Raw genomic sequence first — 141,564 nt, 5'->3', positions numbered from 1 at the left:
TGTTTAGGGAAGGATTTCTTGAACATGGGAAAGACAGAGAGAAAGAAGGGAGGAAACACCAACCATGAAGGAAAAGACTGATAAATTTGACTCTCCTTTCTGCTTCATTGGTTTGTCTATTACTGTGCCCAAAGCACGGTAAAGAAAGATGTCCTCAATGAAAAAAATTCTAAAACCACAAATAAGAGAAAACATTCTCGAAGTAAAAAACTGTAAAGGATTAATGTTCAGATTACGTAACGAACTTCAATAAGTTAAAGGCAAACAACCAGCAGAAGAGTGAACAAAGGATATGAACAACAAATACGTAAGAGAGGAAATGCAATTTCCCATGCAAAATTAAAAAGATGCCCAACTTCACTCATAATTGTGAAAACACACACACACACACACACACACACACACACACAGGTCAACAATAAGATACCAGATCACACCAATCAAATGGGCAAAAATTTAAAAGTCTGGCAGTACCAAGTATTATTAGCAAGAATGTGGAGAAATGAAGACTCTTGCACATTGCTGGTGGGAGGGCAAATTAGTGCAAATACTTTGGAGACCAGTTTGGAAATACAGCTTGACAATATACACATCCCAGGACCCAGCAATTCCTCCCCTTGGTATTATGCCCCAGAAACATTTTGAGTCTAGACATAAGGAGACAGCCTGGACGCAGCTCATTGGAGGCTCGTCTACAGTTGCAACAAAATTCAGCAACAATCTGTTTGTCTACCAACAGCAGAGGAAATTAAGACAGTGTGGTGTTTTTGTGCAATGGGCTACTCCTCCTCAGGTAAAAGGAATGAACCTGGGCTACATGTAGCAACATGAACAAATCTTAGGAAAATAATCTTGAATGAAACAATGGAGAGTGATCCCATTCATGTAAATATGTACACAATAGCAGGTTTAACTGTTTATTTAAAAATTAAACATGTACGGGTGCCTGGGTGGCTCAGTGGGTTAAGGCCTCTGCCTTTGGCTCAGGTCATGATCCCAGGGTCCTGGGATCGAGTCCCGCATCGGGCTCTCTGCTCAGCAGGGAGCCTGCTTCCTCCTCTCTCTCTCTCTGCTTGCCTCTCTGCCTACTTGTGATCTCTGTCTGTCAAAGAAATAAATAAAATCTTTAAAAAAAAATTAAACATGTACAAAATAATACTATATTTTTATGGATAGCTACATAGTGAACGTATCAAAATGTGGATGGGCAGGACACACACCAGCTTAGAGTTACCTGTGAGTTAGTGCCAGTGAAGAGAGTAATGAAAAGGAATCAGGATGAGAGCAAAATCAGACAGAAGTAATATGGCAAAATGTTCACAGTTGCTAAATAGGGGTGATGAACAGAAGGATTTTATTATATTATCCCCTATTCTTCCATATGTGTGAAATATTTTATGTTTAACATTTTAATAAATTAATTTCTAAACATCTAAAGGAAGGATTCCGGTTGGCATATCCTGGGTCAGTTGCCCATTTACGAAGCCGTCAACTGGAAGAAAATGGCAGTTCTGGTCATAGCTATACATATGCAGAATTCTGGGGATGCAGTGTCCTTGAGAAGGAAGAGAAGTAGCACAGACAGTACCAAAGGTGTCTACTCTGTGCTGGTCCCCAGGGCATAAGCAGCCAGGATATCTGGGAAATTAGCCAGGAAGCCCATTAGAATCCCCAAGGAGCTTCCTTCAGGAATCAAACCCAAACCTGCTGAGTCAAAATTTTCCAGCCATTCACATTTCAAAAAAAGCCTGCCGGTTGGTTCTGATGGGAAACCCTAGTTAAAGCATAATCATCTAAGGCCTTGGGTTCAAACCACTGTGTGGAATCCCTAGCTCAGGTGAGCAGGACCCAAGCTTATATCCACCTGCCATGTGCCTGGGTAGGGACTCCTTCCCTTTGAGAGACAGCCTGTGGACAAAGGAGAGGACACACATAGTGGGACTAGTTTCTAGGAACGCCCCATTTCCAGACTTCATCCTCCAATAATACCCTTGGCCTTAACCAGCCGCCCTGGTTCTTCTGGAATTTAGCATTAGGAAGCACATCAGGGAGAGAGGAGCTTGAGCTCCCCCTAGAGGCCAAAAGTGTTAATGTTGATGACTCTCCAAAGCTCTTGCGGGGTTAAAAATAACAATAAAAAAACAACTGCTTCCCCGGCACTTACTAAATGCCAGACACTGTGCAGAAGTGGTGTGCCTAAAGTACCTAAACTAGGGGGTGGCAAATTCAGGATTCGAACCCAGGTCTGTCAGACTCCCAGAGCCGTAGCTTGGGAAATCTTGGGTCATTAAAGATCCTCAGTAGTGTGGCCGTAACCAGCCTTCTCTCCTCACACCTGCTTTAGTGACACCCTAGCGTCTACTCTTATCCAAGCACACGGAGCACCACTTGGGGGCGGTGATGCTGTTGGTGCCCTCATGGTTTGTTTGTTTGTTTTTTTAAACATATAATGTATTATTTGTCTCAGGGGTACGGGACTGTGAATCGTCAGGCTTACATACTTCACAGCACTCACCATAGCACATACCCTCCCCAATGTCCATCACCCGGCCACCCCATCCCTATGCCCCATCCCCCAGCAACCCTCTTGTTTCGAGAGATTAAGAGTCTCTTATGGTTTGTCTCCCTCCCGATCCCATCTTGTTTCATTTTTTCCTTCCTTACCCTCCACAACCACCTGCCCTGCCTCTCAAATTCCTTATATCAGAGAGATCATGTGATAATTGTCTTTCTCTGATTGACTTATTTCACTCCACATAATACCCTCTAGTTCCAACCACGTTGCAAATGGCAAGATTTCATTTATTTTGATGGCTGCATAGTATTCCATTGTGTGTATACACCACATCTTCCTTATCCATTCATCTTTTGATGGACATCTGGGCTCTTTCCATAGTTTGGCTATTGTGGACATTGCTGCTATAAACATTGGGGTGCACGTGCCCCTTCGGATCACTACATTCGTATCTTTAGGGTAAATACCCAGTAGTGCGATTGCTGGGTTGTAGGGTAGCTCTATTTTCAACTTCTTGAGGAACCTCCATGCTGTTTTCCAGAGTGGCTGCACCAGCTTGCATTCCCACCATTACAGGAAGGTTCCCCTTCCTCCACATCCTCGCCAACATCTGCCCTCATGTTCTTATTGTTGCCTTCCTGCCTGGTGTCCCCAGAGTATCCCTTCCACCAAAACATCTATGAGGCAAGTCCTAATTGTTCTTCAGGGCTCTGCCGAATGTACAACGCCAATGGTTGCTTACCTGTCTCCCCCACTCGCAGTGCACTCCCCAAAGCAGGCTTCGACTCGCTCATCTCACTACCCCCAGCTGATGAGCAAAGCGAGGGGATGAGTGAATACACGAATGACTGGACGAATAAAAGGTAATGGGGACGACAAGTAAATGGCACTTGGTGGAGGGGGATGCGTGCCTGTAACCATGGTAACGATGATGTTCCTGTGTGATAGTGCTAGAGGTTGGTAACCATGGCAACACAGACAGTGAGGCCTGTTTCGACCGTACTAGCGCTGCCCACTGCCTGTCCATGCCGAGCCTGACCAGATCAGTGGCCAAACAAGATGATGAACGCAAGCAGCAACTGCTGTCCTGACCCCGAGACTCCCCCCACCACCCCAGGGCTGAGTCTCACAGTGGTCCTATCTTTTTTCTGAGTGGTCCAGGAGACTCCTGAAAAACCGTGTTGGGGACCAGTGGGTACAGTCTGCCTGCATGTGTGTATATGAGCGCAGGCAAGAGGCAGCTGGATGGGCAAATGTGTACGGTGTAGTTCGCGCTCAAGCTAGTCTTGTTCTTGCGAGTGCCAGGGGAAGGGTCGCTCCAAGTGTATTAGGGGAAGAGGGACAGCCTCTGTAGGAGTGTGGGGCAGCGCCAGAGACGTGGGCGTGGTGTGTAGGGAGGGAGGGGATCGGTCCGTCGCGAGAGTGGCCGCAGTGCGGTTTTTGGGAGGGGCGACGCGGGTGTGTGTGTGTGTGTGTGTGTCCGCGCTGGGTCGTGGGGGGCGGGGTTCCGGGGCTGCGGGGCGGGGACCCTTGGCCGCACCGCCCGCGCGGCTGGGGGTGGGGGTGCTCCGCCCCATCCATCACCCCGAGAGCAGCGAGCAAGGCGGATATCACGGTGTCACGGGCGACTCGGCTCGCAGATCTTATCCTCTTCATTTCCGCCTGAGCTCAGCCCGCCCGCGCCGGCTCCCCGAAGGCTCCATCCATCATGGGGGAACGCGGGGGGTTGCACGGGCTTGGGGGGGGCTCAGACGGCGCGGTGACGGAGGGGCAGCGGGAACCAGAAGCACCGCCCGACACCTGAGGAAGGACAAGTGGGGGCTGGGAGGGGGGGACTTCGGAGTCCGCTCTTTCACGTGCGGGAGGGGACGCTCTCCGCCCCGGGGCAGACGAAGGGCAGGAGCCAGCCGGCGCCCTAACCTGGGACCCTCGGCAGGTTGTTGGGGTCCGGATCCCTGGGTGCCTGGCCTCTCTCTCCCACGCTGGGAGGGGCCCGAGGGAGGGCCCCAGGCCCGAGGAGGGGGCTGCTGGGCGCCGGGCCCGCACCTGGACCCTGCGGGGCGACCCGGGGCCCGGGCCGCGCGGGCGGGGGCGGGCTCCCCGAAGGGAGGCCTTATTTCATTTCCCCGCGCTGCTGAGGTTTCTGCGCAGTGTCTCTCTCACCTCTTTAAATTTTACGGCGCTTGGCTTGCGGCCGCCGGGCTCCGCCCCGGGGAGGAAGCGGGTGCTGGGTCTGGGAGCCTGCCCCGGCCGAGGGGTGGCCCCAGCAGGCAGGGCGCGGGTCAGGCCCGGGACGCCCAGACTCTGCAAGGGCGCGCGGCCTGCGAGCCCCCCGACCCGTGGTTCCGCGGGACCTTCCGGGAAGGAGGTCTGGGCTGTCCCGGCCCAAAGGGCGGGGTTTGCCTCCGAGCGCCTGGCCCCGCCCCTTTCCCAGACTACGGGGCGCGCCGTTCCTCCCTCCTCCTGCTCGGGGAGTGTTGGGGGGCGGTGTGGTGGGGGGCACTGCTGGAAGAGGGAATAAGAGCAGCAGAGACAGGGGCGCCTGGGTGGCTCAGTGGGTTAAGCCGCTGCCTTCAGCTCAGGTCATGATCTAAGGGTCCTGGGATCGAGTCCCGCATCGGGCTCTCTGCTCAGCAGGGAGCCTGCTTCCCTCTCTCTCTCTCTCTCTGCCTGCCTCTCTGTCTACTTCTCTGGGTCAAATAAACAAATAAAATCTAAAAAAAAAAAAAAAAAAAAAAAAAAAGAGCAGCAGAGACAGACACCAGTCTTGGGGCCCCAGTCGCGTTGCCAAATCCACCCCCCTCGCCTCGGTCAGCTTCCCCAGCGGCGGGGTGGTGCCCTCAAGTCCAGAGGCAGGGTCAAGTACACAAACCTCTGGTCGCTGATGGCCAGGCCCGGCACCTGCTTGGAGATCAAACTGGGGGCTGGAGATGAAGGGAGGAGAGTGAAGAGGCCACTGGTCCCCAAAGGATTCCCTCAGGAGCCTGAGATGACTCCCTACCGGGGTCATTCGGAGGGAGGAGGAGGGAGTGTGGCCTTGCCCAGAGGAGGGTGAGGGAGGAGAGGGAAGCATGAACAGCAGATGACTGTGAACCTGTGAGGGGGTGCGAGGGAGAGAGAAGTGTGAGCAGGATGTGTGAGGACGTGGAGTATCTGTGGATCCCATTAAGTGGGGGAGACACTGCCCACAGAAACAGCCAATTCGGGTAGAGCCAGGATTTGCCCATAGTTCTGTCTGACTCCAGAGCCGCCTTTCTCAGACCTGCAGTCATCACCTTGACTTCTAGACAACTCACTCCTTATTAACAGATGCCCCGTGTGCACCACCAAGCAGCCACCCACACAACTGTGACAAGTACATAACCAGAAGGAAACAAGGCACAAAACAGAAATTTGGCCCCACTGGCCTGGGAGATGTGCCCATTGGCCCAGCAGTGGGAGACACCAGCTCCCCAGAAAGCCCCTTGCCAGGGCTGGGGGACACCAGGACTGCTGCAGTTCAAAGCAGGGGTGTGTGGGGAAGACGGTGGGAGCAGAACAGCAGCTGGAGCTCCCCACCTGGTGGCTAAAGTCTGCTGGAAGCCTCCAGGCTGAAGAAGGCTCTGAAACATTTTTTTTTTTCCTCCATTGACCTGGAGAGGAAATGTCCTGGATATCACACTCTAGGGAGCTCAACCACCGGCATCTTTATGAGGAAAATTGGTCACCTCCACATGACCCAGCCAAGGCCCGCTATGGCCGCCCCTCCCTTGTTCCCACCCCTGCTCCTGTGTTCCCTTCGTCTCCTGGTTAATGCTCCCATCTTTTTCACGCTCCTCACGTACAATCTCTCACCACATCCTGTTGATTTACCCTTCTAAACATCTCTCAGATCTGTCCCCTTCCCCCTCATCCCTGCAGTCTCGTCCTCAGCTCCTATCCATCCTTCATACTGTGATGACAGTTGGGCCCTGTCATAGCCTCATAAAACTCTTTAAGGGCCGCCGGTTGCTCCCGGGATAAAGCCAGAGTCCACAGCATCTCGCTCAAGGTCTTCAGGCTCTGGCCGTCCCCCCTCTGTGGCCGCCTTCCCTGTTTTCCTCGCTGGCTTCCCCAAAGTCACTTTGCTCTTGCGTGATTCTGAAACCATTGCGCGTGATTTCCTCTGCCCGCCATGTGTCCTTTCCTCCTTTCTCTCCAGGGGTGGCTTCTCATCACCGTTTGAGGCCCGGCTCAAATGCATCCTTCTGCTCAGGTACGTGTTCTTGGAAAGAAGCCCTTTCCTGTACTCTTGTGACCGCTGTGCTCCCTTGTCCCCTGGTTATGATGGGCTGTTAAGGCTTGTCTGGCCCTTGCACTAGACCACTAGACAGATGGCTCACTGAGGGCAGGAGTCCTCGTTTATCACAGGGGCCCGAGTGTCTGGCTGAGGGGTGTGTGAGGGGACTGCTGTTGAATGAGAACGGGGAACCTGGTATTGTTTGGGACCCCAGCCTGTTTCTAGACTTGCTTGGGCTTGGGGCTCTGCGGCCCTCATAACTGGGGTGTGGGCTGGTGAGTGGCTTGTTTGAACATTACTGCTCCACACAAATTATCTGAGCCCCCCTCACACTGCCCCTCAAGGCTGCAGAAGATCTACCTGTAATGAGGTCTCAAGATTCAGAAACCGTTCACTTGCTGCCTGTGGCTTTCGCATCTCCTAGGATGACCGGTTGTCATGGCAACCTGAGTGCAGGAAGTGCCTGCTGGCTCCCTTCCCAGGGTGGGAGCAGCAGGCTGAGTGCCCCATTACAAAGGCCCTGGGTGAGCCAGGCCGAGATGGTGCTGGATGGCTGGGGCCCACCCACTCTGAGCCAGACAGGGTCTCTTCATTCTTTCCCAAGCAGAAGCTTGGGAGCTCATCCCAGAGTGTTGGCTTGGGCTGCACCTCCTGCTCCAGGGTGACAACCCTGTAAATACATTTCTTTTCCTTTGGAGAACCGGCAAACCTGTGGTCAAATCAAATACTCACGCTTGGGGTCTGGAGTCAGAGAGGATGGCTTCTAGCCTTGACTCTGCCACTGGATGGCTGTGTAGTCTTGAGCAAGACATTCAATGTTCTGAGCCTCAGTTTCCTCATCTATAAAATGGGGATAATAGTAGCATCCTGGGATTTCCACTTTTGGCGAGATGGTGAACTAGTGCTCTGAAAGGCCCTCCCACTAAAATTCAACTAGATTCCGCACGAATTATTAAAACAAAACAAAATGAATAAACTAGCCTTTTTAATGCATTGCTGGGTTTGTTAGGAAGTAAGGAAAATCTCCACACAACATCTTCTGCCAGGAAAAACACAAGGCGGAACTGAAACTAAAGCATTAGAGTGGTAAATAACAGGTTAATGGGAAAATTATACTGAATGTTGAAATAAGTGCCATGATAGGCAAATTAAGTCACGGGCAGAGGCGAGGTGAGAAAACTCAGCATGAGACTCGTACACTGAGCCAGGGTCCCTTACAGGTGGTTGAAGTAGCTCCAGGTTAATAACAGCCCCAGGCTGAAATAAGTGCATCTCAGGAGGAAGGCACCTTCAACTTAGGCCCCCAGGATTCTCTCGGATTCAAATCAACAAAACATGGGGCACCTGGGTGGCTCAGTCAGTTAAGCATCTGACATGTGGTTTCTTCTTGGGTTATGATCTCAGGGTCTTGAGATCAAGCCCCACCTCTGGCTCTGTGCTGACCACAGAGCCTGCTTAAGATTCTCTCTTTGTCTCCCTCTACCCCTCCCCACTGTCGCCACACCCCTCCCTGCTCGCGTGCATGCTCTCTCTCTCTCTCTCTCTCACAAATAAATTAAGTTAATTAACAAGCATGAGCTCGCAATCAGCGATTATCAAACTACAAGGAAACAAGCCACTATGAGTGAGAGTCAGCAATATTATAAACCCTATAGTTAGATACCTTTCCTAAATACTTTGGCTATTATTTATTTGTTTTTAAAGCTCACAACTTCCTGAATATAAACAGGGCAGAATTTTAAGCTATGTCTTTTAATTTTTATTACTTATTTATTTATCTGACAGAGAGAGAGAGAGAGCACAAGCAGGGGGAGTGGCAGAGGGAGAGGGAGAAGCAGGCTCCCATGCGGGACTCAGTCCCAGGACTCTGGGATCATGATCTGAGCCGAAGGCAGACACTTAACCAATTGAGCCATCCAGGAGCCCCTACTTTGGCTATTAGAATTACTAAATATAGAATATAAAACAATTGTGTATAAAATATTCAAGGAAATTCAAGATGGAATGCAGAACAATTACTGACCTAAGATTTGAGTACTCATATCTTGAAAACGAGAACAAAACAAAACCTGAGGAAATCCACCACTGTTAGACTTTCAGTAAAGGAAAGTAAAAGAAAATGATCTCAAAAGAAAGAAGGAATGGGGAGCACCTGGCTGGCTCAGTCAGAAGACTTTGTAACTCTTGATCTCAGGGTCATGAGTTCAAACCCCACACTGGATGTAGAGATTACTTAAATAAATAAATTAATTAAAAAAAAGAAATTGTGAGTAAAGAAGTAGTAAACATGTGGGTGAATCTAAATAAAAAATGAATAAAATCATATCAGCAGTAATAATGTCCCCTTTGTGGACAGAAAAAGGGCAAATCTCAAATACTGGACATCAGTTGTATACAGTTTGGAGAAGTAATTGGAATTAATGTGGTTGAAGGTCCTTGAATTATTTGGGTGGGATAAGATAATTATTAACTGTAGACTTTTTTAAGTTTGAAAGATGTAATTTTAAGGGCAATTATTGAAAGAATAGAAAAGGAGAATGCATTTACCAACTGTAGAGGAAACGAAATGGAAGAAAGGGGGAAAATCCTCAATTTTTAAAAAAGTAAGAAAGGAGAAATGAGAACCATGGAAAAGATGATGGGTCAAAAAAAGCACAAATTTAGATGGCAGATACAAGTCCAAATTTATCACTAATCTTTAAAAAATGCAAATGTGCTAAATTCTCTAGTTAAAAGACTAGAAATTATCAGAAATATTTTTTATTTTTTAAAGTTTATGTATTTATTTATTTTAAAGTAATCTCTACACTCAACATGGAGCTCAGACTCATGACCTCCAGATCAACAACATGCTCTTCTCACAGAGCCAGCCGGGCACCCCCACATTGAATATTTTTTAAAACCAGCCATGTGTGGTCTACAAGACCCACTCCTAAAACATAAGGACACTGAAAGGCTGAAAGTAAAAGTATTCATAATGATATAGCAGAAAAATACCAACCAAAGGAAAGTTGGAGTGGCTTTATTAGTATCAAAAAAATAGAGATTAAATTAAATATTATTGTAAGAGATAAAGATAATAAAGGTTTTAGTGCATCTGGATGATAAAACAATTGAATGAATAAAACAGCCTCAACATATACAAAGCCAGAATGGAAGAACTACAGAGAAAAATTGATAAATCTGTGATTATTATGAAAGATTTCAACAAATCTCTTGCAATTATTGGTATGTCAAGTAATGAAAAACAGTAAGATATACAGGAACTTTAAATAATTATTAATTAGTGTTTTTAAAAAGATTTTATTTATTTATTTAACAGACCGAGACCACAAGTAGGCAGAGAGGCAGGCAGAGAGAGGGGGAAGCAGGCTCCCTGCTGAGCAGAGAGCCCAATATGGGGCTCGATCCTAGGACCCCGAGATCATGACCTGAGCCAAAGGCAGAGGCTTTAACCCACTGAGCCACCCAGGCACCCCAATATAGAGGATTTAAACAATTAACAAACCTGAGCAAGTTTGACTCACCATCTTTTCCATGGCTCTCATTTCTCCTTTCTTACTTTTTAAAAAATTGAGGGTTTTCTCCCTTTCTTCCATTTCCTTTCCTCTACAACTGGTAAATGTATACTCCTTTTCTATTCTTTTAGTAATTGCCCTTAAAATTATATGTTTCAAACTTAAGTACAAAAGTTAATAATTATCTTATTCCATCACCCCCCAAATAATTCAAGTAGCTGTAGATAAAGTCCTAAATCCAACAATTAGAGAATACTTATGTTTTCATGCACACATGGAAAATTTATAAAAAGTGATCATATTAGAATATAATGTAATTCTCAACAAATTATAATAACTGGTATCCTACAAATCATGTTTCCATAACCTACAATGCAAGTAGGTTAAAAGTCAATGATAAAATGATGAGTGAAAAAAATTTCCATATGTTGGTAAATTAGAAAAAAAAAATCACACTGGATATATATGTATTTTAGATTTTATTTATTAATTTGATGGGCAGAGATCACAAGTAGGCAGAGAGGCAGGCACAGAGAGAGGGGGAAGCAGGCTCCCTGCTGAGCAGAGAGCCTGATGTGGGACTTGATTCCAGGACCCTGAGACCAGAACCTGAGCCAAAGGCAGAAGCTTAACCCACTGAGCCACCTAGGCGCCCCAAATATCTTTTTTTAAAAAGATTTTATTTATTTATTTGACAGGGAGAGACACAGGGAGAGAGGGAACACAAGCAGGGGGAGTGGGAGAGGGAGAAGCAGGCTTCCCACTGAGCAGGGAGCCTGCTTGGATGTGGGGCTTGATCCCAGGACCCTGGGATCATGACCTGAGCTGAGGCAGATGCTTAACGACTGAGGCACCCAGGTGCCCCCACACTGGAAATTTTTAAAGTACTTAGAACTGAATGAAAAAATTACATATCAAAACATGTGGCATGCAGAAAAAGTGCTAGTTTGAGGGAAATGTAGAGTCCAAAATACTTATGTTAGAATAAAAAAGGGTTGACATTGAGGTAAGCATCCATCTCACAAAATTAGGAAAACAAGAACAGAATTTGGTGAAAGTGAAGGATACCATAAATTAATAAATTGGAAAAATAAAGATACATAGAAGCAACAAGGACCAAATTGGTTCTTTGAAAGACTCATAACACAGATAAATATTGGCAAAATGTAAGAAGTAAAAAGACACTGGCATAAATCAATCATATTAAGACTGAGAAAGGAAATACTGCTTACAGAAGAGCAGAAATTAAAAAGATAAAAATGAGGGGCACCTGGTTGGCTCAGTCAGAAGAGCATGTGATTCTTGATCTCAGCGTCGTGAGTTTGAGTCCCAGGTGGGGTATGGAGATTGCATAAATGAAGGTTTTTAAAAAAAGATAAAAAAGAGAATGTCCTATTAGTAATAAATTATTAATTTGTCCTTTAGTAATAAATTTTAAAACAGGCAAAGTACACAAATTCCTTGAAACACAGGACTAATCAAAAACGACTCAAGAAGAAATAAAAACCTGGAATAATCCCATAACTACCATACATAATTGAATATACAGCTGAAATAGTTCCACGTAGAAAATATCAAGCCCAAATGATTCCAAACATCCAAAGAACAGATATTATAATTTTATACAAACTCACCCAGAGGACAGAAAAGAGGAAGCCCTCCTCATCTCACTTTGAGAAACCCGTCTAACTTTAATACCCAAATCAGGACAATTTGATGTGTCTACATTCAAAAATCAAGAAAGAATAGGAGGAGCCTAAGGGGCACCTGGGTGGCTCAGTTGGTTAAGCAGCTGCCTTCAGCTCAGGTCATGGTCTCAGGGTCCTGGGACCGAGTCCCGCATCGGGTTCCCTACCCAGTGGGGAGACTGCTTCTGCCTGTCGCTCCTCCTGCTGTGCTCTCTCTCTCTGTGTCAAATAATAAATAAAATCTTAACAACAACAAAAAAGAATAGGAGAAAACTGAATCCAACAAAATATTTAAAATCATGACCAAACTGGCTTTATACCATGAATGCAAGGGTGGTTTAACATGACTATATATATGAATATAATACCGGTATCATTAATATATTTTATAATACCATATATAATAATTATATATCTATATCTTATATTACCTATCAGAGTATTATATATTGTTATTAGGAAGAGATGAAACATCATTTCCAGATACTTTTATTTACATTAAAAAACCAAAATAAGGGGCTTCTGGGTGGCTCAGTCAGTTAGGCATCTGCCTTCAGGTCAGGTCATGATCTCAGGGTCCTGGGATCGAGCCCAGCTGCCAGCTGGACACTCATTGAGGTTCCCTGCTCTGCGGGGAGTCTGCTTCTCCCCCTCCTTCTTTTTTTTTTTTTAAGATTTTTATTTATTTATTTGACAGACAGAAATCACAAGTAGGCAGAGAGAGAGATTGGAGGAAGCAGGCTCCCCGCCGAGCAGAGAGCCCAATGCGGGGCTCCATCCCAGGACCCTGAGATCACGGCCTGAGCCAAAGGCAGAGGCTTTAACCCACTGAACCACCCAGGTGCCCCCTCCCCCTCCTTCTGATTGCTGTTCTCCCTGCTTGTACTCTCTCTCCCTTTCTCTCTCTGTCAAATAAATAAAATCTTTGAAAACACAAAACAGAACAAAAACCAAAATAATATACTGAGAGATTATTAGAATTAATAAGAGCTTATCAAGATGGCAAGATATAGGATAATATTTAAAACGAAATTGCCTTCTCTATGCTTGCTTATAAAACGATTCAGAAAAAGACAATATTTAGGTAATTGACAGAAAGTAAGGACTTTAAAACTTAAGCTAATAAAAGGCGTCTATGACCTGATACGCAGAAAGTCCTACAACTGTGTTGAAAGATATTAAAGAAGACCTAAATAAACAGGGAGGTTGGTCCTGTTCAAGGAGGGAAAGACTCATTATCCATATTTTATCAATTCTCCCTATATTAATCTATAGGATTATAATTCTAGTCAAAATCCAATGAGAGTTTGAAAAGTACTTTGCAAGCTGATTCTAAAATCTATGTGCAATAACAAAAGGCCAAGAAAGACTCCTACAATCCCGAAGAGGAAATGGTGGTAAAACATGTCCTAAATGCAATGCAGACTAACACAAAGTATTCGTCCTTAAGATAGCGCAGTCCTGATAAGATTAGCCCAACAGAACAATGTGACAGTAATAAACGCTCACACACACGAAAACCTGACATACAATAGACCCAGCTCTTCAGACCACTGGGAAAGGATTAACTAATCAAGGCATGTGCCTGAATAATTGGTTACCCATAAGAGAAAGTATGAAATTGGACCTTTATCCCACCTGTACCCAAAATAAATTTTTAAAAGATTTTTTATTTTTAAAATTTTTTTCTTAAAGCTTTTATTTATGTATTTGAGAGAGATTGAGAGTGAGCGAGAGAGAGCTTAAGAGTGATCGAGAGAGCGAGAAAGAAGGAGCAGGGGGAGAGGGAGAAGCAGACCCGCCACTGAGCAGGGGGCTGGATGCGGGACTCGATCCCAGGACTCTGGGCATGACCTGAGCCAAAGGCAGCTGCTTAATGGCTGAGCCGCCCAGAAACCCTCTCCAAAATAAATTCTTAATGGATTAAAAATTCTAAATGTGAAAATGAGAAGTTCAAAATTTAAGACGAAATACATAAGAAAATATTTTTATGACTTGGGTAGGGAAGGATTTTGTAAATAAGACAAAAAAAAAGTCAAACCATAAAACATATAATAAATTAGTCTACATTAAAATGAAGAACTTGTATTTCACAGACTGGAAGAAATTACTTATAACACATATAATTAACAAAGGATTTGTATCCAGAACATATTAAAAAAAAAAAACAAAACAACTTAACAATCCTAAAAGTAAATGAGAAAAAGACAAAAAAAAAAAAAAAAAAAAAAAAAAGAAACATGAGCAAAAGACACAATAAATAAGCATTTCCCAAAAGAGGATTCACCATTGGAAAATATACATATGGAAAGATGGTCCATCTCATTACCAGTAAGGGAGTAAGTAAGTAGCAAATTCAAGTCCCGTGGGGCGGGTCAAAATTGGTAAGTGCTGTCAAGGGTAGAGAGTAACAGGAACTCTAGTTCACGGCTGGTAGGAATGTGAATAGTAAATTCTCTTTGGAAAACACCGGCTTCGTCTTGTAAAGCTGACTCTGCGCATATCCCACCAACCCAGCCGTGCCCCTACCAGCTTATGTTCTGGAAAGACTGTGTGGCATGTGAGCATTAAGAGCCCTGTGGCTGGACACTCACTGCAGTGTTGTTCATTCTGGTGAAAAGCTGACAAAACCCAAATAAGCAAAATGGAAGGATATATAATTTGGGGGATTAGAATTTTTTAAAATATTTATTTATTTATTTATTTGAGAGAGAGAGAGAGAGAGAGAGGGATCCAGCGTGAACGGGGTGGGGCAGGGAGGGGAGAGGCTGAGAGATTCCTCAAGCTGACCCCCTGCTGAGTGCAGGGTGGGGGGATTCCACCCCCTGGGGGCTGGATCCCAGGACCCCAAGATCTTGATCTGAGCTGAAATCAAAAGTCCGATGTTCAACCAACTGAGCTGCCTGGGCACACCTAGGATTTTTTTTTTTTTTAAAGATTTTATTTAATTTTTTGACAGAGAGAGATCACAAGTAGGCAGAGGCAGGCAGAGAGAGAGAATGAGGGAAGCAGGCTCTCCGCTGAGCAGAGAGCCCGATGCGGGACTCGATCACAGGACCCTGAGATCATGACCTGAGCCGAAGGCAGTGGCTTAACCCACTGAGCCACCCAGGCGCCCCTAGGATTTTTTTTTTAAGTAAAGCAGTAATAAACACAAAATACAAAATAGTGGTTATCTTCAGGAGTGAGGTGGGGGAGGGGCATGGGGTAGAATACAGAGGAAGATTCAGGGGTTTTGGTAATGTTCTAGTTCTTATCTTGGGTCACGTTCATAGGCGTTCATCTTGTGCTGCATAACTTTTATCAGTCATACCTTTGCGGGTGTATGTATCAAATGGAACGTAATGAAAATAAAAACGAGTCCCACTTACATGCTTTTTTTAAAAACAAGAAATGGGGCACCTGGGTAGCTCAGTCGGTTAAGCATCTGTCTTTGGCTCAAGTCATGATCCCGGGGTCCTGGGATCGAGCCCCACATGGGGCTCCCTGCTCAGCGGGGAGCCTGCTTCTCCCTCTCTCTCTTCTGCTCCCCCTGCTTGTGCTCTCCCGCTGTCTCCGTCAAATAAATAAATAAAAATCTTTAAAATAATAAATAAATTAAAATTTAAAAAAAGAAAACAAGAAATAACCAAAAAGGAAAGACAGGAAATAAAGTGCTGGACAAAGATAAAGATAATAGGGCAAAGGCAAACAAAACAGGATATGGGAGTAGCAACCTTGCCATCCAAGTAGAATTCAAGTCTAAAAGCAGTACATGGGACAAAGAGGAACTTTATTTAATGAAGGAAGACACGTTCCCTGAGGAGGCTAGAACAATCATAAACCCTCCGTACCCAAAAGCACAGCAGCCACCTGTAATAAAGCAAAAACTCCAGGAGAAACACAATCACTTGCCCAACTCCTCCTCCCCAACGGTGCTCGGACAATCCTCCCCACGAGGGTGCTGCTGGCTGGGCCGTCTCCTGAGCACTGCTCTGGCTTTAGGGGGTCACCACTGGGACCCACCTTCTCCGGTGACTTGGAAAGGGCTCAGAGGGTACGGCCAGGCTCCCAGGGGTCCCAGTCTGGCCTTGTCCAGTCTCCCAGCAGCAGCCTCTGCACCTGCTCCTAGATCAGCCTCCCTGAGCTCATCCTTTCCTGTGCGCTCTTTCTCAACGTTCTGGGTTTCTAATCTACTGATTTCTTCTAGGTGGGGGGTGGGGGAGGGGATGTGATAGAGGTGAGGGGGGGCTTTAATGTGGGAAAATGAACCCATTCTCCTCCGCCCTGTTTCCCATGTTTTCATCAGTGCCTACTGGCTGTGTGAACTTGGCAAGCCGCTAACCACCCTGAACTCTGCCTTCCCCTCCAGACAGCGCCAGGCAATGATGGGAGGGGCGCAGGTGGTGCCTGCCATAGGGCTGGGCTGGCCCGGGAGAGGGAGGGTGGGGCTTTCTGGCCCTCAGTCACGCTTTCTCTCTGCTTCTCTTCTTCTGAGAAGCCGACTTGCTGGTCCATGCCTGGGAGGCAGCTTAGGATAGACCGCACCCCTCCGCCTAGCCTTTGAAGCCTGGCTCCTCCCCAGGGGAAGAGGCCAGCCTCGGTCGGTCCCTCGGGCCATTCCAACTCCCTCCTTGGCCTGGAGCCTAGTCTGGTGAAGCCGGCTCCACCCCTCAGAAGGGCAGAGTTGCAAAAAATTGGGAGATTTTCCCGTCTGTCCCAACCTTCCTTCTGGGCAGAGCTGCTTGTTTATACTGGTAACTGGCTCCCTCGGGATCTGCTACTCACTGAACAAGCTCCTTGACCCCTCAGAGCCTCAGTGTTCTCACCTGTAGAATGGGGATGATAATAACAACACCTCGAGTGACAAGGAAATGAGGTCATGCCTACAGGCGCTGGCCCGGCGTAAGGCCCAGCTATTTATTTAACCGTCCTGGTCTAGGTATTGGCCAGGCATTTTACAAACCAAAAGATCCTTTGCAGGGAGCTGACCCCTTCTGGAGCTGCTGCTCCCCTTTGTTTCACAGAGCATGACTGTGGTTTTCTGCCCTTGTCCCTAGCGCTCTGTTGCTGGACATTTTGGGGGTGGATCTAACCTGATGAGTCTAACCTCATTAGCAGCTCAGCGCCAGTCATTTGGTTTTCCAGGTGAGCTCTGTGGCTGACAGTGTGCTCCACCACCCTGCCCAAGTTCCATGTGTGGAGGAGCCCGAGGGGACCCGCACCCGGCAGGTGCTCACGGCCACAAGAGCCCTGATGGCAGGAACGGCTCTCACTGCGACCGTCTGTGTATTTTATGCCAACAACGATCGGTTTCATTCGTTCTCAGGAACCTCGGACAATGTCCAGTTGAACGGAATCTGCAGAAAAAAAAAATGCCCCCAAAACAATGTCTCCTCTTAAATGTCAAAATCAGTGCACACGTTAGGGAGAGTTCTCACGAACTCTATTTGTATAAACCAAGTGGGACAATGTGCAAAACTGGGCGTGGAGGAGGTCCAGGGGTCCTTCTTGTGTCCTGTTGCGAATCATCTTAGCCCTTTGAGCACTGACTTTCACGCCAAAAACTTGGAAAACTTGGAAACGTGACCTCCTTGATTTGCCCAAGGACCCTGTGAGATGGTATGGGTTTTAGTTGGGACTCTTTGGTGGCAGGTGACAGAGATGTCGCTCTAACTAGTTCGAGCAGTAAAGCGCTCTATTAACCATTTATTTGTTAACCCCTTAATGCCTCCGTAACAGAAGCCTTGGTAGGTCTTGCTCTGTCCAGCTTCCCTTTTACCTTGTCTATGAACTGGCCACGATCTCTAGGGCTCCCCCAAGTGGTACGAAGCAGAGCTGCCAGCGTCCCTGTAACTTGGGATCCAAGAAGGTGCCCCAAGATCATGGCTGGTCCAGTCACAGGTAGTGGAGTACTCTGGCCTGGAGGCCTAGGCCACAAGACTCAGGCCGACCAGCAGGGACAAGCTCGCACTGCCCATGCCACGATGCAAGCTCTGGCACGGCCCCTGAGGTCATGGGAAGGCCAGGAGCCTGTCAGCCTCAGAGCACGGGGAAAGCAAGCTGGTGTCTCAGGGAACACAGCTCCCAGAAGCTTCCCTGGCCTGAAATAGTTGCCATTGTCAGTGCCAAGGACAGCCCCGAACACTCCCTCCAGGGCTCTTGGGCTCCTCCTGGCTCAATGTTCTGGACTGAGAGTCAGCTTCCTGGGTAGGCAGAAATGAGGGGCACCCACAAATAATCTTAGCCCCATTGTTTGAATGCCTGGGTTTGGCTGAACCCTGTGACTGGCTCACTTGCTCGTGTGGCCCTCATGATGGACCTGGGCTCACCCCTCAGTTTATAAAGCAACCAAGGCTTGGGATGGTTAAGTGACTTGCCCAAGGTCACATGGCCCATGAAGAGCAGAGTTGGGATTGGAGCTTGATACTACTGTGCTGTTTACCCCTGAAGCCGGAAGAGGGCAGAGCACCTCCACACCCCAGAGCCCTAGTGACTGAAATGATCAAAATGAAACACTAGCTCCTAATCAGCCTTCCAACTATGATTCGAATCCCCTGTTCTGGAAACACCCATAGGGTCCGGAGCTCTATGGGGGTAGACCTGGATCTTGCCCAGTGAGGGAGCACCCCTCATGTCCCTGGGGAAGCTGAGGCTGCCCTGAGTCCTGGGCAGGGCCTGAGCCCCCTCTGCTTCTGTGAGGAGGAGAGGAAGAGAAGGGACGGTCTGTGCATATGGGGGGCGGGGAGGGGAGCTCTGAAGTTCTACACTCAACCCTGTGATTCTCCTGCAGGGTTCAGGGAGGGCTGATTCCCTGGGACCTAGGGCACTGACAGTAAATAGTCTTTCTCTGACTTTTAGCCTCCTGAGCCTTTGTTTCCTTATCCATAAAATGGGGGTAGTGACAGTACCTGCCCCACGGGTCAGTGCGAGGAGTCGGTGAGATGGGCACAGCACAGCTGGGAGTGGCTAAAGCACTCAGGAAGATGTTGCTATTTTTACCCCTTTCCACCTCCCCTTGTTTTCCTCCTCCTGTGTCTTTGTCGCTGCCCCAGCTCTAGTTCAAATCCCAGATCTGCTATTTCGTAGCTGTGTGGCTTCAGGCAGGTTACTTGACATCTCTGAGCTCATGTTGCTGTTCTGTAAGATGGGAACGCTCCCACCTGCTTCTTAGGGTTGTGATGAGGAATCCACGGCATCATCCCTGTAAAGCTCCCACACAGGACCTGGCACATAGGAGCCTCCGACAGGGAGGATTTCTTCCTTCTTTATTTTCTGGCCTTAATGTGAAGCCATCCCCACATCACCACCCTGCCCAGCCGCGGCTTCGGCTCTCACCTGCCTGACTCCCGACCGCCACCTCGTGGCCTGACAGGTGACTGCACGTTCAGAAGTGAAATTCAAACTAGCTTCTGGTTTCCCAGATTTAAAAGCAAAAGACCTACAGTTTCCTTCTCTTGCAGAAAGGTCCTAGGTGTTCTGTCCCAGAGGAAAGATGCACAAGGGGCTGCCTACCACTGGGCCCATTCCAACTAGCTTCTGTGCTAAGAACTTTCTGTGCATCACGTTGTTACTGATTGGGCTCTGGTTTGGATCAGAGTTTTCCAAAGGAACAAATAAAGGTTCCTGGAGTCACCGTGGCCACATCAAGGGTTCCAAGGCATCGACATGTGCATTGGCTTTATCTGTAGGGTGGGTACAGGGGTTTTTGTTTATTACTTCTCTTTAGGCCACAAATTGATACATTGCATATACTCTTCTGTGTTATTCAAAATCTCATCGTGTGTTGACTTTATTCTCAGCTAAAGCAGAGAACGGTTTGTGTCGGGTGTTCTTCCAACGCCAAGGGCTCAAGTGACTGCCCTCAGCATGTCCAGCACCAGGGATCTCGGCTCCTACAATCTCAGGCTTCAGGATCCTGAATTCAACCCGAGTGTGCCCCACCTCCCTGGTGCCCTGCCACTCCCGCCTCTGAGTGCTTGCTCTGGCTGTTCCCTCCCCTGGGAGGTTTTCCCTAAATTTTCAGCTACAGCGGACCAGCACCCCACCACCACCCTTCCTGCGCCCGCCCATCCCCACTTGATGCCTCTCTCATAGCTCCTGCTTTTTCTCTGCCCAGGCGGACATGCGTCCCGGGAGACCTGCCAGGCGAGAGATGAAGATCAAAAGGAAGGAGCAATCAGGGGGTAGCCCCCTTCTCCCGTCAAGCCCCAGGGGTTGCTCTGAAGTCAAAGCCGTAAATAGAATCCCTGTGTCTGTCTGACAGTGCCCGGGATCAAGATCTGCATGGTATGGGGGTCCCAGGACACTAGAGGCAAAGAGGGCATCTGAAGCACCCTCCGAATGCCTGCTGGACCACCCACCTAACTGCCCATCTGTCCTGGAGGGTGCTCGTTCCGTGTAGCAGCGCTCATCCCTCACCTTCTCCAGTCCGGGGCTCACAGCCCGGCAGGATTCTCGAGGAAATCTGGGGCCAGGGAGCCGTGGGGAATTCCGGAGGCAGGACTGCACAGGGGCTCAGACACCTTGAGGACAAGGTTTTAGGGTGGGTTCACAATCACGTTCTTCTCCCGAGACCACCCCCTTCTCAAGGACCCCTCCCACCCCAGGTTCCTGGGAGAAATCACCCCGGAGCTCGTTGCTTCGCTCTAAGCCTTGGTTTTCTCATCTGTGCAGTGGGATGAGAGTGGTTCTGGGTTGTGAAGATCAGTGGGCTGAAGTCTGTGACTGGCAATGGTGGCAATGGCTGGTGTTTATGCTGTTTGAATCTGTCCCCAGAAAGGGGGGCCTAGGGGAGACCTCCTTCCATGCCGTCTTTCTCCCCAGGGACCCGGCCTGTGTTTCCCCCACCTCCAGTGCCTTCACCTTCTGGGCTGGGGGGAGAAGACAGGAGACAGGGGAGCCCTGGATGAGCACAGCCCCTCCTCTCCACCCCCCACACATTTTTTAGTGACAGGATTTTAAACGGTTGCTGTAGGCAAGAGAGTTGGCAGCCCACTGCTGGAGGTGGGGGGGTGGAGCTTGGAGGCCCCTCTTTCAGGAGCCTGGGCCTGGGGCTTGGACATGAAGACCCAGTTGAGTCCTGTCTCTGTGCTGTGCAGCTGGGGTGAGTGACTTAATTTCTCTGGGCCTCCGTGAGGCCACTCTGAAGGTAGGAGAGTCTCCTTGATCCCTGGGTCCCTGAGCTTGACCTTGGAGGACCAGATCATAGGGCCAGAGAGGGTGGGCTAGAGGGGACAGCTGGGGTGCTGGCGAGGCCATGGATTTGCCACCAAACCTGATTTTTGAACCTTGGTTCTGCTGCCCCTTGTTACCCTTATCATATCGAGCCGGTCACTACCTCCTTCTGAGCCTTGGGTTCCCTTCTGAAAAATGAGACCTTAGTACTTGCTGCTTGGGGTGTTGTGGGGTGCAGAGGAAGAAATGAGCAGGAGTGCCTCAACTTGTCTAGACTTCAGGAAACCTCCTGGGCAAGAATCACCCAGAGGCTGCAGAAGAGGGTGCGGGGTGGCGCATGACCCCTAGGGGGCGCTGGAGCCCGGGAGAGCGGCTGGAGGTGGCTTCCAGGTAACCCCCGCCACAGGAGTGGGGACAGGAGGCTGAGAAGGAACAACCAGAGAGGTTGGGGAAAGGGTGGAACATTAAAACATCCGATCTGTGGACGTGAGTCCCTGCCCCCAGTCTCATTGCTTCTCCCCCACCCCCAAACTGAGCTCTTCTAGTTTAGGAGTGTAGCAGGATTTTGCCTGCCCCTGAGATTTTGCACAAGACTGAAGCACTACCAGACACTCTTTCCCACCTAGTCTTCTCCGTGCTAGCTAACTTCTGATCTCGGCTTAATATGTAGCCTCTTCCAGGAAGCCTTCCATGATGCTTCACCCCTCCAGGTGAGGTTGGGTACCCCTGCCACAAGGCCTCTCTGAACCTCAGCTGAGCTTATACCACAGTCTATGTCCTTGAGGCACAGACCACTGAGCCCTGGTTCTCAACCTGGTAGCTGTCACTTAAAGGTCCCCTCATGCTGGTTGGTTGAATGAAAGAATGTGTTGGGAAACAGGAGAGAGTGGGATGGGATGGATGCATCTGTCTTAAGCATGGAGGTGGTTCGGGGTTGGGATGGACCAAGGATACGGTGGTGAGGATTATGGGATGGGACAAGGAATGGGCTGGGATGAGAACGGGGACCCCGAGCCCTCTCTCCTCCTTGACCTGCTGTCCCTGGCACCCATGGAGAAGCCCCCCCATGCCTCACGCAGGACTGGCTCCCGCCGGGTCCCTCCCGCCCCCCCAAGGAGAGGCAGCACAGACGTGTACAGGTTGATTTATTTACAAATATACTGATGTCTCATCTTTTGTTGGTGTTTCCATTTTCTGCTTTTGTGGGAAGAGGCAGAAGGTGAGCGTGGAGGGCAGGGTGGGGGGAGTGATGTGGTAGACGCTAATAAATAATTTAACAATGACAAGTTATTAAATAAAATGTGTCTGGGGATGGCGGGTGGGCAGTGAGAGTCTGTACAAGGAAAACAGAGGAATGGCCGATGGCCGGTCCCCACGCCCAGCTGGGCTGGGCTCCCGTGGGGCCCTCAGTCGGGGTCGGGGGGTGGGCACCGGCAGACAGGCTCGTGGCAAACTGCACCTTCCAAGGGCCAAATGGTGGAGGGTCCTTCCTGCTCCCCCAGCCCTCAGGCCTCGTGTGCCCGGGAGTGTGAGTAGGTACGTGAGCCTCCGTGTGCGTCCGGGGTGAGTGTGTGTCTGTGCGTGTGTGTGTGGACCCTCTTCCCCGCAGGGTAGAGTGAGCCCCAGAGCTGCAGGTTCTCCCAGACCTCAGGGGGTGCCCAGAGCTCAGGCCAAGCAGGGGTCAGCCGGTTTGCCCTCCCTAGGAGTGGAGAGAGGGATGCAGGCTCCACAGGGGTGGGTGAGGCAGCCTCACTGCTGGGGGGGCAGCTGAGCCCCCTAAAGGAGAAGAGGCCTCCCCCCAGCCCTGCGACAGGGGCCTGACCTCGCGTGCGCCCTGCTCGCCCAGAGACAGTGGACTCCTCTCCTCCCCGTCCTGGGAATCCTCCCCACATGCCCAGCCCGCTTGCCCTGACCTCTTCCCCTACAGGCTCTGCCTGCCCTACAGTGGGACCTTTGGGACCATAGGGTCCCTTTGTCTGTGCGGCCCCCCAAGAGGCTCCGTGGAGCAGGCAGATGAGGCTCTGGCTGGGGGCAGGACCCCACCTTCTTGTCCCTCCTCTGCCTTATCTGCTGTGTCACTTGGGGCAGAGTCCCTCCCCCTGCCCACCTCACACTTTCTGCCTCTTCCTCTGGGCCAGAACTTGACCTCCCTCTTCCCTTGGGCTTCCCATCCCAGCCACCACGAGTGATGACGGTCAGGGTGGGGAGTGCTCCTGGCTGCTCACCGCGCCCCTGTCAAGGCTGCACTTCCTCCCACATGCGGTGGGAAGAGCCTGCTTATCCCACCTCGCCCCAGACTCCAGCGAGCGGGCTTGCCTCTGCAGGCTTCTGCGGGGTGACCCTGACCGCCGGCCACCTTTCTCTGAGCCTCGGGTTCCTCATCTGAGAAATGGGTCCCCACTAACATTTGGACAGAGCTGGGTCAGAGTGTGAATGTCTCTCCTTCTAGAAGAAAGCCCCTCAAGGATGAGCCCTATATCTTGTTCATCTGTGTCTCCACGGCCCATCCGGGGCTGGGCAGGGTGGACAGCGGATGTTTGGGGGAGCCTGAGGGAACAGAGGACAGTGAGCCACAGCACACGGCAGTCACCTGACCATGGCTGATGGGGCGTCTCTGGCCCACGGGACACTCTGAAGTCTCTTCGGCTTTGACCATCCGTGGGACGTGAGTGTGGGCGTCTATGAACCAGCGCCCCGCAAGGAGCAGTGCACAGCGAGGGCAGAGCCTGGGCTGGACTTGGGAGGTTGTGAGGCCCCAGATGGGCTGGCAAGACAGATGATGCCCCCCGACCTCGAGGCCATTCACCAGACCAAGAAGATGAGGGGGTGGCATGGTGCCCCTTCTCCCTCTCCTCTCCCAGGCCGGGCTTTCCAAGCTGGGATAAAGGGAGTGGACCAGATGCCCATTTCTGAGCTTCCTTTTGACTGTAAGAGTCTGGTAGAGAAGGACCAGGGCCCCTGGGGGCTGGGGGGGGGTGCTGCCCCGGGCCTGCCCCAAGCACCCCCAGCATGATTTGGACCATGTGAGCACAAGAGGAGGAAGGGGAGCATCTCTCAAGAAACCAGTGTGGCTGCCTAAGGGACCACTGATGGCCCAGGACAAGAGAGGGTACAGCGCCCAGGTGGGCTAAGGTTGCAGAAAACCAAGAACAGCGGCCGAGATCCCTGCGGGAGTTCATGTGGTACAAGGAGGCAGGGCCAGGCTGAGCTGCCTCGCCTGGCTGACAGCCCTGGGGAAGAGCACAGGACACTTTGGAGCAACCTCGGGCTCCCCACTGGACAGAGGAGCCAAAGCACGGAGCAGGCTGGCGAGCGTGGAGAATCCCAGAGGGGGCCGGGCGGAGGGGCCCAAAGGCGGAGAGAGACGCCCACGGTCCTCTTCGCTCAGAGGCTGGGCCAGGCAGATCCCAGGGTGGCAGCCTAGGGCTTGGTGTCAGAATTACAGGAGGGGCTCTGAGCACCTGGCGGAGGACACAGCGGCCACCAGAGGCCAGAGAGGAGTCACCGAGAACAGGACCCCTCAGCCTGACCTCACTCCCTCTTTTGGCAGGGTCATTGCTGAGTGGATCTGGGCTGGGAGCTGAGGCAGCCCGTCTGGCTTCCCACGGGGCATCTGACAAAACGGGGCTGGATGTGCCCTGGGACGCGTCCTCCAAGGAGGACTGGTTCACGGGCCCACACCGGACGGGAGAGGCGCAGGCAGTTCGTGTGCCTCGGGTGAGAAGCGCAGGGCTGGCTCCTGACATGACAGGGACAGCAAGCCAGTGTCACAGAGCTGGGGGTGCAGAGAAACTCCACAGGCCAGACTGAATTAAGGAAGAAGAAATGCGGCAAATAAAAAAGCCAAGGTCCTTTGCAGGATCTAAACAGTAAGTGCCATTCCCCCACATACACACCGGAGGGCCCTGTGGCCCCTCAGTCGTGTGTGTGAGGGTCGGGGATCCAGTTACAGAAGGGCAGGGTGAGTTTCCAGGTAATGTGGTCTCATTTTGGGCCACATTAACAGAGGCAGGGCGCCTAAAGCGGGGGAGGTAGCTGGCTGATACCATGGGGAGACTGGGTTACATCTGTTCCACGTTTAGATTGAAAGCTGGAGCCCAGCTGAGGGTACAGTTTTAGGAGAGAGAGCCGGAGAGACTGGAAGAGCCTGGCTTTGAGAAGTGAAGACTTGGGGCTCAAAGAGGCAGAGGCCAAATCAGCAGAGAAGGGCAGCTGGCCTGGGGCGGGATGAAGCAGCGGGCTCCCCACCGCGGGAGGTACTCCAGAGGCAGAGGGAGCCAAGCTTCGGACAGATGTTGGGCCAAGTGGGTGATTCGGGAGATCCCTTTCCGCCTAGAGGCTCTGCCACTTGTCCCACCTGCTTCTGGGGGCCCTGTCTCTGCCCTGCCTGCTCAGGCAGCCCCCATGTAGGCTGAGGCTAGGGTACACCCGCATCCACATGTTTCAAGACCCAAACTCCCCCCTCCCTCCCGTCCCCTCCTTCCTTCTCCCCTATTGCTGTAAGAAGATGGGGTCCCTGCCCTGGTCTGGCCTCTTTCCCCTTCCTGACGTGGCAGGGCTGGCCCCCAGAGCGCCTCTGTGTCTCTTCAGCTTGTGTGCGTACCTGCGCGCGGATCCGCATGGCCTCCGGGCTGTGCGCGTCTGCAACTGAGGCTCGGTCTACCCTCCCCAGGGACTCCCTCTCAGGGCAGAGCCGTGGTGGGCTGGGCACACCTGCCAGGCTCTTCCCCACTTCTGTTCCAGATTCGAACCGGGACGGGTGAACCCAGGCTGGTGGGCTGGCTCTCAGAGGTGGGGGAGCTGGGCACGAGCCCCGCGCACAGGGACACGCCCTCGCAGGTGACACGCACCGCACACAACGTGGTCGCCTTGGGGTATGCTGGGGCTGTGGCGGGGCGGGGGGCGGCTGCCTGGACCTAGGCCCGGTCCCTGGAGGTTGGCTGGACACAGAGAGGACATTTAAAAAAATAGAGAGAATTTAAGCTTCCCAAAAAAGAGATGGGTAGGGAGAAGGAGGCGATGGAGGCCTAGGTGGGGCTGAGAGGCGAGCGGCTTTCCGAGACTCTGGGTCCCTGGGATGACACGGTCTCTGCCGGCAGGACGCGGCTCTGCCCAGGCTGCGCCCGTCTGCCCGCCCGGCCGGCCCGGGGAAGGGCACCGTATGGCTGTGTGTAGAGTCTGTGCGGGCGGTGGGGCTGGCCCTGGCGGCCGCAGGCCCCCCCCCTCCCAGGACCCTGGCCCAAGCGTCCAAGCGGCCGGCTGGCTCTCAGGAGGCGAAGTAGGAACTCTGCATGGAGTAGAGCCGGTCGATGGGGTTCCCCACGCGGGCCTGCAGGGAGCCCACGTCCGAGGAGCCGAGGAAGCAGTCGCTGAGGCTGGTTAAGGAGGTATCGCTGTCGATGTCATGGAAGATGGAGTCGTTCCCTGGGGGCAGAGGGGGCGTCAGGAGCCGGGCAGGCGTGAGCTCCTGGGGGCCCTTTCGGCCCTGCAGCCTGTGCGGCCAGAGGTGAGTAGGGATGGGGTGACCTGTGGCAGCGGTGGGGGGCCAGAGGCGCGGAGGGCTGCAGGTGGGGCCTCGCGGGCACCCCCTTCCGATGGGAGGCGGCAGGCAGGCTGGCTGTGTCGGCGCGGCCTGCCGGCCCGGGGGTGGTGGGCAGGGGCGGTGCTGGGGTGGGCAGGGGGTGGGGCGGCTTACCATAGGGGTTCATGTGGTCACCTGGCATTTGGGGCGGCGTGAGGCCCTGCTGGAAGGGGTCGCTGCTGCCGTAGGGACTCTGCTCCATGGCCACGATCTGCTGCTGGGGTGGGGCCAATGGCGTGTAGGAGGCCATCATGCCCTCCATGCGACTGGACAGGACCTCTGGGGAGAGAGCACACTTTCACCAACCCGCCCTGTCCACCTCACCCCAGAGCCCACGCCACCCCAGGGGTGCCCTCCCAGATATACCTCAGGCCTTCCCACTGATCTCCCATATGACTCCCCAAGGCCACGGGGCCCACTGCAGTCCCCCTGACTCTGACCTCTTCTGCACTTTCCCAGGTTGCCTGTGGTGACCCAGGGCCACTGAACCCATGTATCTGACCCCTGACCTCTTTTCCCCAGACACACAGGAATAAACACATAGATAAACACAGGAATCGGTTTATCAAAAGCCAGGGATCTCCCCTCCCCACCTCCTCCCTTCCTCCAGTGGCCCTGCCCTCCAGAAGCTCAATGCTTCGGGGGCACAGACACTAAGCAGGCCGTCATGATTCCTCAACATGTGGGTGCAGTGAGCTCCCTGCATCTGGGAGCATCAAGGTGGGGCCCAGGCCAAAGGAGTTCAGGGAAGGCTTCCTGAAAGAAGGGACCCCCTAACTCTACATCACTTAAAGAATCAGCAGGGGTTCAACCATGCCAGGGGCAGGCATGCCCTGCCTCAGGAAGTAAAGGCGGGGAGGGGAGAAACTAGCCGGTGGGAGCAGGGAGCCCTGTGCATGGGGCTATAGTGCCAGGATGAGAGAAGGCCAGGAGTGGGGCAGAAGATGGTCCTCTGGGCGCCCCCCCCAAACCAACCACAGAGCTCAGTGTGGTTCCCCCTGAGGCTGTAGGAAGTCTACTGTGGGAGGGGCTGTGGAGAAAGGCTGGCAGGATGGAGGCTGGAGACAGGGACCACTGAGGAAATTGAGGGAGGGGCTGGGTTCCTAGCCCCTCCCTCCCTTAAGGTGAGCGTGGAAATGACAACTCCCAGGAGGGAGCGTGAGGGACACGGGAGCAGCCTCCACGGCCCTGCTTGGCAACCGAGCGGATGTGGTGCGTGGAAGACAGGAGGGTCAGAGGCGACTCCCAGGTTCCTGGTGTGGGCACTGGGTGGAGGGTAGTGCTGTTTGCTGAGGTGGGGTGAGGAGGGGCAGAGGGTGCTGTGCGAATGTGGCAGCAGGGGCTGCTGTGTGCAGTACAGGAAGGGCCCTGATGAGCTCAAGCGGGACCATGGAACATTCTGGGGCATGACTATGGAATATCCCAGAGGCAGCTGGGAACACAGGAGGTGGTGGCTGGGAGACCAGAGACAGTGGCCACAGCCCCAAGGAGGCCAGGCTGTCTGGGGGAGAGGGGAGGCAGGGGCAGAGAGAAAGAACTGGATTCCAAGGCTCCAGTGCAGCTGGGGACCCGGGCCTGGCCCTGAGCCCTGATAGAAGAGGCTGTCCATCAGTGCCCTGGCATCTGCCCCAAAGCCCCCATCTCACCTGGGAGCAGGCAGCCCTGGGGCCCCCACTCCTCTTGGGCAGTCCCTGCAAGGCTCAATGTCCCCATGGGGCTGGGGAGGCCACCCCCCCGACCCAAGAAATAGTAACATTTTGGCAAAGCCCAGTGTTCAGGGGTCTGGCCGCTGCCCCTCCAGCTGGCTCCTTACCACCCAGCAGGAACCCACACTGAACTCAACACCCCGCAGTCTCTCTCGAGATTTCTGCTGAATTCTGTCGTGGGCAGTGGGGTGTATAGTCACGTGAAAACCACAGCTTTGGGATGCCACATGTGGGGCCGAGGCCAGCTTTGCCCCTCACTCGCTGAGCGATCCCAGTAAGTCCTCTGGTCTGAGTCTCCGCCTCCTTGGCTGTGAGATGGGCTGTGACAGTGCCCTTCCCCTCCGGGATCGGTGGGCATTCCGAGAGGCTGAGCATGGCCAATGGTGACAACTGTGCCTAGCACACCCTGAGGGTGGGAGATGGTTGCATGTATTTTGGGTTTTTTGTTCATTTTTAAGTAAGCTCTAGGCCAGACACGGGCTTGAACTCAGGATGTTGAGATCGAGAGTCACACCTTCCACTGACTGAGCCAGCCAGGCATCCCAGGGGCGAAAATTCTGCCACCCCTCGGCGCAGCCCACACTGCCATCTCTCCTGGGGGCCCCCGTGGTCCCCACCGGCTCTCTTGATCCCAGCAGGTTCCGGGGCGCCAGCTCCCACAGCCCTCACGGCCCTGGTGGAAGGGGTCCGGGGTCCGGGGTCCAGGGGGTGGGGGAAGAGTGCTGTTACCAGAGGCTGAGCCTGGGCCCTGTCGCCCTGGTCCCGGCTCACCTTGGCCCAGCCGCTGCGAGTTCTGCTGCTCCTGCTGCTGCTGGTGCCGCCGCGCCAACTTCTTCATCTGCAGGGGACACGGGTCGTGTCAGTCCCCACCTCCCCATCCCCGTTCAGTCCCGGCCCCTCCCAGCAGGACCGTGTCTTCTGCCCGCACCCCCACTCCAGCCCTGCCCAGCGGGGGCAACAGGTGGCCTCTCACCTTGGCTCTTTGGTTCTGAAACCACACCTGGACCACACGCACACTGAGGCCTGTCTCTGCCGCCAGCGTCTCTCGGACCTGCCCGGGGGGAGGGACACGGATCAGGCCTGGGGGCGGGGGCCGGGGCAGCAGGCCAGGGAGGCGGTGGTTTGGGGGAACTGAGGGACGGGCGGGGGAGGTGGAGGGACGTCCCCATCCCTGGCAAGAGTGGTAGGGGGCACTGTCTGGGAAGGCGGCGGGTGTGGGGTGTCAGCCCCGCCCCACCCCAGCGGCCCCTCACCTTTCGGCAGGGCTTGGAGGACACCTCGAAGGAGGCCTTGAAGGCTCTTCGCTGCTGCGTGGTGAGGATGGTCCGGGGTCGCTTGGGCCTCCGGGGGTCTTTCCCGTCGTCCCCACTGCCTTTACTCTGGCTGCCCTGCCCCTTGGCCGGCTTCATGTCCCCGTCCTCGTCCTCGCTCTTCACTGTGGGGGACACACCCAGCCCATCAGTCTTGTACGAGGGTCTCAGATTGGTACCCGGAGGCCATCTGTCGCCTGGCGGGATCCCCTCACCTCCTGCCAACACCAGCTCCCTGCACTCCGGAGACCCCAGGGCAGCTTGTCAGCCTCTGAAAAACTGGTTCCCGCTGTCCCAGCCCAGGGCCAGTGGGTCCCACAATCCAGCGAGGAGACTCCAGGGAGCCTTCTTTCTTGGAAGCTTCCAGAGACTAAAAACTGTCAGGCAAAGCCATACCCCAGACATTGTCACACCTGAGTATTCATGATGACAGCACGCACACCACACACACAGTTACACACTCAACCACTGACATGTGTGCACGCACACTGGCACGTGGGCCCACAGAGCACGGGGCACACACAGCTCACGCACACACACACACACACACACACACACACACAGGCCCCTGTGCTCACAGGTGGGGACATACAGGCAAGCACACACCTGAACACACACACACACGCACGCACACAGAAGCATGTGTGTTCACCCAGAGACACACCCATGCCCACCGTGCACACACGGCCACTTCCATGTCCCAGAATTGTGGGTCTCAGAGATGCCAGCCCCAGGCGGACACCATGCGCCTCCCACTGTCCCCAAGTCTAAGCTGGTCTCCTATTCCCAGGCCCACCTTCCTCAGACCATGAGCCCCGGGGCTGGGTTGCCTCCCTCCAAGACCCCCACCCCAGGCCCGATAGGAATGGGCCAACGGCACCTGGCTAGTGTCTGCTCTGCTCTAAGAGCCCAGGAAGCCACCACGGTGCCCTGCTCATGGGTGGACAGAGGGACAGATGGATGGGGAGCTCACTTCCTCCAAGGACACCGACAGGACAAAGCTCTTCCGGAAGGCCCTGTGACTGAGGGCTCTAAGTGACCCCCAAGGGCTCTGAAGACCAGGCCATCTCCTCGCCAAGCCCTCTGCTCTAGTCCTTCCCCACTACCTGGGAATGACAGGGCCCCAGCCTTCTCCCTGGCGCTTCCCTTCCAAGACTCACTCCCGGTTGTACCCGCCTTTCTGGCAGGAGGGCTCTAAGCTGGCACAGCCTTTCTGGGGGCTGGAACAGAATAAAGAGGTACCTTCATCCTGGGAAAGGGGGTCTTTGCCTCCACCAAAGAATGCCCCCGGCCCCCCACCCAGCCAGGAAACTGAAGAGCTCAGGCTGCTGTCCCCTGCGCTGAAGGCTGTGTCAGAGCCCTGCTTCATAGCCACCAGCAGCCTGCAGACCTGGGCAGGCAGGGACACCCGCGGTGCCGTGCCATGGTGGGGGCCACAGCAAGGCAAAGGGTGGACAAGGAAGGGGGGTCAGAGAGCAGGGTGTGTGCGTGTGCTTGTGTCTAAACCACAGTCCGGGTAAGCGTGTGGACAAATTTGTGTGCAGCCTTATGCATCACTGCTCTGTGCACGTGGGACGTGTGAGTGGGGTTGTGTGTGCACGTGGGTGTGGTTAAGTGGACGCGCAGTGCGTGTTCCTGGGTGCGGGTTCGCACGCGCTTGGGCATCTCGGCGCACATCTACAGATATTCCTGTGTCCGTGCTTATGTGCCCCTGGGCATCGAATGCGCTTGTGTGTGGACATGTGTGGTCCCATGCACGTATGCTGGTGCATGAGCACGTGTGCCCCAGTGGTAGTGTCCGCACATGCTTTGTGGGCCTGGGTCTGTCCACCGGTGTCCACCGGCGTCTGATGGGGGCGCACTGTCTGTACGTAGCTCGGGTCCTGGGGTCAGGATTGCGCTTCTCCGGCAGCGCCCCGCCTCCGGCCCCCCAGCTGCCCCCCACCAGCTCCAGCCACGGCTCACCAGAGTCGGACTCGTCGGGACTCACGGAGCTGAGCAGGTCCTTCTCCTTCTCGTAGTCCCCCTTGCACAGCAGCTGGCCCTCCTTGAGCACAAACTCGTCGCCCTTGCGCAGCTGCCGCTCACACACGCAGCAGCAGAAGCAGCCCAGGTGGTACACGCATTCCAGCGCCCGCATCACAAACTCCGTGGGGGCGATCTTCTCCAGGCAGCCGCTGCACTTGGCTGCGAAGAGCCTGCGGGTGCACAGGGCGGGCTCGTTGGTTTGGCTCTGGGGGGGCCCCTCCCCGAGACTGCTGTCCACCAGGGGCCTCTCCCTCCTGCCACCCTGACTCCCCCCACCCCAGATAGGAGAGGTCCCACCCGGGCACAGAGCCAGACAGCGGGAGGGCCCCCTGGCCCCGCTCTTCTGGCTCCCCAGGGCCCTGGTGGCCTAAGGGTGGGCACTGGGCATCCTGCCCTGAGGTGCCCTCTCCTGGGCGTATCAGCTCAGGGCCCCGCTTGCTCCGAGATACTGCGGCCACTAGAGGGCAGAGCACATGGTCAGCCTCAACCTTCCTCAAGAGCCAGGCGGGTTCTGGGCCTGAGAAGGGCAGGCGGCCTCCTGGTCCCCTCTCCCCTCACTCCAGGACCTGCTCTGCCTCCTCTCTGCTCTCCCCTCTCTCTCCCACATCCAGGCGATCCTGAGCCCTGTCCGGCCCACCACCCAGGCTGGGCTGCTCCTCTCCTGCCTGAGTGCCTGCCTCAGTCCCCTTCCTGGGCTCTGGGCTCCTCCAACCCTTCAATTCACCCTCCAGGATGAGAGCCAGAGGAAGCTAAAACCCACATCTGCTCATGCTGCTTCCCTGCTCCAGACTCTTCCACGACTCCCTGGGGCCTCGAGGCCCTTCACACCCTGCCTCTTTCTGCGGCCCTGATGGAACAGCCTGCGGCTTCTCTGGGGCACCTTCCCACTGGCCTGTCAGCATGTTCTTTCTTGGTCCTCAGCTGGGCTAACCCCTGCCTATCCCTCATTTCGGCTTGAGCATCTTTACCACATGCAGATGTCTACTGAGCCCAGACAGTGTGGCAGCTCCTGCTCTAAGCGCTCTGCACACAGAAATGCATGCAATCCACAGTGACCCGATGAGGCAGGAATGCACCTTAGCCCCATCTCAGAGATAAGAAAACTGGGGTGCGGAGAGACAGAGTCGCGGGCTCAGGGTCACATGGTCATAAGGGATGAGGCCCACCGGGAGCCTGGGCCTGCCCCAGCCCCTCCATGACAAACCGGATCCATCTCCCATCTCTGGAGACAAAGCCGGGCGGGGGTGCCCCCCGCCTCCTGCCTGCGTTTGCAGGAGGGTCTGCGCTGCGTGGCTGCTCCTCTGCCCTCACCCACTGACCGCTCCTCCCGGCTCCCCCCTCCCAGTCACGTGGCCTGCTCTGTGGGAACTCAGCCTCAACAACACTTTGATGGAAAAATTTATGAAGAATCAAATTATTGCTGCTGGGAGGGAATTAAAACCATTTTTCATTCCCCACGTCCCTGGGCCACGTCTGCGGGCGCCACCTTGGGAGTGCTGCGCGCATCCCATCCCTCTTTATGGCCCGCCATCACAGGCGCAGATTACAGCAGCAATTCTCTACTAATCGGTTCCGGAACAGAAATGGCCATAAATGCGAGGCACTCGGCCTGCCTCCCTTCCCGGGGCTGCCGTCAGCGCCGCCCACGAGGAGCTAGCGGGGCGCGGCGGATGGGACCGATCTGCGTTCTGCCTGCTGCCCTGGCATGGGCCGGGGCGCTCAAACGGGTGGGGGCATCCCCAGCAACCCTTGCCATCCGCCGCTATTCGACTGAACAGGCTCCTACTCATCCTGCAGTGCCCCACTCCAACGCCACCTCCTCTGGGGAGCCTTCTCTGATGCCCCTGTCAGGGGGAAGTGGCCTCCTGTATGCTCACCCGAGCTTCCCTCGGCCTTCCTTCTACTGTGAAGTGGGGATGTCAACAGGACCTCCCTTGTGGGGATTCGATGATACTGAGCTTGTAACTTGGTATGTAAGAATCACATCAGGGACAGCACATGCCTCTGTCAGCTTCCCATTCTGCAGGGGTTCCACAAGGTGGGGCCTGGCTCTACCCCATCCTCAAAAAGGCCTCAGTGAGTGTTTGCAAAGCAGGTGAGTGAAGGCTTGGGGTGGCCTGAGGTTCAGGCATACAGGACCCTGCTAACCCACATAGCGTGTGGCTTTGCGAGGGGAACATGGGCTGGATTTCAGCTCCGATTTGGCCCTTGGGCTGCATAACTTTGTTCAAGGCACAACCTACCCAACTGTCCATGTCCATGGTCACCTTTGGCAGAGGCCCCTAGGAATCTGGCTGGCTGTCCGGCTCTTCCAAGGGGCTAGGGAAGGAACCAGGCTGCCAGAACTTGATGCTCTGACATGGAGGCTGATTCTGCCCGGCCCCACCCATCACCCCTCTGTCTCCTTCCCACACTTACACCTCCTGATCTAGGCGCCATGCTAAGGTCTGCAGCCCGGCCTCAGCGGCCCATGAGCAGACAGGCACTGGCTGCATCTCTGGGCCGGCCTGGTGGGGCCAGGGGCCCAGGCTGGGGTCGGCCTGAGGGCTGCGGCTCCTGGAGAGGAGGCCCTCTTAGGTAGGGGAGGGGGGCAGCAGGAGGGTGACCCGCATTTGCAGGCGCCGCCGCCATGCAGGCTTTCAGAACAGCCGCGCTAATGCCTTGACGGCAGGGGGTCGATTGCTACTTTCTCCAAACTCATCAACACGATCTATTATTAATACTTCTCCAAAGGCTCCTGCCACCATTACCGAGGCAGCGCCAGCCACTCGGGGCGTCATCTGTTATCTAGATTGCAAAAACTCGGGATATAAAACAAACTGCGCACACTTTATAAACGGAATGTGCCATCCGCTTGGTCTCCAAGCATCTCTCCACCCAATAAAACATGGTGGGGGGGGATGCATGAAATACTCACTCCCAATTATGGGGCTGCCTTTGTCTACGGAGCCAGGGTGAGCACGACTGACGCACGTGCGGGAGGGGCTGGGGTGCCAGCGGGGTCCTCTCCTCCCCTGAACCCCCTCCCTCCCTCAACCCCTCCCATCGTGAAGGGCTGGTGGAACCGGCTGCTGAGAAGCGAGCAGGCAGGCGAGTGGCACTGGGACTGGACGACTCGCATTCAGTGCCTGGTTCCACCACTTCCTGGCCGGTGACTGGACAAGTGATTTCCTCTTTCTGAGCCTCGGCTTACTGATCTGTATAATGGGCTCAACAACACTGCCTGCTTCTTCATGTGAAGGTGCAGCGAGTTGTCAGGGTCAAGCAGTGAGCACAGACGGAGAGGTCAGGGAGCTGGGCAGGCCTTTTGAGGCCTGGAATGAGCCTCTCCGGGAACGGTGCGCAGAAGCCGCACATACTGACCAGAGACAAAGTTGCTCAGGCTGAGGAACTCCGAGCCTTCCTGCCCCGCGGGGGCCCTGGAACCTGAGGGCAAAAGGCCCTGCCAGCATCCGAGGCGCTGGATTTGGCGCCCAGGTCATGATCTCAATCTTGACTCAGCCACTCACCGGCTATGTAACCTGAGGCAAGTCTGAGTCTGGGTCCTCATCTGTAAGATGGGGACAAGAGTCCCGACTCCCCAGAATTGTGCTGGCGGTTCCAGATGCGTGTGTTTCTGCTTCCCACACCTGGGCTGGAGGGATGGTGGGGTGGGAGGCCACCTGTGGCACCTGCCTCTCGGTGCCAATCCCCTGCTCCAGGCTCCTCCCCCAATCCAGGAGCTCCAAGCCAGAGGGCAGCTTCATGACCACAGCACAGGCACCCAGACTTGCCAGCAACCCACACAGCCCACCCCCATTCTCCATGTAAACTGCCAAGCCTTTCCTCCTGCTATTGCTAATGTCCAGAACACCATTCCTCCCACCCTTGACCTCTGAGCCAAACACCTACTTATTCTGAAGGATTCAGCTTGGATATCCCTTCCTCCAGGAAGCCCCCCTTCTCCTCTCCAGTCGTAGATGTCTTCCTTGCTGTTTCCCATCCTCACATTTCCTCCCCACTATGGTATTTACTAGAAGGAATCCACTTTCCCTACTTCCAGGTCCACTTTTCCCGGGGTCACCCCTCTCTTTGGAGCTGAGTACAAGGCCCTAGACACACGAAGGTGAGGGGCAAATAGTTATGCAACAAACGCTGAACGAACCAACACAGTCCCATCCCGCCTGTGAGGTAGGGCGGGTGCGTCCAGCCCCGAGCCTGGTCTGGTGCGAGCACCCACCACCTGCCCTGAGAAGACGTGCTGCCTGAAGGAGAGCAGTGTGGGGGTGGGGGGATGATGGAACCGGCAGCCCAGGGTTCCAGCCTGACTCTAACTTTGTCCCTGGGTGACTTTGCTCAAGACATTTAACCTCTCCAACGCTCAGTTTCTTCATCTATGAAATGGGACTGGTGGTACCTTCCTACAGGGCTGTTGGAAGGGCCTACTGCATGCAAAGCCCTTGGCACAGTGCCAGGCATGAAGAAGGCACCCCACAGAGCTGCCTTTCTTTTGTTCTCTTGTTGTCCTTCTTGGTCACCCTCAATGGGGTCTCCATCACTCCTGGGGGTGGCCTTCCTGACATTAGGTTTACAGGTCCCAACCAAGCTTCCCCCACATGACCACCCTGGGTTCTGGGTCCTTCTAGCTTCTGTCTGGCTTGAGCTAGACAAAGCATTCCTGGCTCAGTTCTGTGTGTGTTTGTCTGTCTGTCTCACTAATGTTACTGAGCTCAATTATCATCACTTGCATCACCTCATTAAGTCCTCTAAGAACCCTTAAGAAAAGACACTGTTTCCATCCCCTTTTTACAGACGAGGACACCAAAGCGCAGAAGGCAGGGTCAAGGTCATCTGGCAGCACTACCCCATACTCCTTCCCTGCTCTGTGCCTCCAAATACTTCTCTGCCCACCAGTCACCCTTGTCCTTTGCTGGGTGTACCATGCCCAGGTCTGTCTACCCTCCAGGCTCTGAACACCCAAGTTCTGATCACTCAGCATAAGCCCGGCACCCAGCAGGTGTAGCTGAGCGATTTTCCTTAAACGAAACTGAATATGTCCCTGTCACAAACATATCCATCCTCCCCCAGGATCATCTGTGATTTCGGAGTAAGAAATTCCCTTTTTTAGGGACGTCCTTCCCGTGAAGAGTTCCTGTCTATGAGAACACATCTCTGCCTCCTCTGAGTTTTTACTGGTTTATTTGTTAAATGCTCAATTTATTAAACTCATAAAGCTAATAAATAAAACTCTGAAAACCAATTTTTTTCTGGAGCATTTGAACACTGATTACAAATCTGATTAATTAATTTCTCTTAAGCCACTGACAACTGCGGAGAGGCAATGCTGTAGGTCTGATTCTTTTACCTCCAATAAAATTGGCTTCGTAACATCCTGGGGACCCTCCAGCCTCTCCCTGTGGGATTTCACCCCAGGTCTTCGAGACCATAAGCATGCACTAGGCTTGGAATCTTGGCTCTGTCCCTTCCTGGCACAGGAACCATACAAAGGCCCCTTCTTTCTGGGCCTCAATGGCCCCATCTGTTCAATGGGGATAATGGCTGGGCACCAGGAGGCAGGCTCAGTAAGGAGGCACCATGACTGCTGTCACCATGTATTCAAGATTTCTGGTACCTGTTCCCCATCCTCGCTGAGTGGAAGCTCCGGTGTCTCCTTCTCACTCTACTGCGATTCCCGTACCCCACGCAGTATCTTACAGTTCATGTAGCCACTCTCCAGGGCCTCAGTCCAAGGGTGCCCACCAATTTCAGGATAAGCCCAAAGACCTCATCACGTCACTTACGCCAGCGCCGACACACTCAGCCTCAGATCCTCCAACGCCAGCTGCCAGGCTCCTCACTGCTCCCTGAAAAAAGCCAGCCCTTCCTGCCTTCTTCCTTAAAATTCCACCTCCCAGGGCGCCTGGGTGGCTCAGTGGGTTAAGCCTCTGCCTTTGGCTCAGGTCATGATCCCAGGGTCCTGGGATCGAGCCCCCCTTCGGGCCCTCTGCTCAGCAGGGAGCCTGCGTTCCCCTCTCTCTCTGCCTGCTGCTCTGCCTGCTTGTGATCTCTGTCAAATAAACAAATAAAATCTAAAAAAAAAAAAAGAATTCCATCTGCCCTCAAAGCCTGTCCTCTCGTTCCCTTTCTTTTGCTTCTTGTTGGACTTCTCTTCATCCTTCCAGACTCAATTCAAGCGAACCTCCTCCGTGAAGCCTTCCGTGAGACCCAGATGTTTGTGTGTCTGAAGCCCTCACTGACCTAGAAATCAGAAACTGGGTCTGATCCACACACACCCCTCCCACGCGGGGTTCTGGCATTGAGGAGGTGGCCAGTGAGTGTCCAATGAATGAGTGAATAACCTTGTGAGAAATGAAATAGGTGGCCAGGTAGGACAAAAGAACATTGGCCACTCTGCTTCTGGGAGTTTGAGAATGCCACCAGGTAGCAAGGTAAGTGAACTCATTGCTCTCGGCCTTCACGGCGATACAACCTGGAGGCCGATTCCTAATTTCTTACATCACCTATGGTCTTTACACCCCTCCTGTCGGGCTGGGCTCCAATTGTACCCTCATCTCTAGTACCCGGGGAAAGCCTCTGGGGTGGGAGGGCCTTGATGGTATTCAGTGACTCCCTGGGCACATGTGGTTGCGTCAGGCCTGGACACCTGCCACAAGGTGGACCAGTCCATCCTCTGTCCTTTCTCCCGCTCATGGAGAGCTTTTTGTCAGCCCCCGTGCTTAGAGGGGCACTTTCCACATCTCCAACACCAGCTATGTGGCCCTGGGTCATTCACATCCCCCCCTTTTAAAGATTTATTTGTGAGCGAGCAGGCAGAGGGGGAAGAAGAGAGAGAATCTCAAGCAGATTCCCCGATGAGCCCAGAGCCAGACGTGGGCCTCGATCCCAGGACCCTGAGATCATGACCTGAGCCGAAATCAAAAGTTGGATGCTCAAGCAACTGAGCCACCCAGGCACCCCTCACATCCTTTTTTTGAGCCTCGGTTTCCTCTTCTGTAAAAAGGGGGTGTTGATCCTCCCTCACCTGGTGATTGAGAATCCGCTGAGTTTTAACCTGTGTGAGAGGGTCTCTAGCCCACTGCCTGGCGGAGAGGGCACCTTGGCGGGTGTGCATCCCAGTCTCTCCACAGTCTGAGTCTCACCATGGTGCTGGGACACAGGCTCTGGAACCTTCTCTCCTCACCTCCAGTCAACATCACGGGGTCTGGTTGTGCCTCGGAGGCACAGGTTTCTGGGCCATGCTGGGGACGAGGCATATTTGGGTCTCTCCAGGCCCAAGTCTCTCAGTTCTTGGAAACACTCCCTCCATGGAGAGGGAACCGAAGCCCTCCGTCCCACTGGCTATACCTTCCCCCGTTCACCCACAGCCAACACCCACAGAGGCGGACTGGAACAAGTCGTGCAAGGTGCCTGAGGGACAGAGTGAGGTCACATCTGGCCCCATGGGGGGATGGAAACACATGACATGTGCTTTGATAGGCTACACCTGGGGGACACGGAAAACCATGACAGTCAGTCTGGAAGAGAGCTGGGGACTTGCTGGGGAAGGTGACAGGACACGTAATTCCGAAGCTGGTTCTGGAGCCAGAAAGAACAGTGTGAAGAGTGCCATCCCGGCTCCGCAGCTCACTAACCGACCTCGGGGCGAGGACCACGGTTGCCCCCTTTACAGGTATTCACTGTGATGTGCTGAGCCTCTCGGGTTGGTGGCCAGGAGCCCAGGAGGGCATGGCCGCAGAGCACTTGGGGCGGGCTCCCCGCAGCCGACACTATTATTGACCATGCGGGTGAGAGATGAGCTGGAGTTCACAGGGGCCCAGGGGACAGGACCCTGGACACCCTTGGGGGTCCAGCTGCTGCTGCGAGAGTTTGCCTGTCACTTGGAGGAGCCGATGGGGTGAGGGCAGGCAGAGGGAGCTGCCCGGCCTCCTCCCTCCCCGAGACTCGCTGACATCTCCCCCACGTGCCTGCCGCGTCCTTATCATTCCCGGCGTAGCTGTTTTTTATTTTGAGACAAAAAGGGGCCTGTTGATGGGGATCCAACTCAAACCAGCTGCAAACATCTGCTTTGATGCGGCGGCGGCGGCGGGCCAGGCGGGCGGCGGGAGCCGCAGGCGGGGGCCCCGGTGCGCGCGTCAATCACGCGGCTGGAATGCGCGGCGTGGCCGGGCGCTCGAACCGCGGCAGCCAGAGCGCGGGCCTCGCAGGGCCTCTCCGCCGCCTCGCCGTGCCGGGGCCGGGCCTGCAGCGAGGGCTGCCCCGGAGCTTCCTGCGGGCGCACAGACCCAGCTGTGCGGGGCCGCCGGCTCCGAGGCCCTTTGATCCGGGCCCGGGGGCGCTGTCGGGAGCCCGTGGCTGGGGCTGGAGGTCACGGGCCAGGGGCAGGGAGGGACGGGCACAGCCGGGAGCCCCGGGTACCATCCAGGGGCCAGCCTGGCTTGGCAGGCGCACTTACGGTGACTCTACACATTTAGCAAGTGCCTACTATGTGCCAGGCCCTGTCTGGAGGCTGGGGATAGAACAGTGAGGCAAATGGACAGTCCCTCCCACCCCCGTCCCCCAGCTTCCATTCTAATGGGTGAGAGGACAGGCAAATTAAATCCCTAGCACACAGAGGGTAAAAACTGATGACGTGAGATAAAGAAAAATGGAGGGAAACACGATGTGGGTGGCCAAGGGTTTTATAAAGAATAGTCAGAGGCCTTACTGAGATCTCTGATGGGGAGGAGGTTCTCCACTGAGGGAACAGCAAGTGCAAAGGGCCTGAGGCCATGTAGATCTGGGGTGTTGGAGCCCCTTGTTGCTAAAGCAGGTGAGCATCAGGGACCAGGTAGAGGGGTGTTAGGGTGTGCAAATAGAAGCAGGGGCAGGTCTTGTGGGGCTTCGGCTTTGTGGAAGGGTTCTGAGCAGAGGGGGGTCTGAACTGACATCTTTTTTTTTTTTTAAGATTTTATTTGTTTATTTGACAAAGAGAGATCACAAGTAGGCAGAGAGGCAGGCAGAGAGAGGAGGAAGCAGGCTCCCCGCTGAGCAGAGAGCCCGATGCGGGGGCTTGATCTCAGGACCCTGAGATCATGACCTGAACCGAAGGCAGAGGCTTAACCCACTGAGACACCGGGTGCCCCTGATCTGACATAATCCAGGCAAAAGAGAATGTCTGCTCAGACCCAGGGAGGTGCTGAGAAGAGGTCCGAGCAGGGATGCGTTCTGCAGGTGGACAGGGAAACCAGGGGATGACAGACAAAGGCTAGACACGTGATTTGGGGGCCTGGGCAGTGGGCAGGATGGAGCTGCCATTCAGTGAAACGGAGAGCGAGGCCAGGTGGAGGAGGGGAGAGAACGGGGTGCAGTTGTGCACACGATGTGTGAGCGGCCTTCGGCCAGCCATGGGGATGCGTCCAGGGGCAGCTGCATATGGGAGTCTGGAGTTGGGAGAGAGACCCCGGCTGGAGACACTAAGAGCTGCCAGAACACACACACACACACACACACACACACACACACACACACACACACTCCTAAGAGCAAGCTGCCGTGTGCACACAGCTCGGCACCTGATAACTAGCCTCTCCTCTTTGGGGCTATGACCCCTGCGGTGGGTGTAGGCAAGGCCCAGCCTCTGCCTCAGGAGGCTCTTTTGCGGGGGAGGATACTGGGGTTTCTCTGGGGATCAGACCTTGCCCAGCGACATCAGGGAGAGACAATGGGGCAGGTGGAGAGCAGGGCATCACCTCCAAGCATCCTCCCACATGCTCCTTCCTGCCTTCTAGCTTGGGCAGCCATCAGAGGGACTGTGGGTTCCAGGCCAGGCCCCAAGCTAAGGGCTCTACCTGTATTACTTTATTAACCCTTGGGTTGAAGTTCTTCCCTCTTTTTTCTGTCCTTCACTGATGAATTCATTTGAGGATGCTTTTAGTCGTTCGTCCACCTAGCATTCATTGAGCACCTACTATGAGCCAGGCCCTATGCTGAGCTCACAGTAGGAGCCTTCTCCTCCCACCGGCTCATCAGACTGCTCTGAGCTGATCCCAGGTTCCTGTCCCCCATTCTCACTGAGTCACCAGCTCCTGGTGGCCAAGTCCAGCAGCCACTGTTCCTGTTATTATTACTTAATAAAATGTACTGTCTCTTACATAGCAGGCCCTGTGCCTTATTTGCACACAGACCCTTCTACCATAAGACCCCTCACAGGTAAGCATTGCCACTCTCTTCTCAGAAAGGAGGAAAGTGGTGCTCAGAGAGGGTGACACAACCACTCAGCATCAGAGCTAGTATCACAGCTGGGATGTTGGGCTCCAGAGCTCCTGCATGTTCTCGATCCTTTGCCGCACCGTTTCCTGGACCTCCCTGTGCTTGAAGCCCTTTCCTGCCTCAGCCTCCTCCTCCCCTGCCCACTTGGAATGCATTTGCTGTTGGCTCAGAGCTGTTAGGCCCACGACCTGGGCTGGGAGGATACAAAGTGGTGAGGGGCTGACCTGCAGGTGCAGGAGGAGAAACTCTTATGCCACAGGAAGCAGAGGGTTCTGGTTTTCTCTCCAGGGTCCTGACTGGTCAGAATGCGCCAGGCCCACAACTGTGTGTCCAGGAAGGGCTGCCAGATCCAGGGCAGGGCCTGCTGAGGTACAAAGTGCACTGGGGTGGAGAGGGGTGGGAAGGAGTCTTGGAAGACTTCCTGGAGGAAGGGAACATAAAGAGTGCAAAGGATTGAAAGGGGGTAGTGGTAGGGCTGGGATGGGAACTGAGTGGTGGTGGGGGCGGGGGGTCTGATTCCAGAGTCTGGGTTCTGTGGAGGGCCAGAGAAGCAGAGAGGCCATTTTCAGGGATAGGGAGACAGTGGGTCAGTCATTTTGGAAGTGAGAAAGGGGAAGGGTCAGCCTGGAAGCTTTGAATGTTGGGCTAAAGAAGACAAATCCAGTTTCTATTGTCTCCACCTACTTGTCCATCCACCCACGCACCCACTCAGCCTGCTGCCCCTCTGTCTATCTACCTATCCAGCCAGCCATCCACCTGCCCCACTATCCACCTACCATCCACCCAGCCACCCTCTCAGCCACCCACCGGTTCATCCGCTGCACTCACACTCAGGCACTCAGGCACTCGCTCAGTGCCAAACCCTGTGCCAGGACTCCTCTTAAAAGCAGAAACTTCCTGGGGCACCTGGGTGGCTCAGTGGATTTAAGCCTCTGCCTTCGGCTCAGGTCATCATCCCAGGGACCTGGGATTGAGCCCCACATTGGCTCTCTGTTCAGTGGGGAGTCTGCTTCGCCCCTCTCTGCCTGCCTCTTTGCCTACTTGTGATCTCTCTCTCTGTCAAATAAATAAATAAAATCTTTAAAAAAAAAAAAAAGAAGCAGAAACTGCCTTTTAAGGCTTTGGTTATAAGACTTGTTGATTCTGGAAGCATTGACCAGACACCCGCCATGACCACGCACTTGTGCTAGGTGATGAGGAATCCGTGCGGGACGAGACACTGGGTCACTTCCCCTTCGTGAGCTCCTGGTATGACTGGGAAGAAGGTTTTCCAGGAGAAAGGAGGTCTCAGAAGGAGAAACCCAAGGCAGCGCTAGAGAGCCTAACGCTGACCAGCTGACATTTTGGCCTCATCATTCTGACCCCAAGGATCTAAACTCCCTGGACACAGACCACAGCATTTTAATTAGGGTTATAGCGACAGTGATACACTTCCTTTGAGTAAGTGTTTTCTGGAACAACCTCCATTAAGGCAATTTAATTTTTTGATCAATTTTCTTTCTAGTGCAGTTAAATAATTTACAACTTTTTTCCATTTCCATTTTTATTTTACTGAAATTATTTTCATTGAGATAAATGATTTTCTATGAAAAATTTTCAATAAAGTTTTGCTCTACCATCAGGTCTGTGTTTGAATTGCATCTTACCGATTACAGAGATCTGACTCTAGAGTTAGTTTGCACAAGCTTTACCATGGGTAGTTCCCCTGTTGTCAATTGTATTTAGTACTGGTTAGTTTACCAAGTTAAACTATCCCCCAGGCTCAGGTAGGGTGGGTGGTTTTCCGTGTTACCAACGAAGTCACCAAGGTTCATGATCACACGTTTTATCAGGCAGTCGATGAAAACATGCTCAGGGTCAAAACCATGGGGTCGAGACAGCCTTTGGGTGTCCTAGGTTGGGTGCAAATGTCCAGCCTCTGCTGGGATGCTGTAGGGTAAGTGTACTCTTCTTGCCCTTCAGAGGCAAGACAGTGACCCCTCCACTGACATCTCCCCCTCCTGGTTACTCTGCCCCTCCCCCAGGTTCTGGTGGCTGGTTTTCCATACTCCAGTTACAAGCCTGGGTTTGTCCAAACAGTCCTGACAGCCTGGCACCCAGCAGCTTGGGCCTCCAGGGGCAAGAAGAGCCATCTCCTCCCTTATTCCCCACCCTATACTCCTCTTAATGTAACCAGAGATAACATTAACTTTGTCAGTCTAACAGTGAGGACCTCACTGCCCAGTCTTCTGGTGAGATTTGGAATAAGTACCCCTCCCCAACCCACCCCCACAACTGTGCTCTTGTTGTCAAATTTTTGAGCCCCACCCTGGCAGACTTTGATACTAAATGTCAAACTCACAGGAACCAGACTCGCTCGCCCTGTACTCAGGGCTTCTCATGTAGCCCCTCCCCACCTGTAGGGGCCTCACACGTAGGGGGATTTCATGACCAACCTAGCAGGTAGGAGTCCCTTCCTTACACAGGTCCCCCAGCAGGTCAGGCAGAGCCAGGGCCTCACCCCAGGTGAGCCTGGCTGGAGACCACCACGTTCTCCTGCCTTCCTGGAGGTTGGGAAGGTGGTTGGGGACAGGGGAGCAAATGCTCCAGGGGTGTGGGAGCTTGAGACCTGTGGGTGCCAGGACTCAGACTGCATGGGCAGAACACGTTTCCCAGCTGAGGGGTCTGGGACAGTAAGCGGACAAGTGGGGGCACCAGAGCCAACAGGACTCAGTGCCGGTGGAGGCAGGAGGGAATTTCTGGAAGAGGAAGTCTCTTGGAGATGTGGCTGGCATGATTTCCTACCCACAGCCTGACCCTTTGCTCAGGAGGAAGAAGAGGCTCTGGGAGACGGCCTCCCGGGGTCTCTGCCCTGGGCTGCGCCAGCGGAGGACGGGAAAGGGATGAGCCCGGCAGGTCGGGGCCCGGCGCCCAGGCTGGGCACTGCCACGCACCGCCGCTCTCGGGGCCCCTGCCGCCCGCCCGCCCGGCCGTTTAGTGGGTAACTGATCGCCCCGCGCCCCGCCCCAGCCACCCGCCCACCGAAGCCGCTTAATCACCGCCCGCCTGCCCGCATTAGCATAGTAATGGCCTTTAAATTGAGCCTCTTTGTTTTTTAATTAAGCTCCCAGCAGGTACAGAGAAGAGCGATTATTGAGGAAGCTGCCAGCGCTAATCGCCCGCAGTCATTTGACAATTAAAAAGCGCCCGGCTTTAACCCTTTCCGGCGCCCGCAGCAGTTCCCCCAGCATTTATCCAGCACCGACTGTGTGCGCGCCTGCCCTGTGGGCTTCGCAGACCCCGCCTCTGTCAACCTGGAGAGGTCTCTGCCAATGCCTCCACTTTGCCGAGGAGCAAACTGAGGCACAGAGAGGGGAGGTAACTTGCCCGAGACGCAGGGCTTGAGCATGGGGAGCAGGGGTTGGCAGATAGATTGCTAGAGAAATCCAGCTGCTTGAGCTCTGCTTGGAGCACTGTCCACCCTGTGAGGTGGGCAAAATCCTCGTTGCGCTTCAAGGCCCAGGTGGGTACCTCCCCACCCATGGCAACAGCCCCTTGGGCATTCTCAGGGCATTTCCTCTCCTCCCTGTGGATGCACCCATGCCCCAAATACTCTATGTCAGGCTCAGTGCTGGGCCCTGGGGAAGTGGTGCCCAAGCCAGAAAACAGGCTCCGCGCACAGAGACTTAGGTGCGGGGAAGGCAGACATGTGAAGGTGAACATAGGTCAGGCTGCAGGGCGCATCTGGGAAGACTTTCCTGAATACAGGTTTGGGTATAGACAGAGGAGGGATAATCAGCCAGACTAGGCTGGGAATCGGGGGACAGACCACAGGCAGCGGGGGAGACGGTGAACGCAAAGGCCCAGAGATGGGACCAGAATTAATCAGAAATAAAAGGTGCAGAAGGTGTGTGTGTGTGTGTGTGTGTGTGTGTGTGTGTGTGTGTGGAACAGGGGGATGAAGAATGGCACGAACCAGCCTGACAGCACAGGGTCTCCTTCCAGACCACCTACTTAAAAAATGTGTTATTTTAAAGAAAAGAATTGAATTATTTTTGAATAGGTAATGCACTGCATGGTTTAATATTCAAATGTACCCAAAGGTGTTGGCTTCGGTCTCCCCCATCCCATCCCTAGCCATTTAGGCCCCCTACCCAGGGCAACCAGAGTCTTCCATGGGAGCCCCCTTCCCAAGGCATGCAATACCTACGTAACACATACGGGAACCCGTGACCTATGTGTATATCGGAATCCCCTCCCCCCGACTTTTTTTTCTTTTAAATGAGAACTAGTTGGGGTTTTGTCCATTTTTTTTTTTTTTGCAGAAACACAAATTTACTCTAAAACTGTTCTGCACACACCCCCTTCCCACCGCATAACTGGGGGAGAGGGTTCCACATTTTGGCCTGGATCACCTCCTGTTCCAGCAGCCCGACATTCTATTGAACAGGCGAACCCTAATTTATTTAACCCGTGCCCTGTTGATAGCCTTGTGGGCCGTTTAAAGGATTTTTGTCTTAATCTCAAGAGCCATGGGAAGCCATTGAAACGTTTTAAGTGGGGAGTAGCTTGAGCGATTTACATTTTTAAAAGATCACTTTGGCTGCAGAGCCGGGACCGGGGGGGTGGGGGAAGCACCGAGCAGATCTGGAAGACCAGCTAAGTGGATCGCTGTTGGTGCCCTGCAGGGGAGAGGCGGGGAGGGGGGCAGAGGGACTGGGAGGGGCTGCAGGAGTGGGAGAAGGGGTAGGTTATCAGAGAGCAGTGTAGCGATGGTCGATGGTCGGAGCACTGGGGTGGGTGGGAGGAGCCCTGCGTGGGTGCTGGATGGGTAAGCAGTGACGGAGATGAGGACACACGGTAGCAGCTGGGGGGCTGGGGACCACGTGGAGACTCCAGGTCTGCGGTAAGCCCCATCCCACTGCACTGCAGCCTGCACGGCCATCTAGCTCATCACTGGGTCTTGGATCTCCCCCAAGTCAGGCTCTCCGGATCTGAGCCTCGCTCTGCCCCAGCTGGCCCCAAGCCCCATCTCCGCCTGCTCACTCTTCAGAGGGACCTACGGCCAGTGGCCCCGAACCTCCCTTCCTTCCCTCCAGGCTAAGCTGATGTTTGTGAAGAGGGCCAACCCTGAGAAACGCTGGCAGCTGGCTCTTTAATAAATATAGAGGAGGCTCCCGGGGGCATGGATGTGGGGGTGAGGAAGATGGCTCTGGACAGAGGGACAGATTTTGCCCCTGGTCACCACCGAAAGAGATGCCCTTCGCTGCTCTTGGCTCCCCAGTTCCCTGGTGGGGGTGGGGAGCAGACTGTCCATGCCCTGGAACTCCCCTCACCTTGTCACTTAGCCACCTCCCCTGGCTCAGAGCTAGAGGCGTCCTCCCAGAGAGGAGCACCCTGACTCTGTTGCGGGAGGCAGTGTGCACGCGGCGCCGCGGGCAGGGAGGGGTTAACAGCCCGCCCACCCCCATCTATCAGCCGGCATCTCCCAAACAGACAGACAGACAAGGCAGCTGTCCAAACAGGCCTGTGTACCTGGCCACAGGCGCAGAGAGGACAGGGCAGTGGCTGTTTACTCTGCTCCCCTCCCCCACTGTCACACGCTGGCAGTCTCGAAGGCCCGCAGGGCCCCCGGCAGGGCACTTCCCTGCAATCTTGCCTTGGGGATGCGCCCTCCACTCCTGAGTCAGAAGGTTCCTAAATGCTCCCCTGGGAGACTAGGAAACGTCCTTGCTCTGGGCTCTGGGCTTGGGTGGTCTCTAAGGGTTGGGGGCTGAGATGGTTGGCAGGCCAGTGGGCAGTGCTTCCCCAAGCCACACTCTGCAAAGAGCAAAAACTGAGCACCTTGAAGCCGCGGGACCTGGTGAAATTGGGGCACCTGGAGCATCACCACCTCAAAATCACATCCCAGGAATGTCTGTTCAGGGAGGACATGGCTCCCGGTGGGGGGCTCTCAGGGCTTCAAGGCCCTGTGCCAGACCCCCCGGGACAGCTCCAAGTCAGCGTGCTCACACTCCTGCTTCAAGAGAAGCTCACCTCGACCGGCCTCCAGACAGGTGTCTCCTCCTCTGTCTCCATCTGCCTGAGGCCACCAATAACCACCCGCACCTCTGCCTGAGTGACGCCAGGGTCCCCCATTCCCTTGACACCTGTCCTCACATTTGACCCATCATCAGGCTCCTAAGTAGCTCTCAGATCTGACCCTCCCCACTGGTGGAGATGCCTGGGGGCTGGGGTGTGTGAGGTGCCCATGGCGCCCAGCTACCAGCATGCCACGCCCTTCTCCTTTATCAGTGTCCCTACTCACCTCCCCAGGTTCCTTCAGATGCCCCTTCCCATGGGAGACTCCCCCCAAGTCAGGCTCCCCACCAGCTCTGGTACTGTGTAGTGAGCGCCTGCTGTGTGCCTGGCTCTGGGCAGAGCTCATGCATTATCTACCTCTTTTCCCCTCAGCCCTGTAAAGCTGGGGAAACGATCAGCCATTTCACAGATGAGAAAACTGAGGCTCCGAGAGGTCCCATGTCTTGTGCCATGCCTCATAGCTACAAAGTGTCAGAACCCCAAATACGAGAGAAGGGCCTTGTGTGATTTGATCAAGGAACAAAGCCTCTTGCTTGGTACGTGAGCGGAGTTCCCAGTGTGGTGCCTGACACAGGTGGGCGGTGGGAGGGGCACAAGTTTGATCGAGTCCCTGTTGCAAAGTGTCCCATGGATCTGTGGACCTCACCACTACCAGGCCATCACCTGCCTCGGGGCGGGGCTGGCATTACTGGGGAGGAGGCAACAGAAACAACCGCTCCCCATTCCCTGGGGCTTTCTGTGTCCAGCTTTATGTAGGGGTACTGGGGCTCAGAGAGGAAGCTCTTGTCCACACTCACCCGGAGGGACACAGTGCAGCCAGGATTCTGTCCTGGGCTGTGTACTCCCACCCCCAGCCCCGGAGGCCAGGTCTTGGACCTCTCCTCAGCAACCCCCACCCAATGTGACATCTTTACGGCACATGCTGGGTCTGTGAAGGCCTGGATGGGGTGAGGGGGAGGCAGGACACCTCTCAAGTAACGGATTGTAAATTCCTGGGCCCCGGCTTTCCATCCCTAACAACCTCCTCTCGGGGCTCACAGCGCCTGTCCCTTCGCAGTCAATTTAAATGAGGGGTCCCAGACCCTGGGCGTAAAGCATTCCAGACTTGGGAGAGGGGGCAACTATTGTTTCTCTGGGAAAAAAATAAAATAAAATAAAATAAACCGGGTCTCTGCAACTTCTAATCACTCTCACATGTGCTGTGTGGTTCCCCCGAGGACAGCCCTCTACAGTGTAGGAGCCCCTCCTGGGCACAGACCCTGCTTCTCCCCAGAGCCTGTGAAGGAGGCCCCGGAGCCCCATTATACAGAGAAAGATACTGAGGCTGGGGGGAGAGAATGGAGAGCTACATTCCCTGGTCCCCCACCCATTTCATGTTAGAAACCGGGTCTCATTTAATTCCCCCATCACCTCACACTGACTGATGATCCCATTTCACAGAGGGGACAAGTGAGTGCCTTGCTCAGGGTCACCAGTCAGGATCTCCTGGGGCAGATAGGGCCTGTGGGATTTGAACCCCAGCCCTTCTGACCTCACAGCTGGAGGCCTTTGCACTATGCAGTGTGGCCTCCCCACTAGAGGACCATCCGCTGCTCCTTGCAAGGGGCCTGGTCCCAGCAACCCCGCCCTGGGCAGGTCCCCCCACCAGCACAGCTGGGCCCTGAGAGCACCAAGTCTGGTTTTTAATAAGGAAGACGAATTTTCTTGGAAGCCCCGGGTTCAGCAGGGTGTGTGTGTGTGTGTGTGTGTGTGTGTGTGTGTGCGGGGGCTGCAGAGGCTGCCGGACAGGCTCTCTCTGCCCCTCTGTTGGGAGCGGAGCAGAGGCTTGGCCCAGTGGCCTCTCCGCTGGCTGCTGGGGGCCTGGGCTGTGGGGGGCCACCGCCCCAGGCCTGGAGGGAGCTGGCTCTGCACGGCCTGCGCTCTCTCCCCACGTAAGCCCACAGGATATTACACTGCCTTTGTGTGCCTGGTGACCCAGCTGCTGGTTATTGAAAAATTCCACCGCTCAGTGCAGGGCAGGCCCGCTGACCCCTCATCCCAGGACGCGCCTATCTTTCAAAAGATACGGGATTAGAGAGCCAGACCCGACCTGGAGCAAAGCCCCGTCTGGGGTGTCTGTGTTTTCCTGGCCTCTCGGGATACTGGCTGGAGTGGGCTCTTGGCGCAGGATTTAATTAGTTGGAATCAGCCTGCGATTACTGCGACGACTATTTACCCAACCACTCTGCAGTCTGAGCCCTGCTCGGAACAAAGATGGGCCCCTCGGCCCCACTGGCCAGGCCAGGGGCCCCAGCTGAGCCCGGGCCCAGCTGCTGGAAGGGGAGGGCTGCGGGCCTGGCCAGGCCCTCTGCCGGTGCACCTCATTGAGCCAGTATTTGTGGGTTTTTGCAATGCAAAGCATCTACCTGGGGCTTTTAAAAAATTAAAGCATCTCAAGAAATTTATGGCTGATTTCCGAGCAAGGCCCCTCCCCCCAGCTCAGGGCAGGCAGCCTTGGCGTGGCGGAGCAGGGCTGGGTTCACTGGGTGTGGGACTGAATCCTGGGGATGGTATGGGTGAGCTAGGACAGCTGAGCAGGTCCCCTCACCTCACGCTTCCCTGGCCCCCCACTCTGCCACCTCCCATGCCTTCTGGCTGGCTGCCCCGCACACACCCTTTCGCGCAGCCGGAATGGGAGCAGCCCGCGGTTAGGGAGAAGAGGCCTGTGTACAGCCTCCTGATTCCCCTACTCACTCCGCATGTGAGTTCGCTTGTGCTCACAAGCGTGACTTCCACACGGTACACAGGACACCGCCCATCAACACCTCTCTACACATGCCTGCATGTACCCCTGGATCGCACACGCCAACAGTCTCCAGGCCCCCCCCCACAGCCACCCACCCGTGCCTGCCAATACTTACGAGCATGTCGGCTCTGTATGGGGAAACACACCCCCGCCACACACACGGGTAGCCACTCGCACCTACCTGAATGCCTGTTTCTGCTGTACCCACTGTTGACACAAACATACAAATGTGAGGGTCTGCATCCGTGCACGCACACGCTGTCCACACTCTCTCACGTGCACACTAACGCATGCCATCAACTGCACATGGATACAACCTTATTTACAGGCTCATTCGGAGCAAGTTCCCACATTTATACCCACATACGACAGCTGACCCACCCATGAGCACACACACAGCCACAAACGTTTCCACCTGGGGAGGATACCCACTGCCTCTACTCACGTAGGCATATATCTGGGCTTGGAAGGCCGCTGGGGCGGGGTCAGGGTCTGCCCCTTAGAGGGATGTCACCCAGATCCAGGGGCAGGTGACTGTTTGGGGAACCCAGTCCTGGTGGCCTACATCTTGGGAGGCTAAGGCTCCCACGGCCAGAGATACTCTTGGGAACTCAGATTTGGGAGACCTCTCAGAGCCGAGTTTCTAGAAAAGCTGCCAGGCTGAGGTCCAGGGCATGGCTGGGGGCCTGGCCGCTCCGCCCCCAGGTTTCTTCAATCACTGGCCCAGGAGCCCGGCCTTTAGCTTCCTCTGAAGGAATCCTCACTCTCCTATGTGCCCCCCCCCCCCGCAACCTGTTCCATGGTCACTGTGGTTCCTGTCCTGCCTCATGGCCTAGGATGCCTGGGGAGTCATCCTGGGACAGGGGCAGGGAGTGGGATCCCCGGATTTGAAGGGACTTTGGGCTCCAATGACATTCCTTTCCACCCTGCCCGAAATACAACTGACCTCTAGCCCCAGAGCCACATGACCTCACAAGCACACAGACACAGGGATGTGCCTGTAACACGTGTCTACCTGTGGACACACATGTGACACATATGTAAGGTGACCGCAATGCCATCTACTCACCCAGGAAAACAAAGGCATGGACACTGTCACTCTTTACTCCTGCAGGTCTGCCCTCTGGAAGGCCCTCCCATCTCCACTGCCAGTGCAAACCAGATTCTTCCTCCCTACCTCTCCCCCTCCCCCCCACCCGCCTGCCCTTCCTCTCCCCCTCTGGTTGCCGGGACCAGGGCTGCTCAGAGCTCCAGTGCCCAGAGAGCCCCTTGACTGGGCTGGACCCAGGCCTCACAGTCTCCATGTCCCATTCTAAGTGGTGGCACAAGTCTGGCCACATCTCGGTGTCCTGACCCAGTGAAGCATCTGTGGCGGTTTAACAGAGAAGGAAGTAAGGAAATGCTTTCCCCACACTGAGCAAAAGGAACCAGCCACCTGCGGGCTTCTGGCCACCTGTTTGAGGCTCCCCCCTTGCTAAGTACCCAGAGTGGTGGGGCTTCTTAGGTGTCTGGAAGATGTGGATTCATCTCAGGGTTGTGACGGCAGGCCCATGACTTCACTTCCTGAGCCTCAGTTTTGTCATCTGTAAAATGGGAGGGGGCGCCTGGGTGGCTCAGTGGGTTAAGGCCTCTGCTTTTAGCTCAGGTCATGATCCCAGGGTCCCGGGATCAAGCCCCGCATTGGGCTCTCTGCTCAGTGGGGAGCCTGTTTCCTCTCTCTCTCTCTCTCTCTCTCTCTCTGCCTGCCTCTCCGCCTGCTTGTGATCTCTCTCTCTGTGTCAAATAAATAAATAAAATCTTTTTAAAAAAATGGGAGGTTACTATCTGTGTCTGCAGGGCTCTGGTGAAGATACAATGAGAAGGTGAATGCGGTGACTGCAGAGAGCCTGGGACAGTACGCAGGAAGTGATTCCCATCCCCCCTCCAAAGCTTGAGCATCCCCCAATACTGAGGTCCCTGCAGGCTCTTGGACAAGAAGTCCTGTCCCAGAACCCCAAACTCCAAAGTATTCCCTCAGGATCCCTTCCTTGCCCTCCATCCCCTAACCTGCCAGCACACTGAGCTCCCCTTCACCTCCTCAACTTGCCCACCCCTGGCCTTCTGGCCAGCCATGCTCTGAGGACACTCTGTCCTTACCCACTGCTACCACATGTTCATCTGTGTTTCCTTTACTTCCCCAAACCACCATTCAGCTGAAAGTATCCAGCACCTTCCAGATGCAAGGGTACCACCCACCCACCCACCCTTCATCCATCCATCCATCCATCCATCCATCCATCCATTCAACCATCCCAGGTTTTCTGAGCAGCTACTACATGCCAGGACTATGGAAGGGGCCGGACGTTTAAGCTCAGACCCTCCTTGGCCATTCGCCACATTCAGCCATCCCTCCCTTCCGGAAACTATGAAGGGATGTGGTCTTGGCCTCTGCCCTGGCATATTCACACGTTCCAGGTTCTCTACCTCTTAAACGCCAGGACCCCCAGGGCTCTGTCCTCTCATGCCACCTCCTTCCCATTCTGTTGCACTAACCCATCCTTCAAGCCCCCGCCTTCCTCTCCCGGCTCCAGACCCCTTCACCCACCTGCTTCCCGGGCTGTTCTGAGTGGGTGACCCGGGGCAGCGCAGCCCAGCATGCTCACGGCCCTGTTCCCGTCCCACAGCGCATGTACACAGAGATACGTGTGCTGGGACATTCGCTGAGGTGTTGTGTGCATGTGACAATGAGGCCCTGGCTCCCACCCAAAGGGCTGTCAGTGGGGGGTAGGTGTGGAGGGGTCAATAAATCACAGCTCGCCCATTCCCTGAACCACTACACTGTGGCTGCAGACATAGAGAGAGATCCACGGGCGTGGGCAGATGTCCCCAGCGTGTGGCTCAGAGGGGCAAGCATGTGCAGGGCGGAGTCGAGCAAACAGGGATCCCATAAAAACGAAATGCATGTGAAAATCGATTGCATGTGCGCAGAACACATTCACATACATGTAAGAAAGGTCTGGAAGGTTATCCCTCGGCCCACGGACTGCCTCTAGGAAGGAGTTAGGGGAAGGGGTGAGGACTGTTCCATTTTGCATGTCTTACTTCTGCTGTGTCTGAATTTATTTCACCACGAGCAAGAGTGACTTCTATAATAAAAAAAAGAGAGAGAGAGAGAGAATGCCCCAACCTCGGTTTGTCACTTCCCTACAACTGAGCTCCTTGTGACCAGCTTTTCTGGACACGGTGACCCCTATGCTGTGCCCCCAGGCTGAGACGCAGGCCTGCTCACCACCAGCTTCCTCTCCTGCTCTCCCCACGTGGCACCCCCTTCCCTGGGGGCCCTTCCTCTGGCCTCCTGGCCCCTCTGCCTGCCTCCCAGCTCTCTGAGAATGACAGAGTATGTCCTCTTGGCCGTCTTCTAGGCGGCCTCACAGTCCTCTAGCCAGAGCCTCCCTTTCACAGTTGTGTCTGCCGAAAACCTTGAGGGGGTGCCAGCCAGGGGAGGGACCCAGACACATCTGCTGTCATTAGGCCTGATACCTTGGCAGCTCCCTTCCAGCTCCCTTCTTTCTCTCCCCTCAACACCCCCTTTCTTGCCGCCTCCCGTCCCTCTTTCCAGAGGTGGATTTGAGTCTCTAGCCACACAAAGGCAGGCTCCCCCTGATCTGGCCCCATGGCTGATCGGCCTCACGCAAGGGCTCAGCTACTCTGCGCCTCTGTTCCCACCCATCCCTCCTCCCTCCCACCCCAAAGGGCTGTCTGTGAATGCTTTCCATCCTTCGGGGGCTAGATTCAACCATGTGCTTCCTCCACGGAGCCTGCCTATGTCCGCTATCTCCCTGTGGGCTGCCATTCCTGGGCCCCGGAAGGTAGGGAGCCGAGCAGCCAGACCTGAGGTTCAGATCAAGTTTGTCAAACCTCAGTTTTCCCATCTGTAAAATAGGGCAAATACAATGGCTGCCTCATAGGTGGGTCCAGGATTACTGAGCTCCAGGGCACGGCACGCAGCACAGGGGCACGGGTACCCCTGAAAACGATTCCTCTTCCCATCTTTGTTTCAGGGGCACAAGGCAGCCTCTCAAGGCAAGTTCTCTCTAGGTTTTGGTCAGCTTTTGCATTAACCCTGGAGACAATGGTGCAGCCCTCAGGGAGGGCCTGTGCTCCCCTCCTTAGGGAGGGGGGTGTCTGTGCAGGGGGACACAGCTGAGATGCCCCAGGCTGGCATCCCCGGGGGCGGGTGAGGGGCAGCTGGTGCCTGCTCTGTTCAAAGGCCAGTGATTCTCCACGGCTGGCGAAGGGCAGGTAGGGGGTCAGACAGGCTCCCTCCTCCCAAACACTCACCACCCAGGGGAGGGAGGTAGTCCGATCAGAGACACCGTGAACCCCCACCCCCACCCCGTGGCCCAGCACTGGAAGTGCTGGAGGGGCCTTTGTTTCTCTGGAAAAGAGGGGCTGCCTCCCTTCCCTGGAGGAGCCCTCCTGCAGCAGCTCTGCTGGCCGGCGGCCACTGCAAGCCCCATGCTGGACGAGCCTCTTTGCCAACACTCAGTAAATACTCAATACTGCATTAAAGCAATAAATAGTCATTTTAAGGAAACCGAGACTCAATTTAGCCACCAGAGTCCGGAGCAGCGGTTAGCAGGGCTGCGGAATGTCACCGCACAGCTGGCAGCCCCGCCCCCGTGGCCCCAGCCCCAGCTCGAAGGGGGAGGCTAATCAAAGGGCCATGCCAGGCTCACCACCCCTCCCCCCAAATCAGGTTACCGGTGGGGGTTGGGGGGGCTGGACTCAGCCCGCAGCTCCCTGGAGCCAGAGAAAGCCAGAGAGACAGGCGGGCATGGTGGGAAGAGCCCACCCCCACGAGGGGACAACAACAAGGACAACAGCTATAACAACAGCGACACTAGCGGGAAGGAGAAAGCAGTCCCCTCCGAATGGGCACGTGCTTGGTGCCAAGCACGGGGCTAAGTGCTGCGCACCCGACATCTTATTTAACGTTTCCTCCTCTCTCAGGTAGAGACCTCGATCCCCATCTTGCAGGCAGAGGACCCGAGGAGCAGGGAGGGGCACTGCTTTCGTCAAGGACAGGAGGGATTTTGTACAACTTGGGCGTTTATTAAGCGCCTCGTACAAGGCTGGATCAGGGTTCTATCCCGGCTCCCTGTTGATGGCCCCTGGGCTGGGGCCAGAGAAGGGGGAGGGTGCCATTCCCTGCCCTAAGCCTGTCCATCTGATCAGGTTGGGCAGTGTGCTGGGCTGCTCAAGGGGACTTGGGGGGCCAGGGCCTGTGACTTGGTCTCTGGAGTTATGCGGGCAAAACAAACAAGGCTCCTCTGTGAAGGGCTGGGGGATTTGTGCTCATTGCCATGGAAACCACACAGAGCGTGGGGGGGAGGGGAGCCTGGTGCTAGGCTCCCCTTTACAGATGTAAGACCCCCAGAGCCTCAGACCTGGGGCCGGCTGTGGGTGGCCTGGAGGCCACTGGAGGCGAATGAGGGGTGGCTGGACAGGCGTCCCTTCCACCTGGTGTCTCCCTGGGTTGGGGTAGGAGGCAAAACCCTGGCACAAAGCTTGGGCCGGGCTCCGTGCACACTGTTGGCACAGGAGAGCAGGGGAGCCCTGTCAGTCAGGACACGCCAAAAATACCAGGCAGAGATAAGAGCGGCAGCTCCTACCCACCGTGCTAAAAATAGCCCCGTGCTGAGAGGGGTGGGGATTCCCCACGGAGGCCTGGTCCGCTGCCCCTGCTGCCCCTGCCACATGGGTGGCCCTCTCGGGGATGAGCCCATCTCGTGGGCAGGGCAACCGAGGCCAAGGACAGGGCGAGGGCACTCACACACTGTGTCAGAAAAGGCACTCTCAAGCGCGCGGGCCGGCTCCAAGCCAGGTACCGCTTGGCGCATGAAAAGCAGCTTTAGTTTCTTGCAAAACGGATGGGGATGACGACCATGATAGTAACAATAGCTGCAGTTGTGAACGCTTACTGCACACTCGTCCTCTGCCAGGTACCATTCTAAACATCTCACGCGTTCCATCTCGTTTCAGAAATGGGGAAGAAATGATAATCAACCCCACTTCCCAGATGAGGAAACTGAGGCTCACAGAGGTCCCTTGTCAAAGTCACACAGCTCTGGGAAGTGGCAGAGCTGGGATTTGTTTTTTTTTTTTTTTTAAGATTTTATTTATTTATTTGACAGAGAGAGATCACAAGTAGACAGAGAGGCAGGCAGAGAGAGAGAGGGAAGCAGGCTCCCTGCCGAGCAGAGAACCCGATGCGGGACTCGATCCCAGGACCCTGAGATCATGACCTGAGCCGAAGGCAGCGGCTTAACCCACTGAGCCACCCAGGCGCCCCCAGAGCTGGGATTTGAAGTCAAGTCTCTCTGACTCCAGAGTTATTTTTAAACCTTAGGCTATTTAGCTGAGGCTGGCAAGGCCCAGAGAGGGACATTCACCCGCCCCAGGTCACACAGCAATGGAGCTAGGACTGGAACCCAGGGTTTTCTGACTTCCAGGTTCCAGGACCCTCTCCAGGTTCCTAGTGAGTCACCACAGCAGATGCCATCCTCCTCGCCAAAAGTGTCTGGACTGTGCCCTTTTGCTCTTTTCACTTGGCAGCCCTGCCCCCACTCCAGCCTCCTCTGTCTGTCTGTCTGAACTGAGGATACCAGCCTCCCTGCCTGTCCCCTGTGGCAGAGCCCCGCCCAGAGGAAGGCCAGGCCAGGGCCTGGGGCTGCCCTGTCTAGACACTTCTCGAAACTCGGCCGCTCTCAAGGGCCCGGCTTGGCTGGGCCTGGCAACAATGGGCCCTCTGTGCCCAGCTCGGGGCCTGCTTCAACAGGCCGCCCACTGGTTCCCAGGCCAGCCCCAGCCCCAGCCAGCCCCACACATTTCCGCCATACCTCCCCAGGCTCCTGTGCCCACCCTGGGAGCAGGCATTCTTCCCCGCCCCCCGAGGGCAGGGCGTGGGAGTCACACGCAGCTAGACCAGGGAACTGGTTCTGCAGAGTTCCCTGGGCTGTGCTCCCAGGCCGGGAGCCAGGAGGTCTCCAGGGGCAGGAACCAGGCCGGATGCCATGCACAGGCTGTGACATTTCAGTCCCTGCCATCTCCCTCAAGCAAAGAGGTTCCTGGCCCCATTTTACAGCAAGGGCAACTGAGGCTGGGAGGGAACTCAGGCTTCCAGGTACCAAGCGGTCACTTGTGCCAGACCCATGCAAAGCACGGCGCCCGGCCGTCTCTCAGGCAGCGCAATCTCTGAGGACAGGTGCCATATTCTCCCATTTATTCAGATGAGAAAAACGCCAGCCGGGGGAGGAAAAGTGACTTTTGTAAGGCCACACAGCTGGCAAGTGCCAAAGCAGGGACTGGTAGTCACCCAGGTCTTTGGACTGCAGGTTTCTTTAACCCTCAGGGCGCTGGGGGTGTGAGCCTGTGGGAGGAAGAGGCGAGCAGGAGGCTCTGCTGCCCCACAGGTGCCCTCTGTGCCCAGTGGGCCTAGCACTGGGAGAAAAGCCTGCTCCGCAGCCATTCCGCCTCCACAACCCCCGCATTGTTGATTCATTAGGTAATTTCCCTGGAAGCACCAGCTGTTCGGAGGGTGGGGAGATGACTGATTGAGGCGGCGAGGGGGGCTGTGGGGGCCACTGGGCGGGGGGCGCCGCAGCCTCCCCAGGCTGGGCCAAAGGTCGTGCCTTGCCAGGTGTCCTCCCTCCCTGCCGTGGTGGCCGCACCTCTCAGGGACCCCCAGGGGCTCTGAGGACAGTGAGGGGCAGGCCCAGACCCTCTGCAGGTGGGGGGGCTGGCATTTCCAGGTGTCTGCCAGACGAGGCCGGGGCCACAGCTCCCCAGTGGGCTGGTGGGTGGGGAGGGCCAGGCCGGGACCCCACCCGGCCCCACAGAGCCCCAGGCTTTTGGCCTGCCCAGCTGAGCAGTGCAGTTGGGATGGGTGGGAGGGGCCTCCCTGGTCTACCGCTCCTCTGAGGGCTGCCTCTCCATGGCCTCGGGGCTGGCCCGTTAAGCCTGCCCCACTGCTCAACAAATAGACAGCAACCATGTGCTTCGGCTCAGCTTCAGCGCCCCCCCCCCCTGCACGCCAGCCCTCCGCCCACCACCACCCGGAGCAGCTGCCCCGGCTGTCTCTCCTGTGCTGCTCACAAGCTCCTGCTGAGGGGCCAAAGGGGCCTGGACGCATGGCTGCATCAGTGTCTACACCGGCCTCAGGTCGCCCTCCACTGGTGTGTCCACACTGTCCTCCCAGGTCGCCCTGTGTGGGCTGTCCACCCCCGTGGCCTCGGAGGGTCTGCGTGGACAAGTTCTTCCACGCTTCTCCCCCAGGCTACCCCTTTCTTGTCCTGGATCTTAGATCCTGGTTTTCTGGGGACACCTTCTGCAGGTTAAACGCCCTGGCTCTGCCTCTCCAGCTGCTGCCCGTGGGTCCCTCATTGTGATGAAGGGCCTACCAAAGGCCCCAATGGTGACTGTTTTGTTGTTCGAGTCCTCAGTCCTCCCAAAGAGCCACAGCAGGCACGGACTGGGGCTGGCTGGGGTACAGGTGCTCCAGGGACACTAGCGTCCGAGGAAGGAAGGAACAGACAGATACGGCTGAGTGAGCGTCCCCTGGTCTCACAGCAGCCCTGCGATCGAGCTGACCTACTGTGTTTCGAAGTTACACTGGCTACCCAAAGTCTCAGTGGGCGAGCTGGCGTTTGGCCCATGTCCAATTTGGCCCATGCCCATGTCTCCTATGTCCACACTAATTGCTGCACTATTACACTGGCCTCAGAAATTAACTTCTTGGGCAATGCCAAGAGGGTCTACACTGGCCCCAGAAAGCTTATATTGCCTTGGCCATACCAGGACGACCTCTAAGGTTGGTGGAGACACACATGGAACAGCCTCTGAAGCTAGTGTAGACCACCCCACATGGGACAACCGGTGCAGCCAGTATCAATAGCGCCTTCCTTCTAGGACAACCTCTAAGGTCAGTGTAGACATACCGGACAATCTCTGAAAGTTGGCCAGTGTCCACAGCTAGAAGATGGAGCAGAAACCCTATCCTGACCTGAATGTGGAGGAGGCTGGATGGGTCAGGGCCAGTCCTGCTGGCGAGAGGGTGGGTAAGCGCCTATAGGGCTGGCCCATCCCTGGCCCAGCTGGGGCAGAGGAGGGCCTCCTGGGGGAGGCGTGAAATTGCCATTCTCTACTGAGGGGCTGCTGCTGGAGGGAGGCTTCCGGGCCCAGCTGGGAGGGGGCTCAGTGGGCGCCCCTGGACATGTTCCGCCCAGGCCCAGGACCCTCCTCACCACCTGCCCAGCACTGGTGGCCAGGACAGGAACCAGACAAGCCTGAGGCATGAGTTGCCTAAAACTGTCATGCTCTGTGGGGCAGGGGGTCCATTCAGGCCTGTGACAGGGCCCTTCTGGGGCCAGACAAAAGGCACCAGCTCCCAGCAACAGAGAGTAAGGAGTGTGCCTCTGTGAGTGAGTGAGTGTGTGTGTGTAAGTGTATTTTGCATGCTTTTCTGTGTGTCTGTCTGTGTGTATATGAGAAAGAAAAGGCCCCAGCAGACCCTCCCTCAAACATGCCGGTCCCAGCCCCAGGAAAGCACAGCCTCTTAGCCTCTGGAAAGGTCCTCCCCATCCCGCCCCCCAGCGCCAGGTCTGGCCTGACTCTCCCATGGTGAGGCTTCTGAATGCCTCTGGCCCCCATGACAGACCTCCCACCTCTGCCAGGAAGTCCTCTCTCCCCACCCACCAAACTAAGGCCTGAGGTGGGCGCCGGGCTCTCTGGATGGGAACGCCTGGCTTCTCCTGCTGCAATTAATGCAAATGATTTTCCAAGGTTTTGGCTTGATAATTTGATTATTTGTTCGGCATTTATCTTAAGCAAAGTAGATGACAAATAACCGCAAACTAATGTGATAAAAACCATTTATAAAGCGGCCTCGTTCGGGGGCTTCTCCTAACTATTTATGACAAGGTAATAATGCTACCGTGCGCGTCCGCCTGACTTTAAATTGGTTACTTAGAGGCATGATGGATGAGGGGCGAGGCCACCTTCTTCCGAGGAGAGCTCCTGATTTCTGATCTCATTTTTGAGGATAATGAATTATATCTAATTAGACCTTCCCAAATCTAATCAGGAGGTGGGAATTTGGACCAGAGGGAGGGGCTGGCAGGCAGCACGGAGGGCAGAGGGTCAGCAGGCGGGGTGCCCCCAGGCCCCTGGAGGCCGGGCTGCCTGGGTGAAAAGGCAGCCCAAACTGGGAGACTGGCTGGCTTCTGACCCACTTCCCGTGCCCTAGCCAGAGAGATCTAGAGCTGACAAGTCCCTCCCTGGCTGTAGGTCCTTCCTCACTCTCGTCTCCCAAACTCCAAACCTGGCATTTGGTCCCCTGTGCAGGCTCAATCCCTCCTGCCTCACTGGTCTTCTCTCTTATCTCTCTCCCAAATCCTACATCCCAGGCACTACTCCTTCCAAAAATGGCATCCTTTTCCATGCCTCCCTGAGAATTCTCTCTCCCCTCCATATCTAGGAATCTCCAACTTAGCCCCTCTTTTGAGAAGACGTCATCCATCTTACTGCTACTTCCTCCAAGTGAGGCCCCAAGGCCCCTTGTTCATCCCTTCACTGGATTGCTAGCCCATGCTGGACCTTGATGCTAAATGAAGGCAGCACCCCTTCTGACCCAGACATAACTCTGCACCAGGTGAACAAAGTACAAGCTAGATTTCAGCCTCCTACTCACTCCCTTGGCTGGGTGCCCTTGTGCAGTGAACAGCCTGAACAACAGTACACAGTCTTAGGTGCCCTCTGGGGAGCTCCCTGGGGTTCCCTTACTTATCTTTGTATGTTTCCTGCCTGATAAGGTGGCTGGTCCACAGTACATCCTCACTATTTGCTTGCTGAATGCTTGCCTGATTGAATGGACAAAAGCATCAATATCGTCCCACTTCAAAAACTCTGTCCTGGGAATGGCAGGAATAGGGCATTCATGTCACTGTAGCAGTGTCAAGGGCTCTGTGGTAAGGATGCCCTGCCATCCTCTCTCCAGGGGCTTCTGGGATCCAAAGCCCATAGGCCTTTCCCTCCCCCTGCCCCCAGTGCAGGCAGGCTAAGCCTTGCTTCCATGCATAAGACAAACCTGGAAATAAGTCACTTTGGGGTAGCAACTTACACATTATAAGCAGAGTTCTGTTTGCAGAGAACTAAAAGTATGATCAGATTCCCAAATACACTTTGACTGTTCTTTGTGTGTCATAGAAAACACCCATCCTTTCTCTAAAAATGACCCCCCCAAGTGTTTTTTGAACACTACTGTGCTCATGCTTTCCGATTTCCTCATCTTCCTTCCCAGAGACAGTCTTATATCCACCTCGTCAGACTGGTGATGCTTTCCTCAGCGGGAAGAATCTTTTGTTCCAGTGCTTTTGCTTGCTGATTTCCCACTTATTTTACTTTTTAAAATTTTTTTTTAAGATTAAAAAAAATTTTATTTATTTGTTAGAGAGAGCGAGCGAACACAGAAAGACAGAGTGGTAGGCAGAGGCAGAGGGAGAAGCAGGCTCGCTGCCAAGCAAGGAGCCTGATGTGGGACTCGATCCCAGGATGCTGGGATCATGACCTGAGCCAAAGGCAGCCGCTTAACCAACTGAGCCACCCAGGCGTCCCTATTTTACTTTTTTAAAAGCTCAGAAGAAAATGTAATAAAAACGCTCAAAAACATGCATTCATGTCGCTTCAAAGGTAAGAGCGGGGCCAGGTGAGGGGCTGGCAAGTGCTGGTGTCTCCTCAGAAAGAGGGTGAGTCCTCCTTTCATCAGATGATGGGGCAAATGCTGACTCCAGGATGGAGGACAGTCTGTGGGGGATGGGGGCATAACATCTCCAAATGCAGCCACACTCAAGTGTAAGGTCAGAAGAAGCCTGGCGTTCCCCGCCCCCCCCAACTCAGTGGTTCTCACCCAGGGACAATCCTACACCCCAGCCCTGGAGAACGCCAGTAGCATATGAAGGCATTTCTGGGTGTCATGAGTGTGGGTGGGGTGCCAGTGGTATCTCGTGGCACTGAGATGCCCCCCACAGAACAGGATGACTCAGGCCAGGTCAACAGCGCCGGGGCAACACGGCCATCCCCTGTGATGACTCTTGCCAGAGCTCAGCTCCAAGCAGCAGAAGGCACATGGAGCATGGACGGGAGCAACCGGCCCCCTCCTGCTGGGCTCCTAAGTCCTACCTGCCCCCATGTCCCTTTAGCTCCCCGGAGCATCACATCCCTTCCTTCCTCAGTATATTACCCCAGATATGCCTTCCCCAAGCAGCTTCTGGGCCCTGCACCCTTGTCTGTTTGAAACCAGGAGCTGGGGGACACACACAGCAAAGACCTCTGACTCTGTGCTTCTTCTTTTGTGGAGAGCTTCTCAGTTGGTAAGAGACAGAGCCAGGACTCCGCCGGAGGACACCAGTCATCTTGAGGCCCCCTCTTCCCGGCTGCCTGCCTGTCTTCCCTCTTAGGACAGAACAACTCTGAGCTGGGCAGGGCCCCCAACTTCTAGCACTCTGGTGAGCTCCCTCGGCCTCACCCACCAGTGGCCCATCTGGCTTATCCCCTCAGGAGAACCAGCATATCCCCACTGTCCTGCACAGTGAAGACACTTAGATATTCTCATCCAAGGGCACTGCCACAGGAGGGCCGAAAGACAGAGCTAGAGGGCCCTTCTGGCTTCAGCTCCAGACCAGGGAAGGCCTCCCCAAAAGGTAGTTCCCTCACAACATAACCACAGCTCTCACGCTTTCACACCTACTGTTTCCCTGTCTCCTCCCAGGAGCTGCATGTGGAAAATGCCATCATCACATCCCCATTCCACAGGGTAAAGGGACTTGTCCAAGGTCACACAGCTGGCAAAAAACAGACCCATGATTGCGTCACATCTGTCCCTACTCTTCCCACTGGCCCACCCTGTTCTCTGTGGCACGCTCTGGGCCTGGCCTTCAGAAGCCACCCAACAGCTGTTCCTTTATTTCCCTCTCTAGAGTCACCGGCTCAGGCCTTGGCACTCAGGTCATGGGGGAGAAGGCAGAGGTCACTGGGACACGTGGTTGTGGTTTGGCAAGAGCAAAGCAGTCTCTTCCTCCACCAGCCCCAGTCCCCAGCTGTCTGTCAATCACCCCAAGTGGGTACATCAGGCCAACCTGCGTACCCAGCACCCACGCACCCATGTGGTCATCATTCATGCAAACTAGATTTGGGCGCCTGCTCCCTGCCATGTAGACACAAGGCTCGCAGTGCTGAACCAGACACAGCCCCTGCCTTCGAGTTATTTGCCGTCTCTGGGGAAGACTAGTGAGTAAACAGACCGTGACAATACATGAGATGGGGCTGGGATGGGGGAAGCACAGCAGGCTGCGGGAGCCTATCCAAGGGGCAGTAAACGCAGACAGAGGGTTGGGGAAGGCCCCCCAGATATTGCAGTCCAGCTGAAACCTGCAGGAGGGGCAGGAGTTACCCTAGAGGAAGAAGCAGGAGTGGGTGCTGGACCCCAGTGGTGGAGATGCATCCCAGAGCCAGCATGTAGCCCAGAATGGCTGGAGTGCAGAGGGAAAGCTAGTGAGGGCCAAGGAGGTGGGCAAGGCAGAGCTAGCAGTGTGTTTTGTGTTCTTGTCCTAATGGTGGAGCTGGGGTCTGCGGTGATTGTGGCCAAGGCTGCGTTTGAGAAGGTTCCAGCACTGGGGGTGGGTTGGCACAGCCAAGCCTGGATGGGGAGAACCCAGGTAAAATGGAGACAGGAGCCAGGGCAGTGATGGGAGGATGGAGAGGAGAGAGTTCCAGAAATGATTAGGATTAGGGGAGGGGTGCCTGGGTGACTCAGTTGGTTAGGTGTCTGACTCTTGATTTTGGCTCAGGTCATGATGTCAGGGCCTGCACTGAGGTCAGGCCGGCATTGGGCTCCGTGCTCAGCAGGGAGTCTGCTTGAGATTCTCTCTCTCTCTCTCCCCCTCCCCACTCCCTTCACTCTTTCTCTCTCAATCTGTCTCTCAAAAGAAAAAAAAAAAAAAAGAATTAGGTGATGATTGAATGCTTGGGAGCAAGGAATAGAGAGGAGAGGTACCAGGACGGTGTCCTGACTTTCAACTTGGGATCCTGGTAGAAAAAGGTGTCATTCAGTAACATTAAACAAAAGAAAACAAAAACCCAAGCAGTTAGGGATGTGGGTCGTGGAGGGAGGGGGCAGAGGGGCGTGGCTATAAAAGGGCCCCAGGAGGCATATCTGAGAGTACTGTTCCGTGTCTGTGGTGGCGGATACAGGAGCTGGTGCGGGAGACCTACAGGCACATGTGCGCACGCATGTAATGCAGGAGAACGTGAATACGACGGGGACATTGGATGGAAGCCGACGTCCTGGTTGTACTTTAGTTACAGGACGCGTTTCCATTGGGAGAAACCAGGTCAGTGGTACAGGGATCTTTCTGTATACAGCCTTACAACTGCACAAGAATCTACAGTTCTCTCAAAATAAAAAGTTGAATGAAAAAAACAGCTACTTGGGGCACTTGGGTGGCTCAGTTGGTTAAGCGACTGCTCAGGTCATGATTCCTGAGTGCCAGGATCAAGTCCTGCATCTGGCTTCCTGCTTCACGGGAAGTTGGCTTCTCCCTCTGAACTTCTCCCTCACATGCTCTCTCTCACTCTCTCTCTCAAATAAATAAATAAATAAAATCTTTAAAACAACAACAGCTACTTGGGGAAAAAAAGCCCCTGTGGGGGGGCATGGGTTTGGGGTAGGGGAAGGGTCTTAAGCTAAGACCACTCCCAGCACAAAAAGTCAGGCCCCGTGGCACTCTGGGGCCCACTGCCGGGGCCCACTGCCTGGTCCCTGCCTTTGGGCACCCTAGCCCTCTAGCTGGTGTCCCTCTTCTGTGCTGCCCAGCCCTGGACTGGACTAGCCTTGCTCACTTAATTTGGCCTCTCCCATAGGTTCTTTCTTCTCTATAAATATCACCAGGGTCATACCTCAACGTCCTGCCCCACCTTCCTCCTCCTGTCCCTGCTGTACCCACGAGTGACCTGTGACCTCACTTAACCATCCCCATCCCCTTGTTCCCACAGGCTGGTGCTGTCTTCTGGTCCACCAGACCAGACCTGAGCCCCTTCCTCCTGTCCCTCCCCCTACTCCACCCCCGCACAGAGCAGCTCTGTTTTGAGCCCACCCAAACGGACCAAGTCACGCACGGGTGGGAACTGTGCGTGGACTGGTGAGACAGTGACCTCCACACGTGGACAGACTCAGGCGCAGAGACCCGCGCGCACCGAGGCGGAGACCGTGGCTGTGCGCAGAGATGCGCGCGCAGGAACAGATTTGGAGCCCCGCCCCCCACCTGCGGGAAGGCTTCCCTGCCAGGTGCAGCTATCACGCCCCAAACAAATCCCAGCTGATAAGGACACTGCCTTTGAACCGGAGCCCTTCCCTCTGCTGTGATCAGATAAGCAGGCAAGGAAGAAAGAGAAAATCCCCGCTTTTTCTCCTCCTCAGACTCCTGCTGTGTTGCCGCTGCAGGCAGAGGGGCTGCCTGGGGGCCTGCGCCCCGCCCCGCCCTGCCGCGCCCCCTCTCAATCACACCGGGGATCACAGGCACAGTGACAGGTCGCTCCTCCGGTTTGGGTTTCAACCCAGGGGAGCTGCAGCCGCAGGCAGCCAAGCTGGAGCCCTTACACCTGGGTCTGATGGGCCAACTGGGGGGCCTCTGTTGTGGTGACCCTGACTTAAAGGTCCTGGCTTGTGGGGACCCCCGAGCCTCATGGGGTATCCACCTAACCTACCTCAGGCAGTGAGTCTCAATAGCCCCAGCATTTGGGGTCCTCTACCCCAAGAACCCTGGTTTATAGGCTTCCCCTATTTTGTGGGATCACCTGAGCCCAAACCTCGGTTGTGGGGTTCCATTTCAAACCAGTATGTAGGAACTTCCATCTAAGATCCCGGCTTGTAGGTCCCCACCCCCCTCAAAGGCACTGGTTTAGAGGACGGATCTGTGGGTGCACACCCCTTCTTGTTGAACCCCCAGCTGAGGGCCTGGCTTCTGGGGAACCCTATAGATCCTGGCTCTGGAGTTCAAAATCCAGGACTTCAGGATCCCTTTTCTCCCCAAAGAGCCAGGCGCTGAGACCCAGGAGGCTTCAGAAGAGGGACCTGGGACCTGGGGGAGAGGGGTCAGGCGGGTAGGTTAAAGGGGCAGGGTTCCCACGGCCCTGCCTGGGGCTGAGGCATAATTAGAGGTCTCAGGTGTGTGTGTTGTGGAGAGGGGGTGGGTTCTGAGGGCCTTCGTATTGTTTATCCTTCACAAAGACCCCCAACAGGGGGCCACCGTCCCCCCTTTGAGACTGCTCTGCCTCTGAGCTGCCCCAGTTCCCGGCACCCCACCCCCCCTTGCACCTGCCGGCAGCCTGTCAGGACAGCAGCCCTCAGGGGTCTAAGGACCTGCATGGGGTCTGTAGCCGAGAGGCCAGGCTGCCCTGGAGCCCAGTGCCAGTCAGAACCCCCTCCAGCTTCTCCCAGCCCTCCTTCCAGGTGCCTCCCCGCCACTCAGCTGACTCAACAGAAAACCCCATGATTTATTTATGCCCAGGAGCAGCCTCTGCCCAGGATGCAGATGGAGGAGGATCCATTCAGTCCCAGGGAAGAGAGGGAGACGGGGGAGAGGGAAGAGAGACAAACACACAGTGAGAAGGACGCAGGCCTGACTTCACCCTGGAGCCCCATCCAGGCCCCTGTCCCCATGTCCCCACATCCCCACATCCAAGGGCATCTTTCCCCATCACTGCCTCATCTGGGCCTTAGCAGACCCAATTACTTATAATAAACAATTCCGTTTATCTTTATCAGAATCATTACCTAAATTGGCTACATGACACATACTGTTCTCTAAGTGCGCCCCGGGGAGGAGGGGCCATAAAAGCCGGGTTCTGCACTCCGTAATTATCCCTCTATGGGCCATAAACCATTACACTGGTGTTTAAAATAGGTATGGCGAGCAGTTTCCCGGCCCACCGAGGGCCGCCCAGGGCACCCACGGAAAGCACACACTCGAAGTTTTGCTGCGGCCAACAACTTCCAGCTGCTGGGAGGCTCCTAACGGGGCTCCTGCGAGGCCCTGGGCACTCGGTCCTCCTGCAGGGCAGGGCAGTGCTGCGCGGGCCCGGGAGCCAGGGAGAGGCCGCAGGAGCTATCACGGGGCTCTCTGCTGGCACAAGGCAGGTCCTCTTCCCCAGACTGCCGGCCACCCTCCCCCTCGGCTGCTGACTGGGGCTTTCCTCACTGTTTGCAGAAACGCCTCCACTGCCCCATGGGGCTGGTCTCCCCCTCGTCATCCTCAGGGAGGCCCACGTCAGCATCTCACTCGTGATTAAAACAAAACACCCGGCTGCCCCCTCGGAGCCCCGCCTGTCTTTCAGCTGACCCGTCAGAGCTGCTCTGGTGTGTCTTCCCAGAGGCCTCTGCTCCCTCCAGCCTCCAGCGGCGCTGCCCGGGTCTGCATCCCCACAAAGGGCCCATGCCCCTGGCAGCCAGGCCCGTGCTTGACTGCCGAAAGCCCTTTATCTGACACCTGCATTTGGTGTCTGGGCGAGGAGAGGCAGAGGCGGTCAGACAACAGCTCCCGGCTGTGCAGGACCCACAGGGACAAAGGGGCCTTGTAACAGAGGGCTCCTGGTGGGCCTGTGCCTGGGGAGATGCTCAATAGGAGTTCCCCAGGTTGAGAAAAGGAAGGGAGAAAGTTCTTATCCGCAGGTAGGGCAGGGTGCAAAGCTTTGGAAACGGGTAAAACGGATGTTTGAGAATAGTAAAACTATTCTGTGCGCTTAGAACAGTGGTTCTCAAAGGGAGGTTCCCCGGAATAGTGACCTCAGCAGCAATGAGAATCTTATTAGAAATGCAAGTCCTCGGGCCCTACCTCAGGTTTACAAAACCAGGAACTCTGGGGAAGTGGAGGTAGCAATCTATAGTTTAACAAGCCCTCTGGGGTTTCCCATGGCTGCTTGGCTTTGAGGACTCTGGGGCTAGTGCATCCATGAGGTGGGGAGGCCTCGAGGATGCAGGACAGTCGGCACGGGAGCTGCCTCTGGGAAGCTCCTAGAAGGTCTTGCATCCCTTGGAAGGGTGCTGAAGAACTTGGGAGGCTTTTAAGCAAGAAAGTGACACGGTCAGATTGACATTTTCCGAAGTGCACTTTGACTTTCGTGGGGAGAGGCTGCTGGCAGGCAGGCTGGCCCCCCAGGGTACGAGCAGGTCCGTGCAGTTCAGGGCAAGGACGGAGAGATCTGGATTGGGGTGGCTGAGGGTACGGAGAGAAGGGGACAGATCTGAGTGACAGTCAAGGGGTCAAACAGGCAGGATGTAGGAGGTGAGGGACAGAGAGGCATCGAGGAATCTGACCTAAACACTCAGGAGGATGATGCGTGCCTCTCCCCAAAGAAGAAGTAGGGTTCTGGATGGGTGCGGACCAAGACTTCCAGGCAGCAGAGCCCTTCGAAGGGCCTGCTGAGCCCCTGCACGAGCCAGTCAGGGCAGACAGCAGTGGATGCCCCACCCAGGGGAACTCTGAGTCTGGAAGGTGTCTGAGTGTAGACACGCTGGAATCATTGCCTCCCTCTACCCAGTTACTTGGTCCCAATCTAGGGTCCCTACTATTGCAGCCTCCTCGGTCCTGGTGACCCTAATGGTCCCGGCAGCCTGTTACTCCGTCCTAATGCCTCCCCCCAGCAGCCCAGCATCAATCGGCCGGATTCCAGGCACTATCTTTGGCTGGAGAGGCAACCAGCCACGTGTCCGTTTGGTCACCGATCCCTCTGGCTCGCTGAGCACCACTGTGCCCACCCCTGTGCTCCATACTTTATACCCCTTGTTTCCCCCAGTATTCCCAAACTCCCCTGGCGAGGGATGTTCAGTAAGCACGTGAGAGGGTTGAGATCTGAACCCAAGTCCTGTCCCCACCACACTGCCGGGATGGCACCTGTGTTCTTCTCCAGCTGCGGGGCTGTAGCCCTACCCAGTTCTCCCCAGGCAGGAAGGGGCTGGTGCCCACGGCAGGCAGACCCAAGGGGCTGGGGCCTGCCTGGAGGCCTCCTTAATGTGCCCATAACTCATTCCCTGGGTTCACTAATGTTCCCTGCTATTAGTGCCGAGCACAGCTAAGCAAACTACAAAATATTCCTCCGACTCAACAATCAATTTCCATATTGTTACAAATGGAGTCCACGCCCGCCACGGTTCATTTTTCTTCAAGGGCCTTTTTTTTCCCCCTTTCCTTCTCTTTACCCAGTACAGTGAGGAAGTCATTACCGAGTGTTATGAATTTCACAACGTGCTGAAAAAATATAAATGCATACTGCATGGAGTCAGGGCCACATGCTGGAGAGCTGCCTTCCCCTCCCCTGCCAGCTCTGAGCCCCCCCCCCCCCGCAAGGCTTCCCAGAGGGTCTTCCAGGCACACAACGCTTCAGCTCCCCCCGGGGCCACTGATCGCTCCCCACACCAGGCAGAAGGGGCTCCGCATTTCTGGGTGTTTGCATCTGCTGTCTACCGCCAGTGCCTTGCTCCCCGTCCCGTGGGCTTCCTTCCGATCTACATCCTAACTCAGTTCTGGTGCATCTGTGCAAAGCTGTTGTGCAAGGCTGTTCACCGTGCAAGTGGGCGTCATAGTGAAAATCTGATGAAAACCCCCTGTCCATCAAGTGGGGCCGGGGCCAGTGGACAATGAGGCGGCGCTGATACCTTGACATGAAGAGCACTGTCTGGGAATTGCAAGTTGCCAAACAGCACGTGCAGGATAATCCCATTCTGTCCAAAAGTTGTGCGTGGAGAAATGAAAGTGAATGTGCAGGACAATGTCTGGAGGAATTTATCCCATCCCCTGCAGGAGCCTAGCTCCAGGGACTGGTCCTGGCTGGGGGATGGGGAGGGAAGGGATGTTTCCCATTTTTGTTTATACATTTTATATTGTCCATCATCTGAAATCTTCCTAGCATGCATTGCTTTGGTAATAATAATAATAAAAAGGATAGTTATTTAAAAAGAGGGCTTCAGGGTCGCCTGGGTGGCTCAGTGGGTTAAAGCCTCTGCCTTGGGCTCAGGTCATGATCCCAGGTTTCTGGGATCAAGCCCTGCATCGCATCGCATTTGGCTCTCTGCTCAGCAGGGAGCCTGCTTCCTCCTCTCTGCCTGCTTCTCTGCCTACTTGTGATCTCCGTCTGTCAAATAAATAAATAAAATCTTAAAAAAAAAAAAAAGAGGGCTTCATTTATTGCCTCTTACCTAAGTAAGACCTTCCCTGACCTACCAAAGCAGAATATGTTAGTCCTTCCTTTCCGCATACCCCTGAACCTTGACTCTAGAGCTTTTAGGGCATGTACCATGCTCTCTGTGTATCCCCCTACTCCCGCTCCCACCCCCCACCCTACTCTTTCGGCCATGACTTTGCTTAGTTCACCTCAGCAACTCTAGAGCCAGCACACCGTGTGAGCGGGCACCCTGCCTCCCAGGGCAAGGACCTGGGAACACTGTCTCTAAGAGCTAGACTCTGTTCATCCCTCAAAAATGGAACCCAGGAGCTAAGAGGCTTATTTTACAAATGTGCAAACCGGCCCTGGTGCCGTTGGAGTGGACTGCACTGGACCTAGTTACCCAACTACTTGTCCGTCTCCTGTACCAGGCAGTGAGCCCATGAGGGTGGGCTCTATAACGTTTCACTATTATGTCTCCATTTGTCCACCATGGGGTCTGGTATAGAGGAGACCCTCAGTGACTACTGGCTGGCTGGCTGGCTGAGTGGGAGGATGGATGGACAGACAGATGCATAGGTGGATGGGTAGGTGGATGGGTAGATGGATAGGGAGATGGGAGGATGGGTGGTAGTTGAACAGATGGATGGGCGGATAGGTGGATGGATGGATGGACAAATAAAGGGTAGATAAGTCGATAGGTGGTAAAGAGATGGATGGAAGAATAGAGGAACAGATGGATGGGTAGATAAGTGGATGAGTGGACAGATGGATGGCTAGATGAATGGGCGGGTGGATGGGGGAATGGAAAGGGTATTGTGGGTAGATAAATGGGTAGGAGGGGTCAGCACACCTTTCTGCCTTTCTAGGCACTCAGACATTCCTTGTGTCATTCACGTTCTACTCCGGGGCATCACCCCATGTCACATGGAAGCAAACTGAGGGTCTCTTTCTCTTCTCAAAAGGAAGAAATGAGGTGAGCCCAAAGTTTTGCCCCTGGTCAAGAAGCTGGGGGTCTCAGGTCTCCAAGAAGGAGAACTGAGCCAAGATTCTAACCCTCTGCGCCCTGGGTCAATAATCCACTCACAAAGTATTTAACTGAGTGACTACTGGGCACCAGGTACTGTCCTAAGCATGCTGAGCGAGCCAGGGCAGGCCCGACCTCCCCTGCTCTTCCATCCCAGAGAACAGCAGGACTGTTTCCCAAACATCCTCCCTCATCAGCTTCTTCCCACTAAGCCACCCTCCAAGAAGCAGTTGGGGTGCAACTGCACCCTTGCTTAAAACCTTGCTGTGGCTCCCTTTGGACTCTAGTGTCACTCGAAACTCTTAAACACGGAATCTAAGAATTCTGAGGATAAGCCCCACTTCCTTTCCAACTGTACTTGGAGCCACTCTCCAGTGACATTGTCCCCTGCCCTCTCCTTGTGTGCTCAAGGGCCCTGCAGGGCAGATCTTCTGCCTTCAGCCTTGTGAGTACCATCTCTGACTCAAACGATCCATAGGATTGTCCTCACCATGGATCATGCTTCCTTCCAGGCTGCCCCGTATGGTTGTATAGGTTTTTCACTGAACAAGATGCTCCTCGGCAGGGTAAATAGGTTGAAATTCAGTCCATGCTCAGCTTGCCAAGCCATGTACCCTGTGGGGAGGGCTGAGGTAGAAGTGGTTCTACTCCCCACTGGGCCCTAGGACTTCCTTCAAGCACAGTAGGGATCTCCCTGGGTTTGTATCCCTGGTGTCCCTATCTGTCTCTCTTATCAGATCGAGTGCTCCCTAAAGACAGGGTCCATGTATGAATCCTCCCCGTGCCCTTCCACAGGGCTGGCAGGCCCAGAGGAGGTGCCAGTGAAGGGTCTGTCAAGGGCCAAGTGCAGAGTTCTGGGGAAAGGTGCCCACATGATGTGGAGGGGGTGTCTATTTGAGAGGTGCGCTCCTTGCTCTAAGGAAGGCTCCTCGCCGGGGACATCTGGCAGGGTGCAGGGGACCCGGCCAGATGAATGAGCGAGCTGGAAGATCGCGCAGTGAGGTAGGTTGCTTGCTGCTGCTGGGGCAAGGTGGGAGAGGGGAGCAGAGGGCCTCTCTGGGGTAAGACTGACAGCAGGTGGGCTGAGAGGGCAGGAGAAGCCCCCAGGCCCCACGGGTGCCTGACAGCTCTTGGCAGGGATTCTGAGGAACTCAGCATAATCACTGAGGGGGCCTGTCTTGCTCCAGAGAATCCCAAGTGAAACATGCCCGTCCCCATGGGCACCTGACTCAGATGCACCCAGAACCTCCCTCAGTGTCAAGGCCAGCCAAGGGGAAATCTGAGTCTCTTCCAACCCTGCAAGCAGGTACGTAGTCCTATTTTGCAGAAGAAGCGGAAGCTCAGGGAGGGGCAGTCACGTGCCCAGGCTCCGATGGCTAGGAAGGGGCAGGGGAAGAGCCTCACTCCGTTCAACTGGGGGGCAAAGCCACTCTCTCCCCCCTGATGCTTCATCAAGGGCACGACTCTGTGCATTTCACACCACCATCTCGCCATGAGGAGGTGGAAACCCGGAGTTCCAGATTTAGGGAACAGCTGATTAGCAAAGTACAGGGGAAGGGGATGGCCAAGGGAGGCCCAGGCCAAGTTATTCTGGGAATTCTGGGAGGGCAATAGGCAGGAGGCGGTGGCGGGGCGGTGGGGGTGGGAGGGGAGACACACATCTTCCCACTCCCTTTTCCGTGCCTGACCTCACCATCCTCTGTCTGCCATTAAGCTTAAATGGTAACTTGGGAGGAGCCTTCAATCAATAGCTCACCCAACAAACAGGTTTTTTGAAACCCGCAGTTTATGGATTTCTCTCCCCATCTCATTCTTTAATCCTGACAGCTGCTGAGCTGATGGGGGAGACTCTCCAGCCTGGGAGACTGATTCAGTGCGATGCCCTGCCCATGGGACGCAGGACACGGCAGGTCTGGGGGATCCCCCCAAGAGCCGGCAGCCCTGCGACCTGGCAAGGTGAGCGGGACCCCTCTGTGCTGTGGAGACCGAAGGCCTGGCCTGCCCTGGTGGGAAGTGGGCAGAGTGGGTCAGCGGTCACTGCTTTGCAGTCCAGCAGACCTGCCTCCGAGTCCCACTTCTGCCCCTTCCTGGCTGTGAGACGTTAGCGAGTCACTTGTCCCCTCTGAGCGTATTTCCTCAACTGTGAAGTGATGTCTATGTCACAGAACTATTGTTGACAACTCCAAGAGGAAACACAGTAACTGGTATGAAGTAAATGCTCCATAATTGTTACACCGTATTGTTTCTAGCCAATCCCCCCCCCTTTTTTTAAAAGATTATTTATTTATTTATTTGACAGCCAGAGATCACAAGTAGGCAGAGAGGCAGGCAGAGAGAGAGGAGGAAGCAGGCTCCCTGCCGTGCAAAGAGCCTGATGCGGGGCTCGATCCCAGGACTCTGGGATCATGACCTGAGCCAAAGGAAGAGGCTTTAACCCACTGAGCCACCCAGCCAATCTTTTAAAAAAAAATTCATTTGACACCAAGAAAGAGACAGAGAGCATGAGGGAAGAGGGGGAGAGAGGCAGAGGGAGAAGCAAACTCCTCGCTGAGGTGGGAGCCTGATGTGGGGCTCTCCCAGGCCCCAGAGATCATGACCTGAGCCAAATGCAGCCACTTAACCATCAGAACCGCCCAGGCACTCCTAGCTAATCCCTTTTTTAAGTCCCCAGGAGCCCTTGCCTACCAACAAGCACTGGGGAAGGATAAGGGAGCACCCACGACACACTTTGTCATATTGTCCCTGATCTGCAGGCAGGTGACTAAAGATCCCAGGATGCCTGGGACAATCCTGGTTTATACCTGTGGCCCCAGCATAATTAAGAATAACATCTCCTTTTATTCTGAAAATATCCCTGGTTTGGACAGTGAATGACACGGTCACCTAACTTGTTGAGCTGCTTATGGACAAATGGGATGTCACTAAATCTTGTCAACAGTACAGGAGTAGGGGTTGTGTTCCCTAGTTTCAAAGTAGGCAACTGAGGTTCAGAGAGGGTGTGTGATTTGCCCAAGGGTACACAGCCAGGAAGTGTCTGAGCTAGGCTCAGGCTGATCCCAGGTCTGTGTGGCCCTGCTCTACTGCCCACATTCATCCGTTCTCCTGGGCTCTGTTGGGACACACAGGGGAAGGCTCAAGGATGGAAAGCTGGTGCCCCTGGGGGCAGCCAGAGGCCTTGGGACCAAAGTCCCTCCTGCATCTGTCTCCACACACACCTCTGCACAGGCAGGTTCCAGAGAGCAGACCCCACTACCTGGAGAGCTCCCCTGCAGCTGGGCACACAAGCCAGCCTTCCCCAGGATAACAAGCTGTGAAGATCTTATCAGGCCCCTGATGGCTGATACTAATGCTAGCAGGCTGTCCCCCTGCCCACCACATCCTCAGCCTCCTCCCAGGCTGGGGAATCCTGTTTTCTTTCCTAAGTGGAACATCAGATTACTCAGGTCTGATTTCACTGCTGATTGCAAGCGGGGGTGTGAGGCGAGCACTTCATACTCTGACAGCTCTCAGGACAGGGTGAGGCCACCCAAGGGGGCCACTTATCCATCACCTGCTGACAGTGTCCCGTCCGCACTTAGGCCGAACGTTTCACTGCATTGTCCCTACCACCCCAGGGTCGAAGTTTCTGAATCAGCCAGAGGCCAGTTTGTATCAAATCCCCAGGATGGACAGGGGAATTACTTGAGAGGACCAAGAGGGGTGTTCCTTCTCCTTGTTTCCTTCCTTCACTCACTCACTCCTTCATTCATCCAACAGATCCTCCCCAGTGTCTGTCTGTAACAGGATAGCTCATCTCCAGGTACTGCCGGGCTCAGTGGCGGGGGGGATGGTGGCGAGGCAGTGTGAGGAGGGCTGGGATGGCTGGGACACCCGGGGAGGCAGGACCAGTCCCGCAGAGTGATGGCAGAGGCTGCCAGGGGATGGACCCCAGGGCTGGGTTCTACAAGGGTGAGCGGAGTTTGCCTAGTGAAGGGAAGGGAAGGGAAGGGAAGGCTATTCTTGGTGGAGGGGATGGTGTGGACAGGGACAGGGAGGCAGGAAAGACAGTTGAGTGTCCAGGGAAAGTGAGAATCAGGGGAACTGGGCGTCTGGTGATGGGACATGAGGGGTATGCGGGAAGAAAGCCGTTAACAGCCTGTGCAGCTGGCATCCAGCCTGGGATCTCTCCTGAAGGGGCCAGAAGATCTCAGAATGGCGGTAAGGAGCGGCCCAAGCATGGTCTTTGGGGCTTCACTTATTCACTCAGTCATTTGTTCAACAGTCTTTCTGGGATCCAGACTGTGCCAGGCCCTATTGCAGCAGGAGATGGGCTACAGCAGGACAGTCCTAGCCTCTGCCCTGCTGGGCGCCCTGCACTGGCCGGGGACACACATATGAACATAAACTGCCATGGAGACAGGTGGCATGAGGGATACTAGAACTGCTCTAGTCGGAGGGCGAGCGGGGGATGTCAAGAGGAAGCTCATTGTGAGCCAAGTAGGAATGTGCGCTCTCTGAGCCTCCACTTCCTCATCTGTAAAATGGGGATGGCCGTGCGCCCTACCTCGTAGAGTGGTGAGAGCGTGTGAAGTGCTCGCCCAGGGCCTGGCCTGGGAGTGTGAGTGGCCACCACAACTGCTGACATTTCAGGGGGCAAAGAGCTGGTGGCACTTGTACTGAAAACAGCAGCCAGGTGGAAAATGGACTGGACACACTGGGAAACACGGCGGGGTGAAAATCCCCCAGGAGATGGAAAGGACAGCCATTCCTTCCCAAGAGCTGCGAAATTCCCTCCAAAACAGAAGCCACCCATTGCAACTAAGCCGGCAGCCTGGGGGTTATGCAGTGGACTGGCCCAGAGATGGAAACTAGGGCCAGTGATACTGAGGAGGGGGAGGGGAGGGGAAGGAGGGGGTGTCCCAGCAAAGGGGTGACCATCTCTCCCTGAGCAGGCACGCCCAGCCCAGCTCCAGGAAGACCATACTATCAGGCACCAAGGTTAAGAGCAGGGCCTCAGAAACGACACACACTTGGGTTCATGTCTTGGCCCTGCCATTAGCTATGACCCAAGGCAAGTGCTGTCAATCTCTCAGAGCCTCAACCTGTGCAATGGGAACAAAAATGCACCTGTGCTTCCTGAGAATACAAGATAGTGTGTTCAAAGCATTTGGTATGCCGCTGAGCACATAGTGAGGGTCCAGGAAAGAGAAGTCAGAATTATTTCTGCATCCCCAGAGTCTTGGACTCCAGGCTCCCTCGTGTTCCGGAGAGGTGAACTTGCAAACCAGAACCCGGGGTCTGCAGGCTGTGGGGAGCCTGGATAGATCCTCCCTGGAAGGCCTGAGGATGACCTCCCTTTTGTACCTCATGCCAGGCTGCCTGCCCAGTTGGAGCCCTGGGACCTAGGACCATTTTCCCTACTCACTTCCAGGAAGGCCACTTGGAAGAGTTTCCTGAGCTTTTCTTTTTCTTTCTTTCTTTTTTTTTTTTTTTTAAAGATTTTATTTATTTACTTGACAGAGATCACAAGTAGGTAGAGAGGCAGGCAGAGAGAGAGAGGAGGAAGCAGGCTCCCTGAAGAGCAGAGAGCCTGATGTGGGGCTCGATCCCAGAACCCTGGGATCATGACCCTAGCTGAAGGCAGAGGCTTTAACCCGCTGAGCCACCCAGGCGCCCCTTTCCTGAGCTTTTCTGGACCCCTTTTCCCCAGAAGATGTTTTAGAAAATCCAGAACTGCTGGTAGTCAGGCCCAGGTTGTCTTGCCATAGGCAGGGATGTCCTGGGAACAGGCTCTCCCAGTGTCCTCTGTGGCCCCACCCTGCTCACTAAGGGCAGAGGGCCACTCCTGGCTGGCTGCCTGGCCCATGCGATCGCTGTCAGAGAAGAAGGTGGCTCAGCTCAGGGCAGCTGCCCAAGCAGGTGGGGGACCCTGTGGACTTCGGGTTACTCTGCGTTCTCTAGTCGGGCCTAGAAAAGCACCAGCACAGCCTCCTGGAACCCAGGTCTGGGATATGGAACAGCCAAGGCCTGCCCTGGCCATGTCCCCAAGCTTAGCCTTTCCAAGTAGGACAGAAGGGGAAGGAGAGGTACAGGCAGGGGAGTGGTGGGGACATCCCTGACCTGGAACTTGGAAGTGGATACATTTGGTGGATGTGGCCGAGGGCCCTGCAAAGACTTGTCACTCCGATGACAGACATGTCAGAGTCACCCCTAGTCTCAAAGGTCCACATCTGATGTTGCCCGTGCCCTCAGCTGCAGGCCACAAAAATGAGAGGGCGGTGGGAGGGCTGGTCTCCCCGATTCAGCGGCTGTGCAAACGGGACATGGCAGTAACCTAAATGCCACTTGCAGAGGTCCTGTGACTCGGACTACAGGCCACAGAGCTCAAGACAGTGGGAGCAACAGACCGGACCATCTGCTGGCCCCTCTGCCTTGCCCTGGGTGCTGTAGTCAGCTTCCCCACACTTTGGCAACAGCTCCAACACCAGCCTTCCGAGATCCCTGACCCGGAGGCAGGCAGAGAGGCACCTGGGCCCCACGGCACAGAGCGGGAGCTTCAATGGACACATCCTTCAATGGACACATCCTTAAATATATACAAGGGTGCGTTCTCTTTTCCCCCCTCTTCTTTCTATATATTGGGCTCTGAAATCTGGGCCATCCCGCCACCCACATTAACTGCGTTAAGGAGGAATTATAAAAAGAAATCAAATTTCCCATAGCATTTGAACGCCATTAAAATGCCAAACAATAAACTACCAGGCTGCAAATTAGATCAGTGGAAATATCAAACACATTGAGGTATAAAATCCATAATTGCATTTAGTGGCAGCCGTCCCTGGAGAGGCCCTGCTAAAGATCATCACAGCCCCACATATGAGAAGCTATTGACAGAGGAATAAAAATCGACAGGCCAACCAAATAAACCGCGCAGGCTTCATTAAATATTCAGCAACGGAAATTTGACTATCCCAGGCCTCTCCCCTTGGTCCCATCCTGAGCCCTTCTTGGCCCAGCTGGGGGCTCAGACCCTGGCCCTGCCCCAGCCCCCAGCAGATTGCAGCGGGCAGGACCGGAGGAGGGGGTCAGGGGAGGGTAGTGGGAAGGGGGGGCTGCTATAATAACAGGGGGGCTCCAGCGGGTTATTATTGTTGGGCCGCTGTTATTAGCACTCACCCTGGAGTAGGTGGCCCTGAAGTCTTTAATTAGGTCATTACGGGGGTAATTTCCAGAGACGTTTTAACTCCTTAGCAGCTGAAGAGCCTCAAGCCAGAGCCCAGATGCCCTGTGGGGCTAGGGACTGGCACCCACCCTCCCTCCCCCTGCCCACCGTGGGTAAAGGGGCGGAGGGGGCGGGGCAAGGCTTTGTTGGAACCCCCACTCCCACCCCAAGGATCAAGCATCAGGCTCACCTGCCCCAGGACGACAGACAAGGATGGAGGGGCAAGCTGGCCCCAATTCTGTGGGACCCCAGCCCAGGGGTAGCCCACCCTCTCTCTGTAGGGTGGCTGCTGGCTCTGGCCCCCTGCCCCAGCCAGCTGGTCCCGTGCTCGCCCCTTAGCTCCTCTCCTGTCCCCCTCATTCCTTCCCTCTCCGATTCCCCTTCCCATCTCTTCCCCTCCCCTCCCTCCTGCCTCCTCCCCTCCCTCTCCTCCCTCCCCTCCCTCCTCACCTAGGAGCCCCGCGCCATGTATAATGCATGCCGTGGAAGCACCCAATAGGATTAGGCACCTCCACCCGTCTTCGCAAGAGAAAGTTTATGTAAATGACTGATGACAGCGCTATTGTGTGAGGAATATCAATGGAGTAATTACAGTTACATCGGGCGCCCGTGCCGCCGGCCCGTGTTAATTTTTCACCGGCTCCCCCGGGAGAGATCGGAGCGCGCTCCGAAGAGCACAGCTAATAATGGGAGCTCGGAGCCGCCGCTGCGCCACGCGCCCCGAGGTCTTTCTGAGCAGACTGCTAAGCACTGGCTGTCTCCCCGGAGAGCCGAGAACAGAGATAAAATGATTAAAAACTGCCAAGCGGGCCTGGCAATCACTCGCTCCGCTGTCAGCCTGAGACAAGACAAATCTCTGCGATTTTTCTCTTCCCTCCTCTCCCTTTGTGAGCCCCCAAGCGGGGATGTGGGGGGCCGGGTGGGGTCGGGGTCAGCTCCCTTGGGTGGCAGAGCCCCGGGCAGGGCAGGGGTAGTGGCCACTGGGCGCTGGCCTCCAGGGGGTCAGGGGTGCGTGCAGCCGGCAGGGAGCCCGCGGGGACCCTGGAGTCCCGGCACTCGCCCCCTGTTGGGCCCAGTGAGCCAGCTCCGCTCATTCCTCCCAGGAAAACTGGCACACCTGTTGGGGGCTGTGGGTTGGGGCGCAACTGTGAGGACACCCCAGGCAGGGCACACCCACTGGAACGCACCTGTCCCGACCCACCTGCCAGGGATACCAGCCGGGGCTCACCTGGGCTGGGGGCTCCTCAGGCTTTCGGGAACCTGCCCCCTGACCCAGCACTGAGACAGCTTGGCCCCTCTCCATGAGCTTCCAGGTCCTGAGACCCCTGAGACCCCAGCTCGGGTACATTGGTGAGGCTCCTTGACTGCAGGCCCAAAGCAGACCCCCAGTAGGGGCCACAGAAGATGAGAGAGGAGTGTCTGTCTCTTCCCAGGGTCTGGGTTCTGGGGGGGGGGGGCATCCTAAGTTCCCAAGTGTCCACACCCTTGACTATAAAGCTAAACCTGGGCCCAGCACCTAAAAAGACAGAGGCGGAAGAGGAGGTGGTAGAGGAGGGGAAGGGGGACAGAGAGATGGGGGAGGGCCTGTCACCTGCTCCCACCTCTGAGAGGGAGTGGGGAGGGGACTCCCAGAGCAGTCTTCCACAGTCCCAGCCTGCCCTCCACCCACCATTCTCCAGTAAAGGTGAGAGGCAACTCCTGCTGGAACCTGGGCTGGGCTCTTGGAGCTGTGGCCACACACGTCACAGTCCAGGAGGAGCCATCTGAAGCTCTGCTCGTCATACCCAACCCCTGGGTCCCTGCCCGCATACACGCACACACACATATGCACCCTCCCCACCCAGCCATATCAGAGCACAATGGCCGACACACGCACACACAGTGACCCTACCATGGACACAAGCACACACCACATACCACAAAATTACCCATGTCCACACACACACACAGCACTCCCTCCACAAACACAGATACAGGCAGACGGTACAAACATGCGTGTGCACCAAGATGTGACCTCTGGGACAGACAGGCGCACTGTCTTAGGTAGAGGGTGGCAGGCAGACACGCGGACACACCCACAGTGCAGCACGCACATGGTGACGTCTGCCCGGGACCCACACACCGACCAGCACAGACGGCCCTCCCACCAGCAGCCCTCCAGCAGCTGCACCAGCATTCAGATGCCGCAGGAGAAGCCACAGTCCCACAGGAGGCGCAGAACCTGCCTCTCCAGATGCCTCCTGTTCCCAGTGCAGCGCCCACCTCCCAACCGCCATCAGCTCCAATGCAGTGAGCAGGGCAGATACCACAGCGATTGAACTATTAGGGACGATTTACAGCAGGGACAACACCCCTGCCCCGGTCCCTGCCAGCACAGCCCATGCTAGGCAGAGGTGGGGACTAGGCAGATGGGGTGGCCAGACCAGGTGGCGACTAGGCCTGATTGGGCTGGTCCCACTGAGGTCAGCAGCTCCCTGCACTCTGGCCCAGGGCTCTCTGGGCTTCTCCTGGGCAGCACAGCTGGACAGAGAGGGGCTGCCTCATAACTTGCCATGGGCGCATGCACATACACACACACCCTTGAAAATAGACACACAGGCAAACACAGCACCATCGCTGATGGACCCATGCAGATGCGTGCCCATGTGCGCCCAACAGAGACACAGACACAGACGCCCAGTGCGCACTGACCTAAGTCCCATACATACTCACCGAGTCTCCACCGTGGGCCACCCACACACACACCCATGCACACCTGTACTAAGAGCCATCTGCACTCGGGTACACACGCCTCAACCCAGCCTTGCAGGGCCCCTTCCCCTCTGGTCCTGCCCTGCTCCTCTTGTAATCCACACAGCAGAGTGAATTTCAGGCTCAAATCTGACCTTGACACTCTCCTGCTTAGAATTCTTCCTTGGCTTCCAGTGGCTCCCAGAGTAAAGGCCAGACTCCCCAGCGCAGTGTTCAAGACCTTGTGTGATCTGATCTCTCTCTGCACACCCACTATGGCCCACTTCCAGGCCTTGCACATGCTGGTCCGTGTGCCCCAAAAGCTGCTCCACTCCCCCTCTTTACCAGGAAAATGCCCCTGCCCTCAGCGTGGATAGCTCATCCTCCAGAAAGCCCTCCTCCACACCCTTCAGTCTGGGAGAGGAGCCCCGTTCCTGTGATCTACAATGCTCCGCCGGGTTTTATCCATTGGTACCGCTAGGGACATGCCTGTCTCCCACTGGACAGTGAGCTCTCTGGGGACAGGGCTGTGTCTGACTTGTGTCCTCAGTGCCTCAGTACCTCAGGATACTTGCACTAAACACCAGAAAGGAGGGAGGAAGCCCCAAGGGTGGTCCTAAGTCCTGTGTGTGACTGAGGCCTGAGAAGGGCTGGGGCTAAAAGGTGCTGGCATCAAGGACACCCAGAGAACCCTCACGCCATCACGAGGCTGCCCTTCTGCAGGCAGTGGCTGTCACTCCATCACTCACCATCCCCAGTATGCGTCCCTGGGCTGTGGAGTGGGGTGTCTCCCCACTACCCGGCACTGAAGGGCAGGCAGCCCACAGGGCAGGCTCAGCCTCTTCCCTCCTTTCCCCCAGGAGCAGCAGCCCACAGCACCAAGCAGTGCGGCACTGAGACCTTCCAGCAGGCAGGCCTGAGTCTAACCCACCCACTTCCCAGCTGGGTGACCTCCCAGCAGCCTCTCTGGGCTCCGGTTTCCTCAGATGCAATCTCATGAGGCTTTAATACCAGTAAGAGCAATCAGGACAAATGCCAGCTTCCATTTCTCCATTTGCTAGTGATCTTGGTTGGGGTTTCTCGACGGCCCAATTTATAGGGGAAGAAATTGAAGTTAAGTGGCAGAAAGTGATAGAAACAAGACTGGCACCACCAGTCTCTGAAACACACACTTATTTCTCTGAGCCTCCAAGGTCCTGGGTGTGACTGTGTTGTGTTCAGAGTCACAAGTCACGTGTAGAGAATGTCTAGGACCCTCTGGGTGAGTCTGTCTCTAAGCCTGGAGTGTGCCGGCCAGGGCATCTCCTCCCATTACCCAGGGTTTCCAAAATCTTCTTGTGCCCACCTCCTCCTTGTACCTATGCCCAGTCTCCCCAGGACTCAGACACCCACACCCCCCTTGCCTTTTGTGTGAGCCCTAGGATGCTCTGCCTGCTCCCCATGGGAGCGACCAGCGGGAAGACGACAAGCAAGTGCCTGGAAGAGGAGTCGGGGCAGGGGGGCCGGGGGACACGGGCTCGAGTCAGACCTGGCTGTGAGGTGGCTGCGTGGCCTTGGGCAGCTTGCCTCCCAATTCTGAGCCCCAGTCTCCTTATCTGTAAAATGGGAATGATGATCACTTCTACATCTCAGGCCTATCAGGGGGCTTCACAGGGTGCGGTGCCTGTGACAAGCTTGGCCAGGGCTTGGCACGTGGCAGGTGTTTGGACTTTGAGCAAATCTGCTGAGCTGCGGTGGCCTGAGGAGAGCATGGGCAGGGACGGAGCTGGGAGGGAAGGGGACGGGAGGGAGCGCTGTTTCTCCTCAAAGGCCACTGTCTTCCATGGCTTTGGGCTTGCCACACCCTCCTCCTCCCTTCTCTGACTCTGCCTAAACAACTCCTGCCTGATACAAGCCTTTCAGCCTTCCCGGGTAGCCTTCATTACCCCTTTCTCCAGGCATCCCCTCCCTAAGCACCCTTCCCTCCATCACAACCCTTTACCCCCAGGATTATCCTCACCACCCTGGCCTTTCCCTGCTTCTGTCCTCTGAGGCTGAAGCTCCAGCAAGATGGGACCAGCTGAGTCACCTCTGCCCTGGCTCCCTGTGGAGTGGATGGAGGAGGGTCGAGGTAGGGGCTGGCTCCAAGAAGGTGGGTGAGAGGGAAAAAAGGGGGCAAGTTGGGCTCTGGAGGCCTGGGGGTGGTGTCAATGGGACTTCCTAGGGTTTATTCTGTCAGAATTCTTTTTATAGGGCACCTGGGTGGCTCAGTGGGTTAAAGCCTCTGCTTTCGGCTCAGGTCATGATCCCAGAGACCTGGGATCAAGCCCCACATTGGGCTTTCTGTTCAGCAGGGAGTCTGTTTCCTCCTCTCTCTCTGCCTACTTGTGATCTCTGTCTGTCAAATAAATAAACAAAATCTTTAAAAAAAAAGAATTCTTTTTATAACAAAAATACTAATGACCACACTATAGTAATGATAGCTGTATGGGACACATTTCTTTCCGTTGTTTTTTAAATAATGAGCTTTGTGCTAAATTCTTCATGTCCTTCTACTGTTAACCCTTCCAATGACCTGGAGAGAAGGAACAGTTGTACCCATTTTACAGATGAGGAAACTGAGAATCAGAGAGGTCAAGGGACTCTTCTTGTAAGACAGCAGCTCACAGACAACATTAGGCTGTGCTCAGAGCCTGGCACTCTGGGGTGCTAATAGGGGCGGGCTGCTGCAGTGGGTGGGCAACTAAAGCCCATGATGGGAACAGTCCCTGAGCCCTTACTATGTGCCAGGCCTGCTCCTGGCATCTGTCTTCCCTTGACTAGACACTGCTCGGTTCAGCGCCCCAGGGCCCACCTGGCTGGGTCTCCTCTGGGCTGCCGTTATCATGAGCTCCCCAAGGGCAAGGCCTGTATTCCCTGTATTCCGTCTTGTTCCCCAGGCCTCCCTACTGCCCACACAGGGCCTGACAGAGGGCGCTCCCCCACGTAACTCTGGAATGTCACCTTTTGAGACTGGCCCCTCTAGGATTCTCAGACAGCTCATCACTGCAGGCGTTCCTGGTCTCCACCATGGAGCTTTCCAGACGCCTCTCCCCAGCCTATTCTGCAAGGGTCAGCAGCTTCTCCTCTGAGGTCCCTGGCCTGCTCTCTGTCCCCAGCCATAGAGGGCTGGGACAATCCTGCTCATCTTGGCCGGTCGGTGTCAGGCCAGCACTGCCTGAAGCAGGGGTCCTTCTGGTTGCTGGGCTGGGCTGGGCTTCCTCATTCCCTCCCTCCCTGCCTTCAGAGCACATTGACACTCACCTGGGGCCTTATGAGCAGGGGCCACGGGAGCATGAGCATCTCAGGGGCCACCTGGTGGAGTGGTTGAGCTAAGCTATGTGACCTTGGACAGCTGAGTTCCCCTTCATGCGCCTCGGTTTCCACATCTCTGAAATGGGGATAATAACAGACCCTGCCTCGCAGACTTCTATGGGCTTAATGAGATAACTCCTTAACTCAGTGCCTACACAGTCTAAGAAATAAAACATAAAACCCTTTGCTTCCACTGTGCTGTTACAACTGTAACAGGAATTTTCAGGGAAAACCCCATTCGGAGCAGGCAGCCCCTCAGGAGCAAAGAGAGGGAGAAAGCAGGAGAGAGGGTGTGCTGGTGGACCCCCATGACTTTGGCCACTTCCTGCCTCCTAGAGGGTACTAATTTTGCCCCCTATCCCCCATTCTGGTCCCCACTGTAGGCAGCCTGACCCTTACATCCTGGGGTTTCAGGGACAGAAGAACGCTGACCCTGCCAAAGTCCTCATGTGCTGAGATCCCGCCATCCATCCGGTCACCCACCCAACGATGCCACGCCATGCCAGGCTCTGTGCCCCCTGTAGGGAGGCTGCATGCACCCAGACAGAAAGATAACCACGGTTCATTCTTTCACTCAGTACAAGCCAGCCGAGCACCGACCCAGTACAAGGCCCTGTGCCAGTCTGGGGTGTACCCCAGGCAGAAGTTCTCAGACCTCAGGGTACGCAGCTCTCCCAGGAGCAGGGCAGCTAGGAATGAGGATTCACACCTTCTGCAAAGCTAGGAATCTGTGTGTTTGATAAGCACTGTGAGACAGACCCAAGCTCAGGGGCAGGCAGGAGGGAATACGGCGCCAGAGAGATTTGATGAAGCTGATGATTTTTATGCCAAGCGTCAAAGGAAGACGACTTTACATGAAGGAGGGATGCTGGAGGCCAGTGAGTATGCCCTCCACGACTGTCACAGCCTGAGCCAGACATGGACAAACGTCTGAGTGTGGGGGGAACAGCAAGTGAGCTGGTGTCTGAGCATACAGGAGGAGCGGGCAGGGCCTGACCAAGGAATCTGGGAGCCAGGAGCAAGAATCTTCTGAGGACAAGCCTCGGGGCAACGGTAGAGCAGGGAGGTCTTAATTCCAGCAGACCTGGTTCTAGCTCGAGCCGCCCAGGCCTCCATTCCAAGCACAGGCTCCCAGTCAAGAGACTCAGGGACTGGGGCTGGCTGCATGGTCTGAAGGGCCCAGGACAAAATGAAAATGAAGGGTGCTTGTTCAGACCATCTTACGGATTTCAAGAGGGCGAGAGCTGAGCATCAAAACAAGCACAGGGCCCTTCTGAGTGTGAGATCCTGTGGGACTGCACAGGTCACATGCCCACGAAACCAGGCCTGTGAATGACACAGACAAGTGGGTCACTCTTGCTGGGACCAGCCCAGAGAGCTCAGGACTCCAAGGCTTTAGCAAGGCAACCCAGGACTGGGGCTTCCAGTCCTCCCAGCTCTAAGCCCCAGGTCTCTCAGACTCTCCATCTGTCCCATCCCCTCCCCTTAACCCTCAGAACTGCCTCCTAACTTTGCCTTGACCCTGTCCTTTCTCTAAACCCTCCACTGTCCCCACCTCTGAGGAGGCAGCTGCCCCCTCCTGCCAGTCTCCGGTCCCCAATCCCATGCATTGGCTGCCAGTGTCAGCTCCATAAAGTGCCTCTCCTGCCCTGTCACCCACCTGTACTATAATCTTCCATAGCTCCCTTCTGCCCACAGAATAAAAGCCAAACCCCGTTGCATAGCTACCAGCCCCCGCCCCGCTCTGCAGCCCTGCATCCCAGCAGCCCCTAGGCAGCCTCTCCAGCCAGACTCACTGTCCCAGCCCACTTTCTCAGCCCACCAATTTAACCCCTAATATCCCTGCTTCCTGTGCCCCTACCTGGAATGCCCTCCCCAGATCCTCTTAGCTCCCACCTCCCACCTCCCAGGTACCTGCCCTGGGAACCCAGCACAGACTCCTGCTGTCGTGTTATTAGCCAGACCCCTGCCTGCTGCCCTTCCCACGAACAAAAAAAGCTCCCACAAACTGGTACAGCCTCTGGCGTGCACTATTTCATTTAGTCCTCAGGACAACCCTAGAAGCCAGGTTTTTCGAGTACCTCCATTTTACCAATGAGGGAACAGAGGCTCAGAGAGGCTAAGGAACTTTCCAAGGGATGCCCAGCTAGAAAGAGGCTGAACCTGGTGTCCAGCCTAGCCAGTCAGGCTCCTGAGCTACTTCTCTATACTTTTCTTTTCAGTACTAACTGGGCAACTACTTGTACCATGCCCTACTCGCCAAGGCGTGACGCACACAGAGAACCGTAACGAAAATACTGCCTGACGCGTGTAACCAAAGCCAGACACCTGCTCAGGCCCAACACAAAGGACGGTGGGAGCCCCGGCAGCAGCATCGGTGACAGCCACATACCTCATCAGAAGACGTTGCATCTGCTTTCTCTTTCCAGTCTCATCACTGCTCTCAGGCAGGTGCTGGGGTCCTTAACAGACTGTAAGAGAGCTGTGCCACAGAGAGGTAAAGCATCAAACCCAAGGTCACACAGCCAGGAAGTGACAGAGCTAAATCATACTCTGAACCCCAAGGTTCCAAAGCACTGACGTCTTTTCTTTGCCCACCTGGCAAAGAACCTGGTTAAGTTCTTGGCCTCCCAAGCAATCAGTTCTGGGGTCAAAAAATCAGGGAAGAGGTCAACATGCCCAGGCATGGGGACAGAGCTGACATGATTTCTGCTTAACTCTGCCACGTCACCCCACTCACCTTGCCCAGGGGCTCCCGGTCCTAGGCCGGCTTAGCCAGGACTTGGCTGAACAACTGAAAGTCCCCCAGCTGGGTTCCTGGTAATTTAGCTGCACAGACGCCCCCGTCTCTTACCTAACCCCCCTTGTGACCTCGTGCCAGGAGCACGCACCAAGTAGAGCACATGCTTGGTGCCATGATACTCCCTGTGCCCCAGGGCGAGATATTTCCTTTTACAAGTTCTTGTTATTACGATCATTACTGCTATTTTAATTTAAACCTCTGACATTCAGGGAGATGTTTCTCTGCAGCCACAAGGGCATGTGTGTGGGAGGCTGGCACTTTGGTGACTGGCCTGAACTCTTGCCACGTGGGATGGCCGGACCAGTGGGCGGCCAGCTCGGTCCTCCTTCAGGGCTCCACGGCTGCTCACTTATCAGGCTGACATCCCGCAGGGGGGCCACCGCCCTGCCCGCCCCTCCGGCTCCAGGCCTGCCGACTGGAACCAGACCTGGAGGGGTGGGCAGGCGGGGGCCTGTGGGAGGGGGCCAAGCCCTCGCCACAGGCCCCTTTGCAGTTCAAAGTGACACACTCAGGCACTGTCCCCTTCAAAGGGCGGACAGCGCCTGCCCTGAGCTGCTGTACCCGCAGGGCAGGGGTAAAGGTGGCCCTCTCAGGGCCGGTCAACTCCCAGCCGTGGGCTGGGCCTGCTTCCCAGTGCCCTGTCCTGAGCAGGCCCCACACCAGCGGCTAGAACTCGCAATGCGATCCTGGGAAAACTGCCTTCCCTCTCTGAACATCCCTGCCGTCACTGTGTATTTGCAGAGCACTCAGAAGGCACTCAGGCACGGTCAGACATGATGCTGACAATGAAGATGATGACTGAGTCTCTCAGAGAAACAATGCCCCAAAGCCAGAACACCTGAGCGTGAGTCCCATCAGCTGTTTCTAGTTGTGCGACCCCGGGCAAGTCACTTAAGTTCTCTGTGCTTTAGTTTCCCCATCCATAAAACAGGGCTGGGAGGGGATGAGGCCTCATGCCACATAGCCACAGAAATACCCATCTCCTTAATGCCAGACTATGTCCACCTACTGCCATGATCGTCCTTCAGGCCAAGTGAGACCCACTGAGAAGGATGCCTTTTAGGGGCTTCCCCCAACCCCCAACACAGCCAGGCTGAGAAGTGGTCAAGAGGACAAGTCTTCACACCTGCAGAGCAAGGAAGCATTCTGGTGTAGCTCCCCACGGGCTGTGTGATCCTGGGGGTGTGGCTTTACCTCTCTGAGCCCCAGTTCTGTTACCTGGAAGCCTGGGTAAACAAACGATGGTCCTTTTAGGAACTTTCACCGAGGTCTGGGGTGCCGAGGGCTTAGCCCTGAGCTTAGACGTAACGTGTGCCCAGTATATGGTAGCTTATCATTGCTACCTTATGCTGTGTGACCTTAGGGAAATCACGGCACCTCTCAGGTCAAGCTTCAATGTTGCAGAATGGGAAACAATAATAAGAATGCCTGCCCCCAGGCAGTGAGAAGATTCAATGAGCTAATTCCCATCCAACCCACAGGCAGTGTGCAATAAACACTGGTCATTAATTATGAGGCATTCATTCAACAAGTAACATTGAGCTCTGGTGCCTGGCCACCACGGGACACTGAACCCAGCAGAGGGCCAGATTCTGCCCTCGCAAAGGATCCCTGGAAGTTTTCTCCTGACCAAACGCCTGGGGTCCAAACCCAGTTCCACTTAACTAGCTGTGTGACCTTGGGCAAGTTACTCAACCTCTCTCTGCTCCAGTTGTCTGCTCCGTAAATGATCATAACACCCACATCATAGCCACAGCACCTTCAAAAACTGTGAAGTGCTTCACAAACCATGTGCACTCACTCAGCAAGCATCAGCTGTGTGATTCTTGGTGGGGCTGGGGGTGTTATACTCTCTCAGGGGCCAGACCTGCCCATCACCAAGCCCCCTGCAGCCAGCCTGGCCCCCTTCTGCAGCCCAGAAACTCGGGAGGTATTAGCTCCTGCGAGGCGGCCTGAGTACCCTGCAGAACGGAGGCTTCTGTGGGCTTCCTCTCTGGTCTGTTTCCCCAGCAGCTGGAACACTTAGAAAAAAGCTCCCAGCCTGCTGGGCTTGTCAAAGCCAGGCTAGCTTTACTAGAACCAGCTTTGGACAATAATTCTGCGGTCATAACAACTATTTTCTTTACATACTGCTATGGAAAGGGGAACCCCTTGCTTTTTTTTTTTTTTTTTAAACTTAATTGAAGACACCATCAAGCGTAAATATGCTGGAGTTTTTAATAAAAACATGATGGAGAAAAACATTCAAAGCTCAATAATCAGAAGCAATTTGCATCGTGAGCGGGGATGTCGCTCCCATTCCCCACCCCCTTGGCTGTGCTCTGCGCGGGGCTGGTTTTGGGGCTGGCAACTTTAGACCTACGGCAAAAATAATGAACAGCAGTGAGGCTTGGAGATAGTCTGAAAAATATCCTGGAAAAGAAAAACATATGCCAAAGAGTGTGGTGTAAAAGTCATATTTCATGCCTGACTTTAGAGAATGTTAATAAGGATTAGAACCATACTCCAACAGAACAACTATCAGTCAAGGCGGGGTAATTAATTTTGCTTCAGATCTCTGCTTGGGAAAATGAAAGCAGTCAGTGTTGTTTCACGGCATAGAGACTCCATCACACAAGAACAACCCGAAGAACTTCCAAAGTTGCATCCTGATCCCAGCTGAAAGAAAGCTGGCTGCCGCTGGTGGCCTCCGCTAATCTGTCACCCTGTAGATTTGGGGATCTTTTCCCAATGCTAACAATATCAAACTCTTTTTTTTTTTTTTAATTTTAGGATTGACTAATAAATATGATTAAGATAACACATCCCAAACCACATGTCCTCTGCTCAGTCTCTAACATGTGGAGTACAGATGTGTCTTCCGTGTACAGATGACCCAGCCGGCTGCTCCCCTGAGGCAGGGATCCTGGGAGACGAAACCCCGAGACGTCCTGGCAGTCCCCTGGCCCTCTGTGGCACTGGCCAGGCCACTGGCCTCCCCGTGACCCACTGTAGAGAAGAAGGGCCAAGCCCAGGGTGTTTGTGAGTCAGACACAAGAAGGACAGAGGGATGTGGTCACCTGGCTCTTGTCTTTCAATGTCCCAGTTTAGAAGACAAAATTGCCAAATGTACATGGCTCCATGCTATCCAGAAAGTTCTCAAACTCATTCTATCATGGAGACATGCCTGTTAGACCCTTCAGGAACCAGGACTGAAGGGCCTTCCCCTCCAGTGACCTCAGCCTCAGGAGAAAAGAGTAAGCCAATGCTAAAGCCAGAGTCTGGGAGCAGGTTTTAGAAAGAATTGTGGAGTTGCCACATAGGCCCCTAACTTGGCCATGGGTAAACTGGGGGTTCTGTCTCCCTTCTGCCACAACTGAGTGAGCTTTAGGGCAAATACTAGCCACACCTGAGCCTGGGTTTTCCTGTTTCTACAAGGATCTCGAAGATCTCTTCAGCTGAGACCCTGCTAAAGCAGCCCAAGGTCTGGGTGGTGGGTGCCATCCCAGTGCGCCCCCTCTGTGATCACTGAAGAGGGTTCTTGGAGGCCGCAGGGAAAACCAGGCCCTGGAAACAGGGCAGGGAAGCCTGGGCCTGTTGGTGTTGACAACCACCAAGCTCCAGCTCTAAGGAGAGGGGGCAGCAGTCTGGGAGACAAGAGCCCCTCCCAGCCTCACCAAGCAGGACCCTCCCCACCTCCCCCCACCCCGCAAAAGCAAAGCTTTGGGTTAAGGTATGAATGAGCCTACCTCTTGGCTTTCCCCTGGGGTTAGGAGGGAGAAAGGAGGAGTCCCTCAGAGTTAGCTGAGGCCAGGCAGAAGAGTTGAAGCCGACAGAAAGGGGAAGGGTATTCTACCACAGTGGCAGAATGAAGGAAGGAAGGAAGGAAGGAACGAAACGAAAGCATGAATGTATGTCAGAGGGAGGTGAGGGCCTCCCAAACCCACTGCAGCAGGCAAGCTGAGGGCAGGGCATCTTCCCAGAAGAAAAAGGCCACTAGGGGTCCCTGGGGGAGGGGTACTAGGACCTGGATGAGCCCCAGCTGCCTGCAGGGCAGGGGTGGGGTAAGCTCTGGCCACTTGGCAGAGGCTGGAGGGTCTGCCTTCTGGACCAGAGGCTACTCTGGGGAGACGAGGAGGGTCAGGCTCCCCCTAAGCTGGATGGGGTCAGGACCACCTGGAGGAGGAACTCTGTCACAGGCCCCCTCGCCCCCTTTCACCTGGGACCCACTGGGCATCTAATGCCGCATTTCTGGGCTCCTCTTAGTGCTCAGGCCCCCGTCTCCCCGGAATACCCCCAGACCTCTTCCCTGACGAGCAGCCCAGGCCGGCGGGCCTAGGGCTTGGCCTGGCCGGGCTGATATGAACCATCTGCGTTGTCTTAGGCCGCCCCTCTGCCCACTGTCCCTCTGAACTCGGCCGGTTCCCGCGGGCCGTTTGATGCCTCGTAGGGTCACAGACCCCCGCACACAAATCACCGCCGCGGGCTGGGGGTGGGGCGGAGGCGCTGAAACCTAATCCGCAAAGTTTGCTCTGCCGCCAGCTCACTCCTTCCCTCGCTCACTCGACCACCCCCCCCCTTTCCAAACAAGGCTTATTTTTCTTGCCAAAAAACCGAAGTTGGTATCAAGTGTTTCGAGGGAGAAAGTCTCTCCCCCGCCCCAACTTGGGAGGAAGGGCCAGAGCTGTTGGCTGAGCCGGGGACTGCAGAGGGGGCTCTGGGAGGGAGCCCTCGGGAGGTGAGCTCCCGGCTCCCAGCTCGGTAGGTCCGCGTCCCGTGGTTAATGTCGCAGACCCAGCTGTCTCTGACCCAGCCCTGTCCCCCTGTCCCTGGTCCCCTGCCCAGACAGTGCTCTTTCCATCGTGGCTCTCCATCCCTGCGGGGCCAGAGATGGAAGCATCACTTCCTGCCCCTTCTCCCTCCCCATAAAACAGCCCCTGCCTGTCGCTTTTACGAGGTGACACCCTGCTCTCCGCCGATCCTCTCCGCACTGGAGCCTGGACCCTGGGGGGAGGAGACTGAGCAGTCAGGCGTCTCCAGAGAGTTCCCAGGACGCACTGGGGTGCCTGGGAGACTGCCCTAGAGCACAGACTAAGAGCTTTAAAAGGAGGCTAAGGAGCCAGGTACATTAGAGACAAATTCCTCCAAAGTCTCCTCTCCTGCTCCATTGACTCTGGGGCCTCCGGCCCGAGATCCTAGAAACTGGCCGAGAGGTAGTCCGCCTGGTCCTCTGCGGCGGTGCAGAGTGGAGCCCTGGGGGCACGCAGGTTTCATTTGCTAGGTGTTGGTTTTGCTTTTGGTTTTTTCAGCCGGTGCAGCGACCCGGAACCGCGCCCGGCCGTTTCTCCGACGCCCGCGGCTTCCGACTGTGCCCAGAGGTGAACGCCGGCGGCTAAAGTCCGCGCCCGCGGCGCCCGCTGTGCGGGGTGGAGGTCTAGTGGTCGAGCCGGCGGCCGGGGCCGGGGCAGGGGCAAGGCGGCGACGGCGGCGACGTCGAGGGGCCGGTCGGCAGACCCAGCTGGGTCTGCGCGGCCGGGGCGGGGGGAGGGGGGCGGGGGCCGGCCGCACGACAGATCTGCACACTGTGGGACAGGGGTGGCGGCAGCAGCGGTGTCGAGAATAAAGGCGCCACGGGCCCGGCGGAGAAGCGGGTTTCCGCAGGGGTCGAACAAAGGAATTCGCCCTCAGAAGAAAGGGGCCGAGCGAGCAGCCGGGAATGGTCAACCCCGGAGACTCGCAGAAGTACGAGCGTCGCGACATCAGTCCCAGGGATCCAACGAAATCCGCCCCGCGCAGGACCCCAGCCTGGCATCTCCGTTCGGCCTCTCCCTTCTTGTCAATCCCGCTTTCATGGGGATGGTGGATGTGCACCCCCCAGCGCCACCTTTCCTGGGAAGAGGGGACAGAGCAGCCCGTGCTTTCCGTCAGTGGAGGCGAAAAGTCCCCCACCCCTCCCAATTGGTATCCTCTGGTCGTGGGGCCGTTGCCCCCATTTTCCAGAAGCTGACAATTGAGGCTCCCCCAAAGCAACTCCTTCCCCCACCCCTGCTGCAACGCATGGCGGGCTCGGGAAACCCAAGCGCCCTCGAAACGAAAGTCGACCCGGGGGCGGCAGGGCCGGAGCTCCCCTCCTCCCGCCGCCCTCGGAAGGGGTGGAGGGGACACGGTTGTAAGGTGCTTGGCTTCTTTTCTCTGCTTGACATGAATAAGGGGATTAGGACTGCAAGTTTCCGTCGTTCACTCCGACGGACAAAGGGCCCCGCGGTCAGAGCGGCACAGTCTCTGATTAAACGACAGAGCCCTGTCACTCAGCACCATCCTAGGTACTTGTGTTCGTGACATAATCTTATTAGAAGATAAAACCAGCGAAATCCTTTCCATAATGAAAAGTTACATTTAATGGCTGGACTCGCCCCCCAGCCCCTCCCGACCCTGCCCGCCTCCTCCCGTTGCTGTTGGATATGGCTCGCCTGTAATTGGCATTTAAAGCACCAAGTCCGAGAGAAAAACGGGGTTTAGGGTTTTTGTAATCCCCCTAAACTGTCTTTGTTCGAAATCTCCACAGATACAAGTCTGTTAAGAGTAAATATTTGTGGATTGATACAACCACATTTCCCCCCTACAAACCAAATCTGAAAAAAAATCTGCCCTCCCGCCGCGCTCCGGCCCCGCGCAGGAGGGAGGGGGCTGGGGTCGGCCGGAGCGTCTGTACCGCGATCCCTGCATTGGGGTCGCCTCTTCGCCTCCAGGAGCCGAGGGACTGTGCACATTTCTCAGGCAGGAGAAAGGTCTTAGACTCTTTTTTCAATTTTCTGTGCTCTCGATAAACAAACGTCCCGAACGCGCCTCTTTTGGGCCTGCCCGAGGGGGTCGGCGGGAGGGCTTGGGGAGGGGCGAAGGCTTTGCTCCATTCCAAAAGAAAATTCCCTCCCTCCGCTTCGCTCCCTTTCCAGCAGGTTTAAGTGGCTCCGAGAGGACTCGCTCCTCCTGGGTCGCGGGAGATGCGACCCAGCAGGACGCCCCGAGTCCGGCCCAGGATTGCACCAGGAGCCGCCAAGGGCCCCCGAAACGCAGAGGAGTCCGAAGGTTGCGGCGGGGCCCCGGTTCCCGGCTCCAGCCCAGCCCGTCCCGGGATCGGATTCCTTCATAAATCAGCGGCTGGGTGAAAGGGCTGCGCTTTAGAAGGGGCAGGACCGTGTGTGCGTATTAGAGCGCGCGGTTCCCAAATCCGGGCTAAACCCCTGGTGACACCGAAATTCATCAACCGCTGCTGGCGCCCGTGGCGCGGCCGAGGAGCCCCAGAGCCGAGCAGCCGGTGCACCACGCTGCCCCACTGAGGGGAAAGAGGAACGAAGAGCAGGAACCATGGGAGAGGTGGGCCTGGAGGAGGGCACGGGTGGAGACCTCCGAGAGCCGCCCCGCCCGCGCGCCTCAAGCCCTGAAGGAAGCTCACCGCCAGGGGGGGGGGGGGGGGTGTCAGTTATTCTAACCTTTTTTTTCTTCTCTGGCAAGGACTGGCCCTACACGGATATTCTGGTGCGAAGAGGGCAGTGACCCCCCCACCCCCACCCCTTCCAACCCTGGGCAGTAACCCCCACCACACACACCCCTTTCAGGCTGGGCACTCAGGTGAATCACAGCTGCCCGGGAGCAGACTCTGGGGCTTTGGGAAGAGCAGGAATCAGGCCTGAGGGATCCCATCCGAGGACTGAGGGATCCCATCTGCTTTGGGAGTTAGACCCACCTACGGAGAAATCTGCGGGAGTCATTCTGGGCCTGAGAGGAGTGACTTAACTCCCTCCACCTCCGTTTTCTCACCTATACAGGGACCTAAAGCAATAAAGGCCAATACACAGGGCAGCGCTCCAGAAATGTCAATTCCTTTGGTTTCTAGACGGACGACTACTGCGCCCGCCCCTCTGGGTCAGTAAGACTCTGTTCCTGTGAGTTCCTGTCTGCACTGGCCATGCTCAAGAGTAGGTTGGATAAAAGCAGGACCAATGTCCCTCCATAGTCATGGGGGGGGCGGGCATCCATAGGCTGTTGCCTGCCTGCCTCCGAGGACCAGCTTCTGACAGCCAGACCTGCCCCATTCCCCTTCCAAGGGGAAAATTCAGAACACAGGCCCCAGCCCAGGGCACGGAGCAGGGGGGTGGGCTAGGCCACTCCGGGAGCCCCGTTTGGGAGGCTCCCGGTTCCGGGCCTGTGCGAAACCAACAATGCATTCCTGCCAGGCAGTGTGTCTCCAGCTCACTTCCCAGGCAGGCACGAAACATCTACTGACGAAATGCCCAATGCAGGCTGGCACCTCTGGGTTTGTTTCACTTTATCCTCAGAGATCGAGTCACTTTATCCTGCGAGATTGTAACCAGCACCCCGGTTTCACAGAGGAGGAAACCGAGACCCAAGAAGAGCAAGGAGCCCTTCCCTAAAGGCCCGTAGCTTGTGCCACAAGAGCCAGAGACATTCTTGATCCCTGATCTGTACTTGGAGTTTTGTTCTTTGTCCTTTGAGAGAACGTGCCCCGCCCAGGAGGCCATCCGTCTGCAGGAGGTGGTTTCCAGAGCACCTTGGTCCTCTCTATCTCCACAGGCTCCGGGCAGCTCCAGGCCTGGGCAGGCGCCCATACCCTGACAGCCCTGTAACTATGGCAATTCAGGAATCACATGACAACAGTCACTGAGTCCCGGAGGAAAGCAGGAGGTGGGAGAAGGGGGGACAGCAGTCACACCCAGCTCCTCCTGACCCAGGGCTGCTATCCTCCTCTCCTGTCACTGCTGCTGCAGCACCCAACAGAGCCGCCTGGGGGTTGGGGGAGCCCCTGGCTGTCCTGTGTTCCAGCATGCTCCTCACTTAGCTTTCTGCATCCAACCAGCAGCTCGGTGGGCTCCTCACTCCTGCCAGCCCCGGTGGGCACCTCTGTTGCTCTGGGCAGCCCTCAGAACCCTCCCCGGCTGGCAACCACCTCCCAGTTCCCAGGGAAACCTCTTAAGCAGGGGCCTGCCAGGAAGCAAACATCTTTGTTTCTTCTGGAACCAAACTCCAGGAACTAGGTTTTTCCTTCAGCAATACTTCCCCAGTTCCCCAAGTGCCGGGGCAAGCCCGGTGCTCTGCCATCAGACAGCACACTCAGACCGGACCAGTCTGAGCCAGGCTCCCGAGACAAAGCACCACCCCCCCTCAACGTACTCACAGATCCCTGGGACCCCTACACTCCCCAACCCCCCTTCGGGGGCCCCAGGGTCGACCTGGCAGGTCCAGGGGCCGTCAGTCAAGAAGCTGAACAGAAATGGATACAATATTGCCCCGGGAATAACAAAGGAAGGGCCCACGCAGAAATTTATTTGTTCTGATCAGGCGAAGCAAAGGTAAAGGGCAGCGAGGAAGTGCTGTCAGCTAGGCCTGAAACCCAAGAAAGTTGCCATTCGGAGCACAGTGGCCCCTTATACCCCACCACTCCACAACACAGCGGTAGTTAAAGCAAACACGGACCCTTCACTGCCCCGTCAGTTACACCTTCCCCCCAAAATTACACAAACTTTGAAAGATTTTTCTGAGAGAAGATGGATGCTTCGGGAGACTTGAGGTCAAAGCTAGGCTGTTTAAAGTATATTATTAACAAATAAACATTTACTGCAAAAAAAAAGAGAAAAATCCTATAGGCCACCGGGGAACCAAATCATGTTGCTTTTGGCTTCAAATGACAGGAGACATTTATGACATGAATGGAGAACACCAGCCGGTCGATGAAATGGCAAGCGTCTGCCACTTTGCTTCCTCCGCTTTCGTGAATCAACTTTTTCAAATATGGTTTTCAGCCTTACCCTCCCTTCACTACCACCGCCTCCCCACTTCTGACTGCAGTAGCAATAAATATATATAATTTTGGTTTTGCTCTCTGCTGCCATCAGCACAGACTCTGAGAGTTGGAGAGGGCTGGGTCAGCCAGAAAGCCAAGGGCTTTGGGTCCTCCTGCACCCCAAGGTTGACTGACAGCTCATACGGGCTCCTGGGATGAGTGGACCGTCCCTTTCTTCCTCCCTCCCTTGAAGCTGAGGCCTGATGGTGGTGTCCAACAAATTGGAAGTTATAACTCATGTCGTTGAATGTATCCTCCATTCCTCAGCTAACTAATGCCAAAGTAGGGCAGTAGCGCTGGGAATTTTTTTTTTTCTTTTTCTGTTTTAAAAACCTCATAGCCACAGGACAGAGGAAATTCCCTGGGGGACACGCAGCCAGCCCATCCTGGACAGAACAAACCTCTGTGGGCTTTCATCTGACCACCTGAGCCTGTGTTTCTCCACCTTTTAAACCCCATCTTTTGGAGAAACAAACAGATCCCTGGATCTCTCTACCTTATCACCCCCCCCCAACTCTCCCTCATCTTTGAACCTTAGAGATGCTGGGTTGAGATTTTTTTTCCCCCTTGTCATTTGAATCACAAAAACAGCAAGCACCAAGTGTTTTCCAAATATGAAATTATATCATTGAGTAGGATTTTTCAAGCTATTCTCAGACCCTGAAGAGTCTAATTGCTCCCCAGTGTTAAGATCTTTGCTCTGGACCCATTCCACTCCCTCTCACAGCCCCCAAGGAGAAAGGGGCCAGAACACCAGGCCCATCCTGCTACCTGCCCTTCCTGGTAATGCACAGTTGGCAACTGTTCTTATCTATATAATCAGAAGTTTTTCTGCTTCTCTGAAGGTAGTGAAGAGGATACTGGATCCCACGGAGCATGGAACATGGACTGAAACCCCACCAGGTACCTTGTGTCATCCTTAAAACCACCCTGTGAAATTGTATCATCACCCCTAATTTGCTGTTGGGAGAACCTGGGGCTCTGAAACAGGTCGTCAGCTGACTAAGATCCGATGGCTGCTGAATGGGGCTGGGAGGCGAACCCAGCTCTCAGAGTCCACAGCTCTTCTCCTCACTGAGGAATGGCCCATACAGTGCCCCACTCAGGTAAAGGGAATGATTTTCCCAGGGGTGCCCCTCATTTTCCCTGCACAGAGAGGCTCATGGCAAGCCTACCATGCCAGCTGTACCTTTCTCTGGCACGGAACCCATGGGCAGTTTGTTGTCTCCTTGAGGACAGGACATTCCTTGCCACACTGCTGGTGATAATGGTAACAACAATAATTTCCAAAGTATTAACAACATACCAGGTGAGATGCCAGGTCCTTGGGGGCATGTTATCTCGAATCCTTATTAGAATCCTTTCCCCCAGGGGGCTATGTCCCCATTTAACAGAAGAGGCTCAGATAGATGCCAAGGCCTAAGCCTGGTTCCAGTGCGGCAGGGTAGGATGTTGCTGAGGGCGGACAATCACCTACTCCAGAGGAAATCCTCACAGCCTTCTTCCCCGACTCAAGAAAAATCCGGCAAACAAATTAGGCTGCACTAGCCCAGAGCCTGGGGAATACAGGGTGAGCCAGGAGTCAGCTGTGAATAATGCCTCCGTTCAGCAGCTGATGACTGCAGCTGTAGGAAGGCCTTTGCTTACCCTTCTACCTGCAGTTGAGGTGCTGGGGTTAAAAGGAGGGTGCCGTTGCAAGGGCCAGAGGGTCCCAGACTTGGGCTGGCAAAGTGAGAGCCCTTCAGCCCTCAAACCCCCAGGGAGAGCACTACCGAGGCCTTTCTACAAGGCCAAGCTTGGGCTTTTCCTTCCAAGCGGATCCAGTTCCAGGACAGACTCTCTACCTCAGGCTGTGGGCAGGGATGTCTGCAGTTCTGAATGAGACAGATGCGGGCCGTGCCAGCTGGGATACCCTACTGGTAGGGGAGGCGCTGCTGGTAACTGGCACCCCATAGGAAGGCCTTATAGGAGAAAGCCTTCCAAGCTGGGAGAAACAGCAGGCAGAAGAGGCTGGAGCCCGGCTTTACTCTCCGCGTGCCACACCTCTACTCTGCCAGAGCTGGTGCTCCAAAGAGAGGTGAGCCTCCTTGGTAGGCCTTTCCCGGTGTAAACACTTCCAAGGAAAGAAGGAAAGGAATGTGCTGGGAAGAGCCAGGTTGGGCCACTGGAGCTGGAGCCAGCTGGGGTAGATTTACCGCCCCCCCCAAAAAAAAGAAAAAGAAAGAAAAGAAAAGAAAAGAAAAGAAAAGAAAAAAGGGGGGGGAAGGAAAAGAAAAGAAAAGAAAAAAAAATCACCCCAGGACTCAGACAGTGTTTTTTCCTGAAACTCAATCAAAGTCTCCCTGCTCCCTCCCTTTGGCGGGTGGGCGCACCCTATCTGGGCAGGAGAGCCCAAGGGGACCCTCGAAGGCTCAGCGGAGCCCTGTAACTCTGCTCGAGAAGGGGCGAGGCCGCCTGGGCAGGCCCTCCGGGCGGAAGGGCGCCCCCGGCCCGGGATGGCGAGGTGGGAGCCCGGCCCAAGCAGGAGCGTCGGGTCCTTCGGCGCATGCAGGCTCCCGCTTGTGCACCAACGGATCTCGGGTCGCCAGGCCTGGGAGCTGTCTTACAAGCGATTAGACTCCATTTTGTGACAGATTTTTGGACTCTCCCACCAACCCTCCCCCCTTCCGGAGCCTCCTCCAGGAATTCGCCACCTCCTCAGGATAGAAACGCTTTCCAGACGAGCGACAGACGGCAAGAAAAAAGACTTACATAATTCTATTTGGCCAAGCCACCAAGAAAAAAAAAAAGGGGGGGGGGGGGGGGGAATATTGTTGTCATTTTTTTTTTTTTTCATGCGGTGGAGGAAGGAGAGAGGTGTTTGCGATTTTGCGTTTGGAGGAAACCCCGTTTCCTCCCGGTTTCTAACCAGGTTGTGAGTCCGAGAAGGAGCTCCGGCGGCCGAGGGGCCAGAGCCTCGGGCACAGAACAATCCGACGCTTTTTTTTTTTTTTTTTTTTTGAAGGAGCCCCCAAGAGCATGTAAGGAGAAAAAGTAAACTTCTCGAGTTGTGCGTGAAAATACCCAAATGCTGCGGCCCCGCGCTCCGCTTTGTCCGTCCAGGACGTGCGGGTGGATTTTATCAAATGCTATTAAATGTTCCCGATCGTCAATTAATATCCCCCATGGTGCGTAAAATAACGCTGGGCTTCTGGGTGTCCCAGATCTTTAAAACAAATCGAAAGGAAGAAGAGACGCTTAATAAAAATAGCAACCTCTTTCTAAGGACCAAGCCTCGAAAGCTCCTCGGTGCGGTGAGGCCACATTTTTTCACAAATTATTGGCGGGGGGGTTGTTAATTTCCCCATACCGCGGACACAAAGGTTCGACCAAATCGAGAAGGCACGTCTCTGCGCCCACTAGCCGGGATTCTCGTCTGAAAAGCATTTACGCACAGATGCAATAAATATGCATCTGCGATCCTCAAAGAAAAAAAATAAATAGTGAAATAAACTTTTATTGTGAAAAAGAACATCGCTTCTCCCGTGAGGCCCTGCCTACCTCGCTGCGCCTGCTCTCCCTGGGAAACGCTGAGGCGAGATCCGCCGGGGTATTTGTCCATAGGATTGTCTAGAGAACAACCTCTCCTCAGCCCCCAACCGGCCGGCCTAGTGCAGATACCTAATTGGCCTTATTGGAAGAAAGAGGGGGCGAGGGAGGAGGAAGGCACCGTGAGGGGCGTGAATAATGCCTGCCTGAAGCCTGCTGCCTTGCGGGACCCAGACTCGGAACTAGGGACCCGAGATTCTCCCGGAGCCCGAATTCACCCGCAGACACGTCCCAACTACACTGAAGCATCAAGCTCTCGGAGAGGCGCCTTTTCCCTCGTTTTAAAAAACAAATAGGCTTTCAACAAAGGCAACACGAACATTTAACGTTTAATTGTTTTGTAAAATTAGGGAGCTAGCCGCTCTGCCGTGGTAACATCTGTTCAAATTTTGTGACTTTACAACTTCTGTGCCCCGAAGAACCAGGAAGCATCCTCTCCTCGTTTTAAACAGAAGCTCCACAGAGGACTGAAGAGTAGGGGGAGAGACCTGGCAGATGCATGCAAGAGGTTGGAAAGGGTCCTTCCAACATGTAAAAAAAAAAATTTTCCCCCCAAATCTGCTCCAGTGACTTGGAGGCCCATTTCCAGTTTCCTGGGCCTCCCGCCCCCACATGTTGAGTCACCCAGGCCGGTGGCTGAGCTAAGTTGGAAGTGGCAGTGCCAGAGCTGAGCTAAGGGTCAGGCAGGCAGAGGTGCAGGCTGGCAGGACATGGGTGGGCTGGAAGTTGGTGAACCCTGCCCTTTGGCCAGACCAAAGCCCCCAATCACATCTACCCTGACTACTTTCCCCATTTTATTTGTCCTGCTCTACGCCTGCTTGTGGCTGAACTGACTGGTGGCCACACTTTCTCCTGGAACTAGAATCCTGTCAGTCCAGGGCATAGCCCAAATGCTACCAACGGCAAGGTGCCTACTTTGGGGTGCTCCAGACAGAGGGAGAGGTCTCAGCAAGACTCTGGGATCAGCAAAAGAGCTGACTCTCTGAAATGAACCCCAATTCCTGCCCGCAGAGCCCCCAGTGGGCAGGAAGAGCAAGGTGCAGAGAGCAGGTCCTATCGGACCTTCCAGACCAGGGGAGCACAGTCAGATAAGGTGCTGTTTTGGGGCTCAGCCAGAACCTTTCAGAGCAGAACCTAATACCCTCTCCAGGGCTTTAGCCTACAGTCCCACCATTTCCAGGCCCCAGCCAAGCAGCTAGAGAGATGGAGATGGGGCACCCCAGATGCTCCACTTCCCATCAGGGCCTGGATTTAGGAACAGTCCCTGGGCAGACAGGTAGGCTACAGTGATCACCAGGCATTGGCAGCCCACACTTTTCCTGGAGGCTTGGGCACACACAGCTCCCCCTGAGCCCCCAAACACCTGAGAGCCTCCTCATTCTGCAGACCCATCTAAAAGGGTCTTTTGGACCTCACTAGAAAGTTCTGTCCTCCCTGGGCGTGCCGACACCTTTCTTTTGGCTATTGCTCCTCTCTGCCTCCCTCCCAATCACACTGCCAGGCACAAAACGCAGAGGATGAAAAGAAAAAGCCCAAATCTGCTCTTAACTGTCCCAGAACCTTGCCAGACAAATCCATAGTCCCATTTAAAAACAAAAGTTAGCAGGTAGGGCTCAACCCATAGTCTCCAGACTCAACCTTGAGCCTTAGGCTACACCAGGGCAAAGCTAGCCACCCCCTCTCTAACACAAACACTGTGCAAGAAAGAGGGCCTGCTGGGGAAGGCTGACTTGGGCAGCTCTCATCCCCACCCCCAGGAGCCCCAGACTGTGGTTTGCCACCTCTTGAGGTCCTCTTCCTAGACAGTTCCTCCAGCCAGCAAAAAGTGCAAAATTCCCGCATGGAACGGTTTGGAGAGAATGGACCCTCTTTTCTATCAAGGACTGATAGGACAACAGAGAGAATGGCAGGAAGGAGGCATCCTGAGCTGCCCGGGTAACTCAGTAGCCCCCCAAACTCCACTTCCTTGCTCCAGGAATCCCAGACCTCCTTAAAACCCTACTTTTGGGAAGCACACCACCAGGGCCTGGCTCCCTAAAGCACTGTTTTCATTTGGAAATCAATCACTGGTCCCCAATTTAGGTCTCAGTGAGGTCAGGCCCTGTCCCTGGACAGAGGGATGGTATCTCCTAATTGGCCAAGGGCCTTGTCCTGTACCCCAACCAGTGCAGGTTTCTGGACAAAAGATGGCAACTAGGGACCGCCAGAGGCTCCCTGCCACCCCACCAGTGGCAGTCTGGCTGGGATGGTTAGTCCCTGTCAGGAGTCGCACAGCCCGCACAGCCCTCAGAACTGATGGGCCCAGCGGTGGCGGAGCCGGCAGTTGGGCAGACGCGGGCCTGGCAGTGGGGGGTGGCGGGGCTCGAGTGCCGGGGCGGCGGCAGGGAAGGAGAAGAACGAGAGAGGGACTTACTGTTGGTAGTCTTGTTTGCAGTACAGTTTCCGATCCCGGAAGTAGCAGCTGGTGGTGAGGGCTTGCTGACACGCCGCACACTGCAAACACTCCTCGTGCCAGGACGACTCATTGACTCGCATCAGGAAGCGGTCGGAGATGGGCCGCTGGCAGCCCTCGCAGACGGCGGGATGCGGGCAGTCGGAGCCTGCAGCGCACAGGGCGAGAGCCGGGCGGTCAGCCCCGACCAGCTTGGCCCCAGCGTCCCGGCCGCGCGCTGCCCGCAGCCCGGGCCCCAAGGGCGAGGGCAAGCCGGGAGCGCCGCCCGCCGCCTGCGCTCCCCTGGCCGCCGCACCAGGGCCCAGGCAGCCTCAGCTGGTTCGTCCCAGGCCACGGACTCCCGTGCGGAGAGGCCGCGGGTCTCGAGAGCCCTGGCTCGGCGCTGCACTCTCCCCTTCTCCGGAGATCCGGCGCTTGGTGTTACTACGTATGAGAACCGGCACGGCGCGGGGTAGCCGGCTGGAACCAAGACGGGCGAGGTGAGGCTGGGGCGCTCGCTGGCTGACACGCCCCACGGCGGCGTTCGTGGTCTTCTGTCCCCAGTCTCCCCAAAACCTGTAGTTTGGGTGGCCCAGGGGACATTTTTCTCTTAAAAGCTCCCCCCACCAAGTGACCTGGCCCTGCTCCCAAGCTTGCTAAGGTGACTACTTGGGTCTCCATCACTCTGGCCTCCCACCTCCTATCCCCTCGGGAGTGGCAGCTCTAGCACCAAGGCCCAGTGAGGATGGTGGGTGGCAACTGGAGCGGTCCTGGCCTCCCTCCTCCTAGGTGGTGTCCCTGCAAAGCTCTGTCTCCTCACGATGCCTGTTTAGGGGTGCCTGTTGACTGACCCTCCAGTGATCACTTCAAGAGACTAGTCTGTGTCCTCCCGCACCTCTACGTCCTCCAAACCATTTCCTTGTTCCGTTGGTCTGGCCGCCTGAGTCCATCTCGGAAGGATGCCCCTGTCCCCTGCCCATGACCACTTGGGCGTCTGACGCCGCACTCACCCAGCAGCACCCCCAGAGTGGCGGGCCCGGGGCGCAGGGCGTGCTCCTCCATCTTGATGCCGTCCAGCATCTTGGCGCAGTCCGTCTGCCCGCGGGGGAAGCACCTCTCCAGCGACTCGGGACCTGTTGCTATATCCATGGGACGCGGGGCGCGCCTTGGGCCCCGCCGGCCAGGGTGCTCGCCCGCCCGCCCGCCTGCCCGCTCGCCGCCGCCGCGGCCCCGGAGCCGGGGAGGCGCGGCCCCCGCGGGGTTGGGGCTGCGGCAGGGGCCGCGGGCCGCCCCCGGCGAGCGTGGAGCGCCGACGCGCTGGCCCCGGGCCCCGGCGTCGTGCGGGCGGGCGGGCCGGGGCGCTGCAGTCCGCGCCGCGTTCTCCCGGGCACTCGCAGCCACGCGCGCCGGCTCCTCTGTCACCTGCTTGTCAGCCCCGGAGCCGGGCTGCGGCGGCAGCGGCAGACGGAGCCGCGGGGAGGAGGCGGCGGCGGGAGCGGCGGCGGAGGCGGCGGCGGGCGGGGGAGGGGGCGGGGGTGCAGGGGCGGCCCCGCGGGCTGGGGGGGGCGCGGGCGGCGCAGCGGGGTCCCGGGCGGGGCGCAGCGGGCCGCAGGGCTCCAGGCGCGCTCTCCGCACTACTCCAGTGCCATGGTGCGCCCGAGGAGCCGCTGGGTTTAGAGCTGGGGCTGGCGGCGGAGGGATACTCCGGCCGGGAGCCGCCTCACCCCTCCTCAAACTTCCTGACATTTGAACTCATTGGTGCGCCTCGTATCCGTGCGCCGGGATGAGCCGGCGGCTCCACGTCAAATAGTGCCGTCGCCTCCCCCCCACCCCCCGCGGGAGGGTTCCCCGCGCCCCCGGCTTGCGCCCCGCTCCGCGCCTGGCCCGGAGCTCAGGCCCCGGCGCCCCGGCCAGACAGAGCGCCGGCTGGCCTCTTGCAGAAGTTTGGGTCACCTTCGAAACAAATCCTTCTGCCCCACCCCTTTGAAAAATTGATTTGGGAGTTGGGGATTGAAGGCTTTCTTTTTTCTTGCTTTCTTTCTTTATTATTAATATTTTGTAAAGCTTCGGCGCTAGGAGGAGTGGCCCCATGCGAGGCTAGACTGAGCGGACGGCGGGGAGCGCAGCGGATCCACCAGGGGAAGGCGCCGGCCGAGAGCGGCCGCCCGGGGACCCCATCTGTTGGCCAAGGTAGGTCGCTCCGGGCTGAGTTGACGTCCCCTGGGCGGCGGCGCCTTCCCGGGGCCCTTCTGGTCCGCGGAGAGGCAGGCGGGAAGGGCTGTTGGCCCAGGACTGGCCAAACGGGGTCCTGGCCCTGGGAGAGGGGGTTGGGCTCCGGATTTGGGGTGAGGGGTCCGGAAAAGCAGCATGGTGAGATTGGGTCGAGGGGTGAGCGAAGATCCTGGAGGGGCCCTGGGATCAAGGATGGGGGACATTGGGCAGACGAGGAGGGTCAGGCCCAGCATAGGCACGGAGAGTTTAGAGGGCGATTCAGTCTGAGAACGGGACCCCGGCCAGAGGTGGGGGCAATGGATGAGAACCTGGCCTCGCAGGATTTGTAAATGCACGGGAAGGGGGTGGTGGCTCTGGGGTCGGTAACTGAAGGCCCAGGACGATGTGTGTTCGGTTGCTCGATGGAAGCGGGATTGGTGGCTGGGATAGGCTCCTTTTGGTAGCGGAGGGGCCCGGCTAGGGGTCTGTAGGCCGCACCTGGCAGGGACAGCGCCCTGGTCGGACTGGACAAGGTGGGCTTTGACGCTGGGGAGTGAAAGGTCGGCAAGACAGAGTCCTAGACTCTCGCGCCCGCTGGGCCTGGCACGCATCCGCCCTGGCACCCGCACCCGTGCTCGGTGCGCAGGCCGCTGTGTCCGGCTGCGGTACACCGCGCCTAGGCCGGCTGTGTCTTCCGGTCCCGGTTCTCCACAGAGGCGCGGCTCGCCCAGGAGCGGGGGGTGGGGGGTGGGGGTGCGGGCCCGGGGCAGAAACTGGCTGACCCCTCGAGCCGCTGCGGGGCGGCCCGGCCCCTCCCGGACCCGAGCAGCGGCGCGGAGCGGGGCGGGGGCGGAGGGCATGGGAGGCGGGTCCCCTGACCCCGCTGGAGGCGAGAGGGCGGATCGGATTTGGAGCTTGCCGGAGGCTTGGTCAGAAGTGGCCCCCTGTGCCGCGGGGCCCCGCGGAGGGGCCTGGCTTTGTGGAGGATTAGAAGGCTCCCGCCCCATCCCAGTACCTGCTTGTGTGTCGGTGGGTATCTGTGTGTGCGTGTGCGCGTCGATGCTCCCGCTTCGCAGTCTGTTGCATGCCTGTGCACCCATGTCTGTGCACATACAGTATTTCTGTGTGCCTGAGACTTTCTGGGCTCGGAGTGTGTGAATCTGTGTACCTGGGTGTGTTTCCCGTGCCCATGTGCGTGTGCATCTGCAGGTCTTAACATGCCTCTGTATCTTCTGTGTGTTTGTAGGTCTTTGTGTGTGTCCTTGTGTCTCTGTCGTTGTATGTGGGTGCCAACGTCTTTGTGTGTCTCTCAACCTCTTGATTGTGTTTGGGATACTTTTCTGTTTATGTGTCTTCGTGTCATCTTTGTGTCTGAGTGTATCTTCGAGTTTCTGAATGATTCTGTGCGCTTGCTTGTCTCTCAGAGTTTTTGGGGGGTTCTGTGTGTGCGCGCGAGTGCGCGCGCCTGGTTTTGTGACTCCGTGTATTTCTTCACGTCTTTGTGTGTCTGTATCCAGGACGGTGGATGAGAGGATATGTAGCTTCTCTCATATGCCCTTGGTCGCTCGTCCTTGCACAGCCTGGAAGGCCTTGAGCTCCTAAGGCTGCGCCTGGGCCTGGGCCTGGGCCTCCATCCCCCCGCATCTGGGGCTGGGGCGCCGCGGCTGCGGGACAAGCCCGGCAGGCAAAATTCGGGCGCGCACAGCCCGGCACCGTATGGGCAAACCGACCGGGCGCATTCTGCCCTCTGCTGGCAGCGTTGCGTCCCTGCACGTTGCCTGTGGGCTCGAGGGTCCTGATTCCAGGCCCAGACCCTCGCCTTCTTCGGAGCGCGCTTGGGAATCCTCTCCCGTCTCCGGCCCCGCACACTCACCTCAGACCCCACACTCCGGGTGCAGCGTTCCAGCCTCCTCCTCTCGTCTCCCCACCTTCCCTGTGACCGGCTTCTTCCTCTCGGCATTTCTCCCCTTCAACCAAAATGGGGGCCCCGGTGGCCTGGCCTCTGGGACTTCTGTGACCCTCAGGCTGGCGTCTAAGAGCTGAGTCGGGGCCGCAGACTGCCCAGGGTCGTGTTCCCGGGGCCACCCAAAAGCAAGGTCTCAGCGCAAGAGGATGTGCCAGCAGCCCGGCTCTGGTGTCCCGGTGTGGTCTCTGCTGGGGCACGCAGAATCTTGGTCCCTTTCCCCCCACCCTGACCAAGGCACAGCCCGCACCACTAGGGCCGACATTCGGAGGGCCACGGATGGTGCTCAGAGTCACCGGAGGCTGCCGGGTACATGCCCGACCCAGGCACCGGCTGCTCTTTCTGGTCTGGGAGCGGGGCAGCTCAGTCCACAAACCTGCGGTCCCTCTCCACATCTTCCCCGCTCCATGTCCGTTCGTCCCCCTCGCCACACCCCCACACTCCAGATCACCATATAAGTCCTTTTCCTTGCCCTTTGTCCCGGCTCCCGGGCCTTCTTTCCGCGGCTGAGTCCGCGGTCCCGGGTCCTTCGCACACAGACGCACAGAACACCCAGGTCTCTAGCACAGTCGTGGCTCCAGCCCTCCCCACCACTTCCCTTGCTGAAGAAGTGGCCAGCTGGACAGTAGAATGGGGGGCCTAAGTCCCCCGAGTCAGGTACCGTCCGTAGGCGCCTAGCGGCAATTTGCTGTGTGCAATGGAGCCCGCCTGATCTGGCACCCGCCGACACCCCCAGCGGCCCTCGGTGGTCCTGGACCCACGACGCCCCCAGTGGCTCGTACCCGGGCGCTCCCGCCTATCTGGGGTTCTCTGTGGCTTGGATTTCAGCCACAGAAACAGCTTCAGATTTTCTCCACCTAAGGAAAGACCCAGCCGGCTGTTTGGAATCGCTTGGAAGGAAGCAAGAACTGAGAGGGAAGCTCCGCGGCAGTCCCGGCTCTCCCAATCCTGCGGATGCCTCATCTCCGAGGAGCCCTTCCCTGTAACCCCCTTGCTCCACTCCTTAGGGACCCTGCACTCCCTGTGCCTGCCTGTGCTACTGTTCTTCCCAAACGTAGCCCTGGGACCACCCCCTCCCCACAGTGGAGTCCTGTCCATCCTCCCCTGGGCTGCGCTTCTGAGCGGAGCCGAACCCAGGTCCCCTCGCAGTTTACAACCCCAGCTAGAAGCAAGGATCCCGGGCAGGGATGGAGTACTGGGCAATGCGCAGCAGAGTGCCCTGGAGCGTGAAGGTGCGGAGGAGGGGCTGCGTGGATACCGGATTCCGCCCTTCCCGAGAGTCCCAGCTGTCAGAGTGCTCAGACCCGTCCCACGCTGCCCTCACGCCATTGGCCATCCTGATGCTCAGATCGGCGGGAAGCAGACTGGACCAGAGCCACCCCAAGACAAGGCCTGGGTTGGGGGCCACCATTCCCTGGTGGCAGCTGGGATCCAGAAATCCAGGAGCTCCGGAACTGGGGTAGGACAGCAACACCAGAGGTGGAGTGTCCTGGCTTTCCAAGGCAGTGGTGACCACGCTCTCTTCTGAGAACCCCAGCATGCTTGACCCCAGGACACATGGGGCAAACGCTTGGGCCTCTTCTCAGCTGGCAGGGAGAAGAATGCGTGTGATAAGTAACCCAGTCACCGGCCATCCCACAGCCCAGAGAAGTTTCTGTGGTCTTCCTGTGCCAGCGGAGAGCTTGCAGAGCCCCAGAGCCAGGTGGACATCCAAAAAGAGGAAGGACTGGAGAAAGGCCCAAGCTGGGGTGCCTCAGACTCCGGGCTGAGAGTGGGTTCTTACTTTCTTTCCCCTCTGGGGTTTTCTAGGCTAGTGGGAGGGAGGTGGCAGAGGACAGGGTTTTCGGCGGAGTTTGTTGGTGAGACAGTGTATGTGGCTCTGAGGCAGTGTGCTGGTGCATGTCTGTCTGTGATGTGGAGGGTGGTCCCAGCAAGGTCCTTCTGTCCTCCTGCAGCCCAGCCCTACCTCACCTAGCTGGGGGAGGGGGGTAGTGGGGAGCTCTGGCCACAGGCCCATGGCTTTTGGGTGCAAAGTTTGGCTCATGAGTCATGGAATTCCTCTCTGGTGGGTTAGGAGCTCAGGCTCAGATTTAAAGCCTTCTGTCAGTCCTCAAGACAGGAGAGGGACAGGGCCCTGGCCAGGTCTGGATCAGGATGTGGCTGTAGGACTCTGGAAATTGCTGTCCTCTGCACCTCAGCTTCCTCATCTGGAAGGAGGGTATAGTAATAACATCTATTCCACAGGATGGCTGAGAGAATGAAATGTAAGTGCCTACTACCGTGTCTGGCGCAGAATAGGCCTCTGTAAATACTCAGTGAATAATTGGATACAAGCCATCCCTGGGACTTGGGGAGACCATAGCTGCCTCCTCCCCTCCCAACCAGGACCTGACCGGAGAAACAGAGACATGCTGAGCTCAGGCATTTATCTTCCTTTAGGGCAAGCAAAACTCAGATCCAGACAGCTGTGGGCTGGGTGCAGGAGCGTTCACGGACAGTGCCCAGATGTCCTGCCCAGAGATCTTCAGCCTTCTCCACTTGCCCTGGCTGTGGAGCCTGGGTCTGGAAGTAGCTTTGGAAGACAACAGAATTAGGGGCCTCAGCCTAGTGCATCAAAACTGACCGTGTGGGACTCTCGAGGTGCCATTTATATTTATTTTTTAAAAGGCACTTTCTTCAAGAATCTTTGCATTTCTTGCCAAATGGATGGGCTGGGTTGTTTCAGCAACTCGTCTAGAACTAGGGGCTTCCCCTACCAAGGACCTGAGCCAGAACAAAGAAAAAGCCAGGGACTGTATTTGGAGCCATAAAAGCCTCATTAGGACACTAAGAATAACTTGCAGGAAAACATTTTATATGAATTGGACACAAATTCGCAAAAGCAAGAAAGTTCATGTGTCTCCACCCTGAGGGTGCGTGGCTGGGGAAGGGGCTGGATGTGATGCTGAGGCCAGCGCCCATCCTACTTGATCCTTATCTTCAACCCACTTCAAAACGCTGGGGATCGGTGGAGTTGGAGGTTTGCCCCTTCCTGTAATTATTTGGTGTCTAGTAAAGTTTTTATGAGTGTCTGTGCAAACAAATGCATTTGATGTGCATTGGTTTTGGCGAGTGCCGCTTTATATAGGAGGCGTGTGCGTCTTCTGTTGGCTCTCAGAAAAGAAAAGAACAAGAGTGAAAATAAAAATAAAACTAAGATATCCGGACTAGGCAGAGGGACAAAGCGGAGGCAGTCCCGCTGCCAACCACCAGCCCTCTCCTGCCGCCGGGGCTCCTGGGCTCCAGGGACGCTGCCAGAAGAGTTTGCTGCCACTCAGTGGGGAGCTCCTCAGGGTTGGGGGGGCAGGCTTTGTGACACCCAGATTCTAAAAAGGCTTTTTTTGGAAACAGAACTCTGCCTAAAGTAAGATGGATAAAAAAATTAAAGGTGTTTTGGGGGGTGTTGCTTTATCCTGCAAGTGGCAGATGATGCTGTTTTCTCTAGACTTGGAGCTCAGCAGAATCTGGCCAAACAGGCAGGTTGAAAGGGCATGGGGCTTCCTGCTCTCTCTCCAGACGAGGCAGACAAGGGTGGGGCAGGATGGGTGTTCCTCCTGGCTGGCTGGGAAAGCAGGGGTGCTCCAGAAGGGTGAGGAGCCAGTTCGGGGTGTCAGGAGCCAAGAGCACCTGTGCCCATGTCTCAGCTGGGGTGCAGGATACCGCCTGCAGGTGCACTCGGTTTGGCCATCTTGACTGTCTCTCCTCCCAGACCTGCAGCCCTAATAGCTTTGTTCTAAAATTATTTTAGCATTTTTATTGAAATATAACATCCGCCTAGAGAAGTGCACAAAGCATGCAGTTACAAAGGGGGCACATGCATGTCCCCAACACCCAGATCAAGAGAATATTTCCAGCTCTCCGAAATCTTTCCATATACTCCCTCCCGGGGCACTGCCCAACTCTCATCCAAGGAAGCCACCACCATCCTGGTTTCCATCAGGGTACCTGAGTTTTGCTTTATTTCTGAAATGTGTGTAAGTGGAATCATATAGTAGACGCTCCTTACCCTATCTTGATCATGATATTTTGGATGAAAATACAGATTTTTCTCCTGAAAAACCAGAGGGGTGATCCCTTCGGACTCTCATTCCAGTAGGGTGATGATGATCTAGAGCTGAATTGTGTCTTTACCCCTCCCCCCAGTATATCCTCCTTCCTGCCACAGGACATCCACCCTCTTCTGTTTGCCATGGGGCGTTTCTGTTGGTAACTCTCCACGTAAGCCTGTAGCTCCTTCCCCACCTTCAACACCTCCTCAAAAGGAATCATTGTACATACACTGGGCAAATACCTCCAGAATCTTCTCTCATCTGAGTCCCTCCATCCGCATCCAATTCTCGATGAGGTAGAAATCCAGAGACCTATTAACAGGTGAGGAAATCAGCACTACAGAGAGGTGAAGTCACTCGTCCGGAGTCACACAGCATTTAAGTGTCAGATTCTGGATTCAAACCTGAACTGGCTGGACTCCAAACCCCAGGCTCTTGTCGCCTCCCCACACAGCTCCCCTGGGCATCCAGGCCCAGGCGTGAACAATCCCCTCCTGCCTCCTTCCAGCAGGGAGGAAGCTGGACTGTTTCCAAAGGAAACGCTGGGAAACACAAAACCCAAAACAGAAAACAGGGCAGGGATGGTTCCCAGGCCCCGGCAGCCTAACCTCGGGTGATGCAAGTCTCGTCTGGGATGGGCTGGTCTGGACTGGTCCGGCCTCCCCAGATGCATCCAGGGAGGGAGGCATCATGCCCTCCATTGGAATCTACCACATGCTGGGCACTTCCCATGTGTGGCTCCTGAACACTCCCAGTGCGCCCCACTTTACAGATGAGAAAACTGAGCTTCGGGGAGGTCAGATGTGTCTCCTTAAACCACAGGAGTATGAGGGGCCATGTGGGGTTTTGAATGCATTGTGACTTCAGTGTCTGCTCTGTGCCGCATTGGTCCCGTTCTGCTCCTTGGCTCAGGCTTCTTATCTGAACCACCGTCACTCCCCTGTTAGGATGGAGGGGTAACCAGGTGCTTCCTCTTAGGTGAGCAAAGATTCTGGAGTCTGGATGGCATGGTTTGGGGCTTAGTTTCAGGAGCCACCTGGTGGTTCCCACGGCCTCAGTTTCTTCAGCTGGAAAGTGGGGATGATATTACTACTTCGCATTACTATCTGGAGGTTCAACAAGGTCCATGGGCTTTTGAATCTGGAAGGATTGGTAGTAGCCTGTTAGAGAGGGCAAGAGGGTCATTGGTGTGCAAAGATCCTGAGGCAGGAAAGAACTCGATCCATTGGAAGCATATATGGCTGGGTCGGAACAAGGATGTGGCTGCAGGCGTGGGCAGGAGCCTGACCACATGACATTGTTGGTCATGATGAGGAGTGTAAACTTGAACCTGAGGGCCGTGGGGAGCCATGGGAGGGTTCAAACAGCACGATGCCATGGCCAAGTTTAATTTCTTTTAGGAAGATCTCTCTGGCTGTGGTGAGGGGTGAGACCATAGGCAGGAGGCTGAGTGACCAGGCCCTTGGGTCTCAATATCCCTTTTGTATGGAATGAGGTTGGGCGGTCCGCAGAGCAGACCTTATCCTCTAATTTCCCATAGAGGTTGTGTTTCCAGATTCAGGGTTTCATGTTACACAGTTATTCTTTCTGGAATGTGTCCCCCGAGCAACCCCGCTGGACCCTCTGCGGAAGGAGGGGCTCTCCTCGGTGCAACACGCACATTTGTGCAAAGAAGCAGAGCATCGCGTGCAGTCCCAGGACTGATCCCGAGACAGTCCAGAAAGCAACAGACAGAATAGCGCTCAGGAATTGGGACAGGCTGTGAGCATCAGTAATGACACTAATATTAGTGACCATATTAATTCACCTTTATCGGTGACTCACTCGGCCCTTTGTGAAGCCTGCAACATCTGTGATCTCATGAAATCCTAAAACAGGCCTGTGAGGTAGCTGGCATTGATGCCCATTATGCAGATGGGGAAGGCATGGCTCAGAGGGGGGGAAATGCCTTGCTCAAGGTCATCGAGTGGCAGAACTGGGCCAGTAGCTACTGCCCTTACACTTCCACCTGCGGGTGCTGGGCAGCCTCTGAAGGGTGGTGAGCTGGACCTGGTGTTGAGCTCTGTGGGATCTGGACAGCCCTGCAACTCTTCCCGGTGCACAGAGAAGCCAGAAAATTCCAATCCCCCATCCTGGCTTCCACCTCCCCTTCGGCGTACACAATCTGCCTGGCAGAGTTACTCTCCCTGGAAGAGCTTTTTCAAACCCAGGAAAAGCTTCCAAGTCTAGAATCCTCCCAGTGGCCCCTAAGGCCTCCTGGCCCGTGTCCACCTCCTTCCCCCTTACTCTCCGTGTCACTCACCAACCGCTTTGTGCTTATTTTAGCTTCTCAAGCAGTGCACACTCTCTCCTGCCTGCAGGGTCTGAACGGGTTGTTCCCTTTGCCTGGAAGGTTCTTTCTGCTACCTTTTCCTAGCTTCCTCCTATTCATCCTTCCTACCTAGGTGTAAACATCACCACCTCCCAGAAGCCTTCTTTCACCTCCTGGACCAGCTTAGGTTTCCCTTAACGTTTTCAGCAACATGTGTTTCTCCTTCACAGTGAGATGGAATTATCTGTCCCCCACCCCAACCCACCCTGCAGTGTCAGGGAGAAACCCAGGAGGGATCAGGAAGGAGTGGTGGGAAGGGCACCACTCAGTGGCAAAGCAATGGAAGGGGTTCTACCGGACGCAGAGAGGACAAGTGCCCTTGAAATATAACATGGTCCGTATTGTGCTCCCTTGGTGGTTGGGGATCTGCCTCTCCCGTGTATAGCTGACGACTCGAGGCACGAAACAGATTCTCATGGTAGAAGATGAGTCTGATTATTTGTCCTGAATGATCATCTCATTACCTTTGCTCCCCTCACTGCCTTCCCTTCTACCCCAGAGCACTAAGGACAGGGTTGAAGATGTTTGGGTTTACAGCCCATGCTAGAGAAGATGCAAAGGAAGATTTGGGCCTGCTAGGTTCTAGAGGGGGGTGGAACAGTCTGGAGAAACTGAGGCAGCCAGGATTTGGGGCTCGGGAGGAGCAAAGAAGCCTGGAGGTGGGGATGAGAGAGGGTGAGGAAAGGAGAGGCTGGTCTCTGGGGATTCTTGATGGCAACCATAACAGCAGTTCCCAGGGCCTTTGTGATGGTCTCACAGTGCAAGGGAAGACAAGTGAATGTGGCCAGGGGCCTGGTCCTGTTCATAAGCTCCCAGGGCCTGCTGGCACGGTCAGAATTCCTCCCTCAAGGCCCCCTTGTCTGCCACTGGTAAGGAGAGGCCCTTCAGGCCAGCTTCCCATGGTGGAAGTGCATTGTGGGGCCAATTGGAAGGTGACAGCCCCAAGGGGACCCTGTGAAAGGAAAACTGTTTTCAGGGTATTGGGGTGCAGGAACAATTTAAAAAATCTGTTTCCTGGGGTACCCGGCCAGCTCAGCTGGGAGAGCATGTGACTCTTGACCTCAAGGTCATGAATTTGAGCCCCATGTTGGATATAGAGATTATTAAAAATAAATAAACTTAAAAAAATTAAAAATCTGTTTCCAGCCATTTTTTTGAGTAACTCCTTCCTTCTAATAAAAGAACACCGAAAGGCGTACACAAACACCAGCCTTTTAGACACTAAATGCTGTCTGATTTGGAAGGATCCCACGGGGGAGTAGGGCAGCCTTCTTTGTGGGAGTTGTGAGGCCCAGAGTGCTGGGTTCTAGGCTGTGGGGGAGCCTGGAACAGTCCAGGGGCTGGAGAGGGCTGGGGTTGTCCAAAGAGAGCCTGACTGAGAGAAACAGTGCTGCTGCCAGATGATTCCATATGTTCGCTGAACACGTGAGAAGGGATGGGAAGCACCCTTGGACTTCTCTAGTGAAAAGATGTCCTCCAAATGTTTTTGGTCAATTTGAGTACATAAACTCAAGATGCTGAAACTGTCACACGCCTACTTAAAATATTACATTTATGAGTTGGGTATTACCTGCAAAATTATAATCCCAATTTTTATTCTAATTTTGGATATTTAGAACAGTAACCCCACAGATGGGTTAAAAAGAAGTAATAAACAGGGGGCACCTGGGTGGCCATTTAAGCATCCGACTCTGGAATTCAGCTCAGGTCATGATTTCAGGGTCATGAGACAGCTCCATACTGGGCATGAAGCTTCCTTAAGATTCTCTCTCTCTCTCTCCCTCTCCCTCTGCCTGCCCCCCTTAAAAAAGAGAGAGAGAGAGAGAGAGAGATAATAAATATAAATAAATGATCTTTCTTGCAATTTCTGGGACAGTTTAATTTCAAGGTCTTTATTTGTATTTTTTCCTTTTTATTATTTTTAATTGTGATAAGATATATATGACATAATATTTACTATCTTAACTTTTTTAAAAAATTAATATATAATGTATTATTTGCTTCAGGGGTACAGGGCTGTGATTCATCAGTCTTACACAATTCACAGCACTCACCATAGCACGTACCCTCCCCAGTGTCCATCACCCCACCATCCCATCCCTCCCACCCTCCAGCAACCCTCAGTTTGTTTCCTGAGATTAAGAGTCACTCATGGTTTGTCTCCCTCTCTGGTTTCATCTTGTTTCATTTTTCCCTCCCTTCCCCTATGATCTTGTGTCTTCTTTCTCAAATTCCTCGTATCAGTGAGATCATATGTTAATTGTCTTTCTCTGATTGACTTATTTCACTTAGGATAATACCCTTTAGTTCCATCCATGTTGTTGTAAATGGCAAGATTTCTTTCTTTCTCTTTCTTTCTTTCTTTCTTTTTCTTTTTTTGGTGGCTGCCTAATATAAACCTTTCTTTTTAAGTAGGCTCCACATGCAGCGCAGAGCCCAAGTGGGGCTTGAACTCAGGACCCTGAGATCAAGCCCTGAGCTGAGATCAAGAGCCCAGCACTCAACCGGCTGAGACACCAGGCGCTCCCCCCACCCTTAACCAAAGTGTACACTTCAGTGGCATCAAGCAGAGTCCCATTTTTTGAGCAGCCATCACCACCACCCATCTTGAGAACTCTTTGCATCTTGCAAAGCTGAGACTCTGTTCCCATTAAACACTCACTCCCCATCCTCTCCTCCTCCCAGCCCCTGGCAACCACCATCCTACTTCTGTCTCTATTGGTATCTCCTATAGGTGGAATTGTACATATGTATTCACTGGTGGCTGCTTATTTCCCCTAACATCATGTCCTTAAGTTTCATCTGTGTCACAACATCTGTTGGAAACTCTGTATTTTTAAAGACTGAGTCGTATCCCATTGTACATCTGGATTGCGTTCTGTTTTTCCATTCCTCTGTGGGTGGACACTTGAGTTGTTTGCCTCCCTTGGCTGTGGTGAAGAAGGCTACCGTGAGCACGAGCATGCGAACATTTCTTCAAATCCCTGCTTTCCATTCTTTTGAATATATACCCAGAAGTGGGATCACTGGATCGTATGGCAGTCCTAGCTCAATTTTCCGAGGACCCACCCTGGTGTGTTTCATAGTGGCTGCATCATTTCACATTCCTATTGGCAGGGCACAGGAGTTCTGATTTCTCCGTGTTCTCTTATTTTTTTTGCCAGTAGCGTCCTAATGAGCAGGAGGAGGTAACCCTTTGCAGTTTTGATTTGCATTTCCCTAATGAACGGTGATACTGTGCATCTTTTCACGTGCTCACTGGCCATTTGTGTATCTTCTTTGAAGAAATGTCTAGTCAAGTCTTTTGCTCATGCTTCGTTCTTTGTGTTGTTGAGTTGTAGGAATTCTTTATATATTCTGGATATTAACCTCTTATTGGGAATATGATTGGCAAATGTTTTCTCCCAAGCAGTTTGGTTGCCTTTTCACTCTGTTGATTGTGCCCTTTGATGAATAGAAGTTGTGTTTTTTTAAGATTTTATTTATTTGACAGAGAGAGACAGTGAGAGAGGGAACATGAGCAGGGGGGAGCTGGAAAGGGAGAAGGAGGCTCCCTGATGTGAGGCTCGATGATTGCAGGATTCTGGGATCACGACCTGAGCCAAAGGCAGCAGATGCCCAATGACTGAGCCACCCAGGCGCCCCAGATGAACAGAAGTTTTTAATCTTCAAATCCAATTTGTCTATTTTTGCTTTTGCTTTTACTTTATTTTATTTTTGCCTGTGCTTTGCCTGCAGTTTTGAATCTGTGTCCTTTGTCTTGACTAACTCCCTTTTCAAGATGTCCCGCGTCATGTCCCAAAGCGCTTGTCTCCACTTCTAAGTTGCTTGACATACAAATTCATGTATAATGTTGTACTTGTCCCACACCACAAATACCTATTTGCCAAATGTTATGCCACGAGGTTATATGCTTACTCTTCTTGTTGGCAGAGATTCGTAACTAATGCAGCTTCCGTAACGCATTAGAAACTGGACTGTAAAATGCTTGTTTGTAACGACATCCAGCCCTGTGTGTCCAAGGCCACACTCTCAGGAGAAATTCTAAAGCAAAATTACTTTATTTCCTTTAGCCCATTTGTCAGGTTACTGTGATTAACATCCAAAATGAGCACGAATTGGGGTCATTTCAGGATAATGCATCTTTCCCAAGCAGTGTTGCATTGGTCAAAATGAAATAATTGAGAAAGTGCCCCATAATACAACATACTCTGTAAGGAAGTGAATATAAGGAATGATTTGTGGGGAAAGGTCCTACTTGATGTTCTGGCTATCTAATAATTAATATACAATAACAACAGGAAGAGCAGCAGCAATAACCACCGTGCACTGAGTACCACACCAGCTTGGCACCGAGCTCAGTGCCTCACACACATTCCCATGCTGAACCTTCATGATAGCGTTATGAGGCAGGTGCTCATACTGTTCTCAATCTACAGGTGGGGAAATGGACACACAGCCAGGCAAAGGCCCATGCTGGGGGAGCTGGAATTTGAACCTGTGTCTTTCAGAGCCCAGAATCTTAATCATTACATGACCCTGCTTGTATCCCCCTGACCTGGTTCATACCTGGCTGGGAACACATGACCCAGAGAGGAGCCCGCCCTGAAAGGCTGGGTTTCTAGTGTTCCTACCTCGCTCATGCAAAGTTGATTGCAGTGCTGGAGCCCAAACCCAGCTTGGTTCCCTCTTCCTTGGGACTGGTCCTTATTCCCAGGGTGCACGCTGATGTGGGGAGCAGGCATCGCCCACAGACCCTCCTCACCTCTGTGTAGGCAGGTTAGAACCAACTCACCAACAGGCACTTAGAAGAAAGCAGGAGTGTTGCAAAGAAAGTAGCCCCTTGGTCCCCATTTTCACAGAGGTGACCACGCAAAAATATCAGCAACACAGATCCTGCCTCTGCCTCTGTTAAGAGGCACTTTTATTTTGTATTTTTGGTAAAGTTTTTTTTTTTTCTGGAAAATTTCAAACATATAAAAGTAAGGAGAATAATGTGCCAATGCATTGCTTCACAAATCTCAGACTATAATATTCCTCTTTTTTTTTTTTAAGATTTTATTTATTTATTTGACAGACAGAGATCACATGTAGGCAGAGAGGCAGGCAGAGAGAGAGGAGGAAGCTGACTTCCCACTGAACAGAGTCCGATGTGGGGCTCGATTCCAGGACCCTGGGATCATGACCTGAGCTGAAGGCAGAGGCTTTAACCCACTGAGCCACCCAGGCGCCCCTATAATATTTCAATCATAACTATTTTGGTATATCTTTCCAAATGATAAGGATATCTTTAAAAAAAAAAAAGATTATAGCCATAATGCCATTATCACACCCAGAGAAATTATCATCTCACATTCCTAGTGAATGTTTACATTTCCCTAATTGTCTCATAAATGTTTTTACCCCTCATAAAAAAGACCATAGGTGTCTCTAAAGTCCCTTTCAATCTGTAGCCTCCCTCCCTCCTTCCCTCTCCCTGCCCCCCTCCCCCCCACCCTTGCCATCTATTTGTTAAAGGGACCTGGCTGTTTGTCCTGTAGAATATCCCCCCAGTGTAGGTTGTGCTGCTTGTATCCCTGTGGAGTCATTCAACGTATTCCTCTGTCCTCTGTGTTTCCTGTAATTAGATCCAAGAGCTTGATCAGATTCAGGTTCAAATTTTTTTTTTTTTAAGATTTTATTTATTTGACAGAGATCACAAGTAGGCAGAGAGGCAGGCAAAGAGAGAGGAGGAAGCAGGCTCCCCATTGAGCAGAGAGCCCGACTTGGGGCTTGATCACAGGACTCTGGGACCATGACCTGAGCTGAAGGCAGAGGCCTTAACCCACTGAGCCACCCAGGCACCCCTCAGGTTCAAATTTTGACCATAATCCTTTACGGGAGGTGTTGTGTCCTTCTGTCAGGAGGTCCATAAATGACTGCGATCTCTCTCTTTATGATGTCACCAGGTGTTGATAGTCTTTGCCTAGATTCACTATTTCATTAGGGATGGCAAAACGATAACCTTCTATCTTCCTTCTTCCTTTGTTAGCTGGAACGCTTATAAAAAGGAAATTCTTCTCACGAATCTTTAACTTGAGATACATGATACCCTGAATATCACTCTGTACTGGAAGGTATCATGATGAACATACAGATTTAATGTTATTTGCTGTTTTTTTAATCCTCTGCAATTATTCTTGTTAACACTCACATCAGCTCCTGTGGCCAGAGAGACCCTCTTAGTTGGCTCCTGAGGCCTTCGGACCCCAGAAGACTTTGATAACTTCCTTGCTTTTTGGAATAGCAAGATGCCCCAGACTCATCTTGTCTATTTTCCGCCTGGAATCAGCTATTTCTCCGAGAAACCCTGGTGTCTTTGAGTGGGGGGTGGTATTTAGAGACCACACTTGAGGTTTAAGTGATGCTCATTGCTATTGGGTTGGTCACTGTTTCTGGGCATTTTTAGGGGCCAGAGCTAGGAAATACATTTTATTTTTTTTAAAGATAGAATGTTTTGTGAGTCATGATTGTCAAAATATGAAAGCAACCAAGATGCCCTTCAGTAGGCAAATAGACAAACTGTGATGCCACTGTACAGCGGAATGGTATTTGGTGCTAAAAAGAAATGGACTCTCAAGCCATGAGAAGACATAGGGAAAACTTAAATTCATATTGCTAGGTCAAAGAAGCCAATCTGAAAAGGCCAAATGCTGTATGATTCTAGCTATAAGACATTCTGGAAAAGGCAAAACTGTGAAGACAGTAAAAAGATCAGTGGATGCCAGGGGGTGGGAAAGGGAAGAGATGAAGAGGCAGAGTACAGAGGATTTTTAGGGCATTGAAACGATTTTGTACCATGCTACAGCGGCGGACACATGTCCTTGATGCATTTGTGCAAACCCAAGGAGGTACAACGCAGAGTGAAGCCCGATGTAAACTATGGACTTTAGTTAATAATAATGTGTCAGTACTGACTCATCAATTGTAACAAGTGTGCCCCACTAATGCAAGATGTTAATAAAAGGGGAAACTGGGGGAGAGAGGGGAGATGAAGGGGGATATGGGAACTCTGTACTTCCTGTAAACCTAAAACTGCTCAAAAAATAAAGAATATTACTTAATTAAAAATATGTCATGTGGTCATATTGATACTTCTTTTAAAAAGATTTTATTTATTGGCAAGAGAGTGAGTGTATGGGGGAGCAGGGGGAAAGGGAGAAGCAGGCTCTCCGCAGAGCAGGGAGTCTGATGCGGGGACTCAATCCCAGGACCCAGGGATCCTAGGACCCAGGGATCATAACCTGAGCAGAAAGCAGATGCTTAACCAACTGAGCCACCCAGGTGCCCCTCATATTGATACTTCTAATTCAAATTCAAGACTACAATGTTTCTACTTAACCACATGCATTTTACAACTGTATATCCTTTCTCCCATGCTGGGTGTCCTTTTCTCCAGTTCCCAATGAAAGATATAATTGCTTGCTGAGTCCCACTTCCTCTTAACATTCCCGGAGAAGAACATCAATACCACCACCAATATAATTACGGATTTTTTTTTTCTTTTGCAGTTTATTTATTTTTGCTTTGCCCTTAGGGACTATCTTATTAGGGATGGGCAGTCAAAATTACTGGACTTTAGTCATGCAGTAATTCCTCTGCATGTGCTTATCACAATTTACTATAAGTTAGCTTTTTGTTTGTTTGCTTTTGATATTTGTAATTCTTTTCGAAACAGTTGGCATTGTTTTATGATTCTGTGAAATATTCGTCTGGTTTCAAAGTTAGGTCTACAAAACATGGACTATTATGAGCAGCCTAGCTTCTATCTCTCCCTGTCTACCCTGTTTCCTTCCTCTACCTTTCCAGAACTTTTGCTTCTTCAACTTTTTGGTTTTTCCTTCCATTTTAAAATTTAATACCTCTTCTTTTCTTAGATAAGTGGAAGTCTAGTCCACACACTCTTCTCCAAATTTTTTAAATTTTATTAAAAAAATTTTTTTTTAATTTTATTTTTTATTTTTTTAAGATTTTACTTATTTATTTGACAGACAGAGATCACATCCAGGCAGAGAGGCAGGCGGAGAGAGAGGAGGAAGCAGGCTCCCTACTGAGCAGAGAGTCTGATGTGGGGCTCGATCCCAGGACTCTGGGATCATGACCTGAGCCGAAGGCAGAGGCTTTAACCCACTGAGCCACCTAGGCGCCCCTCTTCTCCAAATTTTAAACCAAAATTCTTTCTAGGCAAGCTCCAAATAGTTGCAGAGGAATTGCCTAACTCCAGACTTGGTACACCATCATAATCTACCCAATCTGAAATAAATTATTTCTTTTCTTTGTTGAGGGCCTAGTACTACTTCTTGGCATTGTGTGGAAGACTTTTCACATGCTAACTGAGCCTTCAGACAACCCTATGAGGTAGGTATTATCCCCCCATTTTGTAGAAGCAGAAACAGGAACTCAGGTGAACTAGGATTTGAACTCGTGTTTTTCGGATTCCACCCATTCATTAGCAAGTACTTCTGTAGCACCTAACTCTATTTCAGACCCCACCTTGAGACTGGGATACAGAGATGAACCACAATTATGGCATGGGACTGTCTGTCTTTCCATCTGTAGGTCCACCTGCTGCACTGGGAGCTCTTCAAGGGAATCTGTCTGATCAACTCTGAGCATGAGCCCACACAGCAAAACCAGTGGGTATTTGTTGAATGAACAAATAAATGAAGAAAGAAAGTTAAAAGAAAAGCAAAGCTTGAGGTTGTTATGGCAGTCTAATGTCTCTTACACTTGGAAACCTTTGTATAAAAATGCAATAATTTCTAAATTATGGATATAATCTACTTCATTATAGAAAATTTGGAACATATAGAAAAGCACAAATGAGAAAATAAAATTAATCCTTAGGACTAGCACCCAGAGTTAACCTTTTTGTTTATTCCTTTGGTCTTTTTAAAAATGTTTGGATTATCTTTTTTTAAGAAACAACATTTGGATCATGCTATATGTATATATGTGTTGTGTATATATATGCATATATATTTATATATAAAACTGTAGTTTGCTTTAAAAAATCACTAACAATGTATCATGAACATTCTCCTAATTGAACATCTTTTTAAAAAAATTTATTTATTTGACAGAGAGAGACAGCAGGAGAGGGAACACAAGCAGGGGGAGAGAGAGAGGGAGAAGCAGGCTTCCTGGCCAAGCAGGGAGCCCGATGTGGGGCTTGATCCCAGGACCCCGAGATCATGACCTGAGCCAAAGGCAGATGCTTAATGACTGAGCCACAGAGGAACCCCTTGAACATCCTTTTATTTTTTTTAAAAGATTTTATTTATTTATTTGACAGAGGGAGAGATCACAAGTAGGCAGAGCAGCAGGCAGAGAGAGAGGGAGAAGCAGGCTCCCTGCTGAGCAGAGAGACCGATGCAGGCCTGGATCCCAGGACCCTGAGATCATGACCTGAGCCAAAGGTAGGGGCTTAACCCACTGAGCCACCCAGGTGCTCCTTGAACATCCTTTTAAACCTAAGTGTCTACTTAGAGGTTGGATTTATTTTTACTGGTGGTGACCTTCTTTACCATATACAATAATTCTGAACTCAAGATTAAGGCTGAAGTCACGACAACAAGAATATTTAGCAAGTTTTTGGCTGTGTGCTTACTGTGCCTCAGCCCTGACTACACAGTCTTTCCCTGGCAAATGCCCAGGGTAATACCCTGAGGTTGTTAGCCACAAGCATCCACCTTACCTGGCTCCTTCAGTACTTGGGATTAAATGATCATTTGCCTTTTACAGTTCTGATCTCTGCAGGTACCACTAAAATTCCCTCTTGGCCACAGAGGAACTATGACAGGCATCAGAACGTGTGATTAAGGGCTGGCTTTGGAGTCAGACTCAACCTCAGCCTGGCTCCCCACCTGAGATGGCTGTGTGACCTTAGGAGGGAACTTTCTTTCTCTGTGCTTCTGTTCCCTCGGTTTAAAAAAAAGTTTTATTTATCTATTTGTTTATGTATTATTTAGAGAGCATGGGCAAGTGGGAGAGGCAGAGGGAGAGGGAGAGAGAATCTCAAGCAGACTTGGACTTACCGTGGAGCCCAAAGCTGGGCTTGATTTCACAACGGGAGATCACCACCTGAGCTGAAACCAAGAGTGGGGTGCTTAATGACTGTGCCACCCAGGCACCCCTCAGTTCCCTCATTTTTAACACAAGATAGCCACTGTTTCCACCTCCACAGGTCGTCACGAGGACTCAAGAGTACAACGCCTGTCGCATAATAAGCCACCAATAAATATCAGATATTATTATAACTTGTGTTCGGAGCATCTTCTCTTTTTTCTGAATTGCACTTGCCATTTGCTGGTGTCAGGGCTGGTCTGGGCCACTTGCGATAAAAAGATACAAAGCTGGATGGTCACCATCTCGGAAAGATGCATTGGCCCCAGGGTTTCAGGCACGCTCTGACCCTATCTGCATTTTATGCAGCCAAATACCCTAAAACCACTGACAGGGGCTTATGATTTTATTTTGTTTCTGAATTAATCGAAATAACGTACAAGCAATCACGGAAAGCAGTAACACGCAGTGAATTAAGTTCCTGGTCTTTCAAGCTAGACAATGAGGGTGCAAATCCCCCCTCCGCCCTTACGATCTATATGACTCCTAACCGTCTATTTCCCGTCTCTGAACTCCAGCTTCTTCATCAGCAAGTTGGAGACGGTAAGTGCAGTGGACGGTTGTTTGGTTTGTTTCTTGATCCCCAGCCAGCATCCATTACTCTGCTTTTGATTTTGCTTTAGAGGAACCGATTCCCGCCCACTCTGAACCACTACGTCACTCCCGGGCTGCGTGCATCGGGGCACGTGACCTGGGCTTAAGCCAATCAATCGATGCTTCCATCACCTGACCAGCGATTGGTTGGCGGGTGGTCACGTGACCCAAGCCAGTCCAATGGCGTGCCCTTAGGGCTTGTGCGAACCACCTGTTTCCCCACAGCCTTGCGGCTGTGAGGATGGGTCCGTCCCTGCGCGAAGCCTTTTCTGCTCCCCTGCTCCAGAGGAGTAGAGCCAAGGGAAACCAGTTGTGGTGGACCACTTTTGAGCCCTTCCTGATGCCAGTCATGATTTTCCACCGGCACAAGGTAATTCATCCTCTTTCTTTGCTTAAACTGGCTTGAGTTGGGTATTCTGCCCCTTTCCACGGATAGAATTCTGCCCACGAAGCTACAGTGTCTGTGTCCCGGAGCCGCTTTGAACACGAGGTGAGGAAACGTATAGAAAGACCTTGATACGGTGCTTGGCGGGAAGGCCCTGCCTAATAAATGGTAGTTGTTTGTATTGTCGTTGCAAGAAAAGGCAGATGAAGGCGAAAGGAAAATCAAGGGGAAACGTGCCCATGAGTCTTTATTCCACCCCTTAGGGATAATCAGGTAAATATTTTGAAATCATTTTTCTCCAGACATTTTCCTATGTGTATGTATGTGTAAAATCCACCACGAGATTCTCCTGTAGTACTGTGCTGTACTTTATTTCACTCAGATACAAATCAAACGCATGGTAAAGACGTCTCTGCACAGGGCTGTCATTCGTGGTGGCTGCATAACGTTTTATGGTTTTGCTGAGTACTCAGATGATCCCTGAGTTATTTCTGCGTAAACGGTGTTGCGGAGGCATTCTCCATTATCTGTCAATCAACTGATCTGTATCTTTGTGCATGTCATACTTTTCTAATGATCGGTTTCAGAGACTAGGATCGAGAGTCGGTTTTACAGGTTGAAAAACGTGCATTTGTAAGTTTTATTGAAATGCTTGTTTTGAATAAAATAGATGTCTCGCTTAGTCTTCCTAGGCAGCCTAAACGGCATACCAGAGACCGAGTGGCTTATAAACAATAGAAATTTATTTCCCACAGTAGTGGAGGCTGAAAAGTCCAAGATCAAGGCACCAGCAGAGTTGGTGTCTGGTGAGGACATGCTTCCTGGTTCATCAACACCTGTGTCCTCGAAAGGTGGGAGGGGTAGGAAGCTCTCCAGGGTCTCTTTTATAAGGACACTAATCCATACATGAGGGCTCCCCCTCATGGCCTGATCGCCTCCCATAAGCCCCACCTTCAAACACCATCACACTGGGGATCGGCCTTTAACATATGAATATTGGGGGGGGCATATTTGGCCAACAGTAGTACATCATCCAACATTTCCATGCCTACTCAAGACAACAGGGAGCACAGTTCTGTGGGCTCCAAATCCTGTTCTGCATCAGATGGGGTACAGTTCTGATGTCATGAATTACGATCCTCCTGTAAGGGAGGGACCGTAGGGAGGGACTCCACGGCTGACGTCATCGGCCTGTGATGACAGTAAGCTGGATCTTGCTAGCTCTGGGGACCAGCCTCTTCATTCAGGAGACCAAGCACCTTGCAGAGCCCCGTTTTTACAGGTATTTCACGGAGACCCAAGGGGTGTGTAAGGTGCACCCACAGGTAAGTCCTGGTTGTCATTTTATTTCAAAAGGGAAAACTAGAATTGCAGTTGTTTGCAGATGACATAATCATCCATGCAGAAAATCCAATGTAATCTACAAAAAAGCTGCTAAAACTAGTGAGTGAGTTTGGTAAGATTCAAGATACAAGATCAAAGCACAGAAATCAATTGTATTTCTACAAACTGCAATGAATAGTCACAAGTTAAGTTTTAAAAACAGTTATTGGGGTTTAATTCACATAAGTCCTGGTCATCATTTGACAATGCCTCTGTCCTCCCTCACCTGTGCCACTGTCCTGTTGAACAAAGGTCACTACCATGGGCCCTGGCCATGTCAGGACTCCACTGGCGCCTGCTGTCCACTCTCCTTGTGGCCTTCCTGTGCTCTGATGACCCTGGAGGGGAAAGAGTTCACTCCTCTGGCTTTTGCTGGGTTAGGGGCTCCACTGCAGGGCTGCTTGGGCACATGAAAGGTTAGAGTTTAGTAAAGAGGGGCTTTCTTCCACAGTCCCCCTTAGGGAACAGTCACATTGCACATTGGCAGGAGAGCTGTGTCCACACCTGTGGACTGCCACACTGCCCTCTGGAGCCAGCCGCATCCTGACCAGGCTCACCTCTGCTCCTCGAGCCCTGGCCTGAGTCACGCTCTTTCTTTCTCAGGTGTCACTGCTTCTCCCTGACCCCATGCTCCCATTGCAGCTCCCTTGTTCCCTCAGGTTGTTACAGGTTTGAACCGGCCGTGGGTACCCCTCGCATCCACCCCAGGACGCTGCCTGGTCCTCAGTGGGCACAAGGAGCCACGGAACTGAGGTGTGTGGCTGAACTTCTCTGTGGCTCCCTCTCAGCCACAGTGAGGTGGTCCACTCCGTGACATGGAGGCAAAGCTGGAGGTTCAGAGAGGACCTAACCTGTCCAGGGTCTCATGGCAATTTATGATGGAGCCAGACCTGGTGCCATTTCCCTCTGACACTGAATTCTGTGCTGGTTCTGCTGTGTCTTCCAGAACCAACCATTTCCCGCCAGTTTCTGAAACCCAGGGTCTAAGAGGCTCTGAACCGGGAGGCTGGTGGGGGGTGGGCAGTGAAGGGGTGTTTGGTAGGTCAGTGGCAAGGCACTGTGTAAGAAAGACAGCAGCTTCCCCCATCCACATGCCGGGGCTCACTGCACACTCTGTCCCCAGGGCCATCCAGGGGAAGCATCTCTCCCATAAAGCCTACTATCAGACCCAGCTTTCTACCCTGGGGCTCCTGAATTTGGACGCCCTTCACCTGCCTCTGCCCTGGGTGGTGTTGGGATGGGGTTAGGTGGGAGGGAGGCTAGTGTTTGATAGGCAGCTGGGCTCACCGGGCTGCAGGCCTGGCCCCCTTCCCCCCCCCCCCCGCCATCCCAGCTGGCTCCAGAAGGGAAGCGGGGGTGGGGGCAACTTCACAGGGAAACTTTTGTTCTTGCCCAGAACAGACACAGGCTGGGGACCTAGCTTCCCCTTGGCTGCCACGGAGACTGGGGCCACTTGAGTTCATGTTTATTTTCACAGCGTGGATTCCATGGAGATAATCGGGCCTGACAGGGAAGCCCTGGTAGAGGGCTCCGGCCTCTGTGGAGTGCCTACTATGTGCTGGGGTCAGTAGGCAGGGGCCAGTGAAATCCACAAAGCCGTCCCAGTCAGGTGAACCACACTTGACAGAGGAGGGGGCGGCCACAGTGCAGAGAGGGAAGCCACTTGGGCTAAGGTCACACAGCAGGTCGGCAGAGAACTGGACGGGGAGGCCACTGCTCCCCTGGGCTCTTTCTACCTTATGCCTGAGTTACAGGTGGAGAGCTCAGTTTCCCTGGGGGCTTCCTGGAGGAAGTACTGCCTGGCGCTCCAAACAAGCCAGGGTCTGGGAGACAGGGAGAAGAAGAGTGGGGTGTCTCTTCGAGGGGTGCTCTGAGCCTCAGTCTTCTCCTCTGTGTAGTGGGGTTGAGAACAGTGTGTGTCTCATCAGAGGGCTGTGCATATCGATTAGGAGTAAGAACCCACTCATAAGCATTGTTAATATTAGGATTACTGCTACCCTTCTATCCCTCCTAGTCCTAAAGCCTTGGGCTTGCCATGGGCTCCAGGAGTCCCCTAAAAGACCTGCCAATGCTGTTCCCAGATGGAAGCTTTTTCTGCCCTGGCTGCAGGGGATGTGAGAGGAGGGCTGAGCCATGTCTGAAATCCTGCTGCTGGTCTTCCCTGAGGAGCAGCCTGGATTTCACAGGGACTCACCCCCACCCCATCCCTGGCTGGGCACCACCCCTCACCGCACTGCATTTTCCTCATGGGGCCGCAGGGCCAACAGCAGACCAGCCATCCCCCCACTAGCTCCGGCCCAGGCTTCCCCTCAGTTCCTCCCTCCATGTTATTTATTTATTTTTCTGTGTTTACTTTCCCTCTTAGTTTATTTCATTTCTGAAATACATCTTGAAGCCACAAATAGACCCAATTCACCAGGCCAGTTACGAGCACACCAGTAAGACCAGCATCTGACGCGTGAGGACCCGAGGAAACAGCCGAATCAAAAACCAAACATGGAACCAATAAAATCTTTAACCTGACACTACAAACTTCCCACAGACTTCAGAGAAATACCTCCAGAAGTGCACGACCTTTCAGTTTCTCCCCAAGGCTACCTCCTCCTCTAGCGGGGTCTTTCTAAAATACAGATTTGACCTTGTCACTTCCCGGCTTCAAAACCCTTCGATAGCTCCTCATTATTTATTATTCTTATGCGCTAACATTTATCGCAGTCCTCTGCTTCGGGGTCCCGTGCTGAATGCCTTTCGTGCATTTGTTCCCTCGGGGCAGGGACTGCTGCTCTCCTGGTCTCAGGGATGAGGGAACAGCCACGTGGGGGGATGGCAGGGTCACACAGCTGGTGAGTCGTGGGGCCAGGATGCAAACCCAGGTCAGTTGGAATCCAGCGCCCGGGCCTCCCCGCCTCCGTGCCACACTGCGGGATTCCTCAGCCTGCCCTGGCGCTGACATCCCCCCCATCTCTGCGTGCGCCTGTGCTGCTTCTCCCTCTGCTCTCGCTGGCTTGACCCTCCCCACTCATCAATTCTGTCCCTGTCTCAGTGCAGAAGCCCCACCACCCCCATGGGCCCAGCCCTCCACCTGGCGCCACTCTGTGGGACCTCCTTGTCTCCAGGGACCTGCTTCTGTGACGTGATCTTCTGAGTTCAGAGCAGTTCTGGAAGTGGCCCATTTTGAAATAAAAACCCTCCTTGACCTTGAGCCTCCTGCTACCGTCTTCTATCTCTCTTCCCATTTCCTGCCAAGCTTTTAAAAAGGCCAGCGTGTGGCCCCCGTCTGTGCCCACCTCCTCACCCGCACCCACCCTGCAGCTCTTGGCACTCTGCCCCCTGTCCTCGCCCCTCCCCTGCACTCTGGGTCACCACCTTCTGGCGGTTCCTTCTCTGGCTACTTCTTGGCGCCTCTTCCTTTGCTCCGTGTCTTAAATTCTGGCATGCCCTAGTGTTCCAAAACAGGCCCACAGGGTTCCCTGCACTGCCCCATCCTCCTTGGGAAATGTCAGCCACTATGACCTTGGTGGGGGGGGTGTCCAAACCTGCACCCCAGTCCTGGCTTCCCTCCAGAATCCCACGGCCAGCTGCCTGCTGGTGTCTTGGTGTCCTCACCTGGACACCCCATTTGTCCCTCAGGCTGAGTGCATCCCCACTGGAGCTCCTCCTGGGCCCTCCTCTCAGGCTGCCGCTTACCAGAAGGAGAAATTGCTGCATCTCATAGACTTCTCCCTCTTCCTCTCCATTCTCTACTCCTCCGGCTCTACACTGGGCACCCAGTCCTGTTGGTTCTACCTTACGCACGTCCTGCGTGGCCTCTTTCCTAGGCATCCCCCGACCCCTGCCCTTGTTCAGGTGCCATGTTCTCTTGCCTCCTCCCATCTCCAGCCTTCCCCTCCAAACCCTTCTCCCCACTGTACACAGAGTGACCTTACCCAAATGCAAATGTGATTCGGTTATGTCCCTTCAAGGGCTCCCTGTTGCTCTCACAGTCAGACTCATCTCAGTAAAACCCATTATGACGTGGCCTGTGCCAGCTTCTCCCTCCTACTTTCTCCCTGGGGAATCTTAGATCAGCTTGCTACCCTAATCTTAGATCAGCTTGCTACCCTCTCTCGCCAGTGTCCCACACTGGATATCCACGTGAACTACCTGTGGACCCCATCACTGGAGGCTTTCCTGCCTTCATGCCCTTGTAAGAGCTTTTCCTTCTGACTTAAACACCCTTCCTTTCTGGTCCTGCAGGCAAACTACTGTTCATATCCAGTCTTCGCTCAAGCGCTGCCTCCCTTTGATTCCCCTGGAGGACGCAGGTGCCCCCTCTCTCAGTCCTCTTGGAGCCTCTACAGGCACCAATGAAAGTAAATATTACATCATAACAGTCTTGTTCTATCTGTTTATCTCCCCCCACCCCACACTTCCACCAGGATCGGAATTACTTGAGGGCTGGATTCAGGGAGGATTGAACTCTGGGTCTCTAGCGCTTAGCCCATGGTATGGCACAGAGAGAGTGACAATATTTGTTGGGTTCCCTTCAATTCAGAAAAGAGAAAAAGAAAACTGGGTTGGAGGTTTGGAGGACCTCTTCTGGAGTGGGGATGGGAGGGCCAGTACTGGGGGCTTCAAGCGGGAACCAAACTCCAACCAGGTCTCTTGGGTGGTATAGTCTAACTTGTGCCCCCATCTTGGGGTACAGAGCATCCCACAGAGTCTTGGACTGGAAATGGAGTTCCAGCTTTGTGGATGAGCTCAGGAGTCATTCCTCTTGGAGCCAGGCAGGTCTGGTTTTAAATTTCTGCCCCTCTTCCCAGCCTTGTGACCTTGTGCGAGTCCCTTTACCTCTCTAAAGCTGTTTCCCCTCTTGCAGCTGGAGGATGGTTATCGCCCCAGGACTGCATGGATTCCAGTAAGGCTGACCCTAGTGGCTGCTCAGGAGATGTTCTTTCGCACATTCCTGCAGTCTTGGGCCCCCCCTTGCTCCCCCAGGGAGACCTGGCCCGGCTGAGGGTAGTGATCAGTAATGGTAGCTACTTTTATTTTCCACTTGTGCTAGGCACTGTGCTCAGGGCCCTACCTGAATTCTCCCATACCGTCCTCCCCATTTGCCAGTGAGGAAGCTCAGGTTCAGAGAGGTCAGTCTGTTTGCCCAAGGTCACAAAGGCAGTGATGGATGCTGGGATTTGAAAGCAGGCCAAGCTCTTAACAGCTGGTCTGGTCTGTGTGTCCTTCCGGGCCAGGCTCGCTCAGACGGCTCCTGGTCCCGGTAAGGCTCAGCTTCCCTCCTAGTTCTCCCGGCTAGGCAGCCTTTGCCTGCTCCCCCCACCTCCCCTCTGCCCACTGCTAGATCTGTTTAAACTAGCTGAGCAGGGAGAGGTGGGGAGGCCGCAGAGAAGGTACGGAGATGTTTGTTTTCCTTGGGGGTTTATATCAACATTGGTCTTGACATTTCGCCTGTTATTATGTGTGGTTCTTTAGAGGGTGAAATAATATTTTCTTTTGCTTGAGAAAAGGACAAAGTTCAGACAGAGCTCTTGGCCCCAAATGGATTTTCCTCCTTCTCTGCTTTCCATGTGCCATAGCGGCTCCGAGTCCTCGGAGCCACCCCTGCGGGGAGGCATGGTCCCCGGGCTGCGGATATCCCCTGCTTGCTGGGGACGCACCGGGGTGTTGTAGATTTGCTTCAGGCCGCAGACTCCATCCAGGGGATGCCGTTGGTGGGTCGCACCTGCTGGTCTCTCCACACACGTCTGTGGTGGAGGCTTCTGTGTGCTGCGGCTCGGTCCTTCCACATCTGTTTGCCTTTCTCAGACGCACGTGGGTGGCTGGGTCAGGACACTCACCATGCCCCCACCCTGGGACACACCCGGGGGCGGTGCACAGGGGTCATGCTCACAGTGCGGGTGGCATACTGGAGATAAAGCCCCAAAGCTCCAGAGATCCTCCCCAGGTTTCACAGACCGTGCGCTTTAACTGGGTGCCTGGAGACTTAGACATTCTCCCTGATGCATGGAGAGAATCCCTGACCTCCAGACACATCCTGGTTCTTCGAGTTCTGTGCAGCCTGCTGGAGGGCAGACGCGCACGGGGCTGTCGGCGTCCCGAAGACCTTGTTCTTTGGGTACATCCCCTCGGTGTGCCACAGGTGACAGCCACAGGATGGCCACCGCCCCGGGTTAGCCTGCCAGGGCTGCCGGGAGATACTGCCACCAACGAAGTGGCTTAAAATAACAGAAATTTATTCTCTCGCAGTATCTGGAGACCAGAGGTCTGAAACCAAGGTGTTGCCAAGACTGGTTTCTTCTCTCTCCCTCCCTCCCTCCCTTCCTTTCTTCCCTCCTTCCTTCCCCCTTCTCTCCTTCCTTTCTTTCTCCTTCCTTCCTTCCTTTAAAAAAATGATTTATTTATGTATTTTTAAGTCATCTCTATACCTAACATGGGGCTTGAACTCACTGCCCTGAGATTAAGAGTCGCATGCTCCTCTGACTGAGCCAGCCAGGCGCCCCAGGATGGGTTTCTTCTAAGGCCCCCAGGGATCAGTTTGCTGCCCTTCTCGTTGGGTCTGCCAGAAGCTCTGAGTGTTCCTGGGCTTGTAGCTGCACCACTCTGATCTCTGCCCCTGTCTGCACATGGCCTTCTCCCTCTGTGTGTCTCGAGTGGCTCTGTGTCCCTCTTCCTTCTTACAGAGTCACTCAGGGCCCACCATCATCCAGTGTGTCCTTATCTTAACATAACTTATTATATCTGGAAAGCCCCTATTTCCAAATAAAGTCACAGGCTGAGATTCCTGCTGGACGTGAATTCAGGGGTACTGTCCAACCCAGGACAGCCCCCATTCCTTGAGCTCTCTCTGTGAAGAATGTACTACATTACCTCATTTAGTCCCCCTGAAAGCTGAAGTGGTTGGTGTTGTCCTCTCCATTTTAGAGATGGGACAGCTGAGGCTCAGAGGGGAAGCTTCATTTGCCCAGGGGTGCACAGCCACTCGAAGGGGGTCTGGGCTTCAACCCCAGGACTGCTGGGGTCCTGTCGCCGTGCTGCCCTGTGCAGCAGGAGGCTGAGGACACATTCCATACACACTCCACATCCTCTAGCTCAGGGCTATTCGACCATGGCTTCACTGACATTTAGGACGGATTAATTCTTTTTTTTTTAATTTTTAAAATTAATTTAATTAATTTATTTTTAAAGATTTTATATTTATTTATTTGAGAGAGAGAAACAGCACCTGAGCAGGGGCAGAGGGAGAGGAAGAGAGAGAAGTGGACTGCCCTGCTGAGCAGGAGGCCAGAGGCGGGGCTCGATCTTAGGACCCTGGGATCATGATCTGAGCCGAAGGCAGATGCTTAACTGACTGAGCCACCCAGGTGCCCTTAAAATTAATTTATTTTTTAAATTTAAATTCAGTTAACCTATACCATATTATTAGTTTCAGTGATTCAGCAGTTTTCTGTAACACCCAGTGCTCATCACATCACGTGCCCTCCTTGATGCCCGTCACGCGTTACCCCACTCCCACCCCCTCCCCTTCAGCAACCCTCAGTTTGTTTCCTATGATTAAGAGTCTCTTATGGTTTGTCTCCATCTCTGATTTCATCTTGTTTTATTTTGCCTTTCCTTCCCCTAGGTTCCTCTGTTTTGTTTCTTAAATTCCACATATGAGTGAAATTATATGATAATTATCTTTTTCTGATTGACTTATTCTGCTTAGCATAATACTGTTTAGAACCATCCATGTTGTTGCAAATGGCCAGATTTCATTTTTGTTGGCTGCGTAATATTCCACTGTGTGTATATATGTGTGTGTGTGTGTGTATCACCTCCTCTTTATCCACTCATTTGGGACTAGACTGATTAAGTCTTTATTGTGAGGAGCTGTCCTGTGCGTGGAAGGATGCCCATAGAACCTCCCTCCAGTTGTGGCCACCACAAATGTCTCTGGATGGTGCCACCTGGGCCCTGACATTGCCCTCAGGAGAGAACCACCACTATGGGGCAGAGGTGGTCTGTTTGAGGGGACCGGGGCTTGCCTCTCAGGTGTGACAGTGAAGGTTCGGGGTCATAACAGGGTGACAGTGAAGATGATGGTGATGACAAAGCATGTGACAGTTGCCCCAGCCTATGGCACTCCAAGCCCTGAGGAACCCAGGCTGCGAGGCTGGTGAATGTGATCATAGCAGCACAGCACCTGTGGACCCAGCAGCTTACCTTTGCCACTTTGCAAAAGAGAAAGTCCGTGTTGTCAGCTTCCCCAGGGTGCTCCCTGGGGCCTGGTGATACTTCCTAATATCCCAGGGGTTTAGAAGCTCCAGGCCATCCAGGCTCCCAGGGATGGTGGTGGGGCAGTTAACTGTACTCAGAATGGCTCAAAATGCTGACGGCCACCAGTTTCATAGTTGCTTCTTTGGTGACCTTTTTCACCTTCAAGGGCCAGCACCTATCTGGATGGATCCAAAAGGTAAAATCTTATTTTTAAGAAGAGCAGCATCGTTTCTCCCCAGCATAAAGGCCTATGAGCTTACTAGATGGTCTGTGCTAAAAGTGTCTGGTCCCAGCCATTAGACGGAGCATCAGGGTTTCCCAGGCTCCCGCTCTGAGAGCAGCAGTCAGGCTCCGGCTGGGGCCTTTCAATCGACAAACATTTACTGAGGGTGCCTGGGTGGCTCAGTGGGTTTAAAGCCTCTGCCTTCGGCTCAGGTCATGATCCCAGGGTCCTGGGATCGAGTCCCACATCGGGCTCTCTGCTCAGCGGGGGGACTGCTTCCCCCCTCTCTCTCTGCCTGCCTCTCTGCCTACTTGTGATCTCTGTCTGTCAAATAAATAAATACAATCTTAAAAACAAAAAACATTTACTGAGCCCCAAGTACGTACCAGGCCCAGTTTCAGGTGCTGGGGATGGGATGCACATGGACTTGAGCATGATCATAGAAGCATAGAAGATGCTGTGAAAAGAGGATGCCAGTGCTGACCTGGGGGGACCTGAGGGCTGGGAGGACCCCTCTGGAACGGGCAGGCAGAGGGGGGCCTCTGTCTTCGCCTGGGTTCCCCAGAAAGTAGGGCCTGAGACAGAGCTTCAGTGAAAGTACTTTATGGGAACGAGGGACGCAGCGTGACTCAGAGAGGAGGGAAAGCCGGCACGAGGATGTGTCGTCAAGGTGACCCCTGCCATCAAGGGACGCTATGTCTCAGTCCCATAGGACAGGGGTGGGTGTTGTGTTTCTTCACCCCATCAGCCCTCATGGGTCAGAGGCGTGTCCCCTTCATGGCTCAGTGGTCCCCCCCCACCGAGCGTCATCTCCAGGAAGAGATGACCACATTTGGGTCACCGATGTGTGAGTTCTGAGTGGGTTTCACTGTGCAGCGTGCGGGGAGAAGCCTTAATGCTGAAGTGAGGCGGATAGTGCGGTCCCGCCCGAGGGAGGCTTTGTCCCATCGTCCCTGTGTGGCTGCAGTAGAGGCCGCAGAGCATGCTGGCTCCTGAGTGCTACAGAGTATCCAAATGGCATTTCTGAGGAGGTAGCATCTGGGCTGGATCCAAGGAGAGAATGAATTAGCCGGGTGCCTGACCCTCGAGGCCACCTGTGAGGATGCCTAGAGAGAGCATATGGTTGTAGGTTTTTTTTCTTTTAGTACAGAAAGAAATAGAAGTGTTAAATTTTTTTGTTTAATTCACCATGAATTTCAGAAAGGTAGAGTATTTTTTAATCTTTTCATTATCGGGACAGCTGACATACAATGTTATTTTCAGGCATACAACAGTGATTCTGTACATGACACAGGGGTGGCCACGAGAAGTGTTACCACAGAAAGAACAGGTAGTGTGGCTTTTACTGGTCACGTCTTGACCTTTGCAGGGACTTTGGGCCAAGCCTTGTGAGCCTCACTGGTTTCTGAGACCACACAGAACCAACGCTGCGTCCTGCCGAGATACAGCCAATGGGAAGTGCCCGTTGGGAAGTGAGAAAAGACACACGGTGAGAAAAGACACACGGTGAGTAAGCCGGGGTGTGAGTGCCCGCTGGAAACGTCATGATAATGCTGTAACCTATAGATACGTAGATATGCTGGCTGCTCTCCAGCAGTGCTGTCCCACCGAAATGCATAAAATACATGCACTTTTTTTTTAAAGATTTTATTTATTTATTTGACAGACAGAGATCACAAGTAGGCAGAGAGATAGAGACAGAGGAAGGGAAGCAGGCTCCCTGCTGAGCAGAGAGCCTGATGCGGGGCTCGATCCCAGGACGCTGGGACCGTGACCGGAGCCGAAGGCAGAGGCTTTAACCCACTGAGCCACCCAGGTGCCCCATAAAATATATGCACTTTTAAAAGAAATATTTTATTTATTTGACAGAGAGAGAGAGGCAGGGGGAGCGGGAGAGGGAGAAGCAGGCTCTCCACCAAGCAGGGACCTCCATGCTGGGCTGAAGCCCGATGTGGGGCTTGATCCCAGGACTCTGGGATCATGACCCGAGCCAAAGCCAGACATCTAACCAACTGAGCCACCCGGGCACCCACTGCGCCCCAGTATACGCACTTTAAAGTTTTCTAGGAGGCATTTAAAAAAGAAAGATGAAAGTCATTTTAATAAAATGTATTACTTAATGTATAAAAATGTTGTCATTTCAATACAAAAAATGAACGAGACAGTTTATACTCTTTCAGCTATATCATGTGTGTGAAACCTGGTGTGTAATCTGGAGTGTCTAGCAGGACACGTCGGGAGACACTGGCCGTGTTTCAGGGGCTCAGTAGCTCCGTGTGGCTCGTGGCTCCTGTTGGACAGCCTAGCTCTAGACATAAGAAATAGTAAAGCCAAAAAAAAAAAAAAAATAGTAAAGCCATCTCCCTATGCCCTTTCCCCAGTTTTGCTCCAGTGGGAACATAGCCGCACCAGGAAACTGACACTGATATGATCCACAGGGTTCACTCAGGTCCCCCTATTTTACATGTGGTCATGCATGTGTGTGTGTGTGTATCTAGTTTTGTTCCATTTTATCACAAGTGTAGACACGTGTAACCACCACTGCAGTCAATGTACAGACCAGTTCCCCTGCCACAGGACCCTCCTGTGTCCTCTTTTAACCATGCTCCTTCCTTCCTGCAACTCCCATTTTAACCTCTGGCAACCGCCGATCTGTTTTTCATTTCTGAAGTGTTGTCAATTTCAAAACCATAAATGGAATCATATGATACATGACTTTGTGGGACTGGCTTTTTTCGCTCAGCGCCGTTTCCCAGAGACATGTCCAAATTATTGTCCGTATCCACAGCTCCTCACTGTTTTTTGCCGAGTAGTACTCTAGTACTACTCTACTCTAGTAGTAGTACTCTACACCCTGACTTAGCGACTGACCTCCTGCAGCCGGTGGCTGTTTGCGTGTTCGCATGGGCCCTTCACAGCCGTTCTCCCTTGGACGGTTGAGTAGAAGTCCCATGGCTCATAGCCAGACAGGCTCTGAGCACTTTATAGTGATTAGTATTTAAATGACAGAGGGTAAAGGTTAAGATTAGGATAAAGATTAAACAAGATAATTCATATAGTGTTTAGCAGTATGACTGGTGAGTAATATGTACCTGGTGAGCATTAACAAAGATAAAGTTATTTACAGAAGTGAATGGGGGGGCACCTGGCTGGCTCAGTGGGTTAAGCCTCTGCCTTCGGCTCAAGACATGATCTCAGGGTCCTGGGGTTGAGTCCCGCATTGGGCTTTCTGCTCGGTGGGGAGCCTGCTTCCTCCTCTCTCTCTCTCTGCCTCTCTGCCTACTAGTGATCTCTCTCTGTCAAATAAATAAATAACATCTTTTTAAAATAAAGTGAATTGGGGTTTGCTCTAATGCACAGAAAGCAGAGGCTTGGGAACTCCCAGTGCACGATCACTGAGCACAATCTTTTCTCCTGTAGATGTCCCAGACCGGGTTGCCCAGTGTTGCCGGCTGGGAAGCAGAGAACATGGATTCAAATTTGGCCTGACTCTAGGTTCTGCACGTTGCTCCATTTGCCCTGAATTCAGAGGCTGGGGAAGACCATCTTTGCTGGCCTGATGGGACCCAGGACCCTCAAAGGAGCCTGCTGAGGCCACCTTCTCCATCCTCACACCTACCCTGCTGCCTCTACCCACCCCGCCCAGCCTCTGCTCTGTGCTGCTCTCTCCGGCCCCTCGGGGTGGTCATGTCCTAACACCTGCTATGCCAGGCACTGCTCTCCATCTGCCTGTGCTCAGAGGTCCAGCCCCTCTGCTGTGAGGTTCCACCCAAGCCGCCCAAGCCACCTGCGCACAGACAGTGGCATTTGTGCAACTGCTGTAAATTGTCGCCTACTGTACACCTGTCCTCTGTGCACGAAGTTCAAGATCAGCACGGGTCCCCCATCCCTCCCCGGCAGCCTCACCGTCTCTATCAAGGTGAGTCCTTCCTGCTGCTTGCTCAAGCCAGAGGCCTTGCTTTTTGCTCTCACTTCACACTCCACCCCCTTGGGAAACCTTCTCAGCAGTCCCCACCCCCCACCCCAGGTCTATCCCAACTCAGCACATCTCCCACGCCCTGACTGCTTCACTTGTGTCTGGTCCAAGGCACTGTCACCTTCTGCTCAAAGGACAGCAGTGGCCTCATAACCTGCCTCCATGCTTGTGACTGCTTTGTAATGCACCCCTGTCCCCACCCCAGCACTCCTCCTCTCCTTCCCTGCTCTGTTTTCCCTGGAGCACCCAGCACCAGCTAACCTACGATATTCATTGCTTATTAATCTTGTCTAGTGCCTGTCCCCGCCTTATTAGAACACGAGTGCCATGAGGACAGGGATATGGGTCTCTGCTGTGTCCCTAGAACAGCACCTGCTGAGTTGCAGGCCTGGGTATCTGCTTCCTGAAGGCCTTCCCTTGGCATGCACAGCTTAGGTCGTGTTTGCCTGGGCACAGCGGTCCTTGTTCCACAAGTGAAACTCCCGACGCACACTGGAATCACTGGCTGAGATTCAGGTTGTCCCCTGCTCCAGGCACTGGGCTCATGCCCTGTGACGTTGTCATGGTTACCAGAAGTCCTGAGTGGCCCTGGATGTAGGTCTCTCCTCACCGGGGGCCCATTCACCAGGGATTTGGCCCTGGTTGGCTGCAAAATTGGCACCCACAGGACAGTGACACTTGTCAGTCAACCCAGGCCATATGTTAGCAACCACGCTGGTTTCCAACTGCCAGATGCCATTGGATGCCCTGGGGGCTTCCCCTTGAGTTGGGTTCCTTGCACCCCGTTACTTCCAGGAGGGCCACCAGAGCCTGCAGAGTTGCAGGGAGGCGATCGGACAATTCAACAAAGCGCTGCTGTGTGCTGTGCCTTAGGTGGCTCCTTCTATCCACCGTGGGAGGCAGGTACGGCCATCAGTGTCCCCTCACTTGAGCTCCTGTGAACCAGACCAACTGTCCAAGGGCTCCCACCAAGTGCAAGGTGAGCCAGCTGTGTGGTGCCAACACCTGCGGGGCAGGGGATGGAGGGGGAAGCGGGGGCTTTGGGCTAATGTCTGCAGGTCACAGGCTCCTGCAGGATCTGCATGCCCCCGTGTCCCCAGAGCCACCCACAGGCCACCTAGGATGAGATGGGAACAAGAGGCTGGGGTGGGGGTAAAGGTACATTCGGGTCCTTCCAGATGCTCCCAGGAACTCAGCTTTGCATGGGTATTTCCACTCCCTGTCCCTTATGGTTCCATTTGCTTCTGAAATGTGGGGGCTGCAGGAGGAAGGGTAAGCCCCCCACTGCGTGCCCTGCCCAGTGTGGTTTGGGTTCCCAAAGAGGGCTTGGCTTCCCCTCTCGCCGCGTTGGGATGCCGACTGCTCAGAGCGTGAGCGCCACCCCTGGGCAAGGGCAGACCAAGGCTCTGCTGCAGATGGCATGACCAGGGCCGTGGGGACAGAGACAGCGGGAGGCTGAGATCACACGGGGGCTGGGGAATGCAGGGGACGGTACCAGGTCTGATTCTCCATGGGACAGAGTCACGGGTACAGTAGAGTATGGCTGGGGACCAAGAGACAGGACTCTTTAAGTGGGGACACAGTGCCTAGCTTAGAGCTGTTCCCAGGGCTCCCATCCCCTCCCTACCTCAGGTCTCTCCCCCTCTCCGCTCCCCCCACCCCTGCCTTCCCCGGTCCAGGCACTGCTCCCCACGCTCTGTCTGTCGCTGCCACTGTCTGACACGCCTTTGAAATCTTATCTCTCATCTTGTTCTCTGCTTCCTCCCTGTCCAGGCCTCATCTGTCTCCTGCCTCCCACCCACCCCCCCACCTGCTTCCCATCTGTGGCCCCTCCCCCTCCCTGCCCGCTGGCCACTGTCTCTGTCCTGGCCTGCCCTGTCAGCCTGGCCCTGGCTGCAGCCC

At 54.4% G+C, this 141,564-nt stretch overlaps 1 protein-coding gene across 2 annotated transcripts; it reads right to left on the bottom strand.

The window, feature by feature from the left end:
* Positions 1–26,401: 26,401 nt before the first annotated feature.
* Positions 26,402–105,203, bottom strand: LOC111146363 (LIM homeobox transcription factor 1 beta). 2 transcript variants are annotated; one of them, XM_022501891.1, is made up of 8 exons: positions 105,065–105,203; positions 104,037–104,223; positions 31,698–31,930; positions 29,676–29,857; positions 29,396–29,473; positions 29,152–29,260; positions 26,852–26,995; positions 26,402–26,559 (listed from the first exon to the last, which is right to left on the bottom strand). In XM_022501891.1, exons 1-8 carry the CDS (start codon positions 105,201–105,203, stop codon positions 26,402–26,404), a joined length of 1,230 nt encoding a protein of 409 aa, XP_022357599.1. The 2 variants fall into 2 exon arrangements, with proteins under 2 accessions (XP_022357599.1, XP_022357600.1); XM_022501892.1 differs by having other exon boundaries at positions 26,831–26,995; positions 29,194–29,260.
* Between the last annotated feature and the right edge of the window lie 36,361 nt (positions 105,204–141,564).

Source organism: Enhydra lutris, unplaced genomic scaffold (assembly GCF_002288905.1).
Source record: "Enhydra lutris kenyoni isolate GAN:26980312 unplaced genomic scaffold, ASM228890v2 scaffoldscaffold13, whole genome shotgun sequence".
In the NCBI taxonomy this organism is placed as follows: domain Eukaryota; kingdom Metazoa; phylum Chordata; class Mammalia; order Carnivora; family Mustelidae; genus Enhydra; species Enhydra lutris.
The sequence above is the reverse complement of the archived record's forward strand: the minus strand, read 5'-3'. Positions and strand labels throughout refer to the sequence as shown.

Excerpts from the sequence above, each read along its gene's own strand:
- LOC111146363 (XM_022501891.1), bottom strand. The coding sequence starts at position 105,203 with ATGGATATAGCAACAGGTCCCGAGTCGCTGGAGAGGTGCTTCCCCCGC. Across the intron at positions 104,224-105,064 it reads CACTCTGGGGGTGCTGCTGG|GCTCCGACTGCCCGCATCCC; the intron begins GTGAGTGCGGCG and ends TGTGCGCTGCAG. Across the intron at positions 29,261-29,395 it reads TTCAGAACCAAAGAGCCAAG|ATGAAGAAGTTGGCGCGGCG; the intron begins GTGAGAGGCCAC and ends TGTCCCCTGCAG.